General features: G+C 46.8%; 1 protein-coding gene across 1 annotated transcript; it reads left to right on the forward strand.

Moving 5' to 3' along the window:
- Positions 1 to 20,223: 20,223 nt before the first annotated feature.
- LOC138247416 (trypsin-like) lies at positions 20,224 to 96,481 on the forward strand. The gene is made up of 5 exons (XM_069202052.1): positions 20,224 to 20,304; positions 46,299 to 46,455; positions 61,652 to 61,905; positions 83,292 to 83,431; positions 96,237 to 96,481. The coding sequence occupies exons 1-5, from the start codon at positions 20,262 to 20,264 to the stop codon at positions 96,396 to 96,398; spliced, it is 756 nt and encodes a 251-aa protein (XP_069058153.1). The 5' UTR covers positions 20,224 to 20,261; the 3' UTR covers positions 96,399 to 96,481.
- The last annotated feature ends 47,698 nt before the right edge of the window (positions 96,482 to 144,179 follow it).

The raw sequence follows: 144,179 nt of genomic DNA on the forward strand, positions 1-144,179 counted from the left end.
CAGTTTACCCCTTGTCCAAGCAAGGACACTCTAGTCAGGGTAAAAGAGAATCACCATCAGCTAACCCCTGCTTACCCCCTTGGTAGCTTGGCATGAGCAGTAGGCTTAACTTCAGAGTGCTAGGTGTAAAATATTTGTACCAACATACACAATAACTTCATGAAAACACTACAAAATTACACCACACAGGTTTAGAAAAATAGAAAATATTTATCTAAACAAAAAAAGACCAATACAAGAAAAATCCACAATACACAAGTCAAGTTATCAATCAAAAACCAAAAAGAGTCTTGATGTAATTTTAAACACACACTAATGCTGTTAGCGCAAAAATTTACCTTGGGCGTGTCAAAAATAACCCTGCACGGGCGAGTGTGCGTCAAAATGAGCTTACGATGCATCAATATCACTCACAAGAGAGACCTTGTGTCATTTCTACATGCCCAGCGGTGTTTGCGTCAGAAATCTAGACGCACGATGATCTGAAAACCATGCAGCGTGGGTTGCAATCTCACAAGCCTTCATCAGTGATGCTGTGCGTCGTTTCCCCAGCCCCAGGCATTGATCTTTCGGTCGTGTTGCAGGCGAGCATTGATTCTCAGCTGCAAATCCGAGTTGCGTCGATCTTTTCCCAGCACAGCGGTCTGTGTGTGGATTTCTTTTTCTTGAGCTGCCAGCTTCTCCTTTCAGGGTCCCAGGAACTGGATGGCCACCACTTGGCAGAGTAGGAGTCGCTCCAGAGACTCCAGGTGCTGGCAGAGAGAAGTCTTTGCTGTCCTTGAGACTTCAAACAACAGGAGGCAAGCTCTAAATCAAGCCCTTGGAGATATTCACAAGAAGGAAGGCAACACAAAGTACAGTCTTTGTCCTCAAGCACAGGCAGAAGCAGCAACTGCAGGATAGCTCCACAAAGCACAGTCACAGGCAGGGTTGCTCTTCTTCCTCAGCTCTTCTCCAGGAAGAGGTTCCTCTTGGTTTCCAGACGTGTCCTAAAGTCTGTGGGTTTGGGTACCCATCTTATACCCATTTTGTCCTTTAAAGTAGGACTACTTCAAAGCAAAGTATCTCTTGATTGTGAAATCCTGCCTTGCCCAGGCCAGGCCCCAGACACACACCAGGGGGTTGGAGACTGCATTGTGTGGGGAAAGGCACAGACCTTTCAGATGTGAGTGACCACTCCTCCCCTCCCTCCTAGCACAGATGGCTCATCAGGAAATGAGGACTACACCGCAGCTCCCTTTGTGTCACTGTCTAGAGAGAGGTGCAACCAGCCCAACTGTCAAACTGACCCAGACAAGGAATACACAAACAGGCAGAGTCACAGAAATGGTTTAAGCAAGAAAATGCCCACTTTCTAAAAGTGGAATTTTCAAACACACAGTCTTAAAATCAACTTTACTAAAAGATTTATTTTTAAATTGTGAGCTCAGAGACACCAAACTCCACATGTCTATCCGCTCCCAAAGGGAATCTACACTTTAATCATATTTAAAGGTAGCTCCCTTGTTAACCTATGAGAGCGACAGGCCTTACAACAGTGAAAAACAAATTTAGCAATATTTCATTGTTAGGACATGTAAACAACATTACTATATGTCCTACCTTAATCATACACTGCACCCTGCCCTTGGGGCTACCTAGGGCCTACCTTAGGGGTGACTTACATGTAAGAAAAGGGAAGGTTTAGTCCGGGCAAGTGGGTACATTTGCCAAGTCGAATTTACAGTTAAAACTGCACACACAGACACTGCAGTGGCACGTCTGAGTCACGATTACAGTGCTACTTATGTGGGTGGTACAACCAGTGTTGCAGGCCCACTAGTAGCATTTGATTTGCAGACCCTGGGCACCTCTAGTGCACTTTACTACGGACTTACTAGTAAATCACATATGCCAATTATTGGTAAACAAATTACATACACATTTTGTATAGGAGCACTTGCACTTTAGCACTGGTTAGCAGTGGTAAAGTGTCCAGGGTAACAAAAACAGCAAAAACAGAGTCCAGCACACATCAACAACCTGGGAAACAGAGGCAAAAAGTTAAGGGATACCATGCCAAGGATAAAAAGTCTAACAGATGGTATGGTTGTAGGACTTTCCACTCTTTCTGTGATGTCAGGAGCAATGTGGTAGAGCAACAGTACGATGGACTCCCGCTTGAAATGATATAGTCTGAAGACCTCTTTGTCCCTGAGGCCAAGGATGGATGCATGTATGTGAAATATTCTTTCTTTCCTTCTGTGCTGGCTTTGTAGCTGCAGTGGTGGTGTTTGTGGTTGCTGCGGTGATGCTGGTGGCACTTGACGTCATTGCTGTTGTCTTCTCTGCGTGCCAAGCTGTAGCAGTAACAGGTCCATGTTGTTCAGTTGTTTGCCAGGGTTCCTTCTCTGTGTCCAGCACACATCAACAACCAGGGGAACAGAGGCAAAAATTTAAGGGAGACCACACCAAGGATGAAACATTCACGTGTCCCCCTCAGCTGAAAGTGGGGATCAACTACCCAACCTCATGGGAGTACTCATGACTAAGGTGGAAGAACCTGGACAGACCATCAGCATTGGCGTGTTCTGTACCAGGACGGCGTTCCACTGTAAAGTTCATCCCCTGTATGGAAATGGACCACCTTAACAGTTTTGGATTCTCACCCCTCATCTGCATTAACCATTTGAGGGGCCTGTGGTCGGTCTGAACCCGGAAGTGAGTCCCAAACAAGTAGGGTCTTAGCTTCTTCAGCCCCCAGACCACAGCAAACGATTCACATTCTATGGCACTCCACCTACGTCCCATGGGAAGTAACCTCCTGCTAATGAAGGCTACGAGTTGATCTAGGCCCTCTTCATTAAGCTGTGAGAGTACTGCTCCAATACCATGCTCTGAGGCATCTGCTTGCACAGCAAACTCCTTGGAGTAGTCAGGTGCCCTCATCACAGGTGCTGTGCACATGGCAGCCTTCAGGGCATCAAAAGCGTTCTGGCAAGCCTTTGTCCAGCTCACCATCCTGGGTTTCTTCTTAGAAGTCAGCTCAAACAGGGGGGTAACAATGGTATCATACCCGTTGACAAACCTCCTGTAGTATCCTGTGAGACCTAAGAAGGCTCTCACTTCAGTCTGGGTCTTGGGAGGCTCCCAAGCCAGAATGGCATAAATCTTTGTCTGTAGGGGTGCCACCTGGCCACTCCTCACCTGGTGTCTTGAGTACACCACAAACCCTGCCCTATTTGGCACTTGCTCACCTTAATAGTGAGGCCTGCCTTCTGCAGGGACTCTAACACTTTCCAGAGGTGTTGCAGGTGTTCCTCCATGTGAAACAAAACAATGTCATCCAGGTAGGCAGCACTGAACTCATCCATCCTAGCCAACACCTGGTTGACCAACCTCTGAAAGGTGGCAGGGGCATTCTTCATCCCAAGTGGCATCACTTTAAATTGAAAGTGTTCATCTGCGGTAGAGAATGCTGACCTCTCCTTGGCCCCCTCAGTAAGGCAATCTGCCAGTACCCAGATGTTCAGTCAAACGTACTGAGGTACTTGGCAGCTCCCAACCGGTCAATGAGCTCATCAGCTCGAGGGATGGGATGTGCATCAGTCTTGCTGACCGCATTGAGTCCCCGGTAGCCCACAGAGAACCTGAGTGGCACCAGGTGCAGCAGCCTTTGGGACCAATACCACTGGGCTGGCCCAAGGACTGCTGGAGTGCTCAATAACCCCTGGAGTTAACATTTTGGATACTTCATCCTCAATGCAAGCCCTGCCCCTGTCAGTCACCTTATGTTTAATGGGTGGACTGTCCCAAATCATGTGTGCACAAGTGTGTGACCCCTGGGATCAGGGAAAGCAGTGAGGCGAACTGTCCCAACACGTGGTGACAATCACTCTGCTGCTCTTCAGTCCAGGAGGTGGAGAGGATCACTCCCTCCACAAACACATCTTTCTCTCCTGCAGACAGGATGTCAGGAAGAGGCTCACTCTCCTCCTCCACCCCATCATCTGTTGCAAGGAGCATGGACAGTTCAGTCCGCTCAAAGTGTGGCTTGAGGCGGTTGACATGCAGGACCCTCCTTGGAGACTGCAAGTCCACCAGGTAGGTGACTTCACTCTTGCGCTCCACCACCTCAAATGACCAAGTCCACTTGTTCTGGAGTGCCCTAGGCTCCACTGGTGCCATCACCCACACTTTTTGTCCAGGTTGAAACTCAACCAGGGTGGCATTCTGGTCATACCAGCGTTTCATGTCATCCTTGCTTGCTTCCAGGATCTCCTGTGCGAGACTCCTGAAGCGGGCAGTCTGGTTTCTCAAAACCAGCATCTAGCTGAATACATCCTGGGGGGTTTACTAGGAGCTTTTTCCAAAGCCTCCTTGACCAGACTTAAAGGTCCCCTCACAGGGTGGCCATAGATGAGCTCACAGGGACTAAACCCAAGTCCCTTTTGAGGCGCCTCCCTGGAGGCGAACAAAAGGCATGGCAAGAGGACGTCCCACTTCCGCCTCAAGGGCTCTGACAGACCCATAATCATGCCTTTCAAGGTGCGGTTGAATCTCTCAACCAGACTGTTAGAAATGGGGTCTTTTGTTGGCAGTCAGGTTACCCCCTGTCCAAGCAAGGACTCTCACTTTAGACAGGGAAAGTAACACACAGTCCAAACTATCCTGTGCCCACCCTTGGGTAGCTTGGCACTGTGTAGTCAGGCTTAACTTAGAAGGCAATGTGCAATAAATCATACAATACCACCATATAGCACTACAAGAATACACCACACAGTGTTTAGAAAAATATATAATATTTATCCAGATAAATGCAGGTCAAACAGGATCAAAGATGCAATAAGTAAATGTAGAGATATCACTGAAAAGGGATATAAAGGGGGTCATTACAACCCTGGCAGACGGTGTTAAAGCAGCAGTAATACCGCAAACAGGCCGGTGGAAAAAAAAGGGAATTATGACCGTGGCGGAAACCGCCAACATAGACAGCCACTTTAACACTCCGACCGCCACAGCGGTACAGACAAGCAGCGCGGCGGTCACCGCCTACAGACAGGCGGAAGACAAAGTACCGCCCACAGTATTACAACAGGCCAATCCGCCACCTTTTCCGGGGCAGATTCACAGAGGATAAAAACACGGCGGAAACAGACATTTCAGCCGGAACTCCAAATGCTCCCTGCGCTTGTCTTCCTGCTCCTCTACGAACATCAGCAACAGCGTCGCCGAAGACAACGGTGAGTACTGCACCTACGACATAGGGGAGGGGGGAGGCAAAAGTCACGGACACACACATGCAACACCCCCACCTCTAACCCGACCCTCACCCACTACAACACACACACCAATGCATTTTCGAACATCACAGTAACAACCCCCAACACCCCCGGAAGAATGCTAAGACAAAAGGAAATGAGTTCAACCATTGTAATGCATCAAAAAACAGTTTGCTCGTATACACATCAATATATAAACATTCCAAATATATACATCACGATTAGTAGTACAGCTATGCACATTTCAATGTCTGTGGACCACTGGGCCCAAAATGCATGGGTGAGGCCCACACACCATACCTGTCCTGGAATGGAGAGAACACTGCAGGGGCACAGATAGAAATACAACAGGCACCTCAGGGGGAAGGGAAGGGGGGGCACCTCAGCCGGATGACTGCACCACGCCAGATCCACAACGGGGCTCCATGCCCACTGCTGTATCCTGGGGAGTGCAAAGCCACAGTCTCACAAGTCTTTACAGTGGGTGGTTTGCCCACTGCTGTATCCTGGGGAGTGCAAAGCCACAGTCTCACAAGTCTCTACAGTGGGTGGTTTGCCCACTGCTGTATCCTGGGGAGTGCAAAGCCACAGTCTCACAAGTCTTTGCAGTGGGTGGTTTGCCCACTGCTGTATCCTGGGGAGTGCAAAGCCACAGTCTCACAAGTCTTTGCAGTAGGTGGTTTGCCCACTGCTGTATCCTGGGGAATGCAAAGCCACAGTCTCACAAGTCTCTACAGTGGGTGGGTTGCCCACTGTACCATGCTGGGGAGTGCAAAGCCAAAGTCTCTAAAGTGGATAACAGTCTCCACTGGTTCTGGAGGGGGACTGGTGCCCAGAGTGCTTCATTCTGCCAAGGATAGATGGAGTGGATGCATGTCTCCACTGGTTCTGGAGGGGGACTGGTGCCCAGAGTGCTTCATCCTGCCAAGGATAGATGGAGTGGATGCATGTCTCCACTGGTTCTGGAGGGGGACTGGTGCCCAGAGTGCATCACTCACCCCGTGACGGTCCCTGTTCCGTCACTGCCCCTGCCGCTCATGGGCTAGCGGTGCTTGAGTTGGCGGTGCTTGCCCTGTTCAGCGGTGCTTGCCATGGCGGTCTTTGCCCTGTTCAGCGGTGCTTGACTTTGCTGACACTGACCTGTTCAGGGGTGCTTGCCATGGTGGTCTTTGCCCTGTTCAGTGGTGCTTGCCATGGCGGTCTTTGCCCTGTTCAGCGGTGCTTGACTTTGCTGTCTCTGACCTGTGCTGCGGTGTGTGCCATGGCCCTCCTGGGCACTGACTCCGGCAGTGGTTTCCTGACCAGTGACGATAGTGCTGCCCTCCTAGGCACTGACTCTGGCGGTGGTCTCCTGACCAGTGACGATAGTGCTGCCCTCCTGGGCACTGACTCTGGCGGTGGTCTCCTGACCAGTGACGATGGGGCTGGCGGTGGCGACTTGGGCAGCGGGGAGGATGGCGGCCTTCTCCTCCGTGCTGCTCTTCCCAGACTTTGGAGACTTCTTCTGCCCCTTCACCACCTTGGGAGGAGTCACAGCTGACTCGACACTCCCCCCCGGGTCCCTTGTGGGCGGCTTTGCCGGCAGGTGTCTTTCCCCTCTCCCGTCGGGCACTGTCCAACTTCTGGTGCTTCACAGTGGGTGGACTGGCAGTGCTTTGGCTCCGTGTCACACTGGCTGCCCTGGTGCCCGGTGCACTCCACATACCTCGAACAGGCACCAGTGGTACCGGAATCTTTTTGGCTGAGGTGCTACTACGGGACCTATGAATTGGAGGGGGGGTGATGGGACAGAGGTCAAGGTTGCTCAGGAAAATTTTCTGACGAACACTGGGACGGGTAGCTGGAGGGGGTCTGGGAGTGGAGGAAGAGGAGGTGGTTGTAGGAGGTGTAACTTTGGGTGATTTGGGTGCAGGTGCATGTTCTGGAGGCTGTCGTGAGGTGGATGGATGTTGGGTGTGTGTGCCCGCGTTTGTGTACTTTGGGAGGGGGCGTCACAGACACACTGGGAGAGGACACAGGGGACATGTAAATGGTAGTGGGGGTGGTGAGTGCAGGTGAGCGGGTGTGTTGCTGGGTGTTCTGGTGCGAATCCTAGTGGCTGTTGTGGGAGTTCATGCAGGTGAGAGTGTAGACGACACTGGGAGGGAGGAGGGAGACGACGAGGAGGGGGACACAGTGGAGGCAGTGGATGTTGCTGTGTCTGTATGTGGGTGATGCTTGTGTGAGTGCCTGAGGGATGTGTGGTGCCTATGTTTGCCTGAGCTGCCCTTGTGTGGTGAGGTGTGTGCAGGCTGGACTGATGGTGTGCCTGGGATAGGCTGGGGTATAGGGGATTGGGTCTGGGTGGAGGAAGTTGGAGGGGGGAGGCTAGACACAGGGACAATGGCTGCCATCAGTGCTGAGGCCAGAGATTGCAGAGTTCCATGATGGGCAGCCTGACCAGAATGAATGCCCTCCAGGAATGCATTGGTGTGTTGCAACTCCCTTTCTACAACCTGGATGGCATTTACAATGGTAGACTGCCCAACAGTGAGTGACCTGAGGAGGTCAATGGCCTCCTCACTGAGGGCAGCAGGGGTGACAGGGGCAGGGGCTGAGGTGCCTGGGGCAAAGGTGATGCCCACCCTCCTGGATGAGCGGGCACGGGGTGAAGGCTGAGGGGCTGCTGGAAGGGCGGTGCTGGTAGGGGGGGTGGCGGCTGTACCTGTAGAAGTGGGGGGCACAGATGGTGCCGCCACCACAAGGGAGCTCCCATCGGAGGACGAGTCCGTGTCGCTGGTTGCTGATCCGCTGACTGCTGTGAAGCTCCCCTCGCCCTCCGTCCCACTGGTGTATTCGGAGTCCGTGGTGTGGCCCTCCATGGCCATGTGGGACGCAGCCCCCTCGTGCTCCAGTGCCCCTGTACCTCTGCCTAATGATGCTGATGCACAAAAGAACAGGGAGACCACAAAAAGGGGTGGGGAAACAGAAGAAAGACTGGATGAGTGCATGGCTTACCGCTACCGTTGGCGGACAATACAGACACAGCAGCCCCATGCACTACGCCGTGCTCTTGGCCTCTACAGATGCAGTTCCTGGGATATGGCCTACTTGCCTATGAGTGTCACCTGCCCACATAGATGACACAGGGGCATGTATACCTGTTTTTGGCACTCTACAGAGGTGGGGTGGAGTGGCACATTGCCTGCATTACGGAGGGGCCTAGCCTACGGAACTCGCCCTGGGGAAACCCACAGCCCTCCTCCCCCACCCAGACCCCTCCACTTCACGCAAAGTCATGAAATTGTGAGTGTACTCACCCCCTTGTGTCTGCTGTGATGCCCTCATGCGCCCATCCAACTCAGGGTAGGCCACTGCCAGGATCTGGGGGGTCATGGTGCGACAGGCACCCCTCCCACGTTGGGAGGCCATCCCCAGCTGAGCCTCCGCCGTCTTCTTGCTCCAGCGGCGAATGTCCTCCCATCTTTTACGGCAGTGGGTGCTCTGTCTCTGGTGGACCCCCAGGGTCCGGACTTCCTTGGTGATGGCACGCCATATATCCTTCTTCTGGTGGGCACTGACCTACATGAAATGTACAGGGGAAGAAGAAAAGTTGTTAACAACTGCACCGTCGAAGTGAGTGGCCCACATCCCTACCCTTGCCATGTGGCTCATGCATTCACAGTCCTTCATGCTCGCATTACTCTGCCCCCTTCCTACTTACATCCATACTTACATCCAGCCCTCTCCAACCAGGCATAGCCCATACAACTTGCACCCTATGTACTCACCTGTTGGTCTGGAGGACCGTAGAGTAGTGTGTACTGGGGGAGGACCCCGTCCACGAGCTTCTCCAACTCCTGTGCAGTGAAGGCAGGGGCCCTTTCCCCAGACGCACGAGCCATTGTCTCTTCCAGACTGAGGTCACAACAGCACTTGCAGTGTAGGTCCTCTCCTGACGAAGATCAGGTATCGAGTGATTGAACAGATAGAAAATGGCGGTCACGTCTGCGGCGGTGACGTCCGTGGCGGTGCGTATCATCACCGCCGGCGCACTTCGTCATTGGCTCCTGGGACCCATAGGGTCCAATGTTAACCCGCTGCAGGTTAATACCGCTGCATTAACACCGACCGCCAGGGTTTTAAAAATGGAATCATGGCAGAAACCGCCAACAGATACAGCCACTTTAACACTCCGACCGCCACGGCGGTATCAACAAACACCACGGCGGTCACCGCCTACAGCCAGGCGGAAGACAATGTACTGCGCACCCCATTATAACCCACCCATCAGCCAGCTTTTCCGGGGCAGTACACATGCCATCAAAAGCACAGCGAAAACAGTACTTTGAACGGAAACCACTCACCTCTCGACACTCAAGGAAGAACCAGGACGCCATGGAGCCCGAGCTGTAGGTCTTCCCCATGCTGGTGTTTCTGCTCATATACCAGGAGTACCAACAACGGCGGCGACAAATACAGTGAGTACTGCACCCAGCACATAGGGGAGGAGGGAGGGAAAAGAGAGTGACACACACATGCAACATGCAACACCTCCACTCCCACCCTCACCCTCAACACCATACACACAAACACATGCAACAACATTACATATATACCCCATAACCCTCAGGAATAACGCAAGGACAAAAGGAATGGATTAAAATGAGTGTTATATTTGAAATAGTTAGAAATATGTTAATAATTCAAAAACAGTATTTACAAAATATACAATATGTACAAAAGGCAGGACAATGTTGTAGGAAAGTACCATCTTGCCTGGCATGTTACCCCCATTTTTAATTGTGTGTCAGTTTGTTTTTGCCTGTCTCACTGGGATCCTGCTAGCCAGGACGCCAGTGCTCATAGTTTGTGGCCTGAATGTGTTCCCTGGGTGGTGTCTAACTGTGTCACTGAGGCTCTGCTAACCAGAACCTCAGTGCTTATGCTCTCTCTGTCTTTAAAATTGTCACTGCAGGCTAGTGACCATTTTTACCAATTCTGATTGGCACACTGGAACACCCTTATAATTCCCTAGTAAATGGTACCTAGGTACCAAGGGTGTTGGGGTTCCAGGAGACCCCTATGGGCTGCAGTATTTATTTTGCCACCCATAAGGAGCTCAGACAATTCTTACACAGGACTGCCACTGCAGCCTTAGTGAAATAATGTCCACATTATTTCACAGCCATTTTACACTGCACTTAAGTAACTTATAAGTCACCTATATGTCTCACCCTCACTCAGTGAAGGTTAGGTGCAAAGTTACTAAGTGTGAGGGCTCCCTGGCACTAGCCAAGGTACCCCCACATAGTTCAGTGCAATTTCCCCGGACTTTGTGAGTCCGGGGACACCATTACACCCGTGCACTACATATAGGTCAATACCTATATAGCTTCACAATGGTAACTCCGAATATGGCCATGTAACATGTCTAAGATCATGGAATTGTCCCCCCATGCCAAATTTGGTATTGGGGTGCCAATCCCTTGCATCCCCAGGGCTCCAGCATGGACCCCGGGTACTGCCAAACTAGCTCTCTGGGGTTTTCACTGCAGCTACCGCTGCTGCCAACCCACAGACAGGCTTCTGCCCTCCTGGGGTCTGGGCAGCCCAGTTCCAGGAAGGCAGAACAAACGATTTCCTCTGAGAGAGGGTGTTACACCCTTTCCCTTTGGAAATAGGTTTTAAGGGCCTGAGAGGAGTAGCCTCTCCTGGCCTTGGGGAATGCTTTGAAGGGCACAGATGGTGCCCTCCTTTCATAAACCAGTCTACACCGGTTCAGTGATCACTCAGCCCCTGCTCTGGCCTGAAACTGGACAAAGGAAAGGGGAGTGACCACTCCCCTGTCCATCACCACCCCAGGGGTGGTGCCCAGAGCTCCTCCAGTGTGCCCCAGACCTCTGCCATCTTGAATGCAGAGGTGTGAGGGCACAATGAAGACCTCAGATAGGCCAGTGCCAGCAGGTGACGTCAGAAACTCCTCCTGATAGGTGCTTACCTGGTTAGGTGGCCAATCCTCCTCTGAGGGCTATTTAGGGTCTCTCCTGTGGGTTTCCCGTCAGATAAAGAATGCAAGAGCTCACCAGAGTTCCTCTGCATCTCCCTCTTTGACTTCTGCCAAGGATCAATCGCTGACTGCTCCAGGACGCCTGCAAAACAGCAACAAATTAGCAAGACGATTACCAGCAACATTGTAGTGCCTAATCCTGCCAGCTTCCTGGTGGTGCATGCTCTGAGGGCTGTCTGCCTTCACCCTGCACTGGAAGCCAAGAAGAAATCTCCCGTGGGTCAACGGAATCTTCCCCCTGCTAACTCAGGCACCAAACTTCTGCTTCGCCGGTCCTCTGGGTCTCCTCTCACCGTGACGAGCGTGGTCCCTGGAACACAGGAGCTGGATCCAAGTGACCCCGACAGTCCAGTGGTCCATCTGTCCAAATTTGGTGGAGGTAAGTCCTTGCCTCCCCACGCCAGACAGTAATCCTGTGTACTGTGTGAACTGCAGCTGCTAGGGCTTCTGTGAAGTTTTGCAAGGAATCCTGCATGCACAGCATAGCCCAGGCCCCCAGCACACCGTCCTGCATTGCTCAACTCACTGAGTTGACCACCGGCTTTGTGGGATTCTCCTTTGTAGTGTTGAGATGACTGCTGTGCTCAGATTTCTTGAACCCCTGTTCAAGTGCTTCTGCAGGTGCTGCCTGCTTCTGCATGGGCTCTCTGTGCTGTTGAGTGCCCCCTCTGTCTCCTCCTCCAAGGGGCGACCTCCTGGTCCTTCCTGGGCCCTGGCAGAACCCATTTTCTTCAACCATGACCTTTGCTGCTAGCATGGCCTGTTTGCCATCTTTCTGTGTGGAAACAACTCTGCATCCTCCAGCACACCATTGGACATCTTCTGTGCAAAGGAGAAGTTCCTGGCATCTTCTGTTGTTGCAGAATTTTCAGCTTCTTCCACCCAGAGGCAGCCATTTTGCACCTTCATCTGGGGTTTAGTGGGCTCTTGCCTCCCTGGACACTTTTGTGACTCTTGGACTTGGTCCCCTTCTTTTACAGGTCCTCAGGTGCAGGAATCCGTCTTTAGTGCTTTGCAGTCAGTTGTGGTCTTTGAAGAATCTCCTATCACAACTTTAGTGTGTTTCTGGGGAAGTAGGGTATCTTTACTCCTACTTTTCAGGGTCTTGGGGTGGGGTATCTTGGACACCCTTAGTGTTCTCTTACACTCCCAGCGACCCTCTACACACTACACTAGGCCTGGGGTCCCTAAGTGGTTCGCATTCCACTTTCTTAGTATATGGTTTGTGGTGCCCCTAGGCCTATTGCATCCTATTGCATTCTAGTGTTTGCACTACTTTTCTGTTTACATACCTGACTTTGGTTGGTGTGTATATTTTGTGTATTTTACTTACCTCCTAAGGGAGTATATCCTCTGAGATATTTCTGACACATTGTCACTAAAATAAAGTACCTTTATTTTTAGTAACTCTGAGTATTGTGATTCTTATGCTATAGTGCTATATAAGTGGTATAGTGGGAGCTTTGCATGTCTCCTAGTTCAGACTAAGCTGCTCTGCTATAGCTACCTCTATCAGCCTAAGCTGCTAGAACACTACTAATCTACTAATAAGGGATAACTGGAACTTGCACAAGGTATAAGTACCATCAGGTTTCCCACTATAAGCCAGGCCAGCCTCCTACATAGAGTAATAGCTTTCTCTATTCCTGAACACTTGTTCCTTTCTCCGGGGGGGACAAATGTCACATGTGTACCATCAATGGCACCAATGATGTTGGGGATATGTCCCAGGGCATAAAATTCAGCTTTCACTGTGGCTGAATCCTCCACCTGGGGGAATACGATGTAGCTGCACATGTGTTTCAGCAGGGCTGACAACACTCTGGTCAACACGTTGGAGAACATTGGCTGAGACATCCATGATGCCATGGCCACTGTTGTTTGGAAGGAACCACTTGCCAGGAAATGGAGCAGTGACAGGACCTGCTCTAGAGGTGGTATACCTGTGAGCTGGCGGATAGCTGACATCAGATTTGGCTCCAACTGGGCACACAGTTCTTGGATTGTGGCCCGATCAAGTCTGTATGTTAGGATAATGTATCTGTCTTCCATTGTCGCAAAGTCCACAAGGGGTCTGTACACCGGAGGATGTAGTCATCTCATATTCCTCCTCAGCGGTTGGAGCCTATGGAGGAAAATGGTGAGCAGAGGGTCATATTCACACATCAATTGAAATAATTTTGCATCTTTTCCTTTACAGAACCTATATGTGAATCCGAGAGTCAGTTGCTCTGTCAATGTATGCTGTGACGTAGTTAGGTGCCATGGCCTGTGCCCCCCTGAAATGGCAGCTGCCTGACCAGTGAGGAGGGACAAGTGGAAATGAGGTAATTCTGCTGGTGTTGTGTGCCTTTGCGCTAGTCGGTCAACGACCACCGCACAACTTTGTATTGGTTATCATTTTGGCCTATGGGTTCCAGGAGCCAATGGTGATGTACACCGGCGGTGACGGTACGCACCGCAGTGGATGTGACCACCATTTTCCATCTATTCACTCACTTGCTACCTGACCTTCAACAGTAGAGAACCTACACTGCAAGTGCTGCTGTGACCTGTGTTTGGAAGCGACAATGGCTCATGTGTCTGGGGAAAGGGCCCCTGCCTTCACTGCGGAGGAGTTGGAGAAACTGGTGGATGGGGTCCTACCCCAGTACACTTTAATCTATGGTCCTCCAGACAAACAGGTGAGTACACTGAGCATGATGCGTGGGCCATGAATGTATGGATTGCTGTCTGTGTAAGCCACATGTAGGGGGGGCTAAGGCGTCCTGGCCAGAGTGCTGCATGGTGGTCAATGTATGTGCTTTAGGGGATGGGAGGGATCTGGTGGGTCAGGAGTGTAACGGTCTGGACAGTTAACTAATTCTCTTTTCTGCTGTCTTTTCCATGCAGGTCAGCGCCCATCAGAAAAAGGGTATTTGGCGTGCCATTGCCAAGGAGGTGCGGACCCTGTGGGGTCTTTGACAGGCGGTGCACCGACTGCCGGAAACAGTGGGAGGACCTGCGCCCCTGGGCAAGGAAGGCAGTGGAGGCCCAGCTGGGGCTGGCCTCCCAACGAGGAAGGGGTGCCTGTCGTACTGTGGGTGCCCCTAGGCCAGGGCGAACATGGCAGGTTAGGTCCCTTGTTGGGCAGGCTCTGAAGCACTCCAACCCCAATAGTGTTAGTGGGCATCTACTACTGTGCAGGGTCCTGTGGGTTTCAGGTGTGCAGCTAATGGCGTTAGGCATTGTACCCCATGGGCTGGTGTCTGTCTTAGTAACTGGTAGTGCATGGCCTAGTGCATAGGGCTGCTCCCTGTGTGTTGTGTATGCCAATGGTAGCAGTGTTGCTTGCATTGACCAAGTGTATCCTCTGACTCTCCGGCCTTTTTTGTTTTGTCACCCTGTCCTGGTGTGCATTAGCATCATCTGGCGGAGGAGCAGAGGCACTGATGACGGAGGGAGCTGCATCCCACATTGGTCTGGAGGCCAAATCCACCAACAATGAGGGCACCAGTGGGAAGAGGGCGAGGGGAGCACCACAACAGGGACAGGAGGGGACACTACAGACAGGGACTCCTCCTCCGAAGGAAGCTCCCTGGAGGTGGCGGACACCTCTGTGCCCACCCCAACAACAGGTACAACAGCCACCCCCCCTTTCAGCACCGCCCTCCCAGCAGTCCCTCAGTGTGTTTCCTGTGCCCGCTCACCCAGGAGGGTGGGCATCTCCTTCACCCCAGGCACCTCATGCCCTTCCCCAGTCAGCTCTGCTGCCCTCAGTGAGGAGGCTATTGACCTCCTGAGATCCCTCACTGTTGGGGCAGTCAACCATTCTGAATGCCTTCCAGGGTGTCGAGAGGCATTTTCAACAAACAAATGCATACCTGGAGGGCAGTCACTCTGGCGTGGCGGCCCAACAGAGAGCATTTCAAGGCTCTGGCCTCCCCACTGATGGCAGCCATTGTCCCTGTCTCCAGCCCTCCCCCTCCAACTTCCTCTACCCAGTCCCAATCCCCTCAACCCCAGCCTATCCCAAGCACACCTTCAGACCAGCATTCACCCAAATCAACACACAAATGTGTCTCAGGCAAACACAAGCAACACACGTCAACTCACAGGCACTCACACAAGCACCAGCGCCATGCAGACACACCAGCATCTACTGTCTCCACTGTGTCCCCCTCCTCATCCTTGTCCACCTCCCTCACAGTAGTGTCTCCACTCACACCTGCATGCACTACATCCTCATCCACTACCTCCATCACCAGCATGCCCATCACAACACACCCCTCACTGGCAGTCACCACCCCCAGATCCATGCACACGTCCCCTGTGTCCTCTCCCAGTGTGTCTGTGACCCCTCCTCCCAAAGTACACAAACGCAAGCACCCACCCACCTAACAGCCATCCACCTCACAACAGCATCCAGCCCATGCACCTGCACCCAAACTCAGCAGACAGACACCTCCTACAACCACTCCCTCTTCCTCAACTCCCAAATCCTCTCCCTCTTCCCGCCCCAGTGTCCCTAAGAAGCTTTTCCTGGCAAACATTGACCTGCTCCCTAACCCCCCCCCCCAAGCTTCCCCTCGGGCCAGGGTGGCCAGAACCCAGCCCAGCACCTCAGCCACTAAGTCGACATCCGCTGTGGTTCCTGCAGCTATCAGAGGCTCAAGGGGGCACCCGTCAGCCCAGCCAATGAGCCACCAACCACTGCCAATAGCAAAGCCATTCAGCCACCTGGCAAGGTGAAGAGGGGGACAGAATCCAGCAAGGGCAAGAAGCCACAACCAACCAGCATGGCCACCTCAAAGACTCCAGCTGCCAGACCCAAGGTCACACCATCATCTGACAAGGTGAGGAAAGGGCAGAAAACACCAGCCAAGGCACTTCAGCCATCCGATGCTACAGGTGAAGGCCTGGTGGCTACCAGCACAAGCGCCAGCACCGCCACCTGCACCACAGCCAGTACGTCAGCAGCCCCACTGCTAGCACCACCGCAATCACCGCTGCAAGCACCGCCACCTGCACCACCACGTGCACCGCCGCAAGCACCACTTCTGTCAGCAGCAGCAGCCCCAGTGGGCAGCCATCTGAGGCTGCAGGAGAAGAGCTGGCACCTTCCTCCACCACTGGCAGCACCGGCACCTGCACCACAGCCAGCACCGCCACCTACACCACCACTAGCACTGCCGCAGGCACCGCCGCAAGCACCACCACCTGCACTGCTGACAGTAGCACCACTACCAGTAGCAGCAGCCCCAGTGGGCAGCCGTCCAAGGCTGCAGGAGGAGAGCTGGAGCCTCCCTCCACCAGTTGCAGCACCCCCACCAGCACCAGCACTACCACCAGTTTGCAGCCGTAGCCGCCGCCGGATGGAGTCTAGCCCTGCCTCCATGGACTATCTTGCAACCTGGTCCCTGCAAATCCCGTGCCTCAGACACCCAGGTGAGGTACTGTGAACTGCCACACCCCAAGCGTTGCATCACTGGGCACAAAGCCCCCTCCAGAACCAGTTGAGAAAGTCATCCACTCACCCTATCCTTGGCAGGATAAAGCACACTGGGCACAAAGCCCCCTCCAGAACCAGTGGAGAAGCTATCCACTGGAGAGACTGTGGCCTTGCACTCCCAGGACCAAGCGATGGGCAAACCACCCATTTGAGAGACTGTGGCCTTGCACTCCCCAGGACCAAGCATTGGGAAAACCACCCACTAGAGATACTGTGGCTTTGCTCTCCCCAAGACCAAGCAGTGGGCAAACCACCCACTAGAGAGACTGTGGCTTTGCACTTCCCAGGACCAAGCATTGGGCAAACCACCCACTTGAGAGACTGTGGCTTGCACTCCCCAGGACCAAGCATTGGGCAAACCACCCACTTGAGAGACTGTGCCTTTCACTCCCCAAGACCAAGCAGTGGGCAAACCACCCACTAGAGAGACTGTGGCTTTGCAATTCCCAGGACCAAGCAGTGGGCAAACCACCCACGTGAGAGACTGTGGCCTTGCACTCCCCAGGACATCGCTGTGGGCATGGAGCCCCCTCCGGGAGCAGTGGCATTATTCCATCTTCCGGCTGAGGTGCCCCCCCTTCCATACCCCCTAAGTTGCCTGTGTGTTTTTGACCTGATGCCCATACAGTGTTCTCTCTGTATTGAAGCAGGAGTCAAGTGTGTGCTTGGCCTATGAGTTTTGGCCCAGTGGTCCACTGACATTTTGAGTGGACAATGTACCGCCTTATGTACATATTGTATATTTTTGCAAATACTGTTTTCAAAATTATTACATATATCTGACTATTTTCAAAATATCACTGATTTGACTCTATTAATTTTGTCCTTGCGTTCTGTGTGTATGGTGTTGTGGGTGAGAGTGGGAGTGGGGGTGTTGCATGTGTGTGTCACTCTCTTTTTCCTCCCCCCTCCCCTGTGTACTGGGTGCAGTACTCACCGTGCTCATCGCCTCCGCCATTCGTACTCCTGGTAGATGAGGAGGTAGACCAGCATGGAGAGGACCTGCAGCTCGGGCTCCATCATGTACTGGCTCTTCGTTAAGTGTCGAGAGGTGAGTGGTTCCCCTTCTGCGTACTGTTTCCGCCGTGCTTTTGATGGCTTTGCTACCGCCCCGGAAAAGCTGGTGGATGGGCGGGTTGTAATGGGGTGGCCTGTGTGTTGGCCGCAGTGTTTGTTGCTACCGCTGTGGTGGTTGGAGTGTTAAAGTGGCTGTATGTGTTGGTGTTGGCGGTTTCTGCTGTGGTGGTGATCCCATTTATTTTACCGCCGGCCTGTTGGCGGTATTACTGCTGCTTTAACACCGACCGCCAGGGTTGTAATGAGGGCCTATATGTCCTACCTTAACCATACACTGCACCCTGCCCTTGGGGCTACCTAGGGTTTACCTTGGGGGTGCCTGACGTGTAGGAAAAGGGAAGGTTTAGGCCTGGCAAGTGGGTACACTTGCCAAGTCGAATTTACACTTAAAAACTGCACACACAGACACTGCAGTGGCGGGTCTGAGACATGATTACAGAGTTACTTATGTGGGTGGCACAACCGGTGCTGCAGGCCCACTAGTAGCATTTGCCTTACAGATCCTGGGCACCTTTAGTGCACTTTACAAGGGACTTACTAGTAAATCAAATATACCAATCATGGATAAGCCAATTACATACACATTTTGTAAAGGAGCACTTGCACTTTAGCACTGGTTAGCAGTGGTAAAGTTCCTGGAGTAACAAAAACAGCAAAAACAGAGTCCAGCACACATCAACAACCTGGGAAACAGAGGCAAAAAGTTAAGGGAGACCACACCCAGGATGAAAAGTCTAACAGATGGTATGGTTGTAGGACTTTCCCCTCTTTCTGTGATGTCAGGAGCAATGTGGTAGAGCAACAGTATGATGGACTACCGCTTGAAATGATATAGTCTGAAGACCTCTTTGTCCCTGAGGCCAAGGATGGATGCATGTATGTGAAATATTCTTTCTCTCCTTCTGTGCTGGCTTTGAGGCTGCAGTGGTGGTGTTTGTGGTTTCTGCGGTGATGCTGGTGGCACTTGACATAATTGCTGTTGTCTTCTCGGGGTGCCAAGCTGTATCAGTAACAGGTCCATGTTGTTCATTTGTTTGCCAGCGTTCCTTCTCTGTGTTTTCCTTATGTAAATGTGGCTGGGCCTCATTTCAATGCCTGGTCTGGCCAAGCATTACATTTTTTACACTAATCTGAATTAGAGTCATTTTTTCGGCCCGATCCTAGGCGTGCATCATTTTTCTGTCGGATTGTAAATTTGGCGCTAGCGTAATTTTTAGGAGGGAACACCTACCTTGCATATCATTGTCGTAATACGAGGCAAGGTGAGGAGGCTCCACTTTGTGTTTGAAAAATGGGGCAAAGCCAGCTCTAACTTTTCTTAAATTTGGGACCTAATGTCCATTAACACTAGGTTGTTGCATGGAAAGTGGATGGGATGGATAGGAGAAGGCATCAGACAAGGAGAGTTGCAGAGGTACAAACCGTGCAGGCAGCACGGGATATGACAACCACTAATGAGGGTTTTATACCATAATTCTTTAGACACTAAACTTGATGTTTCTAACTGATTCCACTTGTCAGTTATCACTTATTAAATGTAATAAAATAAACCAATGTTATCCTGTAGGAGAGGCAGACCTTGTCGTAGTGAAAAAACTGTTTAAGATTTTTTCACTACCAGGACTTGTGAAAGTTAAAAGTATTAAAAAGGAATGTTTAGGACTGACAAAAGGTATATTTAGCTAGGTCGAAATGGAAGTCTATGCTACACACACAGGCTGGCATGTCTGAGACATATTTAAAAAGCTACTTCAGTGAGTAGCACAATCAGTGCTGCAGGCCCACCATTGACATGTAATTTTCAGATCCTGAGTAATGTAGTACCACTTTACTGGTGACTTACACCTACATGAAAGTGCCAATTGAGTCTAAGCCTATTTCACCATGTACTGGGGAGTGAGCCCCCACACTTTAGCATGGGTCAGCATTGGTAAAGTCCTAAAGTAAAAAAAACGATCTCAGCAAAAATTAAGGAGTAAGGCAAAAAGTTTGGGGAAAGACCACCCGAATGCTGACAGGTCTAACAGTGGGGTACCACCTCCCACAACTAATCATCCACTTTCTCACAAGTATGCAAGGTGGTTTAAAGCACAACAAGATATTGGCACTCATGGAGAAGTTTGACCTTATGACATTATCCCGATGCTGAAAAGTTTCTAAACCTTCTGAACTGATCAGTACTGTAGGCGTCATTGGTGCAACTGTCAGCAGTGTTACAGGATTCAGCTGTTAAATGTTTGGTGAGTGCATACCTGAGGTGGGTGTTTGAAGACAAACTGCTGCACCAGTTGCTAATCATTAACCAGTAATGTAATCTGATAAAGTGAACCACTTCTGGAGACGTGAAGCAGGGTCTAAAGCACTGCCAGAAGCCTTTGCAGCCATGAAGGAAGCAGCCGCCGCCGCCCTTCTTCTCGTGATAGGAGGTAGGAGGGGGCGGGCAGTGTGTGAGGGGAAGTGGGCGAGTGTGTTTTTATAAGGTAACCTAGAATAAAGAAAAGTTTAACTATTCCACGTGGAACAGGGTGTAAGCTCTCATATATTATTGATTACTGAACCTAGCAAACGCTTCCCATAAATGTAACCTGTTGATAAAACTTTTATATTTATCCATGTAAAGAAATTGAAGTCAAACCCCACTACCTACCCTGTAATATGTTGTGCGGAATTTCGCTTTCACTGTAGCAATTAAGAACAGGTCTATTTATTTTATTAGTGTGTATCCATGAGTTTAATTATCACTAAAAGCGACAATCATGGGTATGCGTGTAAGATTCTAGTTTGCAAAGTGCAGTCATGTACAATAGGGATTCCTCGAAGTGTACTTAAAGAGTTGCTGACATATAAGAACATTTCTAACAGTCGTCATTGTGTGAGCAAATGGCAGAGCAACACAACTATTGCAAATTATTTTTTTGAATTCATGAGTGACAGTTTCTGACTCACACCTGGCTTGTTCTCACGCACCTTCGGGCGGGCTTACAAGATATTCTTGGCTCTACTCAGAGTTGGGTGGCAAAAGAAAATATGCCGATTAGTGGACACAATGCTGCATTTTCTTCTAGAAAACCTACATCTGTAGGAATTACCTGGTTTACTGCACCTAATGCACAAGTTAATTAGGGGGAGGAAGGTGTGTTTGGCACAGGGTGGAAATCCTCCCATTTCCTTCAGAAAATGTGACAACTGCACAGCAGCTGTTATAAATAGCATTACTTTTGTACCACAAAATGTACTTTGTATAAGATAGATCATTACAAAACTACATTATGTTTCATCAGTGTTTCTGTTGTAAACAAAGAACCGTATTTTTAGCTCTTGCACCTTAATTTGAGGTGTTATTCATTCCGTGTTTAAAATTAATGATTATATTTAAAAGTCTAAATAATAAATGCTCTGACATTCCTCTTTGATCCTTTTCAAAGAAAGAGTTAGGTTTTGAGTGGCTTGTGTTTTTGAAAAAAAAATATATATATATTAACCTGCCGCTCATCATATAGATTATTGTCTCGGACATGCCAATCACTTATTGATTCACACTCGATTTTATTCAAAGTTTCCTCAGTGATCAAACAGATGGGATAACAAGTTTGAACTCGATAACTTTGATAGGTATCAAAATCCAATGTGGGGTAAGGTTAGAATGTTGGAAACCGGGATTACATGGTTAGTGGACAGCTGGTGATTGCTTTTAGAGCTCAATGATCTGTCCATCTACTCCAGAAAGCTGGCTATGAAGCCATGACTAGACTGCGCTATTCAACCACACCACCAGGAGCCCGTCAGTTTGTTGAGACACTCATATTTGTCAAATAGGTATTGATGGTAATAACCCTCCACTAATTGTAGAAAACACTTGTTTTCTTAAGAAGCCCTCACCCACCAAGGTTGCCCCTTGGTGGCATGCCTCATCATTGGGTCCATCTTGTTCCCTTGGGGAATGAGGTGTGCTGCGACCTACCAAATATGTGGGAGCACAAAAAGAGATGCTAAAATATTATAAAATTATGAAAATTAGGAGTCGTGTTGGGGGGGTTCTATTCATATGTGGGGAAACTTAAAAAATACCTGCCTAATAGGTAACTTTCTCATGTCTAGTCGGCATGATTAAAAACAGGGAGAAGGTGGGGGGATAATTATGTATCTACCTTCTTAGGGTCGACATGTTTCAACCCTTCCCCTCAGCTTTTAATCAGGACCAAGGATCCACTCCTATGGTGCTGTTAAAGTTACTAGCACTCAAAGACTCTGCATACTACATACGGGTAAGTGGTTATACCTACTTGGTATTCACAACTTTTACTCCGTAAGATATACTCTGTAAAAAATAATCATGAGAGGGCTAAGCTGCCACAGATATGGCAGAAAGCATTGCACATATATACATGTCTGTTAGACCTGACATCCTTGGTGTAATCTCCCCTGTCTTTTTTGCCTCTGCTTCCCATGTTTTGACTGTATGCTGGTCTCTGTTTTTGCCGTATTTGTTACTCTGGGCACTTTACCACTGCTGACCAGTGCTAAAGTGCAAGTGCTACCTGAGTAAATTGCATGTGTAATTGTCTTTTCCATGATTGGCATATTTGATTTACTAGTAAGTCCCTAGTAAAGTGCCCTGGAGGTGCCCAGGGCCTGTAAATCAAATGCTACTAGTGGGCCTGCAGCACTGATTGTGCCACCCCACATGAGCAGCCCTGTAAACATGTGTCAGACCTTACACTGCAGTGTAAGTGTATAGTCTCGCACTGCCAATTCGACATGACTGGGCCCTGGTTTGGGCCTGGCAAGTATGCCCACTTGCCAGGCCCAAACATTCCCTTTTACACATGTAAGGCAGCCATAAGGTAGACCCTACGTATCCCCATTGGCAGGGTGAAGTGTATTTTAAAGGTAGGACATGTACTGGTGTGTTTTACATGTGCTAACAGTAAAATACTGCCAAATTCGGTTTTCACTTTTGCAATACCTATCTCTCTCATATGCTAACATTGGGGTTGCCTTTATATAGGTTTTAAATAGGTTTGGGAGCAGATAGAGATCAGGAGTTTGGGGTCTCTGAACTCACAATTTAAAAACACATCTTTTGGTGAAGTTGGTTTTTAAATTGTCTGTTTGAAAATGCCACTTTTAGAAAGTGGGCATTTTCGTACTTAAACCATTCTGTGAGTCTACCTTGTGTATTCCCTGTCTGGGTAAGACTGATCGTTGGGCTGTTTGTGAATCCCCTCTAGAGAGAGACACAAAAGGATATTGGGTTTAGCCTGCCTATCCTGATGAGCCATCTGGTCTAGAGTGGACGGCGGAGTGGTCACTTACACCTGACTGGGCTGTGTCTGCCCTCAGACAATGCAATCTCCAAACCCCTGGTATGTGTCTGAGGCCAAGCTTGGGCAAGACAGGATCTTGTGAACAACAGAGACTTTCTTTTGAAGTTTGCCCACTTCAAAGGTATAAATGGGTATAAGTAGTGGACCCAAAACCCCAGAATTTCAGATTACTTCTGGAACCAAGAGGAACCTCTGCCAAGAAGAAAAGCTGAAGAGCTGAAGGAGTACAGCCCCTTTGCCTGTGGCCGTGCTTTGCTGGGTTTACCTGCAGTTGCTGCTTCTGCCTGAAAGAGGACAAAGACTGGACTTTGTGGTATATTCCTGTTTGTGAAGAATCGCCAAGGGCTTGGATTGAGCTTGCCTCCTGTTTTGAAGCCTCAGGGCCATCAAAGACTTCCTTTGCCAGCACCTGGACTCTCTGCTGAGACTCCTGCCCTGCCAAGTGGTGCGCCATCCAGTCCCTGAGTCCTTGAAAGGTGAAACTGGTAGAACAAGGACTGAAATCCAGGCACAGGAAGCTGTGCATGGCAAAGTTTAATGCACCCCCAGCAAAGCAGCTGTAAAAACAACACGGCACCCATCTTGCGGCAGAAATTGATGTATCACATGCATCTCTGCTGGGAAATCAATGCTTCACCTGCTTTGCAGCTGCTGAAAACTATGGCAAACCCCACGCAGCATGGTTTTCCATCACTGTGCAGGCGGATTTCTCATGCATCATAGCTTGGAGTAAAAATAATTGTGAACCTGCACGGATCAAAGGTGCCCTGTCTGGAAATGGCTGCATCGCTCTCTTGTGGGAGAGAAAAGCGACACATCGCCTACCCGACTGGAGATGCAATGATGCACGACCTCACTTCCAAGTATGGAATCGATGCATCGCTGACTTTTCCGATGCACGCTCGCCGCAGCTTTATTATTGACGCAATCCAGGTACTTTGTGTAACAACAACGTTTCCATTGTTTTCTATGGAGTAAGAATCTTTTTATTTTAAAAATTAATATCTTGACTTAAGTATGTTGGATTTTTGTTGTTTTGATCTTGTTTGATTTAAATAAATATTGCCTATTTTTCTTACCTGTTGTGGTGTCCATTTTGTTGTGTTTTCACTGTATTACTGTGTGTTTGGTACAAATACTTTACACTTTGCCTCTGAGATAAGCCTGACTGCTTGTGCTAATCTACCAAGGGAGTGAGCAGGGGTTATCTTAGGTGTGTATCTCCCTTACCCTGACTAGAGTGAGGGTCCCTGCTTTGACAGAGTGGAAACTGACTGCCAACCAGAGACTCAATTTCCAACATAGGTGGCCAGCGGTTGGGATTGAACTTTTATTTGTACCTGAAATACTGTGATTAAGTGTACATCACTGTTTTCACTAGAGACCATTACGTGACCACATACTACTTGTTTTTGATTTTTTTCTTTTTGGACTTTCTCTACTTCCAATTTTTTGTGATTTTTGAACTTCTCATTGGGAACTCTCTGAACTGCTTTGGAACTTTGCCCTTTTAAGTACTTGCCAAAATGTGTCAATCTGTAGAAGCACCAGCTGTGGCTACAAAGGCTGCTTTTGAGTTGGAGAAACTGGAAGAGTACAAGTGGCTCAACTGAAGCAGTTTTGTAAGGATCTTGCCTCCCAATCAAGAGCTCCTCCAGGAAGGAGGAACTGCAAAAGGTGTTGAGGGCCTGGGTGGCAGTCAAGGAGGCAGGGGGAACACAGAGGAGGATGATGAGGGTGGGGAGGTGCAGAGTAAAAAAGAAGCTAACTCCAGAAAGTTTTCACTAGACTGGTCTCGAGACGCTATCTAAATATGGAGCTGGGTTAGTGCGGCTTTTGTGTTAAAAAAATGGGGCAAAGCTGGCTCTAACGTTTCCTACATTTTGACCCTAAAGTCCATTAAGCCTAGGGTGTTGCATGTAAAGTGGATGAGATGGATAGGAGAAGGCATCAGACAAGGAGAGTTGCAGAAGTACAAACCGTGCAGGCAGCACAGGATATGGAAATCACTAACAAGGGTTTTATATTACAATTCTTTAGACACTAAACTCGATGTTTCCAATTGATTCCACTTTTAAGTTATCACTTATTAAATGTAATAAAATAACCCAATGTTATCCTGTAGGAAATGTGGACCTTGTTGTAGTGAAAAAACAATTTAAAAGTTTTTCACTACCAGGACTTGTGAAAGTTAAAAGTACATGACAGACATTTTAAGTACACTGAACTCTGCCCTATGGGCCTCCTAGGGCCTATCCTAGGGCCTGCCCTAGGGATGACTTCTATGTATTAAAAAGGAATGTTTAGTCTATACTACACACAGGCTGGCATGTCTAAGACATGTTTAAAAAGCTACTTAAGTGGGTAGCACAATCAGTCCTGCAGGCCCACCATTGAATTTACAGACCCTGAGTAAATGTAGTACCACTTTACTAGGGACTTACAACTACATGAAAGTGCTAATTGAGTCTAAGCCTATTTCACCATGTATTGGGGAGTGAGCACCCACACTTTAGCATAGATCAGCATTGGTAAAGTCCTAAAGTCAACAAAAACGAGATCAGCAAAAATGAAGGAGTATGCAAAAAAGTTTGGGGAAAGACGACCCGAATGCTGACAGGTCTGACAGTGGGCTACCATCCCCCACAACTAATAATCCACTTTCTCATAAGTATGCAAGGTGGTTTAAAGGACAAAAAGATATTGGCACACAGAGAAGGAGGATGAGGGTGAGAATGTGCAGAGTAATCCATGTGGTGTAGTGGATGGACCTGTTCTGCTTGGAGGAGGGTCTCCAGGGCAGGTAGCAGAGTGTCATCCAAGGGTCTGACTCCTGAGGAGTTGCAGGACAGACAAGCAGAGAGGGTGCACCTGTTTGAGTTAGAGAAGCTTAAGATGGAAGAGAGGAGGCTGACCATTGAACAGAAAAAGATGCTATTGGCTCATGAGCTCAGTTTACGGGAGCTGGATCAGAGGAGCCAGTCTAGTAGAGATGGTGGCAGCAGTACCTCAGTGCAGCCTAAGAGGAGGTTATATATTTTTAAAGCTCTGGTGAAGAATTACAAGAGGGAGGATGACATCTATCTGTGGTTCAAGGGGTATGAGGCTGCTCTCCATTTGAACATGGTCCCTGAAGCACTTTGAGGGGATCCTCAGGGACTCACCTACTTTATTATGAAGGATACCCTACTCACAAGATATGGTCTCACTCCTGAGCAGTAGAAGGACAAGTTGAGGTCCTACGAAAAGAAAGAATCCCGTACTTGGCTAGAATTTGTTGACTCTTTCTGCAGGTCAGTGGATGGTTGGGTGAAGGGCAGTAAGGTAACAATTTATGAGGGGCGGTACAGTTTGATTGCTTGGGAGCATTTGAACATCTTTGTTTTCCAGATCTGTGCTAGCACCTAATCGACAGCAAGCTGACTGATCCCAGAAAACATGCTCAGGAAGCGGACCAGTGGGAAAGCACCATGGTCCAGAAGAGGTATGGGGGAGACTCCGCAGAGAGCAAAAGGTCTCCATCAGTAGAAGTGGGGGGGTAAGTGTAAACATGGGGAGTTCTCTCAAGTTCCCAGGGTAAAGATTTCAAGCCCCCAGTTGAAAAGAAACCATGGGTCTCTATAGGGAAACCTACAGAGAGAGGTCCCCGCAATGCTTTGCATGTGATCAGGTGGGTCACATGAGGGGGGATCCCAAATTTCCCAAGGGGCCACAGGCACCCACTGGTGCACAGTCACAGGGTTTGGCCAGTGTAACTCTTTGGGAGGAGTTGGTTCCAGGTGGGTGGGAGTCAGCTGAGATGACCCTTGTCTCACTAGGGGACAGTGAGATGGTCCAGAGGGCCCTCGTGCCTGAGAACCCTGAAAATACAGGCAGTGTGTGACCATTGATGGGTAGAGGCTCTGAGACACACAGGAGCCAGTGTGACTACTGTGAGAAGTCACTTGGTGTCTGAGGAGCAGGTAGTTCCCCATGCGCTTTACCAAGTAGTTGCCCTAGAGAACTCTGAGCGCCTGTGCAAAGTGGCGCAGGTTCCCTTTGAGTGGGAGGGCCTCAGGTTCCTTGAAGGTAGCTGTAAGTCCAACCATGCCTATAGATTGTCTGTTTGGCAATGACCTTGAGGATTCGCTTTGGAAGGAGGAGGAACACAGGTCTCACTTGGAGATGTTGGCTCTGCCTGGGTGGGTGTGTGTGTATCCACCCGGTCAATGGCAGGCCGTCAGGGTGATCAGGAGGCCCCGGAGCCTGAAAGAGTGGCCCGGAGGTGTCTGTCAGAAGGAGGAAGGGCCAGGGGTGCGGAAATCCCACTCCAGAGATTCCACCGGTCTGGGAGGAGGCTGAACCTGAGGGGGAAGCCCCAGAACCTATCAGTGGGAACAGATGGCTGAACTGGGGGAGGTCACTGAGCTGACTTAGTGGCAGCAGGAAGGGGGACCCATCACGGAAGCCTCCTTTGAGGCACAGAAAACATCCCCTACCCCTACTCTGAAGGGTTTGGGTCAGCAGGGTGCAGACCAGGCGTCTGGCAAGGAGTCTGATTCACGCCTGAAATATTGGGAGAGTGGCCTCCTATATAGTGAGCCTAAAGTTGCTCAGCCTGGGGCAGCCCATGAACTGGTGGCACCCCAGTGCTTCAGAGCCTTCCTATTGGGTTTGGTTCATGATGTGCCTTTAGCTGGGCATTTGGGGAAGGACAAGACCTTTGAGAAGCTTGTCACCCACTACTACTGGCCCCAAATGCACAGGCACTCTGATGCACTTTATAGGTATTGTCAAACTTGTCAGGCAAGTGGCAAGAGTGGGGGGAAATGTAAGGCTCCCCTTCAACCACTTCCTGTAGTCAGCACCCCTTTGAAAGCGTTGGTATTGACAATGTGGGACCTCTGGGTAACAGGTTCATCCTGGTCTTGGTGGACCATGGCACCAGGTACCCAGAAGCCATTCCTTTGAGATCAATCACTGCCCTTGTGGAGAGACATGCATTGGTGTTTTTTTTTACCCATATGGGATTCCCCAAGGTGGTGGTATCTGACAGGGGTACGAACTTCATAACCACTTATATGAAGTCTCTGTGGAAGGAGTGTGGGGTGACCTATACGTTCACCACTACTTGCCACCCATAAATAAATGGTCTGGTAGAGAGATTCAGTTGCACCTTCAAAGACATGATTATGGGCCTGTCAGAGCCCTTGAGGCGTAAGTGAGACATACTCTTGCCACGTCTTCTGTTTGCCTACAGGGAGGTGCCACAAAAGCGTTTTGGATTTAGCCCTTTTGACCTGCTGTATGGCCACTGTTAGACTTGACATTCTTAGTGTGGTCTCCCCTAACCTTTTTCCTCTATGTCCCAGGTTGTTGATGTGTGCTGGACTCTCTTTTTGATTTTTGTTATACTCTGGGCTCCTCTGTTAAATGTATTTGTAATTGGATTTCCTGATTGGCATTTTGAGTTACTAGTAAGTCCCTAGTAAAGTACACTAAAGTTGCCCAGGGCCTGTAAATCAAATGCTACTAGTGGGCCTGCAGCACTGATTGTGCCACCTACATAAGTAGCCCTGTAAATATGTCTCGGACTGGCCACTGCAGTGTCTGTGTGTGCAGTCTTGCACTGCCAATTCGACTTTGCAAGTGTACCCACTTGCTAGGCCTACCCCTTCCCTTTTTTTACATGTAAGGCACCCCAGGGTAGTCCCTAGGTAGCCCCATGGCCAGGGTGCAGTGCATGTTAAAGGTGGGATATATACTTATGTGTTTTCCATGTCCTGACAGTGAAATACTGCCAAATTCGGTTTTTACTGATGCAAGGCCTGTCCCTCTCAAAGGTGATCCTGGGGCCTGCCTTTAAATCTTATTGAAGTACAGATTCCCTTTGAGAGCAGATAGAATTGTATAATTTAGGGTCTCTGAACTCACAATTTGAAAATACATCTTTTAGAAAAGTTGGTTTTAAGATTGTGTATTTGAAAATGCCACTTTTAGAAAGTAGGCATTTTCTTGCTTAAACCATTCTATAACTCTGCCTGTTTGTGGATTTCCTGTTTGGGTCAGTTTGACAGTTGGACAGCTTGCACCTCTCTCTAGACAGTGACACCAAGGGGATTGGGGTGTAGCCCGCATATCCTGATGAGCCATCTGTGCTGGAAGGGAGGGGAGGAGTGGTCACTCACACCTGAATGGGCTGTGTTTGCCCTCACATAATGCTGTCTCAACCCCCTGGTGTGTTTCTGGGGCCTGGCCTAGAGAAGAAAGGATCTTACAAACACTTTGGACTTTACTATGAAGTTTGCCAACTTCAAAGGCAGAAAGAGGTATAAGTATTGGACTCAAAACCGCAGACTTGAGATTACTTCAAGGATTCAAGAAGAACCTCTGCCTGGAGAAGAGTTGAAGAGCTGAGGAGAAGTACTGCCCTGGTCTGTGGCTGTGCTGTGTTTGGCTATCCTGCAGTTGCTTGCTTCTGCTTGTGCAAGGGGACAGAGACTGGACTTTGTTGTATTCCTGCTTCAGAAGTGACTCCAAGGGCTTGGAGTAGAGCATGCTGTTTTTATGCTTTTAAATACTACTTTTTATATTTATGTTGTGGATTTTTATTTTATTTGGTCTTGTTTATTTAGATAAAATAATTACAATTTTTCTAAACCCTGCTGTGTCATTTTGATGTGATATTACTGTGTGTTGGTATAAATACTTAACACCTTGTCTCTGAGTTAAGCCTGCCTCCTAGTGCCAAGCTACCAAGAGGATGAGCAGTAGTTATCTGAGTGTGATTCTCCTTTACCCTGACTAGAGTGAGGGTCCTTGCTTGGACAGGGGTGTAACCTGACTGCCAACCAAAGCCCCCATTTCTAACATTGGTGATCAGTGGTGAGGATCTGAACTTGTATTTGTAGTTCACCTACAATGATTAAGTGTACACTACAGTTTTCAGTGCAGACCATTATGTGACTTTTTCCCCTACTTCCATATTTTTGATGATCGCTTCATTGATCTGCTTTTGACTTAGGGAAACTGAAGACCTATACAGTGGCTCAGTTGAAGGAGTTCTGCAAACATCTTTCCTGCTCCATTAAAGGTTCACCAGGAAGGAGGGGCTGCTGAAGGCAGCCAGGGAAGCTGAGGGGCACACAGAGGGGGAGGAGAAGGATGAGGATGTGCAATCCATTCAATATGGTATAGTGGGTGGGCCTGTTATGTCCAGGGAGAGGGTCTCCAGGGCAGGTAGCAGTGTGTCATCCAAGGGTCTGACTCCCGAAGAGTTACTGGACAGACAGTCAGTGAGGGCTCAACAGTTGCAGTTGGAAAAGTTTAAGATGGAAGAAAGGAGGATGGCCATAGAGGAGAAGAAGCTACTGCTGTCTCATGAGCGCAGCTTGAGGGAGCTGGATCATAGAAGCCAGTCCAGTAGGGATGGTGGCAGCAATATCACAGTGCAGCCTGAGAGGAGGGTGCACAATTCTAAGGATCTTGTGAAGGATTACAAAAGGGAGGACAACATATTATTGTGGTTCAAGGGGTATGTGTCTGCTCTCCATATGAATCTGGTTCCTGAAGCTCATTGGAGGGTGGGTCTGTGGAAGCACTTTGAGGTAGAGGGGAGGGATACTCTGACATCCTTAAGGGATCCTCAGGGTCTCACTTACTCTGTCATGAAAGATGGCCTACTCACAAGGGATGGTCTCACCCCTGAGCAGTACAAGGACAAGCTTAGGTCCTATAAGGAGAAAGAATCTCAAACATGGCTGGAATGTGTTGATTCTTTTCTGCAGGTCATTATATGGTTGGGTGAAGGGCAGTGAGGTGACAACGTATGAGGGACTTTACAATTTAATTACTTTGGAGCACTTGTAAAGTTTACATTTTCCAGAGCTGAGCCAGCATCTAATTGACAGTAAGATGTCTGACACCAGGAAGCTTGAGCAGGAAGCAGACTGTTGAGAGAGCAACAGGGTCCAAAAGAGGTATGGGGAGACCACGCCAAGGGTGGGCAGGGTCCCTTTCAGAAGAAAGGGGGGGATAAGGGTAAAGAGGGAGAGTTCTCAAAAGGGCCCCAACCTAGTTCTCAGTGTAAGAATTCCCAGCCCCCGTGAGAAGAAACCATGGTTCTCCAAAGGGAAACCTGCGGAGGGGGGGTCCCCGCAAGTGCTTTGCATGTGACCAGGTGGGTCATGTGAGGGGGGACCCCAAATGCCCCAAGGGTATACCGGCACCCGCTGGTGCTCAGTCACAGAGTTTGGCTAATGTAGTCCTTGCGGAGGAGTTAGTTCCGTGTGGGTGGGAGACAGCTGAGATTACCCTTGTCTTGTTAGGGGACAGTGAGATGGCCCAGAGAATCCATGTGCTGGAGAACACTAAGAAGTACAGGCAGTGGATGACCATTATTGGACAGAGGGTGGAGGCTTTGAGAGACACAGGAGCCAGTGTGACTACTGTGAGGAGTCACCTGGTGTCTGAAGAGCTGATAAATCCCTGTGTACTTCACAAAGTAGTTGCAGTGGACAACTCAGAACGCCTGTGCAGAGTGGCGCAAGTTCCCTTTGAATAGGGGATCTCAGATTCTTTGAAGGTAGCTGTGAGTGCAACCATGCCTGTGGATTGTTTGCTTGGTAATGACCTGGAGGATTCCCCTTCAAAGGAGGTGGAACACAGGTCACATTTGGAGATGTTGGGTCTGCCTAGCTGGGTATGCGTATCCACCCGGTCAATGGCAGCCCGTCAGAGTAGTCAGAAACCCCAGAGCCTGAAACAGTGTCCCAGAGGACTGCCAAAAAGTGGAAAGGCAAGGGGCTTGGGAAACTGTCCCCAGACGTTTCCACGGACCGGGAGGAGGCGGAGGCTAACGGTGACACCCTGGAGCCTACAGGGGAAGAGGTGGCTGAGCTTGAGTAGGTCCTTGAGCTGTCACAGTGGCAGCAGGAAGGGGGACCCACCAGAGAAGCCTTCTGTGAGGCACAGAAAACATGTCCAACTCTAGTGGGTTTGCAGTAGCAGGCGGCAGACCAGGTGGCTGGCAAGGAGCCAGGATCTCACCTGATCTTTTGGGAGGACGGCCTCCTATAGAGTGAGCCTCAGGATGCTGAGCCTGGGTCAGCCTGTGTGTTGATGGTAACACAGTGCTTCAGAGCCTTCCTACTGGGTCTGGCTCATAATGTGCCTTTAACTGGACATTTGGGGCAAGACAAGACCTCAGGACAGCTTGGCACCCACTTTCCCTGGCCCATAATGTGCATGAACTTGGAAGCTCATTGGAGGTCCTGCCAGACTTGTCAGGCAAGTGGCAAGAGTAGGGGGAAATACAAGGCTCCCCTCCAACTTTTTTCCAGTGGTTAGTACCCCCTTTGAAAGGGTTGGTATTGACATTGTGGGGCCTCTGGATCCCAAGACAGCCATGGGCAACAGGTTCATCCTGGTCTTGGTAGACTATGCCTCTCCTCTGAGGTCAATCAACTCCCCTGTGGTGGGTTATGAATTAATGGGGGTTTTTACCCGCACGGGTTTCCCCAAAAAGTGGTATCTGAAAGGGGTGTCAACTTCATATCTACTTATATGAAGTCTCTGTGTCAGGAGTGTAGGGTAACATATACGATCACCACTCCTTACCACCCCCAAAGCAATGGTCTGGTTGAGAGATTCAACCGCACCTTAAAAGGCATGATCATGGGCCTGTCCGAGCCCTTGAGGCGAAAGTGGGACATCCTCTTGCCATGCCTTTTGTTCGCCTACAGGAAGGTGCCTCAAAAAGGGCTTGGATTTATCCCTTTTAGTTACTGTATGGCCACCCTGTCAATGGACCTTTGAGTCTGGTGAAGGAGGGCTTAGAGAAAGCCCCCAGTAAACCTCCTCAGAATGAAGTTAGTTACATGCTGGCCTTCAGAAATCAGACTGCCCACTTCAGAGCTCTTGCACAAGAGAACCTGGAAGCAAGCCATGAAAACATTAAATGGTGGTATGACCAGAATGCCACACTGGTACAGTTTCAGCCTGGGCAAAAAGTGTGAGTAATGGCGCCAGATAAGCCAAGGGTACTCTAGGACAAGAGGACTGGGCCATTTGAGGTGGTGGAGTGCAAGAGCGAAGTCATCTACCTGGTGGAATTATGGACTCCCAGGAACCCCTTAAGTTTTCTGCATGTGAACCATCTCAAGCCACACTTTGAGCAGACTGAATTGCCCATGCTCCTAGCAACAGATGATGGAGTGGAGGAAGAGAGCAAGCCTCTTCCTGACCTCCTGTCTGCTGGAGAGAAAATAGGTATGTGGAGGGAGTGAACCTCTCCACCTCCCTGACCTCAGAACAACAGAGGGACTGTTGCCAGATATTGGGTGTAGTAGGCTGGCCTGGCTTATAGTTGGTACCTGATGGTACTTACACCTTGTGCCAGGTCCAGTTATCCCTTATTAGTAGATTAGTAGTGTTCTAGCAGCTTAGGCTGATAGAGGTAGCTATAGCAGAGCAGCTTAGGCTGCACTAGGAGACATGCAAAGCTCCTACTATATTGCTTATATCATATAGCACTATATCATAAGAAACCAAGGGCCAGATGTATCATGAAATGGCCTTGCGAATCGCAAAGAGCGATTTTTAAGAAATCGCTATTTCCGAGTCGCAATAGGCTATGTATCATAATTGGGATTCGGAATTAGGGATTTCTTAAAAATCGCTATTTGTGGTTTGCGAGGCCCAAATACCGAATCGCAATTTGCTCTTTCGCAAATTGCGATTCGGTAATTGAAAATCGCAAATTTCTAGAACGCACACCTGGAGGAGCCTGAAGACATCACAAGCAGGAGGTGAGTCATCCCAGGCAGTTTCAGGTGCCACATCCAAACCAGCACTCAGAGAGAGTCAGCCCAGCCACACTTAGCAACTCTCTGAAGCAGGCAGCACACCAGAACAACCAAACAACCATGGACACCTCTGCCCAGGGAAAGGAGAAGGGAGAAAGGAAGCGCAAGCTGAAGCTCAGTGAGCAAGAGCTGGAGGTGCTGACAGAGGAGGTGGTGAGGAGCCATGACCAGTTGTTTGGCAAAAGCTCACTCCAGGTGCCTGAGAGTGAAAAACGCAGACTCTGGGCAGATATCCAGACAGAGATCTGCGCTGTTGGAGTGGCACAGCGCTCTGCAGAAGAAATCAAGAAGAGGTGGTACGACCTGTGGTCCCGTGCCAAGGAGAGGGTGGCAAGACGACTGCAGGAATCCAGGAGCATAGGAGGCGGAACACCCAGAGAGACACCCTCCACTCCGATAGAGGACCTAGTGGAGTCCACACTCCTCCCGGAAGCAGGCAGTGGGGTCAATGAGATTAACACCTCCGGCACACCAAGAACCAGCAAAGGTAAGTGCAATATTGAATTGTAACCCCATATGTGTATGCACAAAAGCCCCTTAGGAATTAGCAAGTAATGTAAAACATTGTGAGAAGTAGTCCATTCCACATCTTAGAAGCAGCACAACTATGCCTTATGGGAGTGGTAGTCCACAACCTAGAGCTGAAAGTAGCACATACAATGTAAGAGGCAGAGCGACACACAGAAGAACACAACACCCACAACACAGTGAAGAGAAGTGCCTGTACTTTTATTACCATTTTGTGACCTTAATTGTAACAAACATAACTGACATGCTGCATATTGTCGTTGCAGGTGGGCCAGGCCCAGCAGCCACAGCATGTGCCAGTGCAGGGGAGACAGACACCCATCTTCAGACTCCAATACAAGTGAGTCTCAGAACATTGTGCCACTCCGACGCAGGCCTAGGGCACTGCCAGACATGAGTCAGGACTCTGATGAGCAGCAGGAAGGCTCACAAACACCGTCCCCAACTGGCAGATGCACCCAGATGCAGGAGCCCCGCTCGCAGCAGACCACAGCACCCCACAGGATGCGGACATATGCAGGTGCACAGGCTTATGAGGCAGGTGAGGGAACATCCTTATTTGGTGGCCTAGAATCGGCTATGTTGCAGCAGCAGCGCCTGCAAAATAAAAAGACCACAGCATTACAAAGGCAGATGCAGCAACATAATGCAAACATGGGGGGCCTGCATCGCCAGCTGGAGTGTCTGAATGCCAACATTGAACAGCTGCATGAGGGACAGGTCCAGGCATCGCAGGACACAAGGGAGCTCACTACTGCTCTGAGGGAACTATGTCAGGAGCTGCGCCTTGACAGGGTAAGCCACCGCAGGCAGGAGTGACGCTTCATGAGCATGTTTGGAGGATTTTGTCGCTCTGTGACTAGGCTGGCTCATTCCACCTCCCTAATATCGCGTCGTGCAGTGGCTGCACAGGTTGAGGCAGCACACATCAGCAGGGATGTGGCCCAAGGACTTGTACAGATCACTAATGTGATCGACAATATAATGGGAAACCAGTCAGCCACACCTAGCGAGCTTGAACTGGGGGACACGGAGGACACATCCAGCCTCAGCAGCCTAGCTGTGCCCGCAATGGACACCAGACGGCGCAGTGCCAGGCACAGCACTGCCACAGAGGCAGACAGTCGAGGTGCCAGTGAGGCAACTGCGTACTCGAGTGGCGTGCGTAGCCGAAAGAAGTGACTGTAGTGGCCACAAGGCACTGTATGTGTGTCTGGAATGAGTACACTATGAAGGAATAGTGCTTTACTGTGAACTGCTATTGTTTTTTTTCACAATCACTTTTGTTGGTTTTCTTTGGACTAACATTACCTGACATTAAGGTAATACATTTACTCACTACAGGTACATTTTTCAGTGGATTTGTGTTTTCATACTTACATCTGAAATAGTTGTGTGTGATGTCAGCATGCCTTTGCCTTCCCTCTGCTGCACTGGTCCTGTCTGCTGGCTGTAGGGGTGGTATGGGATCATCATCCTCATCTGAGTCTGGCTCCAATATTTCCACAGGTATGCCCCTGGTGGTAGCTATATTGTGCAAGATTGCACAAGTAGCCACTATTCTACATGTTGGCTCTGGGCTGTACTGCAGTGCCCCTCCACTTTTGTGGAGGCACCGGAAGCAACTCTTCAGCAGGCCAAAGGTGCGCTCCACCACGTTGCCGGTGTTGCATTGTATCTCCGTTCTGCTGGTGTTGCAGGATTTAGGTAGGGCATCATCATGTAGGTGCGCACTGCGTAGGCACTTTCTCCTGGAAGGGACAGAGGGTATATTGAGTAACTGAGCCATCTGACATCAGCACGCCATCAATGCGCCAGTGTACAGAGTGTCAATACCTAGTAGATATCCTTCACCAAACTCTCCAGCTAGCATTCTTGTGTGAATGCCGCTGTGGCGAAAGATGTACAAATCATGGGTGCTCCCTGGGTACCTGTCCACAAGATCAGTTATGAAATAGGAGGCATGGCATTTCACCTGTATATTCATTGAATGTTGGTATTTACGGTTGCGGTTCACATACTCGGTGGCAGATGGTGGACATATTGCAACATGTGTCCCATCTATGGCACCTAGGACATGGGGGAACTGTGCTATCTGGTAAAAATCTATTTTTGTCTGCTGTATTTCCTGTGGGGTGTGCAGGAATTTGATGCACTGGTGTATTCTGCTCAGCATGGCGTTAATACATGCATTGAAAACTCTAGAGAGGGTACTCTGTGAGACCCCTCCAGCTGCTGCTATGACCCCTTGATAGCTCCCTGAGGCGAGTAGGTGGAGGGAGCATAATACCTGCCCATGGGTGGGGATGCTATGAGTCCTATGTGTTCTGCGCTGCAGTATGGGTTGTAGCTCAGCTATCAGATCAAGTATGGCTGAGTTCAACCTATACCTCTCAAATATTTCCTGCTCTGTCTGGTCAAAAACTGTAATGCGCACTCTGAAAATGCGCTCCTGTCTCCTCCTCCCTCTCCTCAGACCTGCCAAGATCCTCATCCTCCTCACCATGACGTAGAGTGCAGCCATTGTGGAAAAGAGTCTGAGGCATTCTGGGCCTCTTTATATAGGTTGCACCTGGTTACCACCTGGTTTCACTTAGTGGTATTTTGCATGTGCAAAATGCCATTCTGCGAAAAATCACAATTTGCGATTTTTTGATGCATCGAATTGCGACTTGGGTTATGCGATTTGCATTTTGCGCCTCTCAATTTCCTACTGGAAATAACGAATCGCAAAATGCGACTCGCAAAAACAGGTCGCAACGCAAAAAATCGCAATTTTTGCGATTTCTTATTTTTGGTTTGTGAATGCCTTTCATGCATCGTAGACCACGTTTTTGCATTCGCAAACGGCCAAATTTTGCGATTCGCACCGTTTGCGAATGCAAAAATCTTTGATACATCTGGCCCCAAGAAACACAATGCTCAGAGTTACTAAAAATAAAGGTACTTTATTTTAGTGACAATATGTCAACAGTATCTCAGAGGATATACTCCCTTAGGGGGTAAGTAAAATATACAAAATATACACACAAACCAAAATCAGGTAAGTAAACAGTTAGAAAAGTAGTGCAAACACTGTAGAACACAATAGAATGCAATAGGAAACAATATGCCTAGGGGCAAGACAAACCATATACTCCAAAAGTGGAATGCGAACCACAGATGGACCCCAAGACTAGTGTAGTGTGCGGAGGGTCACTGGGAGTGTAACAAAACACTAAGGGTGTCCAAGATACCACACCCCAAGACCCTGAAAAGTAGAAGTAAAGTTACCCTACTTCCCCAGAAAGACAGTAAAGTCAAGATGGGGGATTCTGCAAAGACAACAACTGACTGTAAAGCACTGAAGACAGATTCTTGGACCTGAGGACCTGCAAAGGAAGGGGACCAAGTCCAAGAGTCACGCAAGTGTCCGGGGGGGCAGGAGCCCACTAAACCCCGGATAAAGGTGCAAAAGGGCTGCCTCCGGGTGGAAGAAGCCAAAGATTCTGCAACAACAGAAGGTGCCAGGAACTTCGCCTTTGGTCAGAAGATGCCCCACGGCGTGCTGGAGGATGCAGAGTTGTTTCCATATAGAAAGACCACAAACAAGCCTTGCTAGCTGCAAGAGTCATGGTTGAAGATTATGGGTGCTGCCAAGGCCCAGGAAGGATCAGGAGGTCGCCCCTTGGAGGAGCAAACAGAGGAGGTACTCAGCAACACAGAGGGGTCATACAGAAGCAGGCAGCACCCGTAGAGAACTTGTACAAGCATTCAAGAAATCTGACCACAGCGGTCATCTCAACACAACAAAAGAGGGCCCCACGAAGCCAGAGGTCAACTCAGCGAGTTGGGCAATGCAGGACGGAGTGCTGGGGACCTGGGCTGTGCTGTGCATGAAGGAAGTCTTGCAAAAGTGCACAGAAGCCCTAGCAGCTGCAGATCACGCAGTACACACAATTACTGTCTAGCATGGGGAGGCAAGGACTTAACTCCACCAAATTTGGACAGAAGGACCACTGGACTGTTGGGGTCACTTGGATCCAGCTCCTGTGTTCCAGGGACCATGCTCGTCAAGATGAGAGGGGACCCAGAGGACCAGTGATGAAGAAGTTTGGTGCCTGCGTTAGCAGGGGGAAGATTCCGTCAACCCATGGGATATTTCTTTTTGGCTTCCAGTGCAGGGTGAAGGCAGACAGCCCTCAGAGCATGCACCACCAGGAAACAGTCGAGAAAGCCGTCAGGATTAAGAGCTACAATGTTGCTTGTAGGCTTCTTGCTACTTTGTTGCTGTTTTGCAACCGTCCTGGAGCAGTCAGTGGTCGATCCTTGGCAGAAGTCAAAGAGAGAAGTGCAGAGGAACTCTGGTGAGCTCTTGCATTCGTTATCTGAAGAGAAACCCACAGGAGAGACCCTAAATAGCCCTCAGAGGAGGATTGACTACCTAACCAGGTAAGAGCCTATCAGGAGGGGTCCCTGACATGACCTGCTGGCACTGGCCCCTCAGAGTTCTCCGTTGTGACCTCACACCTCTGCATTCAAGATGGCAGAGGTCTGGGGGCACACTGGAGGAGCTCTGGGCACCACCCCTGGGGTGGTGATGGACAGGGGAGTGGTCACTCCCCTTTCCTTTGTTCAGTTTCGCACCAGAGCAGGGGCTAGGGGCTCCCTGAACCGGTGTCGACTGGCTTATTCAAGCAGGGCACCATCTGTGCCCTTCAAAGCATTTTCAGAGGCTAGGAGAGGCTACTCCTCCCCAGCCCTTAACACCTATTTCCAAAGGGAGCGGGTGTAACACCCTCTCTCAGAGGAAATCCTTTGTTCTGCCTTCCTGGGACTGGACTGCCCAGACCCCAGGAGGTCAGAAACCTGTCTGTGGGTTGGCAGCAGCGGTAGCTGCAGAGAAAACCCCAGAGAGCTAGTTCGGCAGTACCCGGGGTCCATGCTGGAGCCCCGGGTATGCATGGGATTGGCACTCCAATACCAGATTTGGCTTGGGGGGACAATTCCATGATCTTAGACATGTTACATGGCCATGTTTGGAGTTACCATTGCGAAGCTACACATAGGTATTGACTTATATGTATTTCACACGTGTAATGGTGTCCCCACTCTCACAAAGTCCGGGGAAATTGCCCTGTACAATGTGCGGGCACCTTGGCTAGTGTCAGTGTGCCCTCACACTTAGTAACTTTGCACCTAACCTTCACCAAGGGAGGGTTAGGCTTATAGGTGACTTATAAGTTACTTAAGTGCAGTGTAAAATGGCTGTGAAATAACATGGACGTTATTTCACTCGGGCTGCAGTGGCAGTCCTGTGTAAGAATTGTCTGAGCTCCCTGTGGGTGGCAAAAGAAATGCTGCAGCCCATAGGGATCTCCTGGAACCCCAATACACTGGGTACCTAGGTACTATATACTAGGGAATTATAAGGGTGTTCTAGTGTGTCAATCAGAATTGGTGAAAATAGTCACTAGCCTGCAGTGACAATTCTAAGAGCAGAGAGAGCATAAATACTGAGGTCTGGTTAGCAGAGCCTCAGTGATACAGTTAAGCACCACACAGGGAACACATATAGGCCACAAACTATGTACTTTTCTACATTGGGTCAGTGAGCCTCCCTGTTTTCCTTGATCCTGGGGGTCACACACTTGTGTACACATGATGTTGGCACTGGGGACAGTCAATCTATTAAACAGAAGGTTTACAGGGTGAATGATAAGTTCAGGGTTAGCATCAAAGATGAGGTGTCTAAGATGTTAACCCTAGGGGTAATTGAGTTTTCTTGCAGTCCTAGGGCCAGCCCTTTGGTCTTGGTCCCAAAGGCTGCTGCTCCTCGTGGCACCCCAGAACTCCGGTTCTGCATGGACTACCAGGTTCTCAATGTGGTCACTATATGTGAAGCACACTCCTTCTCCTGAGTTGATGAGCTCATCGATTTGACTTCTGGGTATTAGGAGATTGCCCTAACTGAGGGTGCCAAAGAGAGGTCATTATTTTCTACCCCATATGGACACTTCCAATTTAAAGTTATGCCATTTGGGATGAGAAATGCCCCTGACACATTTCAGAGGTTGGTCAAGCCGGTGTTGACTGGGCTAGATGACTTTCAGCTCTGCTTGCCTTGATGATATTGCAGTGTTCAGTTCCACTTGGGAGGAACACTTGCAGCATCTCTGCAGAGTGTTGGAAGCCCTGCTAAAGGCAGGTCTCACTATTAAGGCCAATAAGTGCCAAATAGGGCGTGTTCAGTGGTGTATTTGGGACATCAGGAAGGGAGTGGCCAGGTGGCACCCCTACAGCCAAAGATTAACACCATTCTGTCTTGGGAGCCTCCCAAGACCCAGACTGAGGTGAGGGCCTTTTTAGGCCTCACTGGCTATTACAGGAAGTGTGTCAAGGGATATGACACCATTGTTGCCCCCTTGAATGAGTTGACATCCAAGAAGCAGCCAAGGAAGGTGATCTGGACAGAGGCTTGCCAGACCACTTTTGATGCCCCGAAGGCTGCCATATGCACACCACCTGTGCTGAAGGCACCTGACTACTCCAAGGAGCTTGTTGAGCAAACATATGCCTCAGGGAATGGTATAGGAGCAGTACTCTCACAGCTTAGTGAAGAGGGCCTAGATCAACCTGTAGCCTTAATTAGCAGGAAGTTACATCCCAGGGAACGTAGGTGGAGTAAAACAGAGCATGAGGCTTTTGCTGTGGTCTGGGTGCTAAAGAAGTAAGACCCTACTTGTCTGGGACTCACATCTGGGTTCAGACTGACCACAGGCCCCTCAGAAGGTTAATGCAGATGAGGGGTGAGAATCTAAAACTGTTGAGGTGGGCCATTTCCCTACAGGGGATGAACTTTACGGTGGAAGACTGCCCTGGTACAGAACACCCCAATGCTGATGGTCTGTCCAGATTCTTCCGCCTTAGTGATGAGAACTCTCCTGAGCTTGGTTAGTTGATCCCCACTTTCTGCTGGGGGGGGGCACGTGTTAGACTAGGCATCCTTGGCATGGTCTACCCTAACTTTTTGCCTTTGTTTCCCAGGTTGTTGATGTGTGCTGGATTCTGTTTATGCTGTTTTTGATTCTCTGGACACTTTACCACTGCTATCCAGTGCTAAAGTGCAAGTGCTCCTATGTAAAAATGTATGTCTAATTGGCTTTCCTGATTCACATAGTTGATTTACTGGTAAGTCCCTAGTGCACTAGAGGTGCCCAGGGCCTGTAAATCAAATGCTCCTAGTGGGCCTTCAGCACTAATTGTGCCACAAACATGAGTAGCCTTGTAAACATCTCTTAGACCTGCCACTGCCTTGTCTGTGTGTAGTCCTGTACTGCCAATTCCACCTGGCAAGTAGACCCACTTGCCAGGCCCAAACCTTCTCTTTTTATACATGTAAGACACCCCTAAGGTAGGCCCCAGGTATCCCCATTGGCAGGGTACAGTGTATTTTAAAGGTATGGCATGTACTGGTGTGTTTTACATGTGCTGACAGTGAAATACTGCCTAATTCGTTTTCACTGTTGCAAGGCCTAGCTCTCTCATAGGTTAACGTGGGGGTTGCCTTTAAATAACTTTTAAGTGCAGTTTCCCATTGAGAGCAGATGGAGATGTGGAGTTTGTGCTCTCTGAACTAACAATTTAAAAAAACATATTTTGGTAAAGTTGTTTTTTTAAATTGTCTGTTTGAAAACGCCACTTTTAGAAAGTAGGCATTTTCAGGCTTAAACCATTCTGTGACTCTGCCTGCTTGTGCATTCCCTGTCTGGGTCAGACTGACCATTGAGCTGTTTGTGAATCTTCTCCAGACAGTGATACAAAGGGAGTTGGGGTACAGCCTGCATATCCTGATGGGCCATCTGGGAGAGAGTGGAGGGAGGAGTGGTCACTTACACCTGACTGGGGTGTGTCTGCCCTCACACAATGCAGTCTCCAACCCAAGGCAAGATCTTGTGAACAACAGAGACTTTCCTTTGAAGTTTGCCTACTTCAAAGGCATAAAGGGGCATAAGCAGTGGACCCCAAACCTCAAATTTTTAGATTACTTCTGGAACCAAGAGGAACCTCTGCCAAGGAGAAGAGCTGAAGAGGACAAGGAGTACTGCCCCTTTGCATGTGACTATGCTTTGCTGGGTTGGCCTGCAGTTGCTACTTCTGCCTGAAAGAGAACAAAGACTGGACTTTGTGGTACATTCTTGCTTGTGAAGAATCTCCAAGAGCTTGCTTTGTGCTTGCCTCCTGTTTCGAAGTCTCAGGGACATCAAAGACTTCCTCTGCCAGCACCTGGACTCTCTACTGGGACTCCTGCCCTGCCACGTGGTGCCCTATCCAGTCCCTAGGCCCTTGAAAGATGAATCTGGAAGAACAAGGACGGAAATCCAAGCACAGGAAGCCGTGCATGGAAAATTTCTATGCACCACCTGCAACGCAGCTGTAAAAATGACGCACCTCGCAACTGAAATCAATGCACCACCAGCATCTCCGCTGGGAAATCGACGCATCACCTGCATCGCTGCTGGAAAAAGGACTCAACACCTGCTTGCAGCTGCTGAAAATGACGCAAACACACCGCAGTGCTGTTTTCCATCACTGCGTGGCTGGATTTCTCACCCCTCATTCCTGGGCTTCAAAATCATCATGAACCTCCTGGATCTGAAGTGCCCCGAAATTAATGAATCACTCTCTTGTGGGAGAGAAATACAACACATCGCCTACCCAACCGGGGAAGAAACAAAACATATCCTCACTTGCGAGGAAAGAATTGACGCATTGTTGACTTTACCTATGCATGCTTGCCCGTGCAGCTTTATTTTTGACGCAAACCAGGTACTTTGTGTAACTACAACGTTTCCATTGTTTCCTATGAAGCAAGACTCTTTTTATTTTTAAAATTAATATCTTGACTTGTTTAGGTAAATATTGCCTATTTTTCTAAACTGGTGTGGTGTCCATGTTGTAGTGTTTTCACTGTATTACTCTGTGTGATGGTACAAATACTTCACACATTGCCTCTGAGATAAGTCTGACTGGTTGTGCCAAGCTACCAAGGGGGTGAGCAGGGGTTGTCCTAGGTGTGTATCTCCCGGACCCTGACTAGAGTGAGTCTGAATGGAGACGCCGCTGGGCAGCGTCGAACCAGAAAGTGCTCCCAGTTGTGGCCACTAATTTGGGAAGGTAACGGTATAGTCTTCAATTGGAGACATCCGGCAAGGACGCATTGACAATACCAGCTACTTAAGGCAAGCATGGAGACAAGACTGGTTATATCCGGACCCGGTGGATTTTTCTCCTTAGGTGAGTGGCCGAGGGGAGGCTTTGACAGACTGAGCACGACATAACTGAGATTTGACAATAAGGAAGGCTCCTCAGATACAGAGTACAGTACTGGGCCATAAGATAACATGGACATTCATTTAACCCTGCAGAGTGTGATTCAAAGCTCAATTCAACCCCCAGAAGATCCATGAAGCAAAGTATTTGCTGTAATTATGTATGTGTTCCACGTTTCTGTATATTGTTTGAGCTATGTGGTGTGTGTTGGAGGGTACACTGATTTTTTCTAGAAGTGTTTACAATATTTTCACTAGAAGTGCTCACCACCATTGATATGCAGCTGCTCATTAGATGTGACACAAGTGGTGGTTTCATCCATGTGTGTAGTCGGCACGGATTTATGAGATTTGTATATACATGCAGTGCTTTCTGCCATATCTGTGGCAGCTTAACCCTTCCATAATTATTTTTTGCAGAGTAAATCTTTGTGACTAAAAGTTGTGAGTTCCAAGTAGGTATAATCACTTATCTGTTTGTAGTATGCAGTCTTTGAGTGCTAGTTACTTTAATAGCACTGCAACAGTGGTATCAAAGAGGTGGATCCTTGGTCCTGATGAAAAGCCTAGGGGAAGGCTTGAAACATGCCGACCCTTAGAAAGGTAGATACATAACCATCCTCCCTTCCTTCTCCCCATTTATAATTATACCAACAAAAGGTGAGAATTAAAAGAGCAAGTTACCTACTAGCAAGGTATTTTTTAAGTTTTCCCACATATAAATAGAATCCGGCCAATCCTATTTTTCATTATTCTACAATATTTTAGTATCTCTTTTAGTGCTCCCATGTATTTCGTAAGTCGCAGCATGCCTTATTCAACCAGGGGAATGGGATGGACCCAATGATGAAGCATGCCACCAAAGGTTAACCTTGGTGGGTGGGGGTTTTATAAGAAAAAAAAGTGTTTTTTACACTTAGTGGAGGGTGATTATCATCAATACATATATGACAAATATGAGTGTCTCAACAAACTGATTGTTTACATATTAATAGGAGGACAAGCCTTTCTGTCCCTCTTGCTCCCTTTTTTGATAGTAGACTGAGCTATTCAACAGGAGCCCACACAATGGCAGAATGCCGTTAGTGTCAGTTGCACAGACAAACTACTGCCTGTTGTTTGCTGTGGAACCCAACATGATGTGTTGGTGAGGGGTTAAATGGGTCGAGAACTGGGGTAGTGCACCTAGCATGGAAGACGGGCATGCCCTTTGAGTTGGGATTGATGGTGAGTGTTTTTTTTTAACAACTAGCATGGATTGTGTAAAATGCTGTGCACAATGGAGAAACATTGTTGTTCTACATCCAAGAAGCAATGGTGAACTGTTGAGAGGCAATAGTGTTTTACATACAGGGTGAAAATAAGAACACTGTGATGGAAAGGTGAAAAAATGTGCTGGAAAAATTACACACACTGGTTTGTCAGTAATGTTTTACGTGCAGATAGCAGTAGAGACTAGCATCACAACAGAGTTTTACACCCCAGAAGAGATTATGGGTACTAGAGTGGCATTTATTTTGTATTCTGGAGTTTAGTAATGGATACTAGTATTACAAAAGAGGTTTACCTGGTGTGGGCAGTAGTGGTCTGAGATTGTTAATTATGACATGCCTATTGGGCTTTATGTGCCTGAATAGGTTATAGCAGAAATTGAACTCGATTTGGTGTGAACGTGGTGGTGTAAAATGTAGATATTAAAGCAGCATTAATATACTGGGGAAAGGTGGACAACAGCATCATACCAGTTTCTTTATTATGACAGACAGCTCAACAAACTAGGACATTGGCAATCCCTATGAAAGTGAGCATCAGTCAGTGCCCTGTACAGTTTCAGCACTGGCAATCAAACCTGGAAGGCTGGCATACTGAGCCAATCACTGGCATGTGGAGCATCATTTTAATTGGTATTTTGCTGTTTCCCCTTCAAGGCATTTTAAATTAGATCGTTTTTTAGAGACACACTATATGATATTTCCCCTGCTTCTCTTTTGTCTTTTGTCTCTTCGTTATTTTGTATTTTGAAATTTGGATTAATTTGGGAGGGGGCACCTAATTTACTTAATTTTGATACATCTTGCTTGGTCGAAACCCAGTTTCAATGATAAAAACCAGGATCAGCCTTGGGAAGTTAAGGCATAAGTGAAGTCTTCCCCCCACAAAAGTGATTGTTAACTATTTAGGCCGTACCAAAACAATAGTGGAATTGAAAAAAAAAAAAATCTGAAATAGATTTTTCATTTTTGTTTCATTCAGCCAGTTAAAGACTTTTAGGGGCAGATATTAAAACCCATCCTTTCAGTAAAGCAGGCTATAAAAGAAAAAATACACAGGAACGAGGAGAAAAGAGATAGACGAAAAGTGTAAATTGCTCTACATTGAGGCTGATAAAAGTTCATGTCTTCTTTTGCAGCTGTCGCACAAGCACATGATAAGATCCTTGGAGGGTATGAGTGCCCTGCCCACTCCAGGCCCTGGCAAGTTTCTCTTTACTACATCAACAAGCATATCTGCGGCGGTGTACTCATCAACAATTGCTGGGTGCTGACGGCAGCGCATTGCCAGATGAAGTAAGTCGTCCTAGGCATCTGCTGCAATTGAAATTGGATGAAGAAGGGTTAACATATGTGCAACAAAAGTTTACATTATGTGTTAGTTTAGTCAAGGTACCAGTCAGACTGGTTAAAATAATCTGCACAGATTTTAAAGTGAATCAACCTCTAAAGTTCAATGGGGCGTTAGAAGACCAAAAACGCCGCACCATATTTACAAAGTGGCGCAATGCATGCATTGCGCCACTTTGTAACCCTTTGTAATATTTTCTTGTGCCATTTTTTTCGTCAACGGGCCTCTGGATGCATTGCAGGATTAGCGTCAGAATTTTTTACTCTAATCCTGCAAAGTGGCAGACTAGCGTGAAAAATTCAGACACTAGTCCTCTAATTACCATCATGGTGCGCCATATTTTAAATATGGCGCACAAATGAAGGCATTAGGTGGGCACTATGGGGTGCAAGAAAAGTGTGTGCAGCGCCACTTTTCTTAAATATGCCCCTACAAACTTTATTTTGACTTGGTACACCATTTCGTCGATTGAGTCAGAACGTTCAAAACCGTGATTTAAAATCACAATTAATTGCCTGAATAGCAAGGTGGCCACCATTAAAAAGTCTAATGTAGCTGGCATAAACATTTCTTGAAATTGTCCTGCAAGCCTTACCTCTAGGGCAATAGTGCAGGCTGCTGCGATGCAGTTGTTGTTTGGGGCACCAATCCTTCAGGGACCTTCCACCCTATTTACCCTAACGCCAATTAATATGGGAGGCTCAGGGGCTAGGCATCATATTCTCCAGGGGTGCCCATCATTTTGCGTGATCTCACTAGATACCTCTCTTTACCTGGTGGCAATCTTTATTCTGTGAGGGTGAACCATGTCAGCAACGTACACTAGCACTATTGATTACGTGTATGCCTTTTGCCCCTCCGCTTGTACCAAGGACAGTATTATTACCTGAATTGTTACTGTGAAATCCCTCCCTGCCAGTTTCTTCTAGCTAGAGAAATCTGAATATTGCTTCAGTCTCTAGCTGAGTGGCCTTTTACTCGTTATTTTTTATTTAAAGATATGATTGCTATGATGTTAGCTCTCACTACCTGAGATCTTACATCTGTCTAGGGTATATGTTCTAGATTTCTCTCCCACTTTCTTGTTCCTCAAAACTCTAGTGTAGTCATCTATCAGACTGTGCCACTAGTTATATGGACCTTTATTGACTGAAAATGTATAAAAAGAGCTAGCATCAGCAGAAATTGTTTATCATAGCAAGGCGAAAGAAGGAGAAGATAGTTTTCAAACAATGAGGGTTTATGAACAATCGAAGGTACACATCAATCAATAATCACACATCAATCAATAAAACAATTTATGAATTAAGCATATATCAATTTAGACATGCACTCTCACTTAGGGCCAGATGTAGGGAGCATTTTGCACGTCGCAAACACTTTGCAATGCACAAAACCCGTGTTGCGATTCGGTAACCGGAAGGGTGCCCCCTTCCTAATTGTGAGTCGCATTACAATGCAGGATTGCTTTGTGACTGCGAACGCGGTCACAAAGCAATCGCAGTTTGCACCCATTTGAAATGGGTAACCCCTTCCCCGTTGTGAATGGAATTGCAAACTTTTTTCAGAAAAAATGAAACAAAAACATTTCATTTTTCATTTCTGTAATGCATCTCGTTTTCCTTTAAGGAAACCATCCCTGTGAGTGCTGCGATTCTCAAGGGGGTTGCAAATTGCGACTCACCTCATGAATATTCATGACGTGGGCATTTGCGACCCCCTTGCGAGTCGCAAACATTATCAGGGACACTGTTCTGCATAAGGTTTTGTGACTTGCAAATTGCGAGTCGCAAAACCCAACATACCTACATCTGGCCCTTAGTATATTATAAAAAAGAAGATGCAAAATATAACAAGATATAATGCACAAAAAAGAAAATAGATTGGTTCCATAAAAGAGCTTCTCTAATCTAAATAAAGCATCAAAAGTGCAACAGGAGTATAAGAGGAAGGTGTGAGCATCTGCTGAACCAAGTTATGGTGCACACGGAAGAGGCTCAAGAAAGAAGCTCAACACCACAAGTAGGGGTAATCAGCATAGTTCTACCCTCAGCAAAGTCAGGTCAGTATCTTCCAAACATACTAAGAATCACACAATGAATGCAAAAAAGAAGCTTCTGGATATTTTGCCCACCAACTCCTTCCATATGGGCCAATCGGGGTGCATTGTCTCCTGGTCGCAGGTAAACGTCCCACATTACCATCATCCAATGAACAAGTACAGAGCTGCACTACATAGAATGTTACGGCGCTCTGGTCTGCCTGGTACAGGAGTCCCTCTCCCATTCCCACGTGCTGCTTGTCCACTGCCAACTTGCAATCACTGTTGCCTAATCTCTCAGTTCTCAGCATAAACAAACGCCTATTCTAACTAGCACGGCATATAGGATACCTAAAATTGTTAAAAAACATGGGAACAACTTGAGTACATTTTATTCTGAAAATTGCAAAGCCCTCTAAAAAGTTTTGCTGTGCTTAAGGCCTAGTCGGTCACGGTAACGTCAAGAGAGAGAAAGTTGCAGTTAACTGAATACAGTTAGCAAGCAATACTTTAATTTGTTTGCATAAAAGTGGCTTCTGCTACCAGTAAATATAGCCACCTGCAAACAGAGATTAATATGCTTGCAAACTGCTTTATATTTTATTTAACAGATATATATTTGATGCATAAATGTATGGGACACTAAATCATGCTAGTCCAGCTATCAGAGCATTTTTACATCACACTCACACACTCACACATTATTCATTGACAATAAATCATATGTGTGTAAGGATGTTACATAAAACAATTAAGGTTTGAAGATTGAGGTAGTCCCACATCACCTTTACTGGTAGGGATTATACAGTGCATGGTCTGGAGAAATTCAAATTTCTTTTAGTTGTCTGTACTAGTAAGACATTTTTACTACCCAAAGCAGCCTTATAATTTTACTAGTTGAAGAAACCCTTTGTAGCAGCCTTATAGTAACAACAGATGAGAAAAAAACAAAAAGATTCTAAACGCATGCGTTGCAGTTTCCATGGAGGTCCCTAATGCCAGTTCATAGCTGACTCTGCTATATAATTATTAAAAGGATATCTGTGACAAAAGGAAGTACCCCTCTCATCTCCATACATAACAAAATGTGTCATCTGCAGGTTACAGATGCACTTTGCAGGATACACTTTAATCCTCCATGCTACTATATGAGTCAAACTAGTGACTAGTGACTAGACACAACACAGATCTCTCCAACAAATACACTAACCACCGAGTTATATTACCATTATTATTATGATTCCCTGAAGTTTATTGGGTAGGCAAAGTGCTCTGCAGCAGGTATCTTAACCCTATAAGATATTTTAAAATTCAGACTTTGCAACCAATTAAGCGAGAACAGATTTACTGTCACGTTGTTCCTTGTGGCCAATTTCTTTGTGACAGAGTATTTAAAAAATAAATGTTTAGGTTGACTGTCAGATTATGTTTCATGACTCCATTCCTTGTGCTTATGACTCCACCCCCTTTGTGCTGGCACCTTGAACCCCATCTTATGATGATGGCAAATGCATGATACTTCAGAGTGCTCTGCTTAGCCCATGACCTCAAACTGATTGAATAAACTTTCCTCTTAAAATGGGATAAGCAGCCCACAACCTACTGGTAACCAGGTGGCAGGACTTGCCCACATTTTAGCAATGTCTTAATAAGTTCAAAGCACTTCAGTGACATTTTACAATCTAATGAAGTCGCTGTAGTGACTAAGACATGAGGGGGATGGGAGTCTGGGCATATGAGCACAGTCAGCTTTCTCCAGCTGGTTGAACATGGGTGGTGGCCTACAATTGGTGGCCTGGTGCGGGGGCTTCTCATGTAGAGAATTGAAGCTGATGATGGAACTAATTGTAATGGGACAGGTTTGAGCCTTTAACCCCTTCGCTGCCAGGCCCTTTCCCCCTCAGGTCGCTCATCTCACCGTCACCCCGCACCGCCTCCACTTCGCCGCTCCCTTTTGCTTAAATCCCCGCCGCTGTGTCCCCGCCGCCCCTCCCCCCACCTCCTCACCATCCGTTTCCCATCTTCTTTCTCTTTCCCCTTGCCGCTGCATCCCGGCGGCCCCTCCCGCCTCCCCCCACCTCCTCACCGTCCGTTTCCCATCTTCTTTCTATTTCCCCTTGCCGCTGCGCCCCCGAGGCCCCTCCCGCCTCCTCCCTACCGCCTCACTGTCCGTTTCCCATCTTCTTTCTCTTTCCCCTTGCCGCTGCGTCCCTGTGGCCCCTCCCGCCTTCCCCCACCTCCTCACCGTCCGTTTTTCCTTTTGTTTTTTTCCCGCCGATGCTAATCCCTGCGACCCCACCCCCCCAGCCTTCCCATTCACCCAGACCTCCCTCCTCCCAGCTGCCACTCCCTCCCTCCTCCCCATTTATGGCAGCCACGGCGCGGACACCGAAGCCGCCCCAAAGGCAAGCCCCTCTGCGCCAAGGCCACGACCAGCGCCAGTCCCCCTGGCCCCCTCAGACTAATCTACTCCCCCCTCACCCTCCACTCACTCAACTCAGGCCCTCGCCCAACCTGCACCCTTTCCAGCCCCACACACACTCATGGCCCCTTCACCTGCCACACCTGTCATTTCTCCTGCTCGTCATCCCTCACACCACACACCAACCATATCGACTCCCCCGACAACAAACACAACACCCCCAATGCAATACACACCTGCTCAGCCCCCACCCCCACAAACCAGCCCCGCAGCACACCACCCCACAACCAGAACACACCCCGCAACAACACCCTCACACACCACACCATCCACCACAACCACCTCAACTGCCTGCTCCTCAACACCCGCTCCCTTCACAAACATGCCATAGAACTCTGGGACCACATCACATCACACTTACCACACATCGCCTTCCTCATGGAAACCTGGACCAACCCCTCCTCGGAACCCGACATAGCCATCGCCACCCCCAAGAGATACAAACTCCAACGCAAAGATCGCCTCAACAGGCCAGGTGGTGGCATCGCCATCCTACACAGGGACACAATCAAAGTCACCACCTGCTCCCAGGACACTATCGACAACACAGAACACATGCACTTCCTAATCCACATTAACAACAACTCCACCCTCAGAGGTACACTAATATACAAACCATAAGGACCACGCCCCGCCTTCTGCGACACGTAACCAACACCATCAGCTTGCACGCCCTCACCTCCACAGACTACATCCTCCTCGGTGATTTCAACTTTCACTAGTAGAACCTTCAAGACTACAACTATACCTCCCTCATAGACAACCTCACCAACCTTGGACTCAAACAACTGGTCACCGCACCCACCCACTCAGCAGGACACACGCTCAATGCAATTTTCACCTCAAGCCAACTCATAGCCTACACCCACACCACCAAACTCCTCTGGACTGACCACCACTGCGTCCACTTCTCCTTCACAAAACCCCCCACACACCACCATCAACACACCACACCCTACCGCATGTGGGACAAGATCCCCACAGAACGCCTGAACTCCCAACTGGCTCACAACACCCCCCCACACCAACGACCCCAACGCAGGAGCACACAACCTCTCTAAATTGATCACTACCTGCGCAGACACACTAGCCTCCCTCAGAAAATACATCCACCCACAACATCAAGAACTCCCCATGGTTCACCCCCGAACTCCAAGACTCCAAGCGCAAATGCCACCAAGCGGAGAAAATCTGGCAACAAAAACCCTCTACAACCAACTTCTCCACCCTCAAAGCCACCATTCACACCCATCACCAACTCATACGCACCGCCAAAAGAGATCACTACAAGACACGCCTTGACAACAACTCTCAAAACAGCAAAGAACTCTTCACCATCATTAAAGAGCTAGCCAAACCCAAAGCCAGCAACATAGACCCCACACACACACACAGCCCCTATGTACCGCCCTCTCCAACCACTTCCACCACAAAATCCTGGACATCCACAACAGCCTCATACCACACACACCCCTCACTCACCCAACTCAACCCCCACTCACGACCCCCCCACCACACTCACCACCTGGGCCCCCACCACACACGAAGAAACCGAAAATAACATGAACTCCATCCACTACGGATCCCCCTCTGACCCCTGTCCACATCACATTTACAACAAAGCCAGCACAACCATCGCCCCCATACTCCGAAACATAATCACCTCCTCTTTCGACTCCGCCACATACCCAGACCCCTGGAAGTAAGCGGAAATCACTGCTCTCCTAAAAAAAAACAAAGCCAACCCGGAGATCCTCTCCAACTATCGCCCCATCTCCCTCCTCCCTTTCCCCGCCAAGGTTGCCGAGAAACTATTCAATGCCCACCTACATCACTTCCTTAAAGAAAACAACACTCTTGACCCCTCACAATCCGGGTTCTGCAAGAATCACATCACAGAAACCGCCCTCATTGCATGCACACCCATGCACTCATCAGCAGTAGACTTGACTACGGTAACGCCCTCTACGCCGGCACCACACTCAAATTCCAACGCAAACTCCGTTTGACAAGAGAATCACTTTCAAGATCCTCATCTACACACACAAATCCCTCCACAACACCGGCCTGACCTACCTCAACGAAAGAGTGAACTTCCACACTTCCACCTGCAACCTTCGATCAGCCGACCTCGCACTAGCTACAGTCCCCTGCATCCATTGAACCACCACAGGAGGCAGGGCCTTCTCCTACCTCACCCCCACAACCTGGAACTCCCTCCCCAACACGCTCTATACATTTTTTTGATTGATTGATTGATCAGGTGCTAGGCCTTTTTTTGGTTATTTGGGGAAGTACGCGCTTAGATGCTCATAACGTTTTGTCCACATAGGCTACCCATGCCAAATTTGTGTCCTTTTTTTCCAACATCCTAGGAATTCTAGAGATACCCAGAGTTTGCGGGTTCCTCTGGAGGAGACCAATTAATTAGCAAAAATACAGCAATTTTTTTGTTTTACAAAAAAAAAATGGGAAAAAGGGCTGCAGAAGAAAGATTGTGTATTTTTCCCTGACAATAGCACCAGGAAAGGGTTTGCTGTGCTAAAATCACCATCTGTTCAACTTTTATGAACAGGCAGACTTGAACCATTAAATCATATTTTTCAACACAATTTTGGCATTTTACTGGGACATACCCCATTTTTAAAACATTTTGTGCTTTCGGCCTCTTTCCAGTTGGTGACAGGAATGGGTATTAAACCAATGCTGGATCCCAGACAGCTAAACATTTCTGAAAAGTAGACAACATTCTGAATTCAGCAAGAGGTCATTTGTGTAGATCCTTCAAGGTTTCCTACAAAATAAAACAAATATTGAAACTGAGGATAAAAATAGATCCATTACGTCTTCTGGACTCCTCTAGTTGTGAGGGTATAAAAGGCTTGTAGGTTCATGAAGAACCCTAGGTACCCAGAGCCAATAAAGTGGCTGCACTTTGTAATGGGGTTTCTTCCTATACCGGGTATACAGCAACTCATTTGGTGAAATATAAAGAGTGAAAAATAGGTATCAAGGAAACCTTTGTCTTCCCAAAATGGGCAAAAGATAAGGTGTTGAGAAGCAGTGGTTATTTGCAAATCTCTGAATTCCGGGCTCGCCATATTAGCATGTTAATTACAATGCAATTTTCAAATAGACGTCTTTTTTACACACTGTCTTACAATTGGAAGGATGAAATGTAGAGAAATACAAGGGGCAATAACACTTGTTCTCATATTCTGTGTTCTCCCAAGTCTCCCGCTAAAAATGGTACCTCACTTGTGTGAGAAGGCTTAGTGCCCGCACCAGAAAACGGAACATGGACACATCACATTTTTACATTGAAATCTGACGGGTTTTTTGGAAAGTGCCTAGCTCTGGATTTTGGACTCTAGCTCTGCCGCCACCTACGGATACCTACCAAACCTATACATTTTTTTAAACCTAGGGGAATTCAGAATGGGGTGACTTGTTGGGCACTCACTTGGTTTTGTTACCGGGAATCCTTTGCAAACCTCAAACTTTGGCAAAAAAAACAAACTTTTTCCTCACATTTTGGTGATAGAAAGTTCTGGCTTCTGAAAGGAGCCGCAAATTTCCTTCCATCCAGCATTCCCCCAAGAAAATACCAGCTTTCTAAAAGTTACATTTTCAAACTTACAATTTAAAATCCGGCCTCACCATAAATGGTGATTTTGAATTGTGAGTGCATCAACACCAAACTCCATATTTCTATCGCTTTCCAATGGAAATTTCACATAAAAGATGTATTAAGACAATCCCAATGTTAGCCTATTGGAGAGACAGGCCTTGCAGTAGTGAAGAACATGTTTAAGAGTGTTTCACTACCTGGACATGACAAACTTAGATGTACATGTCCCTCTTTTTAAATACACTGCACCCTGCCCTTGGGGCTAACCAGGGCCTACCTTAGGAGTGACCTATATGTAATAAAAAGGAAGATTTGGGTCTGGCAATTGTGTACACTTGCCAGGCCGAAATGGCAGTTTAAAACTGCATACAAATGCTCTGCATTGGCAGGCCTGAGGCAAGTTTCAGGCATACTGTACTGGGTGGCACATTCAGTGCTGCAGGCCCACTGGTAGCATTTAATTTACATGCCCTGGGCACACCTAGTACATTTTAGTAGGGACTTACCAGTAAATTAAATATGCCAATTGTGGGTAAGCCAATGTTACCACGTTTTAGAGTACAGAGCACATGCACTTCAGCACTGGTCAGCAGTGGTAAAGTGCGCAGAATCCTAGAGGGCCAGCAAAAATGAGTCAGAAAACAGGAGGTTAGAGGGCAAAGAGTTAGGTGAAACCACACCAATGTCAGGTCTACCAGTTATTGATTATGTGTTATAATGACCATGTGGATTACTTGGCTTATGTTAACATGATGAACGTTCGACAAAGCCAAGAGGCTTGTTTAAGTGATACCCCCTGTCATTTTGTTGTTCTTTTTAGAAATATGTGGGTGTACTGTGATGTGTATGTATATATATATATATATATATATATATATATATATATATATATATATATATATTACCTAGTGGCAGTCGCCACTCTGCAGTTATAGTTAGGACCATATGCATTTTTTGACTTGCCTGTATCTTTGGCACTTTTTGACGAATCCTAGTGACATTTTCCACAAAAAGGGTAGCAGTCAATCTTGTTGCGCATGGAAAGTTTCAGGGTGATCCTACAAGCAGGGGCAGAGAAAAAGGGAAGGTAAAAAAAAGTTTTGTTTCCCATGTTTACAGCCCAAACCGCTGGACAGAATTACACCAAATCTGGCAGAAAGCTAGTTCACTCAGTACGCAGGTCACTCTTTCACTTATTTGTTGTAAATCCATAAAGTAGTTTTCGAGATAGTAAATGGAAAATAAATGTATATATCTCTGGCCACAGTACTTTTTTTTCACGAAAGTGCGTGTGAAACGAAGCGCTGCAATTGGTTGACCGTAACCTCAGTAGAAAGTTGCGGCTGCCATTTTATTTCACAGGACATGTCCCCTGGGCTGAAAATCCAAATTGAAAGTGGCATAAGGGGTAAGGGTGAAGGTATCCTGACCCCAGGGATGTGATATTGGTGTGTTTTAGGAGCAAATTATGGGTTTAAAATAATTATTCCAGGATATAGAAACATTTGAAAGAAAAAACACAGACCCATTCATACACTAATTCATTCACTCATACATGAACTTAGAGACTCATGCATCGGCTCACACCCACTCAGACTCACACACCCACTTTCAGACCCACTCAAATACTCACGCACCCACTCACAGAGACAGGCCCTGTGACCAACCTGCACTGCCCTCCATATACTTTATCATTGATGAGATGATGAGATCTTGTATCGCATCTTTGATATTATCACTGCAACAATTGCAATAAAATTCTTATAAGAAAACTGTGCATGGCAAAGGTATGAGTTATATCTATCTTAGGGTGCAAGGTATAGTTACTTAAAAGTATTCTAACTGTAGCTGCTGAATTTCTGTGGTTTGTAAGTAAATTCAGAACCTAACTATAAAGCCCCAGTAACCTTTGTTTTTTTCAGTGAATCTCTCTCTCTCTCTCTCTCTCTCTCTCTCTATATATATATATATATATATATATATATATATATATATATATATATATATATATAATAATTGAGTGCATAGTATTAAGTGGTGTGGATGTATTAAATGCAATTCTTCCTTTTCTCAAGAGAAAGCATTGACTGGACATTCATTTATTGAGTGTTATTAGTACATTCAAGCATGCTGATTACTAGCCCACACCACCTTCCCTGAGTAGATGGTGAACTGCTCTGCTTCCCTGCCCTAAGAGTGTCAAGTGCTACAATGGTTCCCATTAAGGGGAAATTTTGTAACTAATATTTCTACAGGCCTCTCATCCCAACCACAATTTTTAAGCACACCCCCTCTAATTTATTATCCTCCTAACATTACAGCAAATATTATTCCCAGGTTGGGGTGCGAGCAGGGTCAGCTTAGATTGGCTTTAGGGCTTGCAATTAGTTCACAGTTGCCTATGGATTGGTTAGATTGATGGAGAGTAGAGTACTGACTAGTGTCATGGATGGTGTGAAGGGCAAAATGTAGGAAAAAGGCAGGGAAAAAGTGCAGTACATGCTGTGACTGGAGAAGGAATTGACAGGCTGTGCACCCTTCTACACAAACATAGTAAGGTATTTAAAAAGGATTATGGGCTAGACGTAGAACAAGCAAAGAACACAGCATCGGAATTCCTGAATGTGAGCAGTTGTCGTTAAGAAAGGAACCAGGCACTTTCTGCCCCCCTAGTTTTCCCTGTGTTCCTCCTACCAATACAGCTATCAGAAAAAAGGCACTGATTTATGTTTTCCACTTTCAACTTCAGAAACTGCAAATGTAAAATATCTTAGGGTCTGATGTACCAAGACCTATTTGCAAACCAGAATGTGCACCTTGCACAGTGACTAGTTTGTGAATGTGTAGTGTAAGAAAGTAAGTTATAGATTAGGGGTGGTGGTAATTAGTGAAGCACTTCCTGATCCAGATTTGTATGAATAAATCGTATTCATTAATACAGCAAACAGTACAATCGGCCTAGCAGCACCACAGCAGCAGCTGAAACACTGACAGGTGTTCAAAGTACAGTTGTATGGAACCCCCAATGTCTGGGAACTGAGAGAGATTTCCAAGACTCCACTGAACTAACACGTCTTCTGTCTTTGTTAAAGGAGAGGAGAGAATGCAAAGAACCTGTGGGCAGATATATCAACATGTCCCACAACACAGTGCAGCAAGGCACCTTACTGCACTACGGTGCATAACAGGAAGAGGGCAGGAATGCACCATATTTAAAATTCTATGGCGCATTCTTGTCCTCTGCTTGTGCAGCCACACTATGTGCTGCCTAGTGCCAATGCAGGCACCTTGCATCATGATGCCAGGGGACCTGTGTTGCATGCAGGATTGTTTTTGTGTAGGAAGGGACACATTCCAGCGCAAAAACAATCCTCTGAGGCATTTTCCTCTTTCTGTGTAGGCTTTAAAAGAGAGGACACACAGAAAAGGTAAACAAGTTTTAGCAATGCAATTGGTATTGTGTTTGCTCGAGTTTGAGCTATTAGCTCTGAAAATTCCAAGCTGGACTTTTCTTGCCACATAAATTGAAAATGAAAAATAAAACAGCTAGCAGGCTCCAGTGCAGTTTCAGAGTCATAACCAACAGCATCTAGAGCAAAAAGTGTGGGGGTGACCATCCAAAAAGGGCGCTTTACTATACCTTTAAACCTGCAGGCAAAGCTGTCAAGATAACTATTTTCCAAGGGAAAGAAACCTATGTATAAATATTAAATTAAATAAGTCACCTCTGCCTAGGACTTGTAGCCCACAATGTAGGTTGCCTAGTATTTAAAAGTAGCACTTGAATTTAGTGTTGCTATGTACCTATTGTGACTAGCCCTTGAAATCAGTTTTTTTTACAGTGAAGGGATGTAGCTGTCCTATGAGGAAAATTATAGCACAGAATAAAAGCATCACCTTGGTAACTTCGAAGTAGGATAAGCTATCAGCACTATTTTTTAATTAATTAATTAAATAATTAAAAATCCAATTCAGTAGTGAGTAAATATTAGGAGAAAGTGGTATTAGACCTGGCATCCTTGGCGTGGTTTCCCTCCTAACTTTTGCCACAAATTCTGCACACTTTACCACTGCTAACCAGTGCTAAAGTGCTTGTGCTATTTGCTTAAATATGGTAACATTGGCATAATACTCAATTGTCATATTTAATATACTTATTCGTCCCTAGTAAATTGCACTACCTATGCTAAGGGCCTGCAAATTAAATGCTAGTAGTGGGCCTGAGGCACTGATTGTGTCACCCACCTAGCTAGCCCTTCAAAAATGTCTCAGGCCTAGCATTACAGAGCTTGTGTGTGTAATTCTAAACTGCAATGTCGACCTGGCAAGTTAACCCTCTTGCCAATCCTAAGCCTTCTTTTTAAAACATATACGTCACCCCTAAGGTTTGCCTTGGACAGCCAAATGTCAGGATTCAGTGTAATTAAAAAGTAGGACATTTACTTTTATGTTTTTCATTTCATAGTAGTGACATTCATTTTTCACATAGGATAACATTGGGATTGCCTAATTACATTTTATAAGTCTAATTTTCAATTGGGAAGAGATGGGATCTCCACGTTTTGTATCTCTGGAATCACAATTCAAAATCACAACTTATCGTGAAGTCGGATTTTAAATTGTAATTGTAAAATGCCACCTTTCGAAAATTGTCATCTTCTTACTTTAGCCATTTAGTGCCTTCAGCCTGTCTCTGAATACAAATCTGGGGTGGTTGTCAGCTGGGCTTTTGCATTCTCTCCAGACAGCCATATGCACAGGTAGCTTAGGTGTGACTCATGGGCCATCCACAGTCTGGGCCGTCCTGGGCAGGATGGGAAGGAGGAGCTGACACACCTGAATATACTGTGTCCTGTTCCCACACAAAGTGCTGCTTACCCCTTTGCAGTCAGTCTAGATTCAGGACAGGAAGGGCAATGCCCTTCAAAGGCCTCTATCTGAAGTCTCCTCCACTTCAAAGGCACAACTGGGTATAATTAATAGACCTCGGACACCCACAACCCAGAACACTTCTAGACTTGTGGATACTCTGTCTGGAAGAAGGACTGCTGTGCTGCTACAAGGACTGACATTCTGCTGGACCTTGCTGGACTTCTGCTCTGCGGTGTTGATCTGCTGCCTGCTGGCCTCCTAGCCTGGTAGTGAGAAGGACTGGACCGGCATCTCTCCAACCCAGAACCAAAGTGACTCCAGGGGCTTGCTGGCATGCCTCCTGGTTCCTGAAGTCTCAGGGACACAAAAGACTTCCAACTCCCCTGTTACAGCCCACACAGAACTGGCGCATCACTGCCAATGCATGGAGAAGATCGATGCATCGCCTCCACTGCATGGGCCAATACCGTTGCATATACTCAGCTGCGCCATGCATCTCCCTGGCAGTGACACAACCCGATTAAGGTACCTTTGTTTAGTGGGCCAAGCTTGGTCCCTGACCCCAACTCGCACTCCATTGCAGTTGGCTTCAACTGGAACTTTTGTCCAGGTCCAGCGCAATCAGATACCTGCATAGGCGCACATTGCTTCTAAGCACTATTTTGCAGTTAATTCTTAAAAAAAAAAAAACTAAAATTCTACTTATTGGATTTCTGTTGTTTTGGTCTTGTTTAGTATTAAATTAGGCGCTATGTTTTTAAACAGGTGTGGTATATTTTGGTGTTGTTTTATCACTGTTTTACTGTTTGAAGTGTTGCACAAATACTTTAAACATTGTCTCTTAAGTTAAGCCTGACTTATCTGTGCCAAGCTCCCAGAGGGTGAGCACAGGTTTATTTAGTGTATTTTTGTGACTTACCCTGACTAGGACTGTGGTTCCTGCTTGGACAGAGTGCATGCCTCTGCCAACCAGAAACTCAGTTTCTAACACCAGGTCTACTACTCATGGTAAACCTAGGAAGGTGTCAAAATGAATGGGTGGATACATGACAATAGCCACGCTCCACCCATGGAACGCCTTCCTGAACAGAGTGACTCAAGGCAGTGATTTGCACTGCCTCTAGTTACTCCAGATTTATCAAGCCAGACAGGGACATGCAAGGTGACCTTACATGCAGGAGGGCGCAAGGGCGAAGCAAAACCTAAGTGAGATTTATCAAACCACAACGCAAAATCTTAATAAACGTGGACCATAGTTTTTATTTGTACCCGACTCATCTAAAGACAGGATTTGTGGAAATTTGATACTGTTCTTGGGAGTGAGATACGCAATGTACATCAAAGGTACTGTCTAGCATGAGATAAAGTATAAGTGTGGGATGCACATAATTGAATATTAAACATGCAACCATTGTGTGAGATATGTATGGTTTAAGTGTGAAGATACATATTTCACATGTATTAGCTATACAGTTCAAGTGACGGTGAGTCAACTGTGGGATTCACACATCTTAAGTGAGATACGTGGGTGTAAAGTACACATCTCAGATGAGATATATACATAGGGAGAGTAAAGTGCAATATACACTTAATGACATGTTTACAGTATGAAGTACAAGTATGGGTTTTAGATATACAACCCAAGTACAAGATACATACGCTAAAGGTGAGAGCTATAAACGTACTCCAAGTGAGAGACAGACACTGAGGGGACTGAGTTTTAGAATCACAGTATAGAAGCCTAGGAGTAATGTACACAGGGTGTTATTCAAATTTAAGATATGCACAGGGCCACTTGGGGTTTATTACCACAAATCAGGTTTGAAATATATTACTTTCTTATGCATGAGTTGATTAGGATAATGTAGTATCAACTTAAAATAGACCTGAGACAACAGGCCACTATTAGCCCTTGTTCCCATATCAAGGGGGCATATCTAATAGTAGCATTTAACATTCACTGGGCTCGTGACTGAGATGAACCAGAGGTTGACCAGAGAATGAAGGCTATAATGCTGCCTGCAAATTCTCCTGTGCTCTTGAATCTTTAACATGTCTCCACCTTGATGGCTAATTTAGCTAATTAAGTCAAATTATTGTTTCATTTTCTTTTAGAAGCCTTCAGATCCGTCTCGGAGAACATAACCTCAAAAACTATGAAGAGACTGAACAGTTCACTTTTGTCGAGAAGTCCATCCCTCATAGTGGGTTTAATGAGCAGACCTATGAGAATGACATCATGCTACTTAAACTTGCTACACCCGCTGTTTACAATGAATATGTACGTGCACTCCCACTGCCAACCAGCTGTGTACCCGAAGGAACTAATTGTGTGGTATCTGGATGGGGGACGCTTACCAGCCCTGAAGGTGACACATTTTCCATTGGAAGAAAAAAATGTTGGTTGTATGTAATCTGCCATTTTTTAAATGAATAGCTCATTTGTACAATCTCCTTCTAAAGTGTCTTTGTAGTACCATTCTTCTCTGCACTCCCTGTGAAGATATCCACAGGGACAATTTCCAGTAGAATGCCATATCTTGGGTAATGCCACGCTGCAGTAAGTGTGTTACCATAAATTGGTTGCGTCATATTGACATGGAAGTAGCATATCATACATAATGGAGGAATACTTAAAAGCAGTCAAGCTGCAAAGCTTGCTGATCTTGACATTTTCATTGCATTTTGTCATTTGTGTAAAAGGGGAACTAGATGCTATGCAGCTGGTTGGTGCTGTACTGGTTCAATCAAGGGGACTCCAGTAATTTGGCAACCAGAAGTCAAACTTTTCTTAAATCGAAACCCTGATGTTCTGGAACTTAGCAAAGGGTAGTTTTAGGTGAATAATTTCCTTAAATAGGAAATTTTACTTCTTGGGTGTTCATTAAAGTGACTGGTATGAGCCTGCACCATCTATCAGACATGATGTATTGGGTCTTACCAATAGACATCAATTCACCGAAATGCCAGGGGTAGCAAGTGACATCACACACCCCTTAACCTTCACTTTCACCCATACACACATACTTACCTATACACATATGTTCACAATTACATACTCTTTCTCACAAAAACACATCTTACTTGCAAGCATGCACGCAACATACATTTAAAAGCATTTTCTACATACCTGTTGGACCTGGACCTTTTTGCAGCGTCCTCCCCAAACTTTTTGCCTTCCCCTCCTGTTTTTCTGAACTCTTTTTGTTGGCTCTAGGACTCTGGGCACTTTATGACTGCTGATTAGTGCTAAAGAGCATGCACTATCCTTTCTAAACTTGGTGTGATTGGCGGACATCTGATTGGCACATTTAATTTACCTGTAAATCCCATGTACAGTGGTGTCCCTTATAAACAGGGCCTGTAAATTTAAAAGCTACTAGTGTGACTGCAGCGTGGCTTGCACCCCTAACAGAAGTAGCCTCTCAAACTGTCTCAGGCCTGCCTTGACAGGGCCTGCATGTGCAGTTTACTGCCACAGTGGCTTGGCATCTAAATGTACTTGCCAGGCCTAGAACTCCCCATTTACTGCATATAGGTAACCCCTAAGATAGGCCCTAGGTAGCCCAATGGCCAGGGTACTATAGAAGTAAAAGGTAAGACATGTGCCTTATTGTTTGGCCTGCCCTAGTAGTGACTAACAGTCTATTTGGTTTCTCACTGCTGTGAATACTGCCTCTCTCAGAGGCTTGCATTGGAAATGCCCTTTCATATGTCTAAGGGGTATTTTACGCTCTATGAGGAGCAGTGTGGGCATGTTTAGTATGTTTTGAATGGTAGTGAGAAATCCTGCTTATTGGTGTACATGGATTTTTTATTACCATTGTAAAAATGCCACTTTTAGAAAGTAGCCATTTCTCTGAGGTTATAACTCTTGTGCTTGGCAGCCTGACTCTAATCCACATCTGGGGCAGAGTGACAGCTCCACTTGGTGCATACTTTCCAGAAAGCCATCAAACAGGCGGAGCTGGGTGTGACAGAAGAGTCATCTGCATACTAATAGTCTTCCTGGGCTGGGGAGAGGGATGGTTGTTCACACCTTACATGTGAAGAGGCTGTTTCCTGACCTCACGCAAAGGACTGATTACCCAGTACTGAGACAGGGCTGGGTTAAAAGGGTTTTGTGTTTCACTTTAGTGTTGTGCTTCACTTTAAAGGGCTCTTTTGAAGTTACCCCCTGGACAACTGCAGTTTTAAGTATAAGTAGAGGGATTCTGCCCCCTGATGGCAGAGCACTTTTGGAACTGGGACCAAACCTCTGCCAGAGGGACTGCTGGATGGCACAAAGGACTCATCTGGACTGCTCTTCTTTTGTTGCCCTACTGCCTAGAGTCTACTGGGTGGCCCAAAGGACTCATCTGGATTGCTTTTTGCTTGTTTCCCTGCTGTCAGCCTGTTTCCTGACTTTGTCCAAGTTGAGACACTGTATGGACTGGACACCAGATGCTGCTGCAAGGAATGGTCAGGAACCACCACAGGAACAGCCCTGCTGATATGCTGACTTCTGGCCTACTAGGTCACAAAAAGGACTGCCACCTTGTGCTCAGGACCTTTGTGCTGCCCTGCCTGCCTAGACCCTGATTTGGTGCCCCAGTGTTTTCAAGGGGGCTGGGTGGTGTGTCCTCCTTACCCCTGCTTCCTACTATTTAGCGCGAGGTGAGTGGAGTGCCCAGGCCTGTCCAAGTCAGCGTATTGTGGTGCGCATTTTAAGCACTTTGCTTTCTTTTCAAAACCCCCCTCCGGCTTTGGGACCTTCCCGGGGGAGCATTGGTGCTTTCCTCACTGGCAGCATGAGGAATCTTCAGTGGAACCTCACCCCAATTGAGAATGGGTCAGGAGAAACAAAAAACCTGTGTAGCAGACACCAGCACTATTCCCCAGAGCTCGGACGAGGCACACACTGTCAGGTGCCCCCAGGGCACAAGCAGGCATTAACTCCTGTTGAGAATCCCTGGTGCTCTGCTTCATTATGGAGAACAGAATCACCACCAGGCCCGGGAGCCCTTCATGGGGGATCCTGCTGCCCAGAGGAGAAGGCAGGCTGGATTTCCCCCCAGTGTCCTGGATGAAGGGTGGTTGCTCCTACTGGAAAGAAGCAGAGTGACTAGAGTGATGGTACATGGTGGGCGGGGCTCAGCAGCCCCAAGGAGACATGGCCCGCTGTGGTGTGGACGCTTGGTGTGTCGGAGGATGACTATCAAGCCCAGGTCAAAGGAGATCCAGGAACACTCCCCAGCCAAACCTGAGGATTAGCAGCTGCACCGCTCAGATGGGGCAGCTGTGGTACAGGTTCAAAAGTGGGGACCGTTTGCGGTCCCCTGCAAGGAAAACGAGCAAGGGACCTCCTTGCAGGGTGATTGTAGGCCTCCCAAGGTAGGGGACTCTTATGGTATAGTAAACAGGACCGAGTGATGACTCTCGACACAGGCAGAGGTCCCCGATCCTGCTTGCAAAATGCTGCAACCTTCCTGTGGAAGGTATTGCCGATGATTCTGACAAAAGCTATGCTTCACCATGATGTTTTTGCCCTCATTATGTGACTGAATTGCTTTTTATGACCTTATTCATGTGATATGTTGTTTTAGTCATTTTGGGGGAGACATACACATTTTCAGGATAGGCTTGTATGAAGTGGGCGAGTAATTTTCTAGTACACAAGCAATATGGAAATGTTTCATGATATATGCATTCCTAATAATGATGTTCTGACAACCGCTTGCTTAGCAGAGTATTGCTGATTTATGTTGTTGTGGTCTAATGTTTCATGTGCAATACAGTTTATTTTTATATAACTTATTGTGAAGTCTCTGTTTGTGGTACATTTATTTTGTCACTGGGTTGCGTGTGTTGTGCAAACACTTTACATTGCCTCTGCCTGACTGCTTGTGCCAAGCTACCAAGGGGGTGAGCAGGGGTTATCTTAGGAGTAGAGCTCCCTTGCACTGACTAGAGTGGTGGTTACTGCCTACCCTTGCCAATCAGGAAACCCATTTCTAACAGTACATCAACTGCCATGGACGGGCATATTCCAGCTAATTGTACTATATATTATTGTTCACTAGCTACCTGTCAGAATCCAATTGAGAGATCCATAGGGCAACCAGTTGTTACTGGGTCCAACTGTAGTTAATCTTGTTGTCCCGGGGTCTGACCTACTCTGGATCCTTAGCAACTGGTCTAAGTACCCCTTCAGGACTTTAATCTTAGTGGAAGTACAGGTCGAGCAGTCCAAAGGATCTTGAGGGGATGTAGACACAGGCTCATAACCCAACATTTGCACAGCAGCACCAATAAAGGATTTTCCAGTCAGAGTCTGGCTTTTGTGATAAAACAAATAATTGTTTTTGGCCAGAAAAGAAGTCAGAAATATAGTGTGCCCTAGGTGGATCACTGAGTCCAGCTCCCCTCAAGTTAGTGGTTATGGTTTTTGGTTATTCCCCATTCTCTATAAGCAACATCAGAATTAAGCCCCACTAGTGATCCAAGTCTTAGGTCAAATGTGTCTAGCCTTGAATGTGGCAAGATCCCTAGGGGTCAAGTCACAGATTGGTCCAAAATCAGTCTTACCTGCATCAGCAGCATCATACGGAACAAAGTTTGTAAGTATCTCCCTTTGTGGCCACTGAATCTGCAGTAACTGTCTGCAGTAAGTCTTTCACATGACACCTGGGTGGGCTACAACTGATTGTCCTCAATTCCCTCACATGCGGTCCTACAGTGGCCAGGGGGAATTACAATGCTCCTCCAAGCTGGATACATTTTCCAGCTCTTCCTATGGGTAATGGAGGAGAGAAATCCTGGTGCTGGTCCTCAGTCATGGTTCAGGCCCACTAGTGTTACCAAGTTGGCCTCCCTCCTTTAATGATGATCTTTGATCTGGTCACACTTCTTGTTCAGTCCAGGTAACCTCCTCTGGCATCCAGGGTCACCATTTCTTCATTGCATATGGGCTTTGTGAGAAATTGCGTTGCTGGTTGAGGGGTTGAAACCCTACTCAAGTAGCTGCCACAATCCTTGTCAAGGCAAACCACAAAAGTCACTAAATTAACCTGCACGTAACCCTCTGGTAGCTTTGCACAAAAGCAGTCATGCGTAACTTAGAGGCAATGGGCAAAGTATTTATGCAGCACACAAACAGTAATAAGTGAAAATGCAGCACAAGAAAAATCCCACACCAATTTAGAAAAATAGAGTTAATTTTAATAAATAGTTTGACACCAAAATGAAAAAGGTCTATTCAGTAGAACTGGAGGAATTACTTTTTAAAGTTGTAAGTGAAAACTAGTGCCCAAAAGATCAAAGTTCCAGCAATGGACATCAAGCTACATGAATTTGGGGCAAAGTCAAAAGTTATTGCCGACCACAATGGAGTGGGAGTCAGATACACAAAGTGGATAGGGATGGTCTCTACTTACCTTTGAATTTAGAAGAATTTTTGAAGGAAAATTCCTGAGACGGTAAAGTTCAGTGGGGCAAGCCACCTGGTGGTGTCTGAGGAGGAGGCATCATCGTCGGGGAGCTGCCAGCTTAAGTGGCCGTGAAGAATCCTTCTTCCTCTTTTTGGAAGTCGAAGATCTCCAACAGGATGATGCTGTAGGCTGCAGCCGACAAAGACTCCATGAGGAGCTGCTGAAGAGGATTGCTGCTGAGGAGAACGTATCTGGACCTGCAGTGAAGTCAGGCTGATGAGTGATGCACCTTGGGCAGATCAATGAGCAGGTAGGTCCCAGTCTTCTCTCGGTTCTCAGAGCACTTTCTGGTTGAACATTTCTGAGTTTTAGATTTGGGCTATCTGGTCACTTTTAGCACCACATCCAAGGAACCAGGGCTGGAGGGGCACCACTTGGAGCACCAGGGCTCACTCAGGTTGGGTCAAGGTGCAGGTTCAATATGGTTGGGACCATTCCTGTCCCTGATGCTCTGATCAGAAGGCCAGCCAGCTAGCACTTGGAGTGACTCTGGTAGTCTTGGGTTTAAGTTGTGGAACAGGGCAGAAGCAGCTTCTTATTGTAATTCTTTTTGATGCAAGAATGACCTTGCTGTCAGCTTTTTCTAAGGGAAATATGCTAAAATTGCTATTTATAATACCATTGTCCTTATGACCATTTTCCTACCAAATCAATGTTAAAGGATAACCTATATTTTCCTTAATCAAGGGCCAGATGTAGCAAGGGTTTTGCGACTCGCAAACGGCCAAAAACGCCGTTTGCGAGTCGCAAAAGCCTCACCGGAATGCAGAAATGCATTTTGCGAGTCGGCTCCGACTCGCAAAATGCATTTCCGACTCGCAAATAGGAAGGGGTGTTCCCTTCCTATTTGCGACTCGCAGTGGGATGCAATACCATTTGCGACCGCGTACGCGGTCGCAAATGGAGTCGCAGTTACCATCCACTTCAAGTGGATGGTAACCCACTCGCAAATTGGAAGGGGTCCCCAGGGGACCCCTTCCACTTTGTGAATGGACCCAAAAATATTTTTTCAGGGCAGGGAGTGGTCCAAGGGACCACTCCCTGCCCTGAAAAAATACCGAAACTAAAGGTTTTTTTTTTTTTTTAAGTGCAGCTCGTTTTCCTTTAAGGAAAACGGGCTACACTTTAAAAAAAAAACTGCTTTATTTAAAAAGCAGTCACGAACATGGAGGTCTGCTGACGTCAGCAGGCCTCCATGTTAGCGAGTGCCTATACTCGCAATGGGGCCGCAATTTGCGACCCACCTCATGAATATTCATGAGGTGGGTCATTGCGACCCCATTGCGAGTCGCAGTCGGTGTCTGAGACACCGTACTGCATAGCAATTTGCGACTTGCAAATTGCAAGTCGCAGGGACTCGCAATTTGCAAGTCGCAAATTGCAGATTTGCTACATCTGGCCCCAAATGTTGATATGTATGATATTTTGTTTATTACATTCTACTCCTTTTTAATAAGTTAAGAGATGTTACTGTACTGTTTTGGTTTCTAAATTCTAATATTGTGTTGGTGTTGGTTCAATGTTTAACACACACTGCTCGAGGGGTGTTCATGACACGCAGACCATGCTCACCTCCATATAAGATGGGCAAACTTCTTTTGAACTTTAGCTCTTCATCACAGGGATCAGCACTATGCATTAGGTTTCGTCACAGCTTAGTTTAAGGCCTCACAGCTGCAACACTTGCAGTACATGAAACACACAAGTGGAGTTGGGACAAACAAGAGGTCCCCCAGACCTGCAATTGCTGTGACCATCTTGGAATAAAAGAGCAAAAGTTCCTCATGAGCAGGCCTATTTCGGCACTTGACTCACTTAGAGTCAGATTAAATAAGGCCCTAGCACCACCTTGCGCCACATTAAAATCATTTTATTTATGTTAGTGTGGCGTTAGGTTGGCAAAAACGCCACGCCATATTTACAAAGTGGTGCAATGCATGCATTGCGACACTTTGTAAAACCTTGCACCACATTATTTCTGTGCCAGGCATAATTTATGCAAGGGTGTATTCTGGCCTTAAGAGGTCCAAAAATATGGCACAGTAGAATCTATGAGATTCCACTGCGCCAATTCTAGCACCATTTTTAACACGTGCCTAATGCAGTCATTAAAATGAGGCTCCCATTGTTTTCAATGGGAATCTTGTCACTTTGCTGGAATAGCGTCAATATATTTTACGCTATTCCTGCAAAGTGCCAAACTAGTGTAAAAATGTATGACACAAATTCCCTAACATGCACCATGGTGCACTGTATCATAAATATGGCGCATGCATGGTGGTGTTAAGGGGGCGCAATGAGCCACAAGAAAAGTGACACATCATATCATAATGCTCCACTTTTCATGCATTTGCCCCTTAGTTTTGCATCTGGAACCATGTTGATGGGAAAAGTGAACTCATCACACATTTCTTCTCGAGTTATGAAGCGCTCACAATGGAGATCTAGGAATTCGACCTTGTTTTGCAAAGCATTACTGGAATGATGCTTTCCAAGACTGTGAACTCTATTGCATCTATTATTTCTCAAAAGAAGCAAGAGAAAGGCTCAACTTGTAAAGTCCTATGGTATTAAGATATTGCCAGTTGAGAAAGTGAATGTATATTGTTGGGACTGGCAGTACAGAACTAATGTTCATTAATTGGGTTATCGCTGATGAACTCGTTATATTAAGAATCACTCAAATTACAGGCTTGATTTACACACCGGAAGTAGTTATCTATATAGAAATACAAATTAGAGTTCAGGTGATTTTGTACATCGATCATAAAGGCTTCAATTATATGTCAGCTCTAATATGTCAAGGAGTTTCAACCAACCATGGAGAGTCGGTTATCCACCAATTGTATATCGTATATTATATTAACAATAGTGAATTGACTTGCAAATGATACAATATAAAATGAGTTATCAATTATTGTTAATATCAATGTTTCAGCAGCGCAGTTTGAGCCCACCTGTAAGAAAAACATTGAAGATATTCAGAGTGTCTGTTTCTATTTCTTTTGCTCCAGTTCCCTTTTTTCCGGACCACTGGTGTCCAGCGCATGGTTGTTGATGTGTTCAGGAAAGAGGCGGTATTCGCATCATTCTCATTCCCATTGCAATTTGATTACCAGATTAGTGCAAACCTGGCTGGGATAAACCTTCTGCTTCACATTTTAACTGTCTGGAGTTAATTGCCGATTCAACTTGTACCTGTGGGGCCCACCAAAAAGGCACATTTTATAAACAGCGCAAATGTAACTTTTCAAATCAGACACAACATCCTTCCTAAATACACTTAAGTATACTCATTAATCAATGAGTCTTGGTGTCCGTTTTTCATTTCAATTACACATTGAGAACCATTGTCATTTTTACCATCATTTTTTACAGTCCCATAGGTTTCAATGCGGCTTTACGGATGGCAGTCATAATCTCTTCCCACTGCAACCTATTTTAGCCATTTTTACTTTGAGGTCTTGTAGTTTTTAGTGTTAGAAAGATCATGCTGCAAGAGGCTACAAACAACAAACAATTACTTTAACATCCAACATGTGGTATCCTTTCAAACAACACACTTTGGCCCATATTTATACTTCAATTGTGCCGAATTTGTGTAATTTTTTTCGCAAATTTGGTGCAAACCTAACTCCATATTTATATCTTGATGCTAGACACGTCTAGCATAAAAATATTGGAGTTAGCATCATTTTATGGATGCCTGCACCTACCTTGCGTCAATGAGATGTAAGGTAGGCAGTCCCATCTAAACAATAGCACAGGGGTAAGAGGAGGGCTACATAATGGTGAAAAGCTTGTTTAATGCCTGGGTCAGACCAAGCGTTAGGTGACCTGTGGACCCATTTCAATGGTTAAACACAATGGAATGGGCCCACAGGTGCCAAGCTCCAGGAACACCCCCACCCACACCAGAGGGACACCAGAGGATGGGGGACCCCATTCCAGGTAAGTATAGGTAAGTATTGAAAAAAATCATTGGGGCCCTGACATATGACACTGAGTGCAATGGCCATGCTAGGGGTCCCTGTGCTCATCATTGGGGTGGTGGGCATGACTCCTGTCTTTTATAAGACAGGAGTCATGTGGTATGGATGGTTTTGCGTGAGGAAATGATGCTAGGCTAGTTAGAGGCTTTTTGTTGCCTCTTACCAGCCTAGCGTCATTTTTTGAGGCAAAACCCCCTTCACCCATACCGCCACCCTCACCCGGCTGGCATCACTTTTCTTGACGCAAGCCCAAGCTTAGCGCCGGCTTGCACCATTCCATAAATATGGCGCCTGGCTGGTGCTCAGAAATGTCTCAAGCCAGTGCTAAACCTTTTGATGCAAAACTACGTTAGTGCATCAACAAGTATAAATATGCCCCTTAGTAAGGTGTTTGGGTGGTAAAAGGAGGGAGAGAAAGTGTTTTGTGTTTTTGGATGAGATTCCAGTTAATAAACTCTTTCAAATCAATGCTAGGGTAGTGCTCACACAAAAGCCCCTGATAAGGTGATCATCAACTTCCACCTGACTCCACGCCATATGTAGTGGTGCTTTCTAATGTTCCTTCCCTACTGGATGGGAAAGACTTTGGTGGTCATTATGACATTGGTGTTATTCGATGCCTACTGCTGCAGTGACAGCCGCCAACATACCGCTGCAGAGGCGATCATCCATCTGCCATATTACGGACACTGCTGGATTTCTGCCACACTTTGAGTGGAAATCCGGCAGTATCCATGTTGGCGGTTTGTGGTGTTCTGGCGTTGCTAGCACCAGTATAGCGCCGCCAGCCCTATAATGACCATTCATACAGCCTGGCAGTGTTCTACTGGCGGGGTGGTGCTGGAGGCAGCAGCATCCCTTCCTCTTCCCTGCCGAACTACCTCCTTGCCGGACAAGGTAAGTTGGGCGTCTGACATGGGGGGGGTGCATTTGGGTGGGGGGTGTTGTGAGTGAGTGTGTGGTGTCTGCGTGTTTGTGAGAATGTGTGTGCGTGTGTGCATGCGACTGTGAGTGTTGTCGTGTATGCGTGGTTGTTTACTTGGAGTGAATGCGTGTGTGAATGGTGAAGTGAGTGTGGGTCTGCATGGCTGTGTGTATGAGTGCCTGAATGCGTGTGATTATGTGTGAGTGAATGCATGTATGGATGTGAGTAAGGGGATGAGTGTGTGGGATGTGAGTGAATGGGTTTATGCGTGGTGCGTGTGGGTATATGTGTGCATGTATGAAGGGGGTTGGGGTGGGTGGGTGAGGAGGGCTGCACCCCTAGGGGGGGGTGGTAGGGTCGGAGGGAAAATGTGTGTTGGGGCGGGGGTTAGGTGCTTTCTGGGGGCGGAGGAGCCATCTACCCGTGACAGGGAACGAATTCCCTTTCATCTGTAGCCTTACCGCCATGGTTTTCGTGGCAGTGCTGCCACCATAGAAACATGGTGGTATGAGTAGAGATGTGGCGGGTTTGCAACGGCCAACTCACCACACTCATATTGTGGCAGTACACATCACCAGCCTGTTGACGGTGTTACTGCCACAATAACCCTGACGGTCAGAAGACCGGGCCATTGTGTGCTGGTAAAGTTTAACATGCAAGGAATAGCAGCTTGTGTATTGGCCCAGGCAGTGGCCCATAAGGTGTCACTGTTATTAATGTGCTGTCTTTAGGCTACTTCTATAAACCCCATAGAGTTCTTTATCATCCAATTGACTTACACATCTTGCACAAGCAAGGCTATACCGGGGTAGTGGATAAGACTGACACACTTCCCTCACTGAATAAGTTTGAACCCTTGAATTCTCTGAGTGACTGAGATTGACAGTTTCTAGATCAAACAATTGCTGGGGGGTGCACTGATATCATCCACTTTGAGATACTAAACTGGAACATAGTAGGACAGCAAAGCAAGAAATCGGATCCTACTCGGATCGACCTTTTTAATATGCTTTCATATAGTCTGATTTTAGGAGACATGGGACACATCTTCTATCTTCTGTCTAGATGACTTTAAGTCTTTTTACTCTTCAGTGAATCCATTTTACAAGAGAAGACAAAAGGAAGACTAATTACCATGGTCGTCCTTTTGTTTATGGTTGAGCCTCTAGAGCTTGATACAAGCTCACCTAACTTTCAGGTGGTTCAGGTTAATTTTCCTAACATTGTCAAAATGACAGTGATTCATTTTTATAACGCCCACCCACTTGTTAACTTGAAATTATTAAGCACCTTTATGGATCTGTGTGTTGAATGGTCTGTGGGCCAAATGATTTTCTTGTTATTAGGTCATTTCAACATCCACTCACGTGCAAGGATTTTAAATGATCCCAATAAGTCGGGCAATTGTCAATTGAATATTAGTAGTTTGCACAGGGAACATAGCCCTTCATGGGCAGAGGTGTTATACCTCCTCCCACAGGAATGTGCACTTTCCTGCCAGAGAGATTCAAAGGGCTTGTCGACCATGAAACCCGACCCCCCCCAGCCCTGCTGCTAATAGCAGATAGCTGCCGCTGTTGCAAACCCCGACCTTTGGCAGGAGCAACAGTGGGAAAATGCTCAAAGGACAGAAGGACTGGCCACCCCCAGCCTGCACCACCCCTAAAGTGTTGCAAGGAAGGTGACACCTCCACTTAATTTCTTTCTATCTTGCAAGGTAGGAAAATAGCCAATCAGGGATAGGAAACTGACCTCTGCCGACAGGAAGTGGTCACAAAGTGGGACTCCAGTAAATGGCCACTAAATGCAGCATTCAGTGGCCACCGCTAGACCTGAAGACCAGATGCCAAGGATACAAGAAGACCAGCAACAAAGAAGACCCAAGGCTTGAGAACAGCAACCCTGCTACACAAAGAAAAAGGCACCAAATTCTGCCTGCTGCACGCAGGACTTGACAATCACTGCTGAGGTGTTACATGAACATGAGACAACTATGCCAGTCTGTCAAGGACCTGAAGAAAAGTGTCCACAACATGCTGGAAATATATTCCTAACACATCAAGGACATTTGACATGTGAATCATGCAAATATGCCTCAATGTGCAGTTACATTTCCAAGACCAACATTCACTGTGAGGATGAAAAGAGTGGCACATGGATGAAGGCAACAACATATATTCACCGCAATGGTTAGAACCAAAAGGGAAGGTTCATGGGGCAGGGCTATTTGAGGGGAAAACCCATGGGACATGAATCACAATTTTTTATCAGAATGTGGAGTAAAGGGGAGGTGAGTTACTGAGTCTGGGCCATGAGAACATGAGCCTCCCCAAAGGTTTCCATGTATTGAGGCTCTCAGCATGCATGGTCATTGCAGGTTAACACACAAGATCAGGAATCTCTTTGAAGTCGGGAAAAGATGACTAGTCTACTGCAAATATGGGGATGTTTCTTATGCCACATTAGCAGTTTGGCACAAGGCGTTCCTAATCACCGTTTAGAGATATAATTGTCTTCAGGGCCTTAAACACTTGCAGTTGATGAGTCCAGTTAAAATATTTTATACGTCTCTCTTCAGCACATACTCTCAATACATCTTATATGATCAAAATGAATCACAACTTTAAAGAACACCCTGTCAAACTCTTCCTACTGAAAGAATATAGTAACCTTACTATATGTGGTAAAAAGACTTTCATGTAGGCAAACCCATACTAGGATGGGAAAATGCTTGCATATTGATCCATATTAATGCAAATTGGTCTGTATGAAAGGTGACGACATTGTATTTCTATTAACTAGAGTACTAAGGAAGTTGAGGGGAATGTGGCTTCCACATATCACATCACATTTTCTTCTCCATGTAGCACTGCCCCAGAAATATCTGTTGCTAAAATTACTGTTTAGCCATATAACTGTGTAATAATAAACTGAAATGTAATGCAGACATCAAACACTCCGCCATCAAGGGCTCCGTATCTTCTGGTGATAAAAACAGAGCCCATTTTGGATGTAGCATAGAAGAAAGGAAGGAGCCAAAATAGAATTCATGTAAAAAGTGATAGGTGGAATGCTTGAATTAATGTCAGCCACTGGTAATTACTCAGACTGAATCCCAGTCACTACTTACTTTGCACATCTTGGCACTTTAATTTTAAACTAGCCATGTGCAAACCAGTCTTGACTCTTCTACAATAGAGACAGTCTAGCTTAAAGTGCCATGGCAGGTCCCCCCGAACCAGACCTCATACAACCCAAAAATGGTTTTGTCCTCATTGGGGATCTTCGTTTTCATGCAGTATGGATCCAAGGGTACAGCGAGCGTGGGACCCAATCTGGACAAGCCTGTCACCCCCAGACTGTCTCACTGAAAGATGCTAAACAGTGGTGGGTGGATTGCTTGATTTCATCTAGGCCACTGACAATTTCTCAAAGATGCTTCCCTTGCCACTGTTACTTTGCACACCATGCCACCTCAGTGTATACCCTGCCATATGCAAATACGTCTCCATGATGCTCCAATAAGAACAGTCCAGCTCAAACTGCTAGGTCAGGTCCTCTTTGAACCAGAACTCATGCCACTCAAGACCAGTTTAACCCTGATTGGTTCTGTTCAACTAGGTGTAGCCTGGATCCAGGCTACAATAAGCATGGGACCCACATCTGGGAATACCTATTGCACTTAGGGTGTCACACTGAAGTAGACAGGAAAGTGCTGAATGGAATTCTTGAATTGTTTTAAGCACTTACTTGGGCAGCATTTCAGTCCACTGTTTGTCGCATGATTTCAGAATCATATTTGTTAAAGAAATTTGGAAATTGGAATGCTTACCCTTTGTTAAAACCGTCCCAAAATCACAGATGTCTACTTTCTTAGCAGAAGGATCAGTGTTCTGCCAGAAACTACATAGATCAGTATTTCCTAACTTGTGGTCCGGGGATGCCTGGAAGACTACAAAGCCTCCTCAGGGGGTCCGCAACTTCTTAGAAAATTTTATAGTATTAATAGATTAGGTCCCCAGCTTTCAGTAATGACTCATTGGGACCCCCCCCCCCAGATTCCAATAATGATTCAGTGGGGGTCCCCGGATGCCAGTAATGATAAAGTGTGGGTCCACAGAAGTCAAAAGGTTGGGAACTGACATAGATGGATACTGAACTGAAGCCTCAACTTAACACTTTCACAGACTGGCAGTGTACAGAACTGGGTTAATATTTAATATTCATGACTCTGCCTCATCCTCTTAGTATGGCAAATTTTATTCTTGCGTAAGGCTCTCTTCTGTGAGACCACTGTCAGAGAGGGCACTATTTATGTCATTGTTGGTCCCTAGATTACTTAGGGTTTGATATACTATTACCAGCCACAAACCAGTGATATGCAGCTTGAACCTGGTCTTGTTATGCATAGAAATACTATTTGGAACATTGCCTATGTTGCCACAAAACTACCACCCTAATGAAAAGTAACTTGGCAGCCCACAATTTGAGACCTTTGTGATTTGCTGTGTGAAATTAGGCCAGCAGAACTATGTCCCTGCATTTGCATTACCTAACTTGAAACATTGTTTGATGCAACCCCTGTCCATCAATGGGGCAGATGCAGCCTTAAAAATATGTTTCTCATCGGGGTAGACATCAGAGGAGCAGACACACATAACCACTAGAGCTGATGACTTTGGAACTGGGGAACCAAGTTTGAGTCTTGGCGCTAGCTCAACATCCTGTGATTCTGGGCAAATCATTTTGGGGGTCATTATGACCCCGGCGGTGAGCGGTAATGTGGCGGCACTACCTCCAACAGACTGGCGGTACCTACTGCCACATTATGAGAATGGCAGGTTGGCTGCAGCTAACCCGCCACTTCTCCACTCACACCGCCATGGCGGTAGCAGCCGCTGGGCCGGAGATGTTAATCTCTAGACCGGCGACCGTCATAGTACCACCGGAGGCATTTTGAGCCAGCCCACCATGGTTTTCAATGCCACGAAAAGCCATGAAAACCATGGCGGTAGGCCCTACTGGTGACAGGGAATTCCTTCCCTCTCACTGGGAGGTGGCTCACCCACCCCCAAACACTCCCAGATGGCCCCCCTCCATCCAAACTCCCCCCATCCTCTCATCCCCGTTCCGATCCTCTCACCCCCAAGCACGAACACACCTGCAGACACGCAGCATGCATAAACCCACTAATTCACACTGGCAAACACTCATTCATACACGCATACATCCAGTCATGCTCGCACACATTCGTACACACATTCACACTGACATGCAGACACAAACTCACATTACCATTCTTACACGCATTCACACACATGCATACACCCATGCAAACAACACTTCACACACAGTCGCGTTCACGCACACACTCACATATTCATGCACACATTCCTCCACACACACAAAACACCACCCTCTCCTGTCGGAAGCCCAACTTACCTTCTTACAGGTGGTCTTCCAGCAAGGAACGGGAAGGGGCGCTGCTACCGCCATCAGCGCCCGCCAGCAGAACACCATCAGGAAATATCACAGGTCATGATACAGCTGCCGGCGTTCTACTAGCGTGGCGGTGCTGGTGGTAGAAGCGCCAGCTTACTACCATCCGCCAGTATGATCACTGACGGATTTCCACCCTTCTAGTGGATGTCCGGCAGTGATCATAGTATGGCAGACAGATGGTAGCCGCGGTGATGGTATTTTGCAGCCGTCATCGCGGTGGCAGGCAGATTTTACCACCAACTACATAATGAGGGCCTTAATCTTCCTGTGCCTAACAAAAACTGAATGTGTTCTTGCTTCATGTAAATGAAGCTCATGTAATTTCCATCAATACCTTTGGGTCGGGTTTGCACTATATTAAGCTGCAAAAAAAAAATGTTTCACTGAACCACCATCTATGGCCCCAGATGCTGCAACAGCATTTCTAAACAGGAAGCAGTCCACCAGAGGCAGCTTCCCCTTTATGAACCATTTACCATCTAGCTATGGGTGACTGCAGCTGATCAATGGTTTTCACCCAAAATTGAGGCAACCCACCACTGACAAAATACCTTTATCAAATGCAAATAGGAAGTGGACCTTTATTGCACACACCTGCTTTTTTGTTATTCAGAAAGGGTTTTACAAGGCTGAAGATTTATCAGTTTCATAGAATGGCTTTAGTACATTGTAAAAGGCTAGCTTGTGGTCAAGAACAATATGATATGGTGACTCACAGGATTTCCAACAGAAAAAGGAATCTGTACATCAGGCCTGAAATAAGGAGGAATTGTCTTGTAAACCCTAGATTCTTCCAACAGGGATCTGATGTAGCAAAACTTTAAAATATATGTTAAAAAAGAAAAGTGGATAAGCCTAAGACGACATATAGCGTTGTGTCCCTTTTTTATTAACTGCATTATGCCATTAAATTTAGTAATACAGTATGTCTTTGGAACTGCACCATAGTGGATATTTCTGTGGCCAGGTGCATGCATGAGTTACTGGTAAACCTGTCACAATTTACCTTAGAATCATATTAGTACAATTTGCACTCCTCTTGTGAGTATATTGGCTGTTGTTACCTGGCTCACGTCTGTGCCGTAGGATGACAGAGTATGTTTGCACATGACAAAGCTATGCACTTGTTTTATGCAATTGTAATTTCTAAAGCACATGCATTTAGCTTTACAGTTTTCAGTGTTAGTACCTGAGCAGCATACAACATGGGCAGCATCTCATAAACTGTGAAGTAAAATTGCTAATTTAAACCAGTAACATCCACAGTTTTGGGCAGACTGATATCCTCAATAGTTGAGGAGGTGGTGAGGCCGTATAGCAGCAGCTTAGAATTTGAATAGAAATTAAGGTCTAAATTCGGATAATGTTGCAAACACATGTTTGCACAGGGATTAGAATTATGAGTTGAGTGGTAACTATCACACCTTCATAATTGTCCGCAGATAAATACTCAGCAGAATACCTGCAGAAATTTATCAGATGAAAAGTCTTGGAAAAAAAGGCAAAACATGCAGAATTGAATGTGCTAAAAATGTTTAAAAAAATAGAACTATGGTAAATACCTCATCCTCTATAACTGAATTTACCAAAAGTGGTAAACGCCCCACCTGTCCTGCCCTGCCAACTGCCCTGATCACAGCCGCCACTAACATCCGAACCCTTTTTGACTGAGGAGAAACAGCAGCTTTGATCCTCCTTCATCTCTCAGCTGATTGAAAGACTCCACTACATCGGCATCCAAGGGGACGCGCTGAACACAGACACAACAGAGGTACTGATCTTTAGCAATAGACCAACACATGGAATGACTCCTGGTGGCCATCAGATCTAGGACCTGCCCCCATTCCTTCCGACCATGCCAGAAACCTCAAAATAATTATTGATAACAAGCTCACCATGAAATCACAGATCAACGCCGTCCTCTCTGTTTGCTTCCCCACCTTGTTCTTGCTTCATGAGATCTTCAAGTGGCTATCTCTGCACTCGAGACGCACCATGACACAGGCCCTCATCACCAGCCGACTGGACTATGGCAATGCTCTCCAAGTAGGAATGACCGCACACCTCCTACAAAGACTTCAGACCATACAGAACGTGGCAGCCAGACTCATCCTCAGCTTTTCCTGACAAACGCACCTCACACCACAGTTCAGGCAACTCCATTCGCTCCCTGTACAAAAGAGATGACAATTCAAGATGCTGACCCATGCATACAAGGCCCTACACAACTAATGACCCACATACATTAACCATCACCTGAACTTCCACCAACCGTTGAGAAGACTGCACTCTGCCTCCCTTTCACTTGCCCATACTCCTGCATCTACTGAAGCAGAAGTGGATGACGCTCCTTCTCTTACATCACAGCAAAAACCTGGAACAGCCTCCCCATGCACCTCCGAACCATCACCTCACTTCTGAAATTCAGAATGGCCCTCAAGACCTGGCTGTTCGAATTAGCCTCTGGGACTTGCAAGCGCCTGGATACCCTATCAGGTGATTAGCTGCGCTATATAAATCCAGATTGATTGTAATCATAATTGACGCTATTTTCACAAACTCGTAATGAGGGCCTTTGTAATAGCATTTATTAATATACTAAAAAAGAAAAACAGAACACAATAACATACACAAAACAACATAACAGCAGAATTGAAATAGAACAGAACCTTACACAACGAAACAGTCACACCGTGAAATCAACACAACATAGCAGACCTCAGCAAATTCACATTGTAAAAATGCAGCACAAAAAGTAGAACAGCACATAAAAACACAGCACATCCTCACAAACACTGATTTCCACTCATCAAATATGCCCAAATATTCTTATCACACAGAGGAGAAATAGCTCCAGCCAGAAATGTTGCGGGCCTTATTATGAGTTTGACGGTTCCACCACGGGACCCCCAAACTTGAAGGGAGAGGCCATGGTTATGGCGCCCCCCCTGAGTGTATTACAATGTTCATGGCGGGCTGACTGGTGGAAACATTGCAGTATGTGATTACTTCCGGGCTGCCCAGCGGGAACTGAGCTACGATTTTGGTCTCAGCTTCCTTGAGGAAGCTGAGGTCAATACCGTAGCACACAACAACCTCAGAATGCGCACTGTCTGCAAAGAGGAAAAATCCTGTGCATGTAGGATGAAGTCACAGGAGCTGCGTAGATCCGGTGGGTGATGGGGGGAAACTTCTGTTGCACGGCAGGCACTGCGTCTTCTTGCAGGAAGTCGAGCTGTGTCTTTCCAGCTTGGCTCGGCGTCGATCCAGTGGGCCGTGCATCAAAGTTCCAGTCGCAACGCTGGTGCAGCGTCGATTTCCACTCGGGGAGCCGGGCTGCGTCATTCCAGTTCGGCGTGCAGTGATTTTCTCACCGCAATGCAGGCTGTGCGTCATTTCTGGTAGGATGTGCATCAAAATTTCACCACACAAGGAGTTATTTGCAGAGATGAAGTCTTTTTGGCCCTGAGACTTCAGAAAACAGGAGGCAAGCTAAATCCAAGCCATTGGAGAGCACTTCTCAGCAAAGCCAGAGGACAGGAAGGCAGCATGGCAACAGCAAGGCGGCAGTCCATTTCAGCAAAGCAGTCGTGTGAGTCCTTTGGGCAGCCACGCAGCTTCTCTTGGAAGGTTGCAGGTTCTGTTTCAGAGTTTTTCCCCCAGTAGTATCTTGTCCGAAAGTGTCTGATTCGGTAGGGTCAGAGGCCCTGATTAAATACCCAAATGTGCCTTTGAAGTGGGGGAGACTTCAAAGAATGGCTTAGAAGTGCACAAGGTGTCCTTTCAGTTCCATCCTGTCTGCAGGGTCCCAGTAGGGGGTTTGGCAGTCCATTGTGTGAGGGCAGGCCACTGTCCTTTGACATGTAATGCCAGGCCCTCCACCCTCCCAGCCCAGGAAGATCCATTCATCATGCAGATGTGTGCATGTGTGACTGAGGATCCTGTGTTTGGGGTTGTCTGAGTGAAACGCACAAGGGAGCTGTCCACTAACCCAGCTAGATGTGGCCTGTATGGCACATAAGGATTTAAGTGCAGAAAAATGCTCACTTTCTAAAAGTGGCATTTCTTAAACAGTAATATTGTCTAACTTCACCAGTCAGTAGGAATTTGTATTACCATTCTGGCCATACTAAATATGACCTGGTTGCTCCTTTCAGATCAGAATCTGCCACTCAAACAGTATATGAGGGTAGCCCCAATATTAGCTTATTGAAGGTGCAGGTCTCACATTAATGGAAAAACTAATTTAGGAGTTTTACACTACCATGACATATAAACTACACACGTACATGTCCTGCCTTTTACCTATGTAGGACCCTGCCCTATGGGTTACCTAGGGCCTTAAATGCCAAGTCGAAGTCACAGTGAAACTGCACACACAGGCCTTGCAATGGCAGGCCTGAGGCATGGTGAAGGGACTACTTATGTGGGTGGCACAATCAGTGCTACAGGCCCACTAATAGCATTTAATCTATAGACCCTGGGCACATGTAGTGCTCTTTACTGGGGTCTTGCAAGTAGATTAAATAAGCCAATTGGGTGTGAATCAATGTCACCATGTTTTAAGGGAGAGAGCATGTGCACTTTAGCACTTGTTAGCAGTGGTAAAGTGAGCAGAGTCCTAAAACCAGAAAAAACAGTGTCCAGAAAGTGGAGGGAGGCAGGAGAAAAGTTAGGGGTGACCACCCTAAGGCTGTCAGGTCTAACACTGTGCAAGGGGGCCCCTGCACTGCCCATGTCATGGGCATGGGCAGTGCATTGGGCCCTCTGTGGCCCCTGGCACTGGCTTTCTGCTAGCATTGTCCTGGTAGGGACCCCACCATGATAAGGCTGAGTTGTAATCAGCAAGGCAGCACTGAACTCAGAGCCGCTTGGCTGAGTGCAACTCAGACTGCCATCGGACCATCAGGAACAATGTTCCCAGTGGAGACGGCAGTCCCCTGGCAGATCCGTCCCCCAGGGTTGTAATGAGGCGGTCAGACTGCCACAATTGCGGCGGTCCGACCATCACCGAGGCTGGCGGTCTTTGGACTACCAGCCTCGTAATGATGCCCTTTGTGATCCAGCCCCACAACTCAGAAACACGAAGCAGTGATTGCATCTTTCTTTTTCTTTACTGCGCTTTCTTCAGCGCATGTACTAACTCGGAGTAATTCCGGTCTTAATGTGTAGACTTCAGTATTTACAATTGCATAAAACAGGCGTATTGCTGTGCTATGTGCGAATACACAGCTTCACAATGAGGCCAGTAGGCTGCATAATGCTCCTAGAAACACAAGGTCACAATTGGCTGTTTGTGTTTGTGATCTCTTCTGTCTGCATTCCGTGTATTAACACTGAGACTTTCTGCATTAATGGATGCTCTGCAGAAATGCATTGACCCATTATGCACCAGTGTAGTGCAGACATCTGGATCAAGATATGGCTGCTGGACACACATGTGCATAAGGGGTAATAATTCTCTCAAACTTAAAATACATTTTACAGGGCACCAGATTCCTCATCTATGTGTAAATGGGATGAAAATACAAACCTAACTATGTTCTTTGCAGCGATGTCGTTTTATTTAGTGTTTGCACCTAAGTGTAAGTGATCTGCTAAGTGCAAGGCATTTTTAATACACAAAAACGTAATTTTGGGACTTGCTGTTGTATACATATTTCTATTTAAGTTCAATCGTGGCTGCAAAGTGGAATGCGGATGGTGATTATTTAATCTTCACAATAAATAAGAATGAAAACGACTTCGAAATTATTTTTCGGGTAACAAAAATACACTGTTTTCATAATGTTCTGATGAATGTGTTCAAAGCGTATTCTAGATTAAGTACACGGCAACAGAACCAGTTACTCTGTCTTGTTTCCTAGATACCTTTCCGGATGTTCTACAGTGCCTGAACGTAAAAACGGTTTCTCAAGCAGATTGCGCCCGAGCCTTCCCTGATGATGTTATAACCGATGGCATGCTCTGTGCAGGGGGTTTCGAGGGTGGCAAGGACTCGTGCCAGGTAAGAGACCTGCTTTTTAGATTATTATAGGGTCTGCTTGTCATACTATGGCCAGGCAGCAGGTCAGTGATGTCACTCGCGTATACGTTGATTGTAAATATAACAGAATCTGCAAGCATGGTATAGAACTCTATCACAAAGTGTGGCAAGACGACATAGCATAGCGTAACATAAAATACATCTTAGTGTATCATAGACATCCTAGAATACAGGCAGCGTGCGGATAGGGTGGCGCGGGTGGGAGTTAAGAAATAAATTAATAGAGTTACCTGCTCCTCCGCGATTCACTGCTCCCGCCAGCTGCCTTATCGCTTGTGCTTCCCTCTCCAACCAAACTCGAAGCTTCTCTCATGCTGTTACACAGCACGGAAGAAGTGCCCAGATTGGCCTGGGCGGGCAGAAATGCTGCTCAGGGAGGGAGTGGAACACTGCTCTTGGGCTCCACCAAGCTATAAAATACAGCCGGGTGGAGAGTTTCTAAGTGCGCATGTCAGTTTGGCCGGCCTCTGTCGGCAGGCCAAACTGACATGTACACTTAATGGCACACATACCACTCCTCCTCCATTTGACATGGAGAAAACTGGCCCTGCTCTGTCCTATGAAGGTGGAGAAATAAAGTGATAATGAAATACTTTTATTATTCCTTTATTTTTCTGCTTTTCGTCAGTGGGGCGACACTCTTCCACCATAGCGGAGGGGCCGCCCCTGCTAGCATAACAAAAGATGAACTAATGCAGCTCAATACAACCTAATAGCTTGGAAAAAAAAGACAAACACAGTTAACTATTGCGTAGCATAACATGTTTACACATGGGAGCTACTGCGATCTAGGAAGAGCCTCTCCACATTCCCAGGGACTTTACTATTGATTTGTTCTGGTGGGGTAGGTGAAATAATTTATGTGATGTATAAAAACAGAGAATCAGAATTGTGTATAAATTCAGAAGTAAAATCGGTTCTTGCCCTTGTGGACTGATGGCTGAAAGTGTTCAGATACGCTGCTAACCAGCTATGTGCGCCGTGGAATTCTACAGTCTTCTACCAGGTGGAATGCCATTACACTTGCTCTTATGCTGAACCTATCTATCCTCTTTTCAGGAAGAATCTCAAAACCAAGCACTGGATTCTCGGTTTATAGGTAGTGGGTTATCTCCAAACAGCAACTATTCATTCTTTCATCTATGCCATTCTATGTTACGAGAAGTACATTTGTAGATCGACTTTATCCTTTAGGATTTTCATGGTTGTTTCACATCCTTCAGTGGGGGAGGAGAAAGTACCTCTGCTGCTCTTTTAAAGGTGCAAGAGGTGATTTGAAGTAATCCTACAGCTACAGTTGTTGCCATGAGAAGACTTGTATTGCAAGCTGGAAATACCACCATGCACACCCAATATCTCACCATCTGGCAATGTATCTCCAAAATGGGGATAAATTGTCACTGCCCCAAAAATGTGGCTATGCTAATATGCTTTTTTATCTCGGTATGTTAGGGACGCCATATTTAGCTTTTGAGGAAAGACTACTATATGTTCGATGGTGGTCAGTCAGAAAGGCACTGTTACCAAATATGATAGTTGCACAGCGACAAAGTCTGGATGTGTTGGTCATCCACTGTTTTTGGTGGCAGGAGCAATACTCTGAGAGGTGCCCAGTGGTGGAGCTGAGGTAGGCTTCACGAACAGACAAAGAGAAAATGCCACCTTTTATTTGGAGGTATGTGGGGTTTTCCATTAGGACCTTCATCTAAATGTGGTCCAGAATTCTCAAGTTGACCCATGTTAGATGTGAATATCTGATCAATTTAGCGTTTTCTGTGCATTTTGATTTATATTTAGCAAATACATCGAGAATATGGGAGTAGAATGAACTACTAACCAAGATTTGGGCAAAAAAAGTTCCTAACTTTCGGTAAGGAACATGTACGGGAGTCAGATTTTAATCAACGAATTTTTAAAAGCTGAAGCGATAGAACAATTAGCTAGACTGGTTATGTCAATTCAAAAGGCTACAGGTGCAAAATACTGCTGAGATTAAGCCAACAAGGACACATCGTTTTTGGTTAAACTTGCCAACTCGTCCCTATTTTCCAGAGATGAAAACTCCATACATTTGGAAAGATATCCTGTTATTCTTTAACCCTTCCGATACAATATGTTTGCCTGTACTGTTAGCAGGGAATTCTTTATATCCTCCTCTGTGCTGGACAGCTGTAGCTCGGTCAAATAAAGCATTTACAAAAGCCGTCAGCAATTACGCAAATTGGACTAAAATCCCCAGGCTGTTTCGAAATTGTAAAGGTGCACAGTATAGTTGTTCTGCAAGGTATGGGAGACAGAGTTTGTACTTGCTGCAGGCAATCTTTGGTTAACTATCAGGGGTATAAAGAGGAAAAAGTGGCCCATCAGACCATAAAACAGGCCCTCAAACAGCCAGAAAGCTGGACCACACACTGAGCTGTTAGGTCAGCCATTTGGCACTCCCTGATTGCCCTATAGGCCCGGTCAATCCAGTTTGCTATCAAATCTGCTAAATTAAGATTCTAATCAACTCTACATGTTAAAAATTTCCTCTGCAGCCTGGATATAGAGAATATGCAGTCTTAAAACTGCCCACAAACTGCATCTTGTATGTGAAGTAGTACTAGAAAAAGCTATTCACACACCTAAACCCTCCCTCCCTGAGCTTTCAGACGGCCCCAGGGACCCCATCCCCTGGGGCTGATATGTTTTGATGTGGGGGGTGTGCATCTGTTTCTGCCTGAGTAATAGAACAGCTTTAGGAATCCCATCCCTGGAACTGCAATAAAAAATGGTGTGGGTGCCTACGTCCCACCCAGGACACCCAAAGCCTGCAGAGCCTGTCAGGCAACTAGCCAGCCAGTCAGGCCCTGCAGTCAATCCCCACATGCACCCAACCCCATGCTGCGCACAGTGGGAGGTTGGCCAGTAGGCCTGGCCTGCGGCAGCAGCAAAGAACCCATCCCCCGGGGTCATGGCATTATCTTTAGAGGGATAGCAGTACTTAATCTACACCCAAGGCCAAATTCAGCCTGTGGACCCCATCTCCTGGAGTCTGCATTACTATTAGGGGTAGCGGGACACACAGTCCCCCTCCCTAGGCCCTGGGCCAAATCGAGCCCTTGGGACCTCATCCCCCGGGCCTCCCTCCCTTGGTAGATTTTGGCTCCGAGGACCCCATCCTGGGCTCAGCACAATAAAAGGTGTGACTCCCTGTTGCCCAGGGCACCCAATACAGTGTCATTGGGGGACGCAGGGGGAGTCCCACGGCACTGGCGCTCCAACTGGCTCCCCACATCCAGGAGGAGCTGGTACTGCTCCCGCCCACAGTGGGGCAGTGGTCCCCCTTCCCTTAAAATGGCAGGCCCCTTTGATGGCTTCTGACGTACAGTTTTTGATCATGTGTTAAATCTAGTTTTTCCGGCTTTAGGACTCCGGGCACTTTGAAACTGCTGAGCAGTGGTAAAGTGAAAGTGTTCTCTGTCTGAATGGTATGGTTGATAGGTTTTCTCCATGACTGGCATATTTGATTTAGTAGTAAGTTCCTAGTAAAATGCACTGTGTGTGCCCAGGGCCTGTAAATCAAATGCTACTAGTGGACCTGCAGCACTGATTGTGCCACCCACATGAGTAGCCCTGTAAACATGTCTCAGACCTTCCACTGCAGTGTCTGTGTGTGCAGTTATAAACTACCATTTCGATCTGGCAAGTGCACCCACTTGTCAGGCCCAAATCTTTCTTTTGACTACATATAAGTCACTCCAAACGTAGGCCCAAGGCAGCCCCGTGGGCAGGGTGGAGTGTATTTAAAAGGTAGGATATGTACTGGGGTATTTTACATGTCCTGATAGTGAAATACTGCTAAAGTCATGTTTCACAAGTGCAAGGCATATCTCTCCCATAGGGTAACATGAGGATTGCCTTGAAATATCTTTCAAGTGTAATTTCCCATTGGGAGCAGATAGACATGTGGAGTTTGGGATCTGTGAACTCACAATTTAAAAAATCATCTTTTGGTGAAGTTGGTTTTTAAATTGTAAGTTTGTAAATGGCACTATTCGAAAGTGGGCATTTTCTTGTTTAACCATTCTGTGCCTCTGCGTGGCTGTGGAATACATGTCTGGGTCAGATCGACAGTTGGGCTGGTTGTGAATTCACTCTCGACAGTCAGAGAAAGAGAGTTAGGCTGTGTCTTGCATCCTGATGGGTCTTCCTGGGCTAGAGTGGTGGGAGGAACTGACACTTGCACCTGAAAAGGGCTGTGCCTGTGTAGGAGGCTGGCCTAGCTTATAGTGGGTACCTGATGGTACTTACACCTTGTGCAAGGTCCAGTTATCTCTTATTAGTAGATTAGTAGTGTTCTAGCAGCTTAGGCTGATGGAGGTTGCTATAGCAGAGCAGCTTAGGCTGAACTAGGAGACATGTAAAGCTCCTACTATACCACTTATATCATATAGGTACTATATAATAAGAAAGACAATGCTTAGAGTTATAAAAAATAAAGGTACTTTATTTTAGTGACAATGTGCCAAACATATCTCAAAGAATATACTCCCTTAGGAGGTAAGTAAAATACACAAAATATACACACAAAACAAAATCAGGTAAGTAAAACAATTAGAAAGTAGTGCAAACACTGTAGAATGCAATAGGATAAAATAGGCCTAGGGGCAACACAAACCATATACTAAGAAAATGGAATGCGAACCACAAGTAGATCCCTAGGCTAGTGTAGTGTGTAGAGGGTTGCTGGGAGTGTAAGAAAACATTGAGGGTGTCCAAGATACCTCACCCCAAGACCCTGGAAAGTAGGAGTAAAGTACTACTATTTCCCCAGAAACACACTAAAGTTGTGATAGAGGATTTTGCAAAGACCACAACAGACTGCAAAGCACTGAGACAGATTCCTATACCTGAGGCCCTGCAAAGGAAGGGGACCAAGTCCAAGGGTCGTGAAAGTGTCCAGGGGGGGCAGGAGCCCACTAAACCCCGGATGAAGGTACAAAATGTCTGCCTCCTGATGGAAGAATCTGAAGATTCTGCAACAACAAAAGGGGCTAGGAACTTCTCCTTTATGCAGAAGATGCCCAATAGAGAGCTGGAGGATGCAGAGTTGTTTCCTTGGCAAAATACCACAAACAAGCCTTGCTAGCTGCAAGAGATGCAGTTAAAGAAAAAGGGTGCTGCCCGGTCCCAGGAAGGACCAGGATGTCGCCACTTGGGAGAGGAGACAGAGGGGGCCCTCAGCAACATAGAGAGCGCACTCACAAGAAGGTAGCACCTGTAGAAGTCCTTAAACCTGGGTTCAAGAAGTCTGAACACAGCAGTCATTTCAACACTGCAAAAGAGGGTCCCATGAAGCCGGAGATCAACTCAGGGAGTTGAGCAATGCAGGACAGAGTGCTGGGGACCTAGGCTTGGCTGTGCATGAAGGAATTTGTGGGAATGTGCACAGAAGCCCTAGCAGCAGCAGTTCACTCAGCACACAGGATTACTGTCTGGAGAGGGGAGGCAAGGACTTACCTCCTCCAAGTTTGAATAGTCTGACCACTGGACAGTCTGGGTCAGTTGGATCCACCACCTATGTTCCTGGGGCCACGCTCATCAGGATGAGAGGGTCTCAGAGTACTGGTGATGCTGATGTTTGGTGCCTGCTGAAGCAGGGGAAAGATTCAGCCGACCCATGGGAGATTTCTTCGTGGCTTTCAGTGCAGGATGAAGGCAGGCAGCCCCCAAAGCATGCACCACCAGGAAACAGTTGAGAAATTCGGCAGGATTAGACGCTACGATGTTGCTGGTAGTCTTCTTGCTACTTTGTTGCAGGCGTCCTGGAGCAGTCAGCGGTATATCCTTGGCAGAAGTAAAAGACAGAGGTCCAGAGGAACTCTGGTGAATTCTTGCAAGTCGTTTTCTGAGGAAAAGCCCACGGGAGAGACCATAAATAGCCCTCAGAGGAGGTTTGGCCACCTAGTCAGGTAAGCACCTATTAGGAGGGGTCTCTGACATCACCTGCTGGTACTGGCCTCTCAGTGGCCTCCAGAGTGCCCTCACACCTCTGGATCCAAGATGGCAGAGGTCTGGGACGCACTGGAGGAGCTCTGGGCACCACCCCTGGGGTGGTGATGGACAGGGGAGTTGTCACTCCCCTTTCCTTTGTCCAGTTTTGCGCCAGAGCAGGTACTGGGGGTTCCCTGAACGGGTGTAGACTGGCTTATGAAAAGAGGGCACCATCTGTGCCCTTCAAAGCATTTCCAGAGGCTGGGAGAGGCTACCCCTCCCCAGACTTTAACACCTATTTCCAAAGTGAGAGGGTGTAACACCCTCTCTCAGAGTAAATTCTTTGTTCTACCTTCCTGGGACTGGGCTGCCCAAACCCTAGGAGTGCAGAACCCTGTCTGTAGGGTGGCAGCAGCGGTAGCTGCAGAGAAAACCCCAGAGATCTGTTTTGGCAGTACTAGGGGTCCATAGTGGAGCCCCAGGGATGTATGGGATTGGCACCCCAATACCAGATGTGGCACAGGGGACAATTCCATGATCTTAGACATGTTACATGGCCATATTCGGAGTTACCATTGTGAAGCTACATATAGGTATTGACCTATATGTAGTGCACGAGTATAAGGGTATCTCCGCACTTACAAAGTCTGGGGAAATGGCCCTGAACTATGTGGGGGCACCTTTGCTAGTGCAAGGGTGCCCTCACACTTAGTAACTTTGCACCTAACCTTCAGCAAGTGAAGACTAGACATATAGGTGACTTATAAGTCACCTAAGTGCAGTGGAAATGGCTGTGAAATAACGTGGGCGTTATTTCACTCAGGCTGCAGTGGCAGACATATGTAAGATTTGCCTGAGCTCCCTATGGGTGGAAAAGAAATGCTGCAGCCCATAGGGATCTCCTGGAACCCCAATACCCTGGGTACCTAGGTACCATATACTAGGGAATTATAAGGGTGTTCCAGTGTGCCAATTAGAATTGATAAAAATTGTCACTAGCCTATAGTGGCAATTTTAAAGGCAGAGAGAGAGCATAAGCACTGAAGTTCTGGTTAGCAGAGCCTCAGTGACACAGTTAGTCACTACACAGGTATTCACATCCAGGCCATAAACTATGAGCACTGGGGTCCTGGCTAGCAGGATCCTAGTGAGACAGGCAAAAACAAACTTACATACATGTAAAAATGGGGGTAACATGCCAGGCAAGATGGTACTTTCCTACAGCCTGTCCTCACACAAAGCAGTCTCCAACCCCCTGGAGTGTGTCTAGGGCCAGGATAGGAAAGGCAAGGCCTTGTGCACTACAAAGACTTCTCTTTGAAGACTGTGGCCAGGGCACTCATGGGGATCATTACTCATTTGGGTTTCCCCAAGGAGGTGTTATCTGACAGAGGCACCAATTTCATGTAATTGTAAACACAAGCCATGTGAAAGCTGTGTGATGTTACCTACAAGTTCACCACACCTTACCACCCCCAAAGCAATGTGCTGGTTGAAAGGCTGAACTGTACCCTGAAGGGCATGATTATGGATTCCTAGAACCCATTCTGCATAAGTGGAATGTCCTGTTACCATGCCTGTTGTTCACCAGCATGGAGGTACCCTGGAAGGGAGTTGGCTTCAGTCTTTTTGAACGTCTATATGGGCACCCTATGAGAGAGCCTCTTAGTTCAGTGAAGGAGGGATGGGAGCAAGCTCCTAAAAAGCCACCCAGGATGTATTCAGTTACATGTTGGCCTTCAGGAACCAGCCAGCCCCCTTTCAGAAACTCGCCCAGGAGAATCTGTAAGCTAGCAAGGAGGACATAAACTCTGGTATGACCAGAATACCACTCTGGAAGAGTTTAAGTCTGGCCAGACAGTGTGGGTGTTGGCCCCAGTAGAGCCCCATACTCTCCAAGACCATTTGAGCAATGTCACTTACCTGGTGGACAAGCAGGCTCCTAAGAACCCTTTGAGGGTCCTGCACATGTAGCTGCACTTTGAGAAGTCTAAGTTGACCATGCTCTTGGTCATGGATGATGGGATAGAGGAGGAGAGTAAACCTCTTCCTGACCTCCTGTCTTCCAAAGAGCAGGCTGCGTCAGTGGAGGTTGTGAACCTCTTTCCTACACTAACACTAGAGCTGCATAGGGACTTTCACCAGTTACTGGTACAGTTCGCCTCTATGTTTTTTCACTCACCCCTGAAGTCACCCAATGGTGTAGTCATGACATTGACACTGGGGACAGCATACCTGTTCAGCACAAGTCTTACAGGGTAACTGGAACAGCATCAAAGTGGAAATCTGTTAGGTGCTGGAGTTAGGGGCGATTGAGCACTCCAACAGTCATTGGTCCAGCACAGTGGTTCAGGTCCCCAAAGCTGCTCCACTAGGTTTCACACCCAAATTGAGGTTCTGTGTTGGCTACGGTGCTCAGCACCATCACTAAGATTGACACACACCTCATCCCCCAAGCTGATGAGCTCATTGACCGGTTGGGAGCTGCCAAGTTCCTCAACACATTTGATCTAACGTCTGGGTACTGGCAGATTGCCTTAACCGAGGCTGCAAAGCAGAGGTTGGTGTTCTCAACAGTAGAGGGGCATTACCAGTTCCATGTTATGCCCTTTGGGTTGCAGAATGCCCCTGCCACATTCCAGAGGCTGGTCAACCCGGTCCTGGCTGGATTGGAGAACTTCAGTGCAGCATATCTGGCCGACATTGCTGTCTTCAGCCCTGGCAGGGAGGACCACTTCTACAACCTCAAGGAACTGTTTAGGGCTCTGCAGGGTGCAGGCCTCACTATCAAGGCCAGTAAGTGCCTCATAGGGCATGGGTCCGTGGTGTAGATTGTGCCCCTACAAGCCCTGATTTATACCATTCTGGCTTGGGCACCCGTAAGACCCAGACAGAAGTAAGAGCCCTTTTAGGTCTCACCGGGTACTACAGTAGATTCATCAAGGTGTATGGCACCATTGTTGCTCCCTTGATAGAGCTGAATATTCCAAGAAGCAGCCCCATCAGGTGATCTTGACAAAGGCATGCCAGACCACGTTTGACACCCTGAAGGAGGCCATGGGCACAGCTCCTGCGTTCAAGGCTCCCGACTTCTCCAAGGAATTTGTGGTGTAGACAGATGCCTCAGAACATGGTGTGGGAACTGTGCTTTTACAGCTAAATGAAGAGGGCCTAGATCAACCTGTAGCCTTCATTAGTAGGAGGTTTCTTTACCCAGAACAGAGGTGGAGCACAATAGAAGAGTAAGCTTTTGCTGTGGTCTGGATGCTGAAGAATCTAGGGCCGTACTTGCTTGGGACTCACTTCTGGGTTCAGACAGACCACAGTCCCCTCAGGTGGTCAATGCAGATGAGGGGTCAGAATCCTACACTGTTGAGGTGGTCCATCTCCCTACAGGGAATGGACTGTATGGTGGAACACTACCCTGGCACAGAACACGCCAATGCTGATGATCTGTCCAGGTTCTTCCACCTTAGTGATGAGAACTCCCAATAAGTTTGGCAGCTCTCCCCACTTTCAGCTGGGGGGAGACATGTTAGAACTGTCAGCTTTTGGCGTGGTTTGCCCTGTCTTTTTCACTTCTGACCTCCTGTTTTTGATGTTGTGCTGAATCTCGTTTTTGCTGGCTTTAGGTCTCTTGGCACTTTACTACTGCAGACCAGTGCTAAAGTACATGTGCTTCATGTCTAAAACAGTAAAGTTGCTTCTCCATGATTGGCATATTTGATTTACTAGTAAGCCCCTGCTGCAGTGGTAGTCCCACCCACTACATTAACCTTCCAAACATGTCTCAGACTTGCCATTGCAGCACCTGTGTGTGCAGTTTTAGCTGCTATTTCAACCCTGTAAGTGTACCTACTTACAAGGCTCAGACCTTCCTTTTTATTACATGTAAGTCACCCATAAGGTAGGCCCTGGTTAACCCCAAGGACAGGGTGCAGTCTATTTAAATAGTTGAAAATGTACTTTCAAGTTTAAAATGTCCATGTAGGGAAATTAGTTTTTTCGTTATGCAAGGACTATCTCTCCCATAGGCTAACATTGGGGTGTAATTTCCAACCAGGAATCGATAGAAAAATGGAGTTTGGTGTTTCTGGACTTTAAAAATACATCTTTTAGTAAAGTTGTTTTTCAAATTGCAGGTCTGAAAATGGCACTTTTAGAAAGATGGCATTTTCTTACTTTTAATATTCAGTGTCTTAGTCCTTTCTCTGAATACGCGTGTGGGTTTAGGTGACAGCTACATTTGTGCATTCTCCCCAGACAGCCTCAAATAGGAAGTGCTGTGTGTGAAAGGAGATACATCTCCATTCATCTGAATACTGATAGTCGTCCTGGATAAGGAGAGAGAAAGGCAGCTCACACTTACATCTAAATAGACTGAGCCCTAACCTCTCTTACTCCCTATTGGTAGTCTGGAGCCAGGGCTGGGTTGAAAGGTAACCTTCTGCACTTCAGAGAATTCTTTTCAGTTACCCCTACATCAAAGGCCATTTTGGGTGCAAGTACTGGGACTGTGATACCACATACTCAGAACACTTCTGGACTGAGCACATTCTACCAGGAAGAAGGACTGCTGTGCTGCCAAGAGGGACTGTCAAGTTGCTGTTCGTTTTGCAGAGTCAGAAGACTGGATTTAACTCACTACATTCTGCAATCTCAAGTTTCTGACGTCTCAGGGACATCAGACTTCACCTGCATCTTGCTACCAGCACCTGACCTTCTCTGCTATGAGTCCTGCATGCCAAGTGGTGCCAAATCAAGTCTTGGGCCCTTCGAGGTGAGTTACAACCCAGCCCCAGCTTGGCCGACGCAGCATCGGTTCATCGGAACATATACTCATTGCTTTTGAACATCAACGCATCAACAATTTTACCCGAAAAGGAAACAATGCATCACCTGCAAGCGCAACACATCCCCTCCTTGGAGCAATGCATTGCTACCACGCATCAATGCATCCAAGGTACTGTCAGAGAGTCTGCGTGACTTCTGTACCTGGCCTGCACTCCTTCATGGTTGGGCTGAACTTTTTGATTTGCCAGAGTCCAGAGTGACAATAGCCCCTGTTGGAACTATTGTCTTCTAAGCACTGCATTTTGTTTTAATCTTTCAAAATTCATAACTTGACTTGTGCATGTTGGATGTTTGTCAATTTCGTCTGCTTGACTCAAATAAATATTGGCTAATTTATTTAACTGGTGTGGAGTCCATTTGTGGTTTTCTATTGTGGTACTGTGTGTGTGTGCACAAATACTTTACACATTGCCTCTTTAGTTTAGCCTGACTGCTCAGTGCTAAGCTACCAGAGGTTGAGCACAGGTAAACTTTTAGAGTGTATCTGACTTACCCTGACTAGGACTGTGGTCCCTACATGGAGAGAGTGCAAACCTCTGCAAACTAGAGACCCAATTTTTAACACTCCATTAACTAGAAGTGTAGTTTGCTTTGCATGCAGTAAGGGCAACTTTTACATGCATGAACATAAGAGTTGACAGCCCGCAGACATAGTGCAACAGTTCAACAGAGCCCCCATGTTTTCCTAAAGACACCTCTTTAACACTTACACACACATTTTAGAGAGGTCTATGAGGTCTGAAATAATGAATCTCCTAACACTGAAGCCCGTATTTGTAATTGTTTTCACACAGCACAACGCAGCAAGCCACGTTGCTGTGCTATGTTGCATGAAAGGGAAAGGGCAGGAATGCACCATATTTAACAGCATACTGTGCATTTTTGTCCTTTCCTAGCGCTGGCACACTTCAGGCAGCTTAGTGCCAATGCAGACACCTCTGCATCATGGTGCATGGGTAACCACATTGAAGGCTGTTTTTGTGCCATAAAGGACACTTTCCGCCACAAAAAGAATCCTGAGAGGCATTTTTCTCTGTGTGTGCAGCAGAATGCAGTGCACACAGGAAAAGGAAAAATGAGGAGAAAAAAAGATACTTCTCATTGCTATGCCTCCACTGGGGAGGCAAGTCCACCACTATTGGCAAATCTTCGAATACGCCAAAATTCATGGGTTGATGCATGGGAACACCCACACTCTACCCATGGAATCCCTCCCTGGGACAGACTAAAGCAAGGCAGCAATTTGCTCTGTCTTTAGTTACTCAAGATGTCCTAATAATGCTGTACAGGGCCATGAAAGGTGGTCCTGCGTGGCTTGATGAATCTCACCTAGGTTTGAGTCTCCCTTACACCACCTTGTGTGGCATAAGGCTGAACAAAACCTTGATAAATCAGGGCTTCAATGTCTTGCCTCGCAGCCTGTTCTTTGGAAGGGGGGCCTGGGTTCTATCACATGGACATGTCGTCTGTGACACAAACTGCTCTGTGGGAACTAAATGGGCATGGTTGTCCTATAGGCACTCATTGAGCGTGTCTTCCACTGTCTTTTGAGAAAATACAACATGGATATGGACATGGATGAGCAACCCAAATATAAGGGGGAGGCTCTCTTTGAGTTGTGCATCTGTTACATGTGTGGTAACACATCTCATGGTATAACATAGGCCACAATGGACCTCCTTTAAAACCAGTCTGCTCCTCTGCAGTAAGACCAGCTCTTAGAAATGCTTGCAGGGTGAGGGCGGGTCCTATAGTCTGACCTATGGTGTTTAACAGTCCAGACTTCATCAAACAACAATGAGGCGCCATTTTTATTCATCACTTACTTTAACTCATACAGTGCAGTTACTATATATTATCGTTATTCTTGCTTATTCTCCTGTTAAAAATAGTGTGTACCATGGTCTCACTGTCTGAATTTTGTGCTCACTTCCAGGGTGACTCTGGAGGACCTCTGGTCTGCAAAGATCAACTTGCAGGGATTGTTTCCTGGGGACATTTACCATGTGGTGCCCCAGGAAAGCCCGGAGTATACACCAAAATCTGCAAATATGTGGAATGGATTAATGAAAAAATAGCTGGAACCTGTGGAAAATAGCAGCGCCATCTTGTTTGTCTCATTTCTGGCTCTAACCTCAGAGTTCATCCTGGAAAGTCAATAAAATTGTTGTTAAATAATGACCTATCGAGTTATTTTTTTGGTCTACGTTTTGTGAAGTACTAACACGTACAAAGCATAATCTCGACATACTCGATATAATCTCTGCCAATCATGTTTGATTCTGGTATGTATTGTGGCAAAAGGAAGCCATGTTTAACATACAAAAATGTAAGGGACTTGGGGCCAGGTGTAGGAAATTCCAGCTTTGTGACTCGCAAATTGCAAGTCTGAGCGACTCGCAATTTGCGAGTCGCAAAGCCGGATGCAGGATGGTGTCTCTGACACCATCTGTGAGTCGCAAGGGGGTCGCAAAGGCCCACCTCATTAATGTTAATGAGGTGGTTCGCAATTTGCGACCCCCTTGTGAGTCTCAGCACTCACAGGGATGGTGGCCTGCTGGAGACAGCAGACCACTATGGCCCTAATTCTGAGTCTGACGGGCGGCGGAGGCCGCCCGCCAGACTTCCCCCCTCCGAAATACCGCTCCGCGGTCGAAAGACCGCAGAGGGTATTCCGAGTTTTCCCCTGGGCTGGCGGGCGGTCTTCGCAAGACCGCCCGCCAGCCCAGGGGAAAACTCCCTTCCCACGATGACGCCGGCTCGTAATAGAGCCGGCGGAGTGGGAAGGTGCGACGGGTGCAGTTGCACCCGTCGCGTATTTCAGTGTCTGCTTTGCAGACACTGAAATACTTTTAGGGGCCCTCTTACGGGGGCCCCTGCCGTGCCCATGCCATAGGCATGGGCACGGCAGGGGCCCCCAGGGGCCCCGCGACTCCCCCTCCCGCCATCCGGTTCCCGGCGGGAGAACCGCCAGGAACTGGATGGCGGGAGGGGGAGTCGGAATCCTCCATGGCTGCGGAGCGCGCTCCGCAGCCATGGAGGATTCCTACGAGCGGCGGAAAGTCAGCGGGAGACCGCTGGCTTTCCGCGTCTGACCGCGGCTAAACCGCCGCGGTCAGAATGCTCGTAGGAGCACCGCCAGCCTGTTGGCGGTGCTCCCGTGGTCGGTGGCCCTGGCGGCCACCGACCGCCAGGGTCGGAATGACCCGCTATGTCTGTGACTGCTTTTAAATAAAACAGTTTTTGTTTTTTTGTAATGCAGCCCGTTTTCCTTAAAGGAAAATGAGATGCATTACAAACGAATAAATGAAACGTGTGAGTTTCATTTTTTCAGAGCAGGCAGTGGTCCATAGGACCACTGCCTGCTCTGAAAAAATGTTTTCAGGGCCATTCACAAAGGAGAAGGGGTCCCCTGGGGACCCTTTCCCTTTTGCAAATGGGTTACCACCAGTGTGACACTGGTGGTAACTGCGTATTGCTTTGCGACCGCGTTCGCGGTCCCAAAGCAATTCTGCATTGCGATGCGACACGCAAATAGGAAGGGGAACACCCCTTCCTATTTGCGACTCGCATTCCCATTTTGCGAGTCGGTAACCAGGTTACCGACTCACAAAATGGGAAGGGGCATCGCAATGTGGCTTTTGCGCCTCGCAAACAGCAATTTGCGCTGTTTGCGAGGTGCAAAAGCCTTGCTACATCTGGCCCTTGATTCTCTGCATTATGTATGAACATTTAAACTTTAAGACCCATGTTAACTAAGATTTTATGTTATGTTTAGTTACCTTTTTAACGCAGGCCCAATACAAAATCCAGGTTGGTATTCACAAACCAACGCAAATGGTGAGTTGGATTATTTTGTAACCAATATTAATGCAATATAGCTCATAACATTACTTTGAGTAAAGGAAGCGTTCCATGAGTGGTGCATGGGCCTTTCAGTGCATCCAGGTTGGTATTAACAAACCAACGCAAATGGCGAGTTGGATTATTTTGTAACAAATATTAATGCAATGTAGCTCATAGGATTACTTTGAGTAAGGGAAGCGTTACATGAGTGGTGCATGGGCCTTTTGGTGCATCCAGGTTGGTATCAACAAACCAACGCAAATGGCGAGTTGGATTATTTTGCAACCAAAATGAATGCAATGCAGCTCATTGCATTACTTTGAGTGAAGGAAGCGTTCCATGAGTGGTGCATGGGCCTTTCGGTGCATCCACACATGAGCTGTGATGCAAATCGATATCTACAAAGACTTGTAGCCATGGATTTGTGCCAAAATCCTGCACCTCCCTAAAGCAGGCATAACCAGGAGAAATGTTTTCACTTCTCCATTCCTTTTTCTTTTTTGCATGTATGCTGCATTTTAAAGCACATGTACAAAGAGGAAATTGACTTTCATCATACTTTTTCTGCAGGAAGGGACCCACCATTCCTGCACAAAAACTATTCTGACCACAGCAAAGATACCCTAGCACTATGGGGCAAATGTGCCTGCATTAGAGCACGGCTGAAGTAGGTTTGCCAGCTCACTACTACTTCTTTGTAGATATGGTGCAGTTCTGCTCTCTCCAGTTGATGCAATACAGTGCAGCAACTTTGCTTGCTGCCCTGTATTTCATCAAAGGTTTGTAAATCTGGGCATGGAATTCCAGAAACTACATTCATACGACAGGAACATTTTATGACAGTTGAAAAAGATCTGTAGGAGTTGAAGTGCTAAAATATACTCATAACGTTGAATCTGTTGTACTAATGCTAGCACCTTCCACCAGTTCACGCTGATAAACCTTTGGGCATTTGTGCACTTTATAAATACCAAAATCAAAATCAAAATCAAATCAAACCTTAACCCTGATGACATCACAATAAGTGATATTATGGAAGCTGCATTATAACGGCATGGTTAACACACATAAAGGTCTATTTTAGAAACCTTCTATATCATTCTGATGACTTGATCTTTGAAAGTTCTGGGACACAACACTTGCTCTGAATCGTTGTAAACAAGTGAAGTGACAAAACCAGGCCTCTAATTGGGTTTTTTTTCCCTTGAATTGCGTGTTGTAAATATTGCTTTTTGCAGAAATATGCCCCTAGTATGCCATTGCCTGTATTTTACCATGGGTGTCCATTATGTCACAAATTACCTTCAGTGTGCCAGTACTTTGTCCCAGGTGTCTGCTATGCTAAGAAATGCCTCAAGAATACCAGCACGAGTATTTTACAATGAATTGATGCCTCCTAACAAAGCAAGTCCAAGAGATGTTAAATAATATATGGACAAGGATGGGCTTCATCACAAGCACATAGACACTTTTACCTCATGTTTTGTGAGGTGGTTCCCCTGTCTCTATGAGATATGAACCCAGACAAAAAGCACTGAGAAGCCCCTTGGAATTCAGGTGGCTTATAGTTGGTAAGTTATGACTATGCTAAATGTCTTAGCTACATAATGAAGACCAGAGAGAGAGAGTTAATGTGCTGCCAGGTTATCAGTGTTTGTATTGGCTTTCTTTAGGACAGTAGCAATGATTGTTTAGTGAAAGCTGTGAGGATGATTTGTGTGCATGGAAACAAAGGTTAATAACTTTAGAATTGCAATTGCCCCAGGATTAGCAAATATCTTGATAGAAGACAGGATACTGCTTTATTGCTGATACCAAGTTTGTCATGTGGCACGACCTCACATCATGAAATAGGATTAGAAAATGGAATGAGGAGACAGCCCTAAGGCTTGTGTGGCCGATGTGACAATTTCGACCCTTAGGATGTTTATTTCAACAGTGAAGAATTATGCTAGTTTGTCATAGCATACCTTTGAGGGGGCTAGATGGTAAATGAGCTTAAAGTCACCTTTTAATTGCCTTTTAATAGTAGGACATGCATTTTTAAGTGCTGGTAGGTAAAAACACTTCCATTTGTTTTTCAATATTGCAGGCATTACCATAGGTTGAACATATGGTTGTCTTGTTGCATTTACTTTTGATTGGGAACAGGTAGGAAAGTAATTTTTGATATCTGATGAATTGTAATTTAAAATCCTCTTTAAAGGTAAAGTCAGATTTTAAGTCATAATTTTGAAAATGCTACTTTTAGAAAGTTGGCATTTTCCTGTCCTAACTATTTCGTTCTTTCAGCCTGTTCCTGGGTTACGTGGCTAGGTGTAGTTGGCAATTTGCCTCTGAGTACTCCTCCAAGACAGCATCACAAAGGAGTGTCCGGGTGCTGGATGGGCCATCTCTGACTTTATTGGGGGAGGTCAGGGCTGTCGCCCACCACACTTACACTTCAAGGGCACTGACTCAGCACACTCATAGGACATAACACCAGATTATTGTACCCTCAGACAGACTGGGAGCATGTCTTGGAAGCAGGGTAGTCCAGACACCTTTGCAGGGGAAAGCTCCAGAAACTTTTTCCATTTCAAAGATGGAACCAGGCATAAATGCTGGACCCACAGATCTTACCATTCAAATCTAGGCTTGTAAAAGGCTCAGAAGAAGGCCTGTTCTGCTGCAAGAAGGACTCCACTGCTATCCTACTTCTCTGCTGCCCTGCTGCTTTGCTGCCCTGCTGCCTGAGTGAGAAGTCAAAAAAGACCTCCACCTAGAACCCAGGATCACATCAATGACTCAAAGGGCTAGTGGCTGGCTTCCTGATCAGTGCCCCAAGGAGAGTAAAGGTTGTAACCACCCTGAACCCGGCACCTGGCCTCTGCATGCTGTGAGTCCTAACGCCCAACTGTGCCCCTCCAGTCCTGAACCTTTAGAAGTGGGGCTGAAGGTGCTATGCCTGCACAGCTGTGAACCTCACTAGAACAAGCACAGCAGAGCGCAAACCAGACACAGCCTTGCAGCTCCTCATCAGACATGACTTAACATGATGCAGCCTCGATGCAAGACTGCATTACAGCCCTCACAGCCCAACATTTGAATTGATGCAGCCTTGAAGTAAGCCAGCATTGCAGCCCTTGCAGCATCACTTTGGTACTGATGCACCATGAGGCAGTCTCGAAGCAGGACCTCATCTCAGCCCTAGCAGCTAATTGGAACCACTGCTCTGCCACACATCCTCGACCTCTCATTGCTACTCCAAACCACCTCTGTGTGACACAAAGCTCCACATCCCGGACTTAAAGTACAATCACCAGTGGACCTAACTTGGCCTTTCTATCCAGCCCACACCCTATTGCAGTCAGTCTGAACTTGTGACTTTACCCCAGTTCAATGCAACCAGATAACCACTGTTGGCACTTTGTGCTTTTTTGCACTGTTTTTACCTAAATCTTTAAAATTGCATGTTTTCTTTTTTTCTCTCTGGATTTTTTTTATTTTTGTGTCAGATAATTTATAAAACATTTCTCTATTTTTCCAAATTGGTGTGGGTTTTCTCTTGGATTATGTTTTAACTTTATTACTGTTTCAGTACTGCCTAAATACTTTGCAAATTCCCTCTAAGTTAAGCCTGACTAAATTCGTGTCACGCTACAAGAGGTTAAGCGCAGGTTGATTTAGTACATTTTGTGGTTCACCCTGATGAGGATTATGGTTATTGCTTGATCAGGGTTAACATCCCCTGTCAACCAACAACCTGATTTCTCACACAGTTCCTTGGTGAAAGTGGTTTATTTAGCTGTGCAAGACTGTAAACATTCTTTCTTTGTCCCAGTCCATGCTGATTTTTATTCTCTACCAAGCCCTCACACCAATGGTTGTTTTTATTCCAATGTTTTTCTAGATCTCTGCTTTGAGGTTTTAGTCACCGAATGTGATCAGTCAGCCATTTTTTAGACCTTGAGCGACATATGTGCCTTAAAGAGATAAGAGCCAGAACATCAAGGGCCTTGGTTACATTGATTTCCAACTGAGCTAAGATGTCATCCAGAGAATATATGGTTGAGTCTTGAGGTTTCAATAACAGTTAGGAGTAGACAACTGGTTTTAGTTTGTTAATGTTTCACCAGGACCAGATTTTCGCAATGTTGGTAACATTCATAGATATATTGGATAGTTTGACTTCAATATTGACTTTTACTAAGAAATGCCCAGACCAGGACAGTAGAGGTCAATCAATCAATCAATCAATTGGGATGTGTGAAGCACATCTAACCACCACACAGCCAGTTCTTAATTTATAAATACAGAGGTGCAGGTGCCCAAAGCCATCCTCTTAAACATGTGGCTGCTGTAATTGAATGTGTGAACATTGAATACTGAGGCGGCGTAATCCTGAAGCCATCTCAGGCCTCTTCAATCCATATAAAGCCACTCGCTGCCCCTTCAGCTCACTCTTGCAGCTTTGTACTTTCTCCCTTTGTGACGCTTTTTCATTTTTCTCTTCATCAGTCTTTCCTATATGTGTCTTTTGCATGCAGCAAATGCTTGAGGCATAAGATGCAGCCCCGGCCCTAAAAAAATAAGTGCCGGTGCTCAGCACCGGAAACAACAAGCACAAATGAAGCACTGCACATAGCGTGTCCAGGAGGCTCATTTGACTAGCCAGGCCTTGAAGGCTCTTCATTATTCCAGGAGTGAGGTGATGGCTTGGAGCTGCATGGGGAGACTGCACAAAAATAGTGGGCAAAAACAATGAGAAAGCAATGAGAACGAGTCACAAACAAGGAGAAGGTACACAAAATGTAGGAAAAACCAAGGAGAGAGCAGTGAAAAATAGGGAAAGGCAAGGAGAAGGCACACAAAAAATGAAGCAAAAGCAAGGAGAGAGCAGTGATAACAAGGGAAAAGCAAGGAGAAGGCACCCAAAAAATGGATGAAAAAGCAAGAAGACAGGAGCGAGAGTGATGCAGCAGCTTAGGGAGAGCTGTACGGGGAGAACTAAGTCTGGGAGAGCTAGGCCATGGAGAGGTGGTCAAACCTTTCTAGAATGTCCACTTCCAAACTATATACTGGACAGGAATGTGTAGGTATGTTCCTTGCATTTTGAATAATCACAAACTCACGTTTGTGGGTGTTCACTTCCATTCCAAGATATTCCAATTTTTTTATGCATTCTCAAACCACTGCAAGGAGATCTGTTAACACTTAATGCTGATGTTACATGTGAGTAAATCATTCAATATGTAAAAGTATTACATTTCTTTTAAGACCCAAATGTCATTACCTTAGTTTTCATTAAATTATTTAATAGCCTATAAGCCCTGAATTCTCACGAACAGTCATCTCCTCATAGCTGGGGCAGCTTTGCCCTGCTAGTTTTGATTCCTGACTTACCTGAGGGACAAAAGAAGGGTGTGTTCAGGTGTTATCTGACATCTGTTTGTGACAGAGGAGGCCCAACTTGTGTTCTTGCCAGAGGAACAAAACACTTTGGGGGTCATTCCGACCCTGGCGGTAAATACCGCCAGGGCCGGGGTCGGCGGTAGCACCGCCAACAGGCTGGCGGTGCTCCGCCGGGCATTCTGACTGTGGCGGTACAGCCGCGGCCAAAAGCGGAAAGCCGGCGGTGTACCGCCGACTTTCCGCTGCCCATGGGAATCCGCCATGGCGGCCCAGCTTGCTGCGCCGCCATGGGGATTCTGACACCCCATACCGCCATCCTGTTCCTGGCGGTACGCCCGCCAGGAACAGGATGGCGGTATGGGGTGTCGTGGGGCCCCTGGGGGCCCCTGCAGTGCCCATGCCAATGGCATGGGCACTGCAGGGGCCCCCGTAAGAGGGCCCCACAAAGAATTTCAGTGTCTGCTTTGCAGACACTGAAATTCGCGACGGGTGCAACTGCACCCGTCGCACCTTCCCACTCCGCCGGCTCCATTCGGAGCCGGCTTCCTCGTGGGAAGGGTGTTTCCCACTGGGCTGGCGGGCGGCCTTTTGGCGGTCGCCCGCCAGCCCAGTGGGAAACCCAGAATGACCGCTGCGGTCTTTTGACCGCGGTACGGTCTTCTGGCGGTTCCCGCTTGGCGGGTGGCTCCCGCCGCCCGCCAAGCTTGGAATCAGGCCCTTTGTCATATCCAAGTCTTTTTCTCAGATTTGGAAACAGTTTTCTCACCTCATCAGGGCTATTTACCAGCACAAGCTTCAGGTAGGGAAAAGGTAACTTTCCAAAAGGCTCTATTTTCATATTTATCATAAATTTGACTTCATCATTGAGTTGAGTCTTAATAAATATTATACACAGCCCTTGAGTTATGTTTCTAGCTGGGCCCTAAGCCTGGGATAGCAGAGTTAATATGTAATTCTTCATTTTTATAGTGAAAATAACTTTAGGTTCTAGTCACTGAAAGGACATTTTAACTTCTATATTTCCTACTTTTATAGATCATGCACCAATCCTTGTGGGCTTCAAGGCCTACATAGGGGTGACTTATTAACATTTAGAAGGAAGATTTTCTCCTATCAAAAATAACTTATTTTGAAAGGTGGATCTGCAGGATTAAACTGTAGCTGCCAGGCCGCAGGGTAAATTCTAAACATGCAGCATGCCATTACAAAAGGTAATAAAAAAACCACATCATAAAAATGTTTTACTTTTAATTATTCATCATATGATTCTAAAAATTCTATCATATCAAGAGAGAAAAGAGGACAGAAAAATTGTGCAAAAGGAAAGTGTTTTTTTGCCAGATTTAAATGGCAGTTTCAAACTGCACACACAGACTGCCTTGGCAGGTCTGAGGCATGTATGAAGAGATATTTAAGTGGGGGGGTGAGGGAGGGCGTGGGCAACAAGTGCTGCAGGCCCACTAGCAACTAGAAATAGCATTTAAGTTACAGACCCTGTGTACATGGAGTACCACTTTATTAGGGACTTATAAGGATATCAGATGTGCCATTTAGGGACAAACCAATGTTACCATGTTTTGAGAAGGAAGCACATGCACTTTAGCACTAGCTAGTAGTGATAAAGTGCATAGAGTCATAAGGCTGGCAAAAACTAGATCAGAAAAATATAGAGGAGTAAGGCAAAATGTTTGGTGGAATACCATTCTAAGGCTGACATGTCTAACAACTAGACCACAAAGAAGGAGATGAAACACACTAAACAAGGCATTTCACATTTAGGCTATGTATGAATGGTTTATGATTGCAATTTTGATTGCAAACCATGGATAGGTTACAGATGGAGATAACTCATTCACAAACAGGAAGGGGTAATTTTGAAACCACTTCCCATTAGTAATTGCAAAAAGAGTTAGTTTGGGTTTGAGCAATGGTCCACGGGATCACAGCCACCTATTCAGCAAACTTCTAAATATGTGTATTTTTCAAAATACAGCCTTGTCCCTTTAAGGATAGAAGCTGTATTTAAAAACAAAAAAAGTAACTCTATTCAAATAAGATCACAGGCATTGTGGGCAGCTAATACCAGCAGGCCATCATCACTGTAATGACATACAAACAGGGTAAATCACAATTTGTGACCTACCTCATTAGCAGGAATGATGTAGGCTAAATTAAGACCCACTCCACATGGTGATTTTGCAATCCAATTTAGTAGTACATAGATCAGCTTACAAAATCAGAATTATTTTGAAAAAAGTTGGTTAACAATTTATAACCACTTTTTGCAAATCAATTCTTAGTGCCTCTGGCACCTAGATCTTACACTTAGGGGATTTGGGGTGGACGTAACCAAGACAATCCATTTAAACAGATCATATGTATGAAGGATAAACATACTGCCATTTGTTCCCCAATCTATCTCTTACCCATATTTCTATGTACTACAGCCACGTTAAGGTAAGCAAACCAGAGGCCTGATTTAGATCTTGGTGGAGGGGAATACTCCATCACAAATGTGATGAAAATCCTGTTTGCCGTATTACGATTATATCCTACGGAAATTGTAATACAGAGGATGGGATATTTGTCACATTTGTGACAGAGCATTCCATCTACCAAGATCTAAACCAGGTCCTATGGCTTAGTGTAGACTTACAAACCATTAACCACATCTCAACCAACCTGAAAGATTGTTATTGAGATCCTGTAATAGCCTGAATTATTTATAAAAGTCAGCATTAATTTCTGCCAATCATTCTGTAAAAGTCCAGCTACTTAGTACCTAATCTCTGTGCTTAAGACAGACCCATGGAAACATGAAATATAAATGCCCCAGAAAATCATAATTCCTATTTTCATAAAATTTAAACTGGACAGACCTTCTCTGATGCTCCACCCAGAGACTGGAGATCTCCCCTTCCGAACATTGGTCTTGTCTAAGACCTTCTGTCATTCAGACACCTTTCACATCTCATATTTTTAAACAGTGCGACCAGATTCACAGCCTGTTGGAAAGTGTTTTTTTAGTAAGGGCAGTTAGGTACCTCCACTTATTAATACGGCCACAAACACAACTAGGGTCCAGTGAAGGTCTCAGTAAATTAATCTTTGTTCAACCCTTGCTAGCTTGGCCCATGAGCAGTTAGGCCTAACTTGGGAACTTAATATAAACAAAACAGTCAAGAAGAGTAACACAACACACAATAAAAATCTAACACCAATGTATAAAAATATGTAATATATTTATCATTAAAATGACACCAAAACAACAAATATCCAATGTAGTGAACTGGAGATATGAATTTTTTCTAGTGCTCAAAAGCAAATAGCACCAACTGCGATGGAGCCCAAGTCAGATACACTGAGCAGTAGACCTTGGTCAAAATGTTGACTTTGGGTCTAATTTAGATCTGGGCAGAAAGGAATTCTCTGTCACAAACGTGATGGATATCCCCTCAGCCGTGTTACGATCCCATAATATCCTATCGTAATTGCACTATGGCAGACGGGATATCCGTCACTTTTGTGTTGGAGTAACCGGTCCGTCAAACTCTAAATCAGGCCCTTAGTCTTTTTTTCAGAGCTTTTTCTCTTGACGTGATGCACGTCTCATCCTCATACCAGCTTGTGGTTCAGCGATGGCGGCTCGGCTCATCGCAATGCCCTCATCAACTCCTGCAGGTCTCGTCAATTGTGAAAAGCTCCAGAGCTTCAACGGGACAAACTGAAATTCCGGTCAGTTTGAGGTCTCCGGCTTGACTCTACATGACAGGCCGTCACCTTTTGGAGCTTTTTTCAAAAGTGCTCCAAACTTCTTTAAACTTTTAGATCTTCTCTCACGAGGTCCTCTTGGGGCATTGAAGTATCAACAAACTTGATCCAATGTTTCAGAAGCTCTGAGCTGCTCACTGGGACTTGGGATTAGAATTCCCACATTGCACCATGTCAAATCCTTAAAAGTCTACTGGACAGTGGTCAGTTGGGCTCTTCTTGTGAGAGTTTATGCAAGGGACACTTGGTAGATCCTTTGTACCTGTTGCTTACAGGGAGTCCAGTCATGAATCTTGAGAAGAAACGTTGAGTATTTTTTGCAGTGAAGTAGAGTATGTTGCGGGTATAGTCCTTCAGGGTGCAGTCCTTCTTGGTGCTGACCAGCGGTCAGCAGAGCAGTTCTTCTTTTAATGATTTCTTCCAGCAGGGATCTGAGTTGCTGGACAACTCTCCCAATTGTATCCATGTTCCTGGGACAGCAAGCAGGGGAGCCCCCCTGACCAATGGGGTACAGGGTGACAACCTCTCTGATGACAGCTTCCATAGAATTATGGCATATTTTTGTCCCAGAAAGCACTGTTCTGTTAAAATCCAAAATGGGGAAAATCTCACCTGGAGGTTTAGGTCTAGCAAATTCGGCCCACGGGTGTGGCTAACTTTCTCCTATACTCCTCTTCCAGTCCCTCTCATAATTCAATTACAGGTGCTCCCATCTGGATGGGGGTGCAGGAAATGGGGGCGGTCCGGTATCTGTCCAAAATGTCTTTCCTTCATTTGAAGAGCATCTTAGCCACCCAGCCCTCTTCCTGCTCAGGCACCTGTTGCTGCAGTTCCCCTCCTACCACATGGTTCCTTTGTCTCAGCCCATCCACTTCACACCTCATTAAGGCAGCTTGGTTCAGCCTGCCAAGGCTGGCCAATCAGCAAAAGCTACTACAGAGCTGAGTTTTGGTAACTTTAGGAAAGAGGTCTACAACTCTTTCCCTGCAATTGTTATAATAAATCAAATCTTGGCAAGTTGTTGAATTTATACTATTAATTTGACACCTTGAATTACACTCTTAGCTCACTTTTATCAAAAGTGAGACTTTATTAATATCATATAAAGCCTTCCTATATTAGCCTATTGAGCTTGAATTTATACTATTAATTTGACACCTTGAATTACACTCTTAGCTCACTTTTATCAAAAGTAAGACTTTATTAATATCATATAAAGCCTTCCTATATTAGCCTATTGAGCTAATGCCCTACAACGGAAAAATGAAATTGGCAGTTTTTCTCTCACTAATGCCCCTGCCTATGATTACACTGTACCCTACCCTAGGGCACCTAGGGTAGATCTTAGAGGTGACTTATATGTAAAAAATAAGGCAGTTTAAGACATTGGAAGTAGTTTTAAATTGAAACTCAAATTTGGACATAGTTTTCTTTCAAAAGCAGCCAGCTAGGCAGGGATGGTTTTTAAAATGACAACAGCCATCACAGCAGCGCACAATTAAGTGCATTAAATCTACTGTGTCTCTAAACCCACATGCCCTACCATGTACTAGGGACTTACAGGTAGGTTGTCAGTACCAATTGTAATTAGACCTAATTACCATATACCTTTTTAATCAGACCACTGGCCCTGGCGTGGTTAGCAGGTTTCAGGGCACAGTCAGAGTCAGAAAACACCAGTATCAGTCGGAAATGGGAACAAAAACTAAGGATATCTGCAAAATGGCCAGTTTTCTCACACGACCCATCTCCAACATTCATCCATTGAATGCAAAACACCATAATACCATTTCATAACACAAACTATCACTCTTTTGCAAGCTCATCTTGCCTCACTGTTTCCTTCTAAAGCACCTTTTGTGCTGAAAATGCATTTGAAAAATGATTCCCAATACTCAACTGTAATAGCTTGGAGGTCTTCATTGCCTTTTTATCTGTTTTCCTCCTTACTTCAATTAATTGAACGCACAGACTAGTCTAACCTAAGTGAAAAGCTATGCATGCATAGAGTACCTACAATTGTTTACCTACAAACAAAGAGAGTCAGTGCATGTTCTGTGTAAGGAGATGCCTATTTGTGCATGATCACCCCCAAAGTTTTGGACTGATGCTGCTGGCTTTATGACTCTGAGAGTGCACTGGGGCCTGCTAACCAGACCTCTGTGTCATTGTTCTAACTCATTGCAAAATATATTCTGAATTACTTACCACCAATTGACATAAGCTGATTTAAGAAGAGGTCCTTAGCATTTGGTACCAAGGGTACCCAGGCATGTAAGACGTAGGGGTCATTACAACATTGGCGGTAAAAGCCGCTTACCGCCGTGCAGCAGACCGGCAACACACCACGGCGGCGGCGGAATTCGGCCATGGCCATTATGACCCACACCTCGGAATCCGCCAAAATTGAGACACCCACACAAGACCGCCACACCAAAGGTCAGTGATAAACTGGCGAAAACAAAACCTCCACCGCCACGCCAACAGAAATACGCCCACACAAACACAGCCCACGGATCCACGCGGCGGTCTTTCAACCGTGGTATTCCATTGGGGGTACACACCGCCGCGCTCAAATACACACAATCTTACAAAACACTACCACATTGGACAATTCCAAATGCACACACCTGATACACATACACACACCACTCCCACACACCCAATACAATATAAAACACACACCTACATCACCCACAAACCCCTACGACCACAATTGCGACAGAAGGCCAGAGAGAGACACTACAATCTACAACCAAGCATCCACAGGCACACAACACCATCACCTACATAACATCCACGCACCCCACACAACACACCACTAAATATCACCCCACATATCACAACACAAACCACCCCACACATCACCCACACCACCCCATGGCACGGCAAAGACACCCCAGGTTCTCTGAGGAGGAGCTCAGGGTCATGGTGGAGGAAATCATCCGGGTAGAGCCACAGCTATTTGGATCACAGGTGCAGCACACCTCCATAGCTAAGGAGATGGAGCTATGGTGCAGAATAGTGGACAGGGTCAACGTAGTGAGACAGCACCCAAGAAATAGGGATGACATCAGGAAGAGGTGGAGCGACCTACGGGGGAAGGTGCGTTCCGTGGTCTCCAGATACCACCTTGTGGTTCAGAGGACTGGGGGCGGACCCCCACCTCCTCCCCCACAACATGGGAGGAGCAAGTCTTGGCGATTCTGCATCCTGAGGGCCTCAAAGGAGTAGCTGGAGGAATGGACTCTGGTAAGTCAAAACTTAACTACTATATCCCCCACCCTACCTGCATGCCATCACATACCCCCATCCTCGCCCTCACCCCATCACTCCTACTCCTCACAAATGTCCCAATATCACAAACCACACATCCCAACACCAAGCCCTGCATGCAACAAAAAAGCATGGACACCCATCACCAATGCATGGCCACAGCACATACCCATACACCCCCCTAAACCATCATCACACAAAGTCCCACACAGGAATGCAAGCACTGGGGTACACGGTCACCCACCCATTGCACACCATGGTACACCCAGATGCAATAATCATGCTTTTACACCCCTGCAGGACCCCTACCCAACGTCACCGCACAGGAGGGTCCACACATGTCCACACCACCAACAGAAGAGGCCCACAGTGATGACAGCAGCTCTGTCCAACTGGATCTAGACGACCAATCCGGCCCATCTGGGAAATCGGGACAGTCGGTTCCCCTGACACAGTCACAGGCCACCACAGAGCTTCCCCCCTCTGGAAACACCAGCACAGCACCCACCCAGCGGGCCCTTACCTCTGTCCCCAGGACACGTCAAGCAGCAGTGTGTCCACCACTACAGGGAACCCAGGCTAACCCACCACCCCAACAACATGAGGGACCTGGGGGCAGTGGCATTGGGCACACCATTCAGGGGACCGAGGCACAGGGAAACAGGGGAACTGGGAGAGCTGCTGTGCGACAGGGGGAGGACAGGCCCAGGGAACCCACTTTCCACGTGGCCCTCTCCAACATCATGGGAGCATACCATCATTCCCAGGAGACGATGGCAACGGTACTGGCCAAGTTTCAGGAGACCCAGCGGCTGCAGGAGGAACAGCATTTGGGCTTCGGGGAGGAACTCAGATCCATCAATTCCACCCTGGGCACCATCGTAGGGGTGCTGAAGGAAGTCCTGAACACCAGGAGGAACACTGTGGCACAACAAGGGGCCCCTGACACTAGCCTGGACGATGAAATGCCCACCACCTCCGCCAGCGCTAGTGGACAGGAGGAACCGCCACAGGACCACCACACCAGCACCCCACCCCCTGCAGATGGAGAACCACCCCGCAAGTGGCCCCTGGGATCCAGGACAAAGACAGAGAACGATGCCAAGACCCCCGCCAAGAAATGAGACCGCCCTGAATGTCATCGTTTTGTGCCACCTTGTCACCCTGTCCATCCTCAAACTGCCGCAGCTCCACTTCCTATGTCCCTTTGGACAATGCACCTGTGAGACTAATAGACTGGACTCTGCCATGTACATTCCCCCACCATCACCCCTCACCATTTTACAGCACCCTCCAATATTGAGCACTTAAATAAACACCCTTAAAGCACAAAACAATCTGGAGTCTGTCTGTGATTTCGAAATAGTGTATCAGCAATTACAGTGACAAAATGCTCTTTCAATTGTAATGTCAACATACCTATGTCACACAGCTCTAGTCCATGAGGAAACAAAGCAGATGTCACACAGTGGGACCCACATCTGTGAAATCGTAAGGGAAAGTGGCAACTCAGTGACCATACACTGGGTGAAAAGGACAGACAGTAGAGAGGTAGTAGTGTTAAAGTACATGTAGTAGGCAGGTTTGTCTTCTTACTTGTGTCTCACTTGAAGAATTGCAGGATCACGGAGTTCCTGTTGTCGATGTCCTCTTCTTCTGCTTCCTCGTCTTCACTGTCCACAGGCTCCACAGCTGCCACAACACCTCCATCTGGATCATCCTCCTGCAGAAAAGACACCTGTCGTTTCAAAGCTAAGTTGTGAAGCATACAGCAGGCCACGATGATCTGGCACACCTTCTTTGGTGAGTAGAATAGGGAACCACCTGTCATATGGAGGCACCTGAACCTGGCCTTCAGGAGGCCAAAGGTCCGCTCTATATTCCTCCTAGTTCACCCATGGGCCTCATTGTAGCATTCCTCGCCCTTGTCCTGGGATTCCTCACTGGGGTCAGTAGCCATGACAGGTTGGGGTAACCAGAGTCACCTGCAAATGGGGAGGAACAACTGTTAGACACATACTAACCTGTAGGGATATCCCCAGACCCAGACAACTATTCCCACTGACTTGCTTCTAGGTGCTCACCTAATAGCCACACACAGTGCCTCTGGAGTTGCCCAATCACAAAAGGGATGCTGCTATTCCGCAGGATGTAAGTGTCATGCACTGAGCCAGGGAATTTGGCATTAACATGGGAGATGTTCTGGTCTGCCAAACACACCATCTGCACATTCATCGAATGATAACTCTTCCGGTTTCTGTACACCTGTTCACTCCTGCGGGGGGACCAAGGCCACATGTGTCCCATCAATGGCACCTATGATGTTGGGGATATGTCCCAGGGCATAAAAGTCACCTTTCACTGTAGGCAAATCCTCCACCTGAGGGAAAACGATATAGCTCCGCATGTGTTTCAGCAGGGCAGACAACACTCTGGACAACGTGTTGGAAAACATAGGCTGGGGCATCCCTGATGCTATGGCCACTGTAGTTTGAAAAGACCCACTTGCAGGGAAATGGAGTACTGACAGCGCCTGCACTTGAGGGGGGATTCCTGTGGGATGGCGGATAGCTGACATCAGATCTGGCTCCAAATGGGCACACAGCTCCAGGATTGTGGCACGATCAAGACTGTAGGTGATGATCACATGTCTTTCCTCTATTGTCGACAGGTCCACCAGCGGTCTGTACACCGGGGGATGCTGTCATCCCCTCACATGTCCCAGCAGACGGTGCCTATGAAGGACAACAGCGAACACAGAGTCAACCACCTCAGAGGTACGTAAACACAGCTTACTCAGAAAACCATTCATAACCCAAATTTTGCCTGTATGAGTGTTAAGGCAAGGACTAGGTATGTGTGACGCAGTTAAAATAAAGTCATGTGGGCCCCTGAAATGGTGGCTGCCTGACCTGTAAAGTGGGACAATGGGATGTGAGGTAACTGCGCTGGCGTTGTACACCGTCGCGGTAGGCGGTCGAAGACCGCTGCGCAATTCTGCATTATTTAACATTGGCCCCTATGGGTTCCAGGAGCCAATGACGATGTACGCCGGCGGTGACGGTACGCCCTGCCACTGATGTGACTGCCATTTTCTATCTGTTCAATCACTCTATACCTGATCTTCGACAGGAGAGGACCTACTGTCAGAGTCACCAGATCCTCGGGGTCTGTGCACGTTCCCAACACGTCCACCACTGAACAGCTCCAAGACTCTGATAGATAAATCACAGAGACTGAGAGAGTTCAAGAGGGGAAGAGGGGATTAGGAAGGGAACAGCTGGGAAGGAGACCTGTAGTAAGAAAAAGGTTAGAACACACAATATGAAAATTATATCTCCTGAAATCTATACTAGACTATGATTCAAAGCCAAGTCACTCTGAAAACATGAACAATCTAAGAGTTAATTTTAAAATGACTAAGTTTCAAGATGGCCTGATACCTGTAGGGGAATCAAGATGAATTAAATGAAAACTTTCTTATTCAAGTACTTTCCTTTAGATGAGAATCAGAAAAAAAACATTCTGACAAAATTTTAAACTAGTCATATAAATCCTGTTTTGAGAATGTATACTAGGACCATACAATATTGCATCTAGAAACTCTGGCCTTCTGTGTACTCTTAAAATGTTTCAACACAAATTGCGCGTATTGCAGATATATATATATATATATATATATATATATATATATATATATATATATATATATATATATATATATATTAAACACCATAAAAGGATTGTGCACCATGAATAACACAATATGGATTCAGGAAACAAATCACATAACTTGTCAACTCGAATATTACATAATAAATATCTTAGAATAGTGGCATACAATAAACAACATGAATTAAACTCGAGGAGAGAATCGGGCGTCTTGCCAATTCGAGTGTTACCATGTAAAATACCAAGAAATGGTAGCATGCAATGAATATCAAAGTCAAGTCATCATTAATCGAATTGCGCGTCTTGCTGATTTGTAAAACACGATGTAAATATCAAGGAATAACAGCTCACAATAAATAACAAGATCAAAGTACAATGAAACGAATCGCACTTCTTTTGCCGATTCTTAAGCCACCATGTAAATGTCAAGAAATGGTAGTGCACAATGAACAACAAAGTTAAGTGCTCATGAAACGAGTTGTGCGCCTTGCCAATTTGTAAAACATCATGTAAATGTCAAGAAATAGTAGCGCGCAATGGACAACAATGTTTAAACACCATAAAAGGAATCGCGCGTCTTGCCGATTCTTAAGCCACCATGTAAATGTCAAGCAATGGTAGCGCACAATGAATAACAAAGTCAAACCTTTATGAAATAAATCATGCGTCTTGCCTATTTGTAAACTACCATGTAAATGTCAAGAAATGGTAGCGCGCAAGTAATCTGTTACTCATTTAAGAGTTTAAACCAAGAATATGAAAATTCTCAATAACGGTGTCGGGACAGTCCAACCACCGTCTTACCGCCTGGAACAATGATCACCAATGAAGGATTAGGGCAAAAGACTGGAAGATCCAAATAGGCTGCCGGGACAGGAGCTCAGGAGGAAGCTGCTGCTCTGCACCAGGACCTCTAAATAGTGAGCACTGGGAGTTGGGCTGGCTCTCTTTTATAGAGTCTTGGCCCAGCCCAGAACCATGCCCAGGCATGTTGCAGGGAAAGTCTCTGGAAGGCCTTGGAAAGGGGCCACACCCTAACACACTCTGAAAACCTGCAGCAATACATTGCAAAGGAACAGTATTTGTAAGCATATTAAAAATAAGTTTTCAGGATTGAACTCTGCAATGCAAAAGGTTAAACCACAACATATCAGCACAACACATGAATTACTTTGTTTTGAGAGTGCTGGGTTTTTGCATTTTGTCGCTAATAGAGCGTGTACTGCTCTGGTGTTGACACCTACACTGTAAGTGCTGCTGTGACCTGCTCGTGCGTCTGGGGAAAGGGCCCCTGCCTTCAGCACGGAGGAGCTGGAGAAACTTGTGGATGGGGTCCTCCCCCAGTACACGCTACTCTATGGTCCTCCAGACAAACAGGTAAATACACTGGGAGCATGCTGTATGGGCAATGCCTGTGTGGAGTGGTGCGGATGAAAGATAGGGGTGGGGAGAATGATGCGTGCATGAAACAACGGCATGCATGTGCCACATGGCAAATATAGGGATGCAGGCCAATGACTGTGATGGTGCAGTTGGTAATAACTTCTTTTTTTCCCCGTACAATTCCTGTAGGTCAGCGCCCACCAGAAGAAGGATATTTGGCGTGCCATCGCCAAGGATGTCCGGACCCTGGGGGTCTATCACAGACGGAGCACCCACTGCCGTAAGAGATGGGAGGACATTCGCCGCTGGAGCAAGAAGACGGCGGAGGCCCAGCTGGGGATGTCCTCCCAACGTGGGAGGGGTGCCCGTCGCACCATGACCCCCCTGATGTTCAGGATCCTGGTGGTGGCGTACCCGGAGTTGTATGGGCGCTTGAGGGCATGACAGCAGCAACAAGGGGGGTGAGTACACACTCATTCTTCTGAATCAGCGCACAGTGAAGGTGTCTGGGTGGGGGAGGTGGGCTGTGTGTTTCACTGGGCCAGGGCGAGTGTGGTAGTTAAGTCCCCTTTTTCAGGCAGACCCTGTGGCACCCCACCCCACTTGGGTACAGTGCCAACTACACCTAGTCAGGCTCCTGTGACATCCATGTGTGCACTTATCGGCCATAGCCTTGTAGGCCATGTCCCAGGGATTGATTAGTGGAACCCAAGTGTGCGGCGTAGTGCAGGGGGATTCTGTGTCTGTCGTGTCCGCCAACGGTAGCAGTAATGCATGCACTGAACATGTCTTTCTTCTGTCCTCCCCCCCTCCTTTTTGTGGTCTCCCTGTACATGGGTGCATTAGCATCATCAGGCAGAGGGGCAGTGGCACCGGAGCAGGAGGGAGCTGCATCCCACATGGCCCTGGAGGGCGACACAACGGAGTCTGAAGCCACCAGTGGGACGGAGGGCGAGGGGGGCTCCACGGCGGGGACAGGAGCTGACACCAGTGATACGGACTCGTCCTCTGATGGGAGCTCCCCTGTGGTGGCGGCACCATCTGTGCCCTCTGCATCTACAGGTACAGCCGTCACCCCCCAGCAGCGCCCTCCCAGCAGCCCCTCAGCCTTTGCCCCGTACCCGCTCACCCAGGAGGTTGGCCATCTCCTTAGCCCCAGACACCTCAGGCCCTGCCCCAGTCACTCCTGCTGCCCTCAGTGAGGAGGCCATTGACCTCCTCAGGTCCCTCACTGTTGGGCAGTCTACCATTTTGAATGCCATCCAGGGTGTAGAGAGGCAGTTGCAACAAACCAATGCATTCCTGGAGGGCATTCATTATGGTCAGGCAGCCCTTCAGCGAGCTTTTCAGACTCTGGCCTCAGCACTGATGGCAGCCATTGTCCCTATCTCTAGCCTCCCCACTCCAACTTCCTCCACCCAGATTCAATCCCCTGTACCTCAGCCTACCCCAAGCACACCATCATACCAGCATGCACACACCTCAACACACAAAGGAAGCTCAAGCAAACATAAGCACCACACATCCCACAGGCACTCACGCAAGCATCACACACATGCAGACATAGCAACATCCACTGCCTCCACTGTGTCCCCCTCCTCCTCGTCTCCCTCCTCCCTCCCAGACTCGTCTCCACTCATACCTGCATGCACTACATCTACAGCCACTACTTCCATCACCAGCACACTTACCACCACACCCCGCTCACGTGCACTCACCACCCCCACTACCATTCACACATCCCCTGTGTCCTCTCCCAGTGTGTCTGTGACACCACCTCCCAAGGTACACAAACACAGCCACACACCCACCCAACAGCCACCCACCTCACGCAGCCTGCAGCGCATGCACCTTCACCCAAAGTCACCAAACGGACACCTCCTACAACCACAACCTCTTCCTCCACTCCCAAACCCCCTCCAGCTACCCGTCCCAGTGTTCCTAAGAAACTTTTCCTTTCCACCCTTGACCTCTTTCCCTCACCTCCCCCACCCCATCAGTCTCCTAGGGCCCAACTCTCCAGTTCCCAACCTAGCACCTCAGCCACAAAAGCGGCGGGACCAGTGGTGCCAGTAGTCACCGGATTCTGGAGTGCACCAGGCAGCAGGGCTGCCAGTGTGGCACGGAGCAACAGCACGGACAGTCTCCCACCTGTTAAGCATCAAAAGTTGGCCAGTGCCCGGCAGGAGAGGGGGAAGACAACAGCCACCAAAGCCGCTCCCAGGGGTACAGGTGGGAGTGTGGAGTCAGCTGCGACACCTTCCAAAGTGGGGAAGGGGCACGAGAAACCTGCCAAGTCTGGGAAGAGCAGCACGGCGGAGAAGACCGCCATCAGCCCCGCTGCCCAGGATCCGGCCAGCAGCAGCCCCGCATGCCCAAACAGGACTGCCAGCAGCAGCCCCGCTGGCCAGAAGGTGACCGCCAGCACCAGCCCCGCTGGCCCAGATAGGACCGCCAGCAGCAGCCCCGCAGGCCCAGACAGGACTGCCAGCAGCAGCCCCGCTGTCCAGGAGGCGACCGCCAGCACCAGCCCCGCTGGCCCAGACAGGACCGCCAGCACCAGCCCCGCAGGCCCAGACAGGACCACCAGCCCCGCTGGCCCAGATAGGACCGCCAGCACCAGCCCCGCAGGCCCAGACAGGACCGCCACCACCAGCCCCGCAGGACCAGACAGGACCGCCAGCAGCAGCCCCGCTGGCCAGGAGGCGACCGCCAGCACCAGCCCCGCTGGCCCAGACAGGACCACCAGCAGCAGCCCCGCAGGCCCAGACAGGACCGCTAGCAGCAGAGTCGCTGCCAAGGATGCGGCTGCCAAGGACACCGCCGCCACCAGCACCGCTGCCAAGAACACGGCCGCCACCAGCACCGCTGAACAGGACACCGCCGCAACAAGCACCGCTGAACAGGACACTGCCGCCACAAGCACCGCGGCCAAGGACACCGCCGCCACCAGCACCGCTGGCCCATGAGCACCAAGAGCACTGACGCTACTGAGTCCGCCACGAGCAGGATAAAGCACTCTGGGCACCAGGCCCCCACCAGAACCAGAGGAGATTTACATCCACTACCTCTGTCCTTGGCAGGATGAAACACTCTGAGCACCAGGCCCCCTCCAGAACCAGTGGAGATTTATATCCACTACTTCTTAAGCACTCTGGGCACAAATACCCCTCCAGAACCAGTGGAGATTTACATCCACTACCTCTGTTCTTGGCAGTATGAAGCACTCTGGGCACCAGCTCCCCCCCCCCCCAGAACCAGTGGAGATTTGCATCAACTACCTCTGTCCTTGGTAGGATGAAGCACTCTGGGCACAAAGCCCCCTCCAGAACCAGTGGAGTAAGGCATCCACTACCTCTGTCCTTGGCAGGATGAAGCACTCTGGGCACAATGCCCCCTCCAGAACCAGTGAAGACTGTTATCCACTTGAGAGACTGTGGCTTTGCACTCCCCAGGATTGAACAGTGGGCAGCCCACCCACTGTAGAGACTTGTGAGACTGTGGCTTTGCACTCCCCAGGACTGATCAGTGGGCAACCCACCCACTGTAGAGACTTGTGCGACTGTGGCTTTGCACTCCCCAGGATTGAACAGTGGGCAACCCACCCACTGTAGAGACTTGTGAGACTGTGGCTTTGCACTCCCCAGGATGGAACAGTGGGCATGTGGCCCCCTCGTGGATTTGGCATTGTGCACTCAACCGGCTGAGGTGCCCCCCCTTCCCTTCCCCTGAGGTGCCTGTTTTATTTCCATCTGATGCCCCTGCAGTGTTCTCTCCGTCATGTTCGGGTATCTTGTGTGGGCCTCGCCCATGCCATGTGGGCCCAGTGTTCCACGGACTTAAATAGTGCAATACCTCGACTTCTATTCTTGGTGTATATATTTGTTTATAGTGTATTAATAATTTTGCGTACTGGATTTTAATAGATTACAATGGTTACACTCATTTTCTTTTTTCTTTGCATTCTTCTGGGGGGGTTGGGGGGTGTAACTGTAATGTATCATACTGTATTAGTGTGTGTGTTGTCATGGGTGAGGGTGGGGGTGGGGGTGTTGCGTGTTGTGTGTGTGTGTCCCTGTTTTTTCCCTCCCCCCTCCCCTGTGTCGTGGGTGCAGTATTCACCGTGGTCTTCGCCACGGGCGTTCGTGCTCCTGGTAGAGGAGCAAGAAGATAAAGGCTGGAAAAATGTGAAGCTCTGGTTCTATGGCGTCCTGGTTCCTTGTGGGCTGTGAAGAGGTGAGCGTTTTCCCTTCGTAGTCCAGTTTCCGCCATGTTTTTGTTCGCGGTGTATCCGCCCCGGAAAAGATGGCGGATTGGTAGGTTGTGATACTGTGGGTGGTACATTGTCTCCCACCTGTCTGTTGGCGGTGTCCGCCGCGCTGTTTGTTTCTATCGCCGAGTGTTAAAGTGGCTGTCTTTGTTGGCGGTTTCCGCCACGGTCGTGATTCCATTTTGTTTCCGCTGGCCTGTTGGCGGTCTTACCGCCGCTTTAACACCGGACTGCCAGCGTTGTCATGACCACCAAAGTGTCTTCCAAGGTTCCAGCACTGGTTGTGACACCCTATGATGTGTGACAATGTGTCAATACAGCAAGGGAGATCAATTTTAAAAATGCTAGTTTTTGCTCAGGAAATGTTAGAAGCCTCATTTTGCTAATACAGAGTTATTGGCTGACCTCTCATTGTGGCTAACTTAAAAATGGGACTACTAAAATGGGTAGTCCAAAATATAACATTAATTGTGGCATTAAACTCAACTTGAATTGATGTCACTTCTAAGGAAAATAAACTTTTAGAAAGCTGCCCCCTATAGTCCAGTTTGTGCAGATGGCTTGCTTGTTTATTGGCCACCAGACAGCCTTCAGCTCTTCTAGGGAGTCGTGTGAATGACTTCCAGGCTCAGAAACAGTGTGGCCTTCTAGGGAGGGAGGTGTCACCTCCTCCTTGCAGGAAACCACTCAGGATGTTGGCACAAAAGGGGAGCTTCAAAAGCAATGCTGCCTTAGTGGGCAAATGGCCATCACACTCTTAAAGAGCTTCCCCTTTGTTGAGATAGACAAGCTACTAGTGAGAACAGTGCCTAAGCCGGTTTTCCTGTAGGAGTGCAGCACATAGATACTCACACCTCTAGGATGGGCTACAAAAATCCTAACATCCAAGGAATGGTTCAGACATCTTGAGAGCGGGCAGAATAGTGCACTCTGGAATTTCTAAATGCCACATATAGCCGAAAGTCTTCACAGGACAGGAGTAATCGTTGTAGCCCATTGGCTTGTAACCACAGCATCCCCCAGGGCACTTTCTGGGCATAAATGTGGCACCACAGGCACCCTGGCCCTCAGATCAAGATGGAACTGAGGAAAGGATCAAAAAAGGAATGCCGTACTGACCCCTGGACCTGGCAAAAGAGGCTGCACAGCTGTTTGACTACACCTGCTGCACCTTGGGCTGGCAAACAGAGGATTGTGCCTGTGGTTCCTGGCTCATGGAAAAGTCACTCCTGAGCCCTAACCAAAGAAGTGACTCTAAGGGTCAGTCGTCTGACCCCCTGGAGCCAGCACCACAGCCATCACAGCTTAAGAAGTCCACCCCTGAAAGTTAGTAGTCACATTCTTCAAATCACAGTTGACCACCGCTGGGTGGGCAAACAGACCGGTCCTCAATGGCCAAAATTTGCAGCCGAGTCTAGTGGATCTGGGAATATCTTCTGAGTCCAGATTGGTCCCCAAAGAGGGAAACCAGTTTTCACCAAATATACTGCAGGACCCGCTGTGTACAGTGATCAGTAGCCAAGTCGCAGCTGGCCTGCTACCGACTCAAAGAGGGCTTTGAGGGATACTGACCCCTGTGGCCAAAGTCGCCTCATCCACCTCATGGACTGAGAAATACCCACAATGACACCTTTCTAGACTGCCCTTGATCCAGTGCATCTTTCAGCATCCTGTACTCAGCAACCTTCTTCCCAGGCATCTTGACCACTTCATTAAACGTTTATGGCTGTCTTGATGTGAAGTGTGAAACTGGACTTAAAATTGCTTTGGTGACAAGGTTACTGTCCTTCTACTCCTTACTGGCCCTCCTGACCTTTTCTCTGCTAAATTTGGTCAGCCACTCGGACTGGAGTAGTCGAACACAGCTCTTAAACTTTTTGAAAGTTCCTAAACTTTGCAGTTACCAGTGCTTGTTTGCCCTTTGGACTGAAATGCTGAGATTATTTTTTTCTTTGAACATCTCTATCTCCAAAACCCCCCTGTGGATTTTTCTCATCTTGTTGTTTAAAAATTCATAAAACATATAGGGCCTCATTATGAGTGTGGAGGTCCAAGGACAGCTACACTCGCGTTGATGGTCGGACCACAGCACTCTAGGCATTCAGATTGCCCAATTACAACTTAGATGGGCAGACCCACCTAAAGACAAACATCCCTACCAGGGTCACAGATCCGAACAGGCTTATAATCAGCCATGTCGGCACTGAACTCTGCGCTTCCTGGCTAATTTCAACCCCTCTTTCTGCCAGCCTGTTCATGGCAAGGACCCCGCCATGAAAAGGAGGGTGGAAAGCCAGTGCCAGAGGCAACAGGGAGATACTTGCACTGCCCATGCCCATGGCATGGGTAGTGCAGGGCCCCCCCTACACAGCAGGTGCTAGAGTATTAGGATATTGGCCTTGTCTCCCTTCAGGGAGTCAAGGCCAATGTCTTATCACTGTTTCCGCCGGGCAGCCTGGCTGGAACGTGTATTGCAATGTTCCCGACAGTTGGTCCGGTGGGAAAATTGTAATACACTGGGGGGGGGGGGGGAACGTCACCGCTCTGGTGGTGGCGTCCTCCCTGTGAGTTTGAGGGTCCCGTGGTGGAACCACCAATCCCAAAATGAGACCCCTAATCTATTTTTATAAATTGTCTTTCATTTTGCATGACTTTCTTATTTTGTTGTGCGGTGCTTCTAAAGGCTTTACCTAATTTCCTTTTTTGAAATCTTGCTGCTGCACACCACAACTACACATGGTTGTGCTAGAGGTTTTACATACAAATTTCACTGGACCAAAGACAGTTTTGTGAGTGTACTACACGATAAAGTCACACAACCACACCATATAATACACTACAATCCTATCATTCAGGCTTTGTCATTCTGGCATATATTAGACATGTGTATGTCTAGATGTTTTCCTCCTAGAAGTCACATTTGTACCTGAAAATAGCTTGATGAAGCACAACTCACTCCTAGTTTGAGACCATTAAACCTGCACCATTACAGCATTTTGCTCTGGTCCCACACAATTTAGCATCTATTTTCTGCACTGGGGTCCACAAACTGCACACGAGTGCCATTGGTGCAATTTATGTGATTTTGAAGGGTGCACAAAAAAATACTAAACTCTGGGATTTGTGTCAGATGCACAGTCACTCTGCTCACAGCCCTGTTGTATGTTGCTGGAGAACGTCCGGATGCTGGATCACAGCATGCCATGCCAGAACTATAAAAATGCAGCTGACGTTCTATGTATTTTTCCCACCAGTTTTTTGTTTTGTTCATCTGAGAAAGTGAGCAGGTGCAACCAACCATAAATCACATAATATTTGATATGGCTGGTAAAATTAACTAATAGAGAGATATCTCATTCTTCACTAATGGATACGCAATCGCTCATTGGACTGGGCTCTCGTTGGAGCATGGGTCAGTACCTAAAAAACATTTTTCCCTGCAAACCTTTTGAAATTTAAAACTTGGCAGAATTAGTGTGAAGAATATTATTGCAAAAGCCTAGTTTTGCAGCCAGGGCCAGACTGGGAACCTAAAGTAGCCCTGGCATATTCTGCTGGACAATGCCCCATAGGGTGCACAGTGAGTGCAGCGAGCGACCCTGACCACTACAAGGAGGGTGTGTGGGGGTGGGGGAGTTCTGCGCAGAGAAAAGTTGAGACAAATGGTTCATTTTTTGACACATTTTTCATTAAACATTAAATTGTATTAGCTTTTAAAGCACAGTAAATTACGACCTTAGAGTGCACCAGAATTCAACAATCTTTATTGGGGCTCTTCAATGATTCCCTCATTTTCACCATCCAACAGTCTCCCTCATCTCTCCATAGCCCGTCTCACAACTATTTCATTTTTTTTCTAGCGCCTCTCCTACCAGTGTAGGGTGTGGGAGCACTTTACATCATACACAAATACAGTTAATCATAAATGTGTAAATCAGTGTGTAAGACAAAGAAAAAGGGGACAACAAGGCCTAGTATTCATCTCATCCATACTGTAAGGCATTTTTCTAAGACTACTTGGCCTGGAGAAGCACAAACTTAGGATTCAGAACTGAACACAGTGGTTACGGTTGCCTTTTCTAATAAACATAACTTTTTACCCAAACCGTTTTTAGCAACTTTAGAATAATGAAAGACTGAAAAAAATTACCTAACTTTCTAACCTGTACCATGCAGGTTGCATGCAGCTGTTTGAAGGCAGTTCATAGCTCACTGTGCTAGACTGAGGTAGATTATGACTTTAATTTATGAACTGTACAGTAGCAAAGGGGTCGCTGTAATAAAAGCAGTATCCCTTTGAGCTATGCACATGAAATACTTTTCTGTGATATGCATGGTACATATCCTTTGCAGCAGTGATATTAACCCTCTATGCTACCTTTGATGAGACAAAACAGCCACTAGACAAAACTCTGATCTTACTCCAGCAGGAACATTAATCACCATGGTTACCTTGACACTTTTATTGTTGCCTGGGAACTGCAGGATACACAAGGAACTCTGTAGCAGGTCCTTTCAAAACTGCTGAACTGCTACAAAACGGCACTCCAGTATCAAAACCGGCAACGCTTGTTGCGCGCTACGACCAGTCCGGCCTCGTTTGAGCTCAGAAAGCGGTATTGTTATTGGTACTTTTAACATACAAGACTGGCACCTCGCCTACCAGGGCACATATAAGGTAATTTGGCAAAGCAAGCAGTAAGAGTAGCAGAATGTAGCTACATAAACAAATTGCTACATTATTACTTTTTCACTATTTGATAAACAGAAAGGCACTTTTTCAAACAAATTACACACAGCAATACTTTTTTCCATACTAGTGGACGATTCTTAAAATGTGCGGTAGTTAATGATCCATCCAGTAAACACTCTAATGCACTGAACGGAAACCTATTGAATAAAACTCCCCATTTAAAAAACAATTGGCTTAAGATAGTTTATAACGGATTTACAAAATACGGAGCATAACCCAGTCCCTGAACAAAGTGATAAACCACAGGCCGGTTTAACAAGAGGTCTGTGCTGCCGGAGTGTCACATTTTCTGGCGCTTGGGTGGCACGGGGCTCTCAATCACGTCCGTGAGGCAACGTAAAGCCACGCTGTGTGGCTTTGCATGGCCTCATAGATGTGGAGTAAGGCAAGGCAGCGCAGAGCGCTGTCTTGCCCTTCTATACATCAGAAGGCATTTCATGGGTGTTGTAGTGGGCTTTCCCACGAAACACCCATGGGCTTTGACACCTTCCCTGATTTACAAGAATCCATGAACCGAAAATATGTCAAAATTGTGTGCCTCCCTAGAGAAGGCATAATAAGGAGAAATAGTTTCATTTATCCTTGTTTTTTAGGGTCGAGCCTGCTTTGCATGCGCTCTCGCATGCGTATAGCAGGGAGACTCTTTTGTATTTAGAAAAGGGCTCCGAGCCCTGTCAACTTCAAGTCAGTGCTTTTTATTGGTTTGTGGGCTTCCCTAATTAAATTGGCTTGCTTTCATTAGTCGAGGCACGCATATGGCATGCCTTTTCCGGTGGCAAGCCCTCCTCGAGCGCAGCAACCAACTACAGAAAACATGCGAGGCTCGCTGTTTTCCATCGGGCTCGTGGACTTTTTTTAAACTAATTTACGAGCTCGATCTCGCTTGGCAGAAGTCGAGCGCTTTACCTACTTGATTTCACTTTTTGGGGTTACGTGCATAAATGCACTTTTGCCCGATAGGTGAAAAGTCGGGTTAGGAGTTTACAATGCGATCGGCTCTAACACGAGCAAACGCGAGACCCGATGCATTGTAAATGCTTGTTCCTCTTTCTATGTGAGCTGCACCCTGCAGCCCACATAGACAGAGGAAAACGCCTCCATTTATTGATTTTGTTCAGGAAGGTGTTCCTTCCTGCACAAAAACAATCGTGCCAACAATGCAGACACCCTTGCACAATAGCGCAAGAGTACCTGCGTTGCTGCTAGGCACCTATTTGTAAGCCAATTCAGGCAGGAGGGACAGGAGTGTGCCGTATTTCATTAATAGAGGACATTCCTACTTTTCTTTGACGCAGGGCAGTGCAGCAAGAAGGCTTGTGGCGCTGCCCTGCTCCAAAAACTTGCAAATATGCCCCTTTGTTTGGAAGCAATGAAAGACGGGGATCCGGAAAAACCAATATAAAGGTTGTCTCAAAAAGATACTTAGGGCCATATTTATACTTTTTGACGCAAAACTGCGTGAATGTAGTTTTACGTCAAAAACTTTAACGCGGGCCAACGCCATTTCTTTGCGCCACCCAAGCGTCAGATTTAGAATTTGACACACGGTGGCGCAAAGCACGGGTTAGAGTAATTTTTTTTTACTCTAACCATTGCTCCGTGTTGTAAAGCAAAATTATGTTAACGCGGGGGAAATGACTCTAATCAGGTTTGCGAAGTCGCAAACCGGATATGCACCATTTTTAACCTCATTAGCGTAAAAAAGCTGCGCAAATGCAGCAAACAGTGCTAAAGAGCCCCAAAGTGGATCCCAGAAGCCAGCAGAGACCCCAGGGAGACCCCAATCGACCAGGAACCAGACAGGAGTACACAGACATGACCCAGGAGAGGGAGAAGAAGAAAAGGAAGTGTTGTTTCAGTGCAGGCGAGCATAAAATACTGGTCAGAGAGGTGACGGAGCACCAGCATCAGCTTTTCGTCACCTCAAAATTGCCAATTGGGAGGAGGGAGGCAATTTGGCAACAAATTGTCAACAAGATCAACAGAGTGGAAGAGGTCTGGAGAACAGTCACGGAGTGCAAGAAACACTGGTACGACTGCAAGCACAGGACAAAGGAAAAAATGGCAAGGAAAAGGAATGCAGCACTGCAGACTGGAGGTGGAAGTCCAGCACCGCAAGAGGCCCTGGACGAGATGAGGAGATGGTGGCTGGAGTCATCCCAGAGGAGATCGTCACAGGAATCACAGGAGAGGACAGAGCAGAATACCAGGAAACAACACATATGCAAGGTAAGTTGCACGGGGGACCAAAATGCATAAATGTTAACTTCAAGCAGGGGGAGGTACATACCTACTATACAATGAATGTCAGCCATGGAAATCAGGTAGTGGAAAGGGCTAAGGGGCACAGCACGGGTGCATGGGTTGTGCAGGGGAATCCAGGGGCACAGCACAACACAACACCAACAACGTTTGCATGGGGGTACTCTGCCATGCCAAGGCTGTTGGAAAGGCAAAGCCAGACCAGGAGGGTAGGGTAGAATGTAAAACTGGGCTGCTGTCACAGGACACCTGGTAGTGTCACAACATGAACTAGAGAACAATGTCCACTCTTCAGGATGACAACGTGATCTATCCCCTTCAATTCCTAAGAAAGTGTAAATCCTGTCAAATGCTCATGTCTATAGGCGCAATTAACATTGTGTATTATTATTTGCATTATGAAGTACACAGCAGTAATGTCATACCCATGCTGCCCATTCCAGGGTCTACACCGTGCCTGTGTTACAATAGCTGCAATGCCACCTTGCAACATCTCAACTGTCATACTGCTAACACAACAGCATTGTTGGGGGTGGACATATGCTTCAAGCTAGTGAAACACACCCGCACAGTCATAAGAGGAAATGGAACACTGCCAGGCCCATCAGTGCAATCCAATGTAGCACACTTTAGCAAACATCAACATGACACTTGTACTGACTGGGTCAGTCCTATATTGTTATGTGTGTTGCAAGTGGCATCAGAACACCCACAGGCATTGCAAGGCCTCACCATGCTAATGGAAGTAGAGGGAGGGTTGAGTAGGACAAGAAGGTGGCAAGACACAATTTGGACAGAACCTACACCTAGAGGATGTGACGCAGACAATTCCCCAAACTGCCCACACTACATGTGACATGTAGGTGAAGAATAGGCCTGTGAGGATGCTAATATTAATGACAGGAACAATGAACAGGAACCAAGATTACAATGTTTCACTAATAGGAAGTCAGTGATGTCACATTACAACTGCTACAACACAGACAAACTAATTGTACAATATCTCATTGCAGAGGACGATGTCTCTCCTGTGAATATGCCTTTCCTAGGCTACCCTGATGACATGGATGACGAGCTGACAACCATTAGCCAGCAAACCCTCCAAGATGTCCTTGGAACCCTCCAGAACCCACCTTCAGTCGAAAGGAGGAGCACAGATGTAGCAGCCATCACAGAGGAGCCACCCACCACCCCAATACTACGACCTGACAGCTCCAACACAGCTGAGGACTCTGATGACACTGGTACCACCTTTGAGAGGACAGTAGTGGAAGTACAGCGGGAGCAGGTCAAGAAGGTGCGGTGGGGATGCAAAATATGGCAGTCAGCCTTGAGGGGATGCGCATGTGCATGATGTCATCCGCAGAACAGTCAGAAGCCCTGCAAGTCCAACAATCCCTACTGAAAGGACTACAAAAGTGTGCGAGGGATTTCACCACAGCAGTTAGGGAGTTGCCACAACACCTGGCATCCCAAACATTTCACTGTGTGCACGACTGCAATCATGACCCCCTCAGGGCCGACCTGGCTGCCTACCACATCAATATCACTGCTATACTCAACAACCAGCAGCTCCTCCTTTCTACAGTAATGCGCATAATAGCCCCACAGTTGGGAGCTACTGGGAATTCAAAGTCCACTTCTTCAAACACTGAAGTGTGTGTTGCCCCCTCAAACCCACCACCACCAAGAGCAGAGGAGACGACACACACATCAGAAGATGAAGACATGGAACAGATCACCTTCAGCCATAGGAGTCCCCAGTAGCACCAGTCCATGCCACATGGGCACTGTTCGAAAATGGGTTATTGGTAAGGGCAGGTAGGTACCTACACTTAGCAACAGGCCACTAACCTCCACTTAGGTCCAGTTAGGTCTCAGTAAATTAAACCCAGCTCAACCCTTGGTAGCTTGGTAACGAGCAACAAAGTTTAACTTAGGAGAGTATAAAGCATTCAAATATCACAAAACAGTAATTAACTATAACACATGAAACAGTTTAAAAATCCCAAACCAATTTATAACAATAGATTATATTTTTACCTTTAAAATGACACAAAAATGAATTTTTAAAGAATTATTGCTTTTTTAGAGCCTAGAAACAAAAAGCGCCAATTGGGTCATCTGGTTGCACCTCGACTGGGGCAAAGTCAAAGTTTAAGGCTGACCGCAATAGAGTCCAGCTCGGCTACAGCCTGCGGGAGGCCTCGATCAAAAGTTTACCTTCGCACTTAGTTGTTTTTCTGAAGGTTTTCTTCAGCGGGACGAACCTGCCAGTCCAATCTGACCTCCTGAAACTCTTCTCCGGATACGCGTCGCGGGAACCCTCGGTGGAGATTTTTACCTTCGGACTTAGTTGTTTTTTTGAGGTGAAAATCCTTCGACCGGGGTAAACCTGGATCTTGATCCGGCATCCTTGGAGCCCTCCTCGGATACGCTGGCTGGGAGGTCCCTGTCAACTTTGTGCGTTCAGACTTAGGGGGTCATTCTGACCCCGGCGGGCGGCATTCGCCGCCCGCCTGGCTGGAACCGCCATTTGGCTGCTCCGCGGTCAAAAGACAGCTGCAGCCATTCCAACCTTCCCGCTGGGCCGGCGGGCGCTAACAATGTTAGCGCCCGCCGGCTCAGCAGGAAGGGGGCCTGCAACACTGAAGCCGGCTCCGAATGGAGCCGGCGGTGCTGCAGGTGTGCGACGGGTGCAGTTGCACCAGTCGCGCTTTTCACTGTCTGCTAGCCTCAGTCGTCCTAATATACTTCATCTTGATAGTTTCTAGATGTTGTTTCCAATGACCCATATTAGAAAACTGTATGCCCAGGTATGTAAATCCATTCACCTCTTCACATTTATGGGCCTTGATAAAATAAGTTTTCTTCCTGGCCTTTCCCTGTCCACAAGTCATTACAACAGTTTTGCTCATATTCAACAACATATCTCTTTCCTCCATAAATTCCACAAAACCCTCGATTATCCGCTGCAACCCATTTGCAGTTTGTGACAGCAGTACTGCATCATCTGCATATAAAAGGACTGGGGTAGAACATTCTCCTATTTTAGGGGTATCAATTCCTATATTTTTTAAGTGGGCATCTACTCTATTTATATAAAGGGAAAATAAAAGGGGCGCCAAAACACAACCTTGGCGTATTCCTCTCCCTATCCTAAAACCTGGGGTACACTCACCATTTCTTACATATCTCACCCGCGCTGTTAAATGGTTATATAATTGCGCCAAAAAACTTATTAGATCTGAGGGCGCACCCATATCTATTAAAACTTTCCACAGCTTTGCATGATTCACCAAATCAAAAGCGCTGCTAAGATCTGCAAAACAAAGGAACACATGACCCTTCCTTGCTATTGTATATTTACTTATTATTAAATTAAGGTTTATACATTGTTCCAGAGTACCAACCCCGGGTCTAAAACCCAATTGAGCCTCTGAGAGTATATGATTGTTAGTTACCCATAACTCTAGTCTTTCTAGGAGTACTCTTCCCAGCAATTTAACAGAGGTATCTAAAAGTGAAATTGGTCGATAGCATTTGGGGTCACCTCTATCTCCCTTTTTAAAAATAGGGACAATTGTACTTTCAGTCCATGATGTTAAAATATATCCCTTTGTCGCACTCATAAAAACGTGGGTCAAAATAGGGCACCATAGATCGACGTATGTCAAATAGGCATCTATTGGCACCCCATCAGGGCCCAGTGCCTTTCCTTTTAAGCATCTTCCTATAGCAGATTTCACTTCCCCTAAACTAACTGGTTTAAAAAAGGGTGGCTTGATCTCAATTATCCCAATATTCGATGATTGAATGGTCAGATTATCTGGGTTGAAAATTGAGCCAAAATGAGAAAGCCATTCCAATAATGGAACATGTACTGTTATTTCGAGTGCATCACTGTTTTTTAGGAATGGTTGGTTAATGGTTTTCCAGAATAGAGTACTATCTCTTAGTGTCATTGCTTGCTCAAGGTTAGCCCATGCCCTAGCTCTCAGTTGTGCCTTTGTGGTCTGCAGTGCATGTTTGTAGCTAGAGCGTTTAATAATTACTTCTTCCCTATTTCTTGGTCGAGTCTGCAGGGCTTGTTTTAATTCCTGGCTTGTTAATGAACAATTGTGGTCAAACCACCCCACTTTTTCTCTCTTTTTATTCCCCAATGTTCTCACTAAGCGTCCTGCGATGGCATTTCTAAGCTGGTTAAAAGATCCTAAAATCTCGTTTGAACTTTGATTGTATTCTGTACATGTGAAAATTTCTTGACGGTGTCGTGTCACAACTTTTTTCATCACATCCATTTAATTTACCCCAGTCCATTTAATTACAATTCCATTTTCCCTTCTTATACCTATATTCGTTGCTAATCGATCACCTATATTAAGGGGTTTAGCTAATCTCACAGTAAGTAACAAGGGGTGATGATCACTTTAGATGGTTGGCTCAATCTTCAAAGATTCGACCATATCTATATTACTCTTGGAAATTAATATGTGGTTGATTAGTGAAGAATGTCCTCTTCCTATAAACGTTGGAAGCTTTGTTCCATTAAGCCCATCTTGTTCCGTCAATTCTAAGTCATGTCTTGAAAATATTTCATTCAGTACAGTTCCATAATTATTATGCAAAAAGTGCAATTGGGCGCTTCCCCCATCGTCGATAAATCCACATGTCTTTTCTATAGTATTCTGGCATGTCCCTATATTAAAATCTCCAGTCCATATTATTGTATAGCTAGAAGATATATCATTTACAAAGATCTGTAGATCATCCTGGAGGGTCGATGCCACTACTCTATTTGTGCCATCAAATTTGTTATTGGAATAGTTTATTAATACAATTCCTAAAATTCCATCTATCCGAAAATATAGAAACTGATAGTAAGGGGAGTTAAGGGAGGATTTCACCAATGTATGTGGTACCAATGTTGATATCAGTATTGCTAATCCTCCCTTTGCCCTACCACTGGCTGAGGCGGAAGCTGGTGTGGAAAATATGGTGTAACCTTCAATGAAAAAGGATCCCGTATGCCATGTTTCTTGTAGACAGATTATAAGTGATGAGCTTATTATGGTCTGCCATTCCTTTTCAACCATTTTCGTTTTTACTCCAGCTATATTCCACGACATGAGTATAATTGAGTCTCCTGCTAGGGACCTCCCATCTGACTCATCATCACCATTACAGCTTAAAGATTTTGGTTTGGGCATTACAGTGATAGATTGTATTTTGTCAGGTAACAAAATCCCTTTTCTACTCATGTCCTCCTGCTGTCAATCCAAGTTCTCCATGTTACCCAGGGGAGCAAATCGATTGGAACACTCTAGTTTATTATGCCTATCCAACCTACTGGGTATATTCCTTGTAACCCCTAAGTCTCTTGTACCTGAGATATTCATCATTCTATAAAAATATCCTAGGGGAACAGCCGTAATCTCCCTTCTCAAGTTTTTGGCAGTTCGATGTCTTATCTCCAAGTCCACTAGTAGTTGATCTACAAAACGAGGATTACGGAAATTGACCACAATGCAATCTCCCTCTTCTTCCTCCAAATATCCCACCCAATCAACTCTCCTTGCACATAAAATTTTGCAAAACAGTTTATCTGGTGTACATATATTCACTGACATCCAATGTACTACTTTATTGCGTAAATCTGGCCAGGTCTCAACAATGTTTGGTCCCAATTTGGGAACATTTTTAAGAATGATTGTGTATGGAGTAGCATCTGTCGGTAGTTGTAATACCTCTTTCACAGGTCTATTTCTAATCGAGGACTGGCACCTATGATTTCTATCCAATTGCTCCCTTTGGTTAATCATAGGTACCTTAGACTGGGGGATTTCTTCCTGTGCGGGGTACCGGTATTCCATACTTCTTTTATGAGGATCTGCTTTCCCTGTCATTGCACTGTTCCTTATATCTACAGCCTCTTGACTCTCATTTGATATAGTGTCACTGTCAAGGGACGAAATTTTCTCTTTAGTCACTGAATTAACTCTTACTTCTGTCTTAGTTATGCGTTCTTTCATCTCCTTGAATTCCAACAATACTTTTGATTCTATATGGTCTAACTTGCCATGCAATTTCTTATAAAGAGTTCCCATACCTTTTTGTAAGGGACCATTGTTATCTGATGATAGTACTACTGAATGACCCCCATGCATTTCAGTGGTTATTTTGCTACCCTTAGAGAACTGTGGAGTTGGTAACATAAACTTAGATTTGGTGATCTGACTACTTCTTTTTATCTAAGGTGGTAAAGGAATTTGGTCATCTATACTGTTCGATGGATCAATTTCTCCTATTGTGTCTGTAGGTAATAAAGGGCCTAAAGAAAATCTAGGATCCACCCCAGTAGATTTTTCCTTTGGGGATTTTAATTCAGAAATTAAGCCTACAGCCTCAGTGCTCACTTCAGTGATGGCCTCATGTAAGACATTTTTTGTTGCCACTAAATGTGCTTCGACATTGATAATTTCTTCATTAATTTTCCCCATTACATCTGTAAGATAATTAGTAATCGTATTAGTACTTCTCTGGGTTTTTGTATTGATACAATACCCCATTTGGTTTTGCTTTCTTTTCTCCATTATGTATATGGGGTTACTATATTGAACACTCTTTGCTAGTCACGGCAAAGTATATGCAAACCTCTGAACCAGATATCAACAGGGTATGCCCTGCCCGGCCTCCTCCGGGTTCTAAGGGGCGCCCGGTGGCGGCACGAAGGGATTATAAAAAGGGCTCCTGCCCCGTCCACAGAACCGGCACCAGCTGCAAGTGCTTCCCGTGAAGCGGAAGTGCGAAAGAATTATTAAAAGGGCTCCTGCCCCTATCCACAGAACGGGCACCAACTGCAGCTCAGAGTCCTTAGACGTCTCCTTGCGGCCCTGTAGCACATTGAATCATAAAGTCCATAGAAGAGTCAGCCTGGTGGAGAGCACGTCCCAACCCTATATAGGTGCCCAAACCGGTGGTTGCAGGAAGATGTCAGGGGGGATGGCCCAGCCTCTGCCAGGCGCTGAGGGGCGCAGGACGGGCCCGCCCTTGGCCTGCGCATGTCCTGTGGAGCGGGAGCGCGAGCTCAAGTTTAAAGGGCTCCTGCCCTCGTTTGGGTGCTGCCTCCTCCAACCAAATTGCGCTTTGTAGCTGTCATTTAAGGTGTCTTTTAAAATTAAAATAAAGTCTCCCCATTCTAGCCTATGAAGGCCATTCACTACAATGAGGGAAAAACTAATTTGGCGGTTTTTACCTCACCAGGGCTTATAAAATTATTTTTATAAGGTCCTTGCTTATAGTTACATGGCACCCAGCCCTAGGGGCACATAGGGCACACCTTAGGGGCAACTTATATGGAAAAATAAGGTAGTTTAAGACTTTGGAACTACTTTTAATTCCAAAGTCGAATTTGCATATAACTTTAATTTAAAAGCATCCAGCGAGGCAGGCCTGCCTTTAAAATGACACTGGGCACCTCAGCACTGCACCTATGGGTGCACTACCCATACTGTGGTCCCTAAACCTACATGCCCTACCATATACTAGGGACTTATAGGTAGGTTGACTTAGCCAATTATAATTAGCCTAATTTGCATATTGATTTTACACAGAGCACAGGCCCTGGGACTGGTTAGCAGTACCCAGGGCACCATCAGAGTCAGGAAAACACCAGCCAAAAGTGGAAAATGGGGGCAGAAAGTTAGGGGGCCTCTGCAATCAGCCCTGTTTTCTCACAGGCACTGATTTTCCTATGATCTGTGCTTGTTACCATGCCAGTCTTGGTACAGTTGGTAACATGCACTACTCTCCAACACACTGTTTACCTTACTACAATGGACTGCAATTGTCTCTTACTACCTAATTGGCAATTTCATGTTCTTCTGCACTGAATGACACTCCATCACAGCACGCCCAATGACATGTCCCTCACCATTGCACTTGTGTTGCATCACAATAGAAGGCGTCACACTAATGGACTTGCAATCCTGGACTATGCAAATATTGCACTACAGCACTTTAAAATAAACAGCACCTACACAACCACTTTGTCTATGTGTAATGTGACACATCAACTGTGTAGGAGATGTGTGATGCATGTAACATGTCAATGGCCATAGAATATCAATACAATAGTGTAGAATGAATGTGGGCTGATATCTATGCACAAGGTTCTGAATGTTATCATCAACTGTGCTGCCTTTGGCTTATTTCTGAAGTTAAAGCATCACAAACAGTATAATGCTGTGTAGAATTGTATATGTCAGGTCCAAAGTATCTAAAAGATGAAACTCAATGTGGCCCACATTCCCTACAAGACAATCATTACGTATGTGACATGTGACTCAAAACTTTAATCCCACACCATACAGCAGGAATGGATGTGTACGAGTGTATGGACAATAACGTCACCTGGCAGTACAATCTAATAAATCATAGGTGTGATTTATGTATACTGAACTTCATAAGATTGTGATACCACTCAGTTTATCAGAGTTCACATGAACCTCAGTTTGCAGGCAGACGTCCCACAGTGCCCAAGATTCCAACACAGGACCCAAATGATGACAGTTTTAAAATCACACCAACCTTTACAACACATTGGGAACCATAGTTACTTTGAGTCAGTCCTTATTTTGTGCTTGTTGTTTCCGGTGCTGAGCACCGGCACTTATTTTTGAGGGCCGGCGCTTGGTCTTCTGCCTCAAGCATTTGCTGTGAGCAAAAGACACGTTTGGGAAAGACGGAGGAAGAGAAAAATGAAAAAGCGTCATGATGAGACAAAGTAGAAAGCTGCAGATGTGAGCTGAAGGGGCAGGGAGTGGCTTTAAATAGATTGAAGAGGTCAGAGATGGCATCAGGATTACGCTGGCTCAGTATTTTGTGTTTGCAGATTTAATTGCAGCAGCCGCATGTTTAAGAGGAGGGCTTTGAGCATCGGCACCTTTTTATTTACAAATTAGGCACTGCCTTGAGTGGTGGGTTCAATGGATGGCAGATGCATAGAGAAGTAACTTTGTTGTAGCTGCCAATGTGGCAGCTTATTTGGAAGTGGGAATAACCATGTCAAGACTGGGATGTGGATGCAGGATGGAACACACAGGCAAACACAAATTTGACACTGTACACTCATGCAAAGGCCCTGATCCCCGAGCATATGACACATATTGTAAAGGAGTACATCAAATTGTATTATATATGCATGAAAGGAAACTTAAACTATGGCAAACACCTAAACTAAGCTAACCTATCCTAACTATACATTACCCACAACTGGCCCTAACTACCCTAAGCTAAACTTACTTACCACATGTGACTAAACACTTTAAACATCAACCCCTCATCCGCCTTATATGACGGGACACATGTAGGACAACGCATACTAACCTAAACACATACTAACTAATCCTAAACATATATATATTTGTTTGTATTTTTTTATTATTATAATTTTTTTTTTTTTTAATAATACACATAAACCCCAACATCAATACCCACACAAACATGTAATAATATAACTCCCCCCACCCCCAACCCACTTATCCTAACTAACAGCCTACTCTAACCTAACACTAAGCCCCCTAAACCCACTAAAAAAAGTAAGAGGAAATAGGAGGGAGAGGACGGAATTAGGGGTGAGGATCAATAATTTCAAAGATTGGCCCTCCTCAGGATTTTCCTTATCGCTCGCAGTCTCCTGCTGTTGCGGGCCACCTCCTGCTGTAGAGTGTCCATGCGGCGCAACATACGATGCATGTCAAGCTGGAGGTTTCTGAAATCTGCCATGTCCATTACCCTAGCTGCGGTGGTCTGCGTAGCACTAGATGTAGCAGGTGCTGGTGCCGTGATTGGAGGTGCAGGTGCAAAAGGTGCTGCTGTTGGGCCTTGTGCTGATAAGGATGAGGGACCAGCTGGAGTGGCTGTCATCCCAGTGTCCACTGTGCTTTGACTTGGTGTGGTGGCAGCAGATGTGGCCAATGCTGGCCCCCTTTGGTTAAATGCCCTCCATGCCCCAGTGGCTCTCTCATGACGACACCACCTAGCCTTCAAACGGAACCAAGCCTCCACATCGAGGATGTGTCAAAACCGCACTGCCCGCCTCTGAAGTTCACAGATTTAATGTGCATTCATGTGGGCAGCTGTAAAAATAGAGAAAGGCAAACATTAGTGACATCATTGTGTGATACATGTACAGATGAAACTCTAACACTTCCTCACACATAGCACATGCAGTCCAAATCACAGTACAGAAGACCTGTGATTTGTATATAGAACTGGCAGGATGATATGCAGTTGGTAATCATAAGGGGGCATTGTAGTTTGGCACACATGAATGCTTGTTTTACATGTCTGTCATCTAAACTGTGATCATCACACCTAGCTACACATATTTTCTCCCCTAACCCTGTGCCTCGGGGGGATGGGCATGCAATACATATTTTCAACCATCAAGGACAACCACAAAGCTTTGTCCAGCTGTGCATGAATTTAGTCAGTCTACCACAGGCAAGGAAGTCTGCCAACTAGGATTGAGTCAACCACTGGACAATCACATCTACATTCATGTCTATTTGTGGACAACCATCAACATCAGATCTCACTGACACATTTCCTAAATCAACCACATTGTTGCAAGCACCCATCTGGTCTTGACCTGCATGCATGCCTCTGACATTTCACTCAAGTGCAACATGTGGAGTTAGATGCTGCAGGACAGTCACCCATACAGTCCTACATATTCATTACTTAACAGGGCTGCACAAGTTGGTGTGTAAAACTGATGCATCACTGTTCTGTGTGAATTAGTTTAGTTTAGTTTAGTTTTAAGGATTTATAAAGCGCGTAGTTACCCTAAGGCATCCCAGCGCTAACGTAACATGACTGATGCCAGCAGTAGGAGAATCAAGAAAGTTACCTACAGAAAAGGATAGTCTTGAGTTTTTTCCTAAAAAGCTGCTCTGAGGGTTCGTGACGAAGCACGGAGGTAAGATCGTTCCAAAGGCGGGCGGCCTTGGTGGAAAAGGAATTGGCTCCCCATGCTCTCTTAGACCGCAAGATGCTGACATGTTGGAAAGAGGAAGACCTCAAACTTCGAGAGGGGGCATAGAGATGGATCCGTTTTCTGAAGAACATCGGAACCTTATTGTAAGGAAATGCCTCCATGGCATGGTTACCCCCTGACTTTTTGCCTTTGCTGATGCTATGTTTTGAATTGAAAGTGTGCTGAGGCCTGCTAACCAGGCCCCAGCACCAGTGTTCTTTCCCTAACCTGTACTTTTGTATCCACAATTGGCACACCCTGGCATCCAGATAAGTCCCTTGTAAATGGTACTCCTGGTACCAAGGGCCCTGATGCCAAGGAAGGTCTCTAAGGGCTGCAGCATGTCTTATGCCACCCTGGAGACCCCTCACTCAGCACAGACACACTGCTTGCCAGCTTGTGTGTACTGGTGAGAACAAAATGAGTAAGTCGACATGGCACTCCCCTCAGGGTGCCATGCCAGCCTCTCACTGCCTATGCAAGTATAAATAAGTCACCCCTCTAGCAGGCCTTACAGCCCTAAGGCAGGGTGCACTATACCATAGGTGAGGGCACCAGTGCATGAGCACTGTGCCCCTACAGTGTCTAAGCAAAACCTTAGACATTGTAAGTGCAGGGTAGGCATAAGAGTATATGGTCTGGGAGTCTGTTTTACACGAACTCCACAGCACCATAATGGCTACACTGAAAACTGGGAAGTTTGGTATCAAACTTCTCAGCACAATAAATGCACACTGATGCCAGTGTAAATTTTATTGTAAAATACACACAGAGGGCACCTTAGAGGTGCCCCCTGAAACCTTAACCGACTATCTGTGTAGGCTGACTGGTTCCAGCAGCCTGCCACAACCGAGACATGTTGCTGGCCCCATGGGGAGAGTGCCTTTGTCACTCTGAGGCCAGTAACAAAGCCTGCACTGGGTGGAGATGCTAACACCTCCCCCAGGCAGGAGCTGTCACACCTGGCGGTGAGCCTCAAAGGCTCACCCCTTTGTGCCAGCACCGCAGGACACTCCAGCTAGTGGAGTTGCCCGCCCCCTCCGGCCACGGCCCCCACTTTTGGCGGCAAGGCCGGAGAAAATAATGAGAAAAACAAGGAGGAGTCACTGACCAGTCAGGACAGCCCCTAAGGTGTCCTGAGCTGAAGTGACTCTAACTTTTAGAAATCCTCCATCTTGCAGATGGAGGATTCCCCCAATAGGATTAGGGATGTGACCCCCTCCCCTTGGGAGGAGGCACAAAGAGGGTGTACTCACCCTCAGGGCTAGTAGCCATTGGCTACTAACCCCCCAGACCTAAACACGCCCTTAAATTTAGTATTTAAGGACTTCCCTGAACCTAAGAATTTAGATTCCTGAAACTACAAGAAGAAGAGGACTGCTGAGCTGAAAAACCCCTGCAGAGGAAGAACAGAAGACACCAACTGCTTTGGCCCCAGACTTACCGGCCTGTCTCCTGCCTTCCAAAGAAACCTGCTCCAGCGATGCTTTCCAAGGGACCAGCGACCTTTGAATCCTCTGAGGACTGCCCTGCTTCAAGAAACTCCCGAGGACAGCGGCACTGCTCCAAAAGAACTGTACCTTTGTTACAGAGGAGCAGATTTAAAGACCCCTGCAAATCCCCGCAAGAAGCGTGAGACTTGCAACACTGCACCCGGCGACCCCGACTCGACTGGTGGAGAACCAACACCTCAGGGAGGACCCTCCGGCGACTCCAAGACTGTGAGTAACCAAAGTTGTCCCCCCTGAGCCCCCACAGCGACGCCTGCAGAGGGAATCCCGAGGCTCCCCCAGACCGCGACTGCCTGAACTCTATTTCCCGACGGCTGGAAAAGACCCTGCACTCGCAGCCCCCAGCACCTGAAGGAACGGAACTCCTGTGCAGGAGTGACCCCCAGGAGGCCCTCTCCCTTGCCCAGGTGGTGGCTACCCCGAGGAGCCCCCCCCCCCTTGCCTGCCTGCACCGCTGGAGAGACCCCTTGGTCTCCCATTGAAATCAACAGAGAACCCGACGCTTGTTTGCACACTGCACCCGGCCGCCCCGCGCTGCTGAGGGTGTACTTTCTGTGTGGACTTGTGTCCCCCCCCGTTGCTCTACAAAACCCCCCTGGTCTGCCCTCCGAAGACGCAGGTACTTACCTGCTGGCAGACTGGAACCGGGGCACCCCCTTCTCTCCATTGAAGCCTATGTGTTTTGGGCACCTCTTTGACCTCTGCACCTGACCGGCCCTGAGCTGCTGGTGTGGTGACTTTGGGGTTGCTCTGAACCCCCAACGGTGGGCTACCTTGGACCAAAAACTGAGACCTGTAAGTGACTTACTTACCTGTTAAAAATAACAATACTTTACCTCCCCCAGGAACTGTGAAAATTGCACTGTGTCCACTTTTAAAACAGCTATTTGTGTTTTATGTAAAAAGTATAAATGCTAATGTAATGATTCAAAGTTCCTAAAGTACTTACCTGCAATACCTTTCAAATGAGATATTACATGTAGAATTTGAACCTGTGGTTCTTAAAATAAACTAAGAAAATATATTTTTCTATAACAAAACCTATTGGCTGGATTTGTCTCTGAGTGTGTGTTCCTCATTTATTGCCTGTGTGTATGTACAACAAATGCTTAACACTACTCCTTTGATAAGCCTACTGCTCAACCACACTACCACAAAATAGAGCATTAGTATTATCTCTTTTTGCCACTATCTTACCTCTAAGGGGAACCCTTGGACTCTGTGCATGCTATTCCTTACTTTGAAATAGCACATACAGAGCCAACTTCCTACATTGGTGGATCAGCGGTGGGGTACAAGACTTTGCATTTGCTGGACTACTCAGCCAATACCTGATCACACGACAAATTCCAAAAATTGTCATTAGAAATTGATTTTTGCAATTTGAAATTTTTCTAAATTCTTTAAAGTCCTGCTAGGGCCTTGTGTTAGTCCATGTTAGCATTTCTTTTAGAGTTTAAAAGTTTGGTAAAAGTTTGAATTAGATTCTAGAACTAGTCTTTAGATTCTTAAAAAGTATTCCAACTTTTAGAAGCATAATGTCTATCACAGATGTTAATGTGGTGGAACTCGACACCACACCTTACCTCCATCTTCAGATGGGAGAGCTAAGGTCACTCTGTAAACTAAAGAAAATAGCAATGGGCTCCAGACCTTCCAAACTACAGCTCCAGGAGCTGTTGGCAGAGTTTGAAAGAGCCAACCCCTCTGAGGATGGCAGCACAGAGGATGATGATAGTGACTTGGAGGGTGATTCCCCCCCACCAGTCCTATCTAGGGAGAACAGGGCCTCTCAAGCCCTGACTCCAAAAATAATAGTCAGAGATGCTGGTTCCCTCACAGGAGGGACCAACCTCTCTGAAATCACTGAGGATAACCCCAGTGAAGAGGACATCCAGTTAGCCAGGATGACCAAAAGATTGGCTTTGGAAAGACAGATCCTAGCCATAGAAAGGGAAAGACAAGAGATGGGCCTAGGACCCATCAATGGTGGCAGCAACATAAATAGGGTCAGAGATTCTCCTGACATGTTGAAAATCCCTAAAGGGATTGTAACTAAATATGAAGATGGTGATGACATCACCAAATGTTTCACAGCTTTTGAGAGGGCTTGTGTAACCAGAAAAGTGAACATATCTCACTGGGGTGCTCTCTTTTGGGAAATGTTCACAGGAAAGTGAAGGGATAGACTCCTCACACTCTCTGGAAAAGATGCAGAATCTTATGACCTCATGAAGGGAACCCTGATTGAGGGCTTTGGATTCTCCACTGAGGAGTATAGGATTAGATTCAGGGGGGCTCAAAAATCCTCGAGCCAGACCTGGGTTGACTTTGTAGACTACTCAGTAAAAACACTAGATGGTTGGATTCAAGGCAGTGGTGTAAGTGATTATGATGGGCTGTACAATTTATTTGTGAAAGAACACCTGTTAAGTAATTGTTTCAATGATAAACTGCATCAGCATCTGGTGGACCTAGGACCAATTTCTCCCCAAGAATTGGGAAAGAAGGCGGACCATTGGGTCAAGACTAGGGTGTCCAAAACTTCCACAGGGGGTGACCAAAAGAAAGGGGTCACAAAACCTCCCCAGGGGAAAGGTGGTGAGACAGCCAAAAACAAAAATAGTAAAGAGTCTTCTACAGGCCCCCAAAAACCTGCACAGGAGGGTGGGCCCAGAGCCTCTTCACAAAACAATTCTGGGTACAAGGGTAAAAACTTTGATCCCAAAAAGGCCTGGTGTCGTAGCTGTAGTCAGTCTGGACACCAAACTGGAGACAAGGCCTGTCCCAAGAAAAATACCACTTCAAACTCCACTCCAGCTAACACTGGAATGGCTAGTCTCCAAGTGGGATCAACAGTGTGCCCAGAGCAAATCAGGTGTCACACTGAAGCTACATTAGTCTCTGAGGGTGGGGTGGATTTAGCCACACTGGCTGCCTGGCCCCCTAACATGCAAAAATACAGGCAGCAGCTCTTAATTAATGGGACAAGTGTAGAGGGCCTGAGGGATACAGGTGCCAGTGTCACTATGGTGACAGAGAAACTGGTTTCCCCTGGCCAATACCTGACTGGAAAAACCTATCCAGTCACCAATGCTGACAATCAAACTAAAGTACATCCCATGGCAATGGTAACTTTAGAGTGGGGAGGGGTCAATAGCCTGAAACAGGTGGTGGTCTCCTCAAATATCCCAGTAGACTGTTTGCTTGGAAATGACCTGGAGTCCTCAGCATGGGCTGAGGTAGAACTGAAAACCCATGCAGCCATGCTGGGTATCCCTGAACTGGTGTGTGTCAAGACAAGGGCACAGTGCAAGGCACAGGTTGAAAAAGTAGAGCTGGAGTCTGGAAAAAGGGCCCAGCCTACCAAGAGGAAAGGAAAGTCAGCTGGGAAAACAGCTGCAACACAACAAGAAAAAGAGAACCTCTCTTCTCAGGAAGAAGTTCTGCCCTCTGAGAGAACTGAGCCTATGGAGTTGGAACCTTATCAGGTTGAGCTCTTAGGCCCAGGGGGACCCTCAAGGGAAGAGTTGTGTAAGGGAAAAGAAACCTGTCCCTCTCTTGAAGGCCTTAGCAGCAAGCTGCTGAAGAGTCCAAAGGCAAGAAAAATTGAACACATAGGGTCTATTGGGAAGATGGACTCCTGTACACTGAGGCCAGAGATCCTAAACCTGGTGCCACTAGGAGAGTGGTAGTGCCTCAGGCGTTCAGAGAGTTTATTCTGACCTTAGCCCATGATATTCCCCTTGCTGGGCATTTGGGACAAACCAAGACGTGGGAGAGGTTAGTCAACCACTTCTACTGGCCCAACATGTCCCAGAAGGTTAAGGAGTTTTGCCTCTCCTGTCCCACCTGTCAAGCCAGTGGTAAGACAGGTGGACATCCAAAGGCCCCCCTCATTCCACTTCCAGTGGTGGGGGTCCCCTTTGAAAGAGTGGGAGTGGACATAGTGGGTCCACTTGAACCTCCCACAGCCTCAGGAAATATGTACATCCTAGTAGTAGTGGATCATGCTACTAGGTATCCTGAAGCTATTCCCCTTAGGTCGACTACTGCCCCTGCAGTAGCCAAGGCCCTCATTGGTATCTTTACCAGAGTGGGCTTCCCTAAGGAGGTGGTGTCTGACAGAGGTACCAACTTCATGTCAGCATACCTAAAACACATGTGGAATGAGTGTGGAGTGACTTATAAATTCACTACACCATATCATCCACAAACTAATGGCCTTGTTGAGAGATTCAACAAGACATTAAAAGGCATGATCATGGGGCTCCCAGAAAAACTCAAAAGGAGATGGGATGTGTTCCTGCCATGTCTGCTTTTCGCTTACAGAGAGGTGCCTCAGAAGGGAGTAGGGTTCTCACCCTTTGAACTTCTGTTTGGCCACCCTGTAAGGGGACCACTTGCCCTTGTTAAAGAAGGCTGGGAGAGACCTCTTCATGAGCCTAAACAAGACATAGTGGACTATGTACTTGGCCTTCGCTCAAGGATGGCAGAGTACATGGAAAAGGCAAGTAAAAACCTTGAGGCCAGCCAACAGCTCCAGAAGTTTTGGTATGACCAAAAGGCTGCACTAGTTGAATTTCAACCAGGGCAGAAAGTCTGGGTTTTGGAGCCTGTGGCTCCCAGGGCACTCCAGGACAAATGGAGTGGCCCTTACTCAGTACTAGAGAGGAAGAGTCAGGTCACCTACTTGGTAG

The sequence above is a fragment of the Pleurodeles waltl genome, chromosome 7, assembly GCF_031143425.1.
Source record: "Pleurodeles waltl isolate 20211129_DDA chromosome 7, aPleWal1.hap1.20221129, whole genome shotgun sequence".
NCBI classification, from domain to species: Eukaryota; Metazoa; Chordata; class Amphibia; order Caudata; family Salamandridae; genus Pleurodeles; species Pleurodeles waltl.

Excerpts from the sequence above, each read along its gene's own strand:
- LOC138247416 (XM_069202052.1), top strand. The coding sequence starts at position 20,262 with ATGAAGGAAGCAGCCGCCGCCGCCCTTCTTCTCGTGATAGGAG. Across the intron at positions 20,305-46,298 it reads CCTTCTTCTCGTGATAGGAG|CTGTCGCACAAGCACATGAT; the intron begins GTAGGAGGGGGC and ends CTTCTTTTGCAG. Across the intron at positions 46,456-61,651 it reads GCAGCGCATTGCCAGATGAA|AAGCCTTCAGATCCGTCTCG; the intron begins GTAAGTCGTCCT and ends ATTTTCTTTTAG.